General features: G+C 47.7%; 8 protein-coding genes and 1 long non-coding RNA gene across 17 annotated transcripts; 4 read left to right on the top strand and 5 right to left on the bottom strand.

Moving 5' to 3' along the window:
• Positions 1 to 28577: 28577 nt before the first annotated feature.
• On the bottom strand, positions 28578 to 34079 carry SLC35C2 (solute carrier family 35 member C2). 2 transcript variants are annotated; one of them, XM_071446838.1, is made up of 9 exons: positions 33831 to 34079; positions 33604 to 33754; positions 31912 to 31975; positions 31621 to 31693; positions 31296 to 31464; positions 30922 to 31005; positions 30417 to 30592; positions 29610 to 29739; positions 28578 to 29466 (listed from the first exon to the last, which is right to left on the bottom strand). In XM_071446838.1, exons 1-9 carry the CDS (start codon positions 33945 to 33947, stop codon positions 29345 to 29347), a joined length of 1086 nt encoding a protein of 361 aa, XP_071302939.1. In that variant the 5' UTR covers positions 33948 to 34079; the 3' UTR covers positions 28578 to 29344. The 2 variants fall into 2 exon arrangements, with proteins under 2 accessions (XP_071302939.1, XP_071302940.1); XM_071446839.1 differs by having other exon boundaries at positions 30528 to 30592.
• Positions 34080 to 34226: 147 nt separating this feature from the next.
• ELMO2 (engulfment and cell motility 2) lies at positions 34227 to 53486 on the bottom strand. Of its 4 annotated transcripts, none has more exons than XM_071446835.1 (22): positions 53200 to 53486; positions 49030 to 49155; positions 48855 to 48895; positions 48287 to 48359; positions 47901 to 47951; positions 46733 to 46914; positions 45838 to 45937; positions 45499 to 45650; positions 43224 to 43302; positions 42585 to 42620; positions 39669 to 39719; positions 39226 to 39348; positions 38468 to 38602; positions 37929 to 38033; positions 37738 to 37846; positions 36968 to 37104; positions 36486 to 36649; positions 36291 to 36403; positions 35885 to 35992; positions 35470 to 35550; positions 35077 to 35150; positions 34227 to 34555 (listed from the first exon to the last, which is right to left on the bottom strand). In XM_071446835.1, the coding sequence occupies exons 2-22, from the start codon at positions 49105 to 49107 to the stop codon at positions 34355 to 34357; spliced, it is 2193 nt and encodes a 730-aa protein (XP_071302936.1). In that variant the 5' UTR covers positions 49108 to 49155; positions 53200 to 53486; the 3' UTR covers positions 34227 to 34354. The 4 variants fall into 4 exon arrangements, with proteins under 4 accessions (XP_071302936.1, XP_071302934.1, XP_071302935.1 ...); XM_071446833.1 differs by having other exon boundaries at positions 35470 to 35556; positions 53200 to 53485; XM_071446834.1 differs by having other exon boundaries at positions 35470 to 35556; positions 53230 to 53485.
• Positions 53487 to 53527: 41 nt separating this feature from the next.
• On the top strand, positions 53528 to 55984 carry SNRPB (small nuclear ribonucleoprotein polypeptides B and B1). The gene is made up of 7 exons (XM_071446840.1): positions 53528 to 53667; positions 53770 to 53921; positions 54286 to 54397; positions 54655 to 54807; positions 55165 to 55303; positions 55457 to 55582; positions 55797 to 55984. The coding sequence occupies exons 1-7, from the start codon at positions 53665 to 53667 to the stop codon at positions 55832 to 55834; spliced, it is 723 nt and encodes a 240-aa protein (XP_071302941.1). The 5' UTR covers positions 53528 to 53664; the 3' UTR covers positions 55835 to 55984.
• A 449-nt stretch (positions 55985 to 56433) lies between these two features.
• Positions 56434 to 62801, bottom strand: DDX27 (DEAD-box helicase 27). Its single transcript, XM_071446832.1, has 21 exons — positions 62642 to 62801; positions 62423 to 62557; positions 62261 to 62320; positions 61835 to 61985; positions 61421 to 61467; positions 61195 to 61281; positions 60339 to 60444; positions 60083 to 60256; positions 59625 to 59775; positions 59373 to 59472; positions 59122 to 59263; positions 58894 to 59047; positions 58698 to 58779; positions 58445 to 58622; positions 58195 to 58301; positions 57947 to 58052; positions 57751 to 57845; positions 57526 to 57652; positions 57203 to 57287; positions 56929 to 57003; positions 56434 to 56640 (listed from the first exon to the last, which is right to left on the bottom strand). Exons 1-21 carry the CDS (start codon positions 62735 to 62737, stop codon positions 56625 to 56627), a joined length of 2274 nt encoding a protein of 757 aa, XP_071302933.1. The 5' UTR covers positions 62738 to 62801; the 3' UTR covers positions 56434 to 56624.
• Positions 62802 to 62939: 138 nt separating this feature from the next.
• Positions 62940 to 76100, top strand: ZNFX1 (zinc finger NFX1-type containing 1). Of its 2 annotated transcripts, XM_071446830.1 has the most exons (13): positions 62940 to 63291; positions 63977 to 66052; positions 66839 to 66970; positions 67403 to 67548; positions 67751 to 67903; positions 68348 to 68465; positions 68715 to 68956; positions 69068 to 69207; positions 69521 to 69675; positions 70324 to 70469; positions 71217 to 71327; positions 72045 to 72140; positions 73566 to 76100. In XM_071446830.1, the coding sequence occupies exons 1-13, from the start codon at positions 63237 to 63239 to the stop codon at positions 75993 to 75995; spliced, it is 6000 nt and encodes a 1999-aa protein (XP_071302931.1). In that variant the 5' UTR covers positions 62940 to 63236; the 3' UTR covers positions 75996 to 76100. The 2 variants fall into 2 exon arrangements, with proteins under 2 accessions (XP_071302931.1, XP_071302932.1); XM_071446831.1 differs by lacking the exon at positions 71217 to 71327.
• A 350-nt stretch (positions 76101 to 76450) lies between these two features.
• On the top strand, positions 76451 to 82481 carry CCNDBP1 (cyclin D1 binding protein 1). Of its 2 annotated transcripts, none has more exons than XM_071447117.1 (11): positions 76451 to 76601; positions 76693 to 76752; positions 77385 to 77464; positions 78025 to 78106; positions 78560 to 78656; positions 78921 to 78994; positions 79292 to 79368; positions 79993 to 80246; positions 80624 to 80684; positions 81693 to 81739; positions 82093 to 82481. In XM_071447117.1, exons 1-11 carry the CDS (start codon positions 76535 to 76537, stop codon positions 82199 to 82201), a joined length of 1008 nt encoding a protein of 335 aa, XP_071303218.1. In that variant the 5' UTR covers positions 76451 to 76534; the 3' UTR covers positions 82202 to 82481. The 2 variants fall into 2 exon arrangements, with proteins under 2 accessions (XP_071303218.1, XP_071303217.1); XM_071447116.1 differs by having other exon boundaries at positions 79915 to 80246.
• Positions 78198 to 93193, bottom strand: EPB42 (erythrocyte membrane protein band 4.2). Of its 2 annotated transcripts, none has more exons than XM_071447115.1 (13): positions 93049 to 93193; positions 91409 to 91594; positions 90525 to 90755; positions 89815 to 89933; positions 88707 to 88829; positions 88185 to 88359; positions 87404 to 87542; positions 86915 to 87018; positions 86350 to 86592; positions 85195 to 85509; positions 84594 to 84754; positions 84218 to 84351; positions 78198 to 82442 (listed from the first exon to the last, which is right to left on the bottom strand). In XM_071447115.1, the coding sequence occupies exons 1-13, from the start codon at positions 93056 to 93058 to the stop codon at positions 82370 to 82372; spliced, it is 2013 nt and encodes a 670-aa protein (XP_071303216.1). In that variant the 5' UTR covers positions 93059 to 93193; the 3' UTR covers positions 78198 to 82369. The 2 variants fall into 2 exon arrangements, with proteins under 2 accessions (XP_071303216.1, XP_071303215.1); XM_071447114.1 differs by lacking the exon at positions 78198 to 82442 and adding an exon at positions 83046 to 83303.
• LOC139599647 (uncharacterized) lies at positions 86963 to 96518 on the top strand. 2 transcript variants are annotated; one of them, XR_011682284.1, is made up of 3 exons: positions 86963 to 87066; positions 95458 to 95558; positions 95833 to 96518. It is a non-coding gene; the product is annotated as an uncharacterized lncRNA (long non-coding RNA). The 2 variants fall into 2 exon arrangements; XR_011682283.1 differs by having other exon boundaries at positions 95458 to 96518.
• Positions 96519 to 97728: 1210 nt separating this feature from the next.
• On the bottom strand, positions 97729 to 109340 carry LOC139599367 (protein-glutamine gamma-glutamyltransferase 6-like). The gene is made up of 12 exons (XM_071446613.1): positions 109148 to 109340; positions 108577 to 108816; positions 107964 to 108082; positions 106295 to 106423; positions 104947 to 105124; positions 103374 to 103509; positions 102917 to 103020; positions 101966 to 102208; positions 101089 to 101415; positions 99947 to 100104; positions 98204 to 98337; positions 97729 to 97882 (listed from the first exon to the last, which is right to left on the bottom strand). Exons 1-12 carry the CDS (start codon positions 109338 to 109340, stop codon positions 97729 to 97731), a joined length of 2115 nt encoding a protein of 704 aa, XP_071302714.1.
• Positions 109341 to 109555: the final 215 nt, after the last annotated feature.

The following is a 109555-nucleotide window of genomic DNA, read 5'->3' as shown; positions in this document are numbered from 1 at the left end:
CTGTTCAGGTGCCCTGAAGGTGAGAGAGAGATGAGGGGAAAGCAAAAGAGAGGCTTATAAGCACAGCATGGATCCAGGAGGAGTGGCTCCTCCTTTCCAGGACCAAAAGATGAGCAGGATGCAGATCCAGCAGCAGCTCTGGCAGCTTTATTTCCCACCTTTGCACTGGCTGGCACCAGGCTTCCCACCATCCTACTGCTGCGTGACTCCCATCCTCAAAGGCCAAGGGGACCCTCAAGACATCCCAGGAAATGCTCCATATCAGCCCCTTCAGACACAGAAGCATCTAGAAATGTCCTCAATCCCAGTGTGAGACTGAGAGACCTGCCAGCTGCAAGCACTGCTGCCAAAGTGGATCCCACTTGAGCCTGATGCTCTTGTAGGGAAAGGAGCAAAGCCTGGAGCACAGCTGCTGCACTGCCAACACAGTCTGCAAGCAGAGACCGTGTGCTCAGTGCCAATCTGGCCCTGGGACACCTGCAAGGCTCTTGTGCCAGCTAGGACACTGGCACTGGGGACACCCAGATCCTTTCCCTGGGACAGCCAAGAGGTCACCTCGCACAGTGCAGGTGGAGCTGAGCCCACCTGGCTGGAAGCATCCAATAAACTGGTGTGACACTGGGAGGAGGTCCCAGCACTTGTCTGTAGTCACGGTGCCCTTTTCCAGCCTGTTTTTGCTAAGAGCCTCTTGTTCTGAAGACAAAGATTATTTCTCTCTCCTCCCACTGCCCCCACCCCTGTGGCACAGCAGCTCCATTCCTGATCTCGTTGAAGAAGTCCCTGCTTATCACACATGGGTTGAACTAGCTGACCTTTAAAAGTGCCTTCCAACCCAAACCATCCTGTGACTCCATGATTCCATGCCCTCTTGCTGCTGCCATGCAGGTGCTGGTAAGGCCAGGCAGCCTGTCCCACCCAGCTCCCAGAGGAGCCCTGGAGAGCACCACAATGAGGCACTTTATGACACTTTATGACCTTCCATGACACCCAATATCAGTGGTGCTTCAGAGCATGCCAGGTCACACGGCCAGGAGCCACCACGGGGAAGGAGAGATGGAGGAGGCAGAGCAGGAGAACTAAGGACCACCCGTGACATGGTCACTGCTGTGGCTCCCCATGACCACTGAATGCAGCCTCCACAGCTGTGCCTCAGCCCCTCTGAGAAGCTGACACATCACTTTCATGTCATGTCTTGTATGTGCAGTGACAGAAGGATGGACAGGTTATCCTTTGACTTTGCTGCCATCCCCTTTATCTCCATGAGAATTTAGTCCTCATCTGACTTCTCTTTTTCTCCTATTCTCATCATTGCTTTACCCCAGTGTTTAAATAGCTCTTTTGTATTTTTTAGCTTTCCTCTACCTGCAGCACTGTTCCCTTACTCTGTTATACTCTCCCCATCTCATTGAGCTCCAGGCCCCTTGCTTTGTTCTCTCCCTATCTCTCCCTTTCTTTCTGCTGGTGCCTTGTTCCTTTTCTTGTTGTGATTTGTCTTCTCTGCTCTGTCCCTTTCACTCTTCTATTCTCCTTATCTCTTTTTGCTTCTTCCTCTTCCTTTTCCCAGTCTTTGCACTTCCCCCCTTCCTCTCTGTGCTTTTGTCTGTAAGGAGTTGAAAGTTAAAAGCTTTTCCAACTTGATCCTGAGCAGCTTTCCCTGGTGCTTTCATCTCCACAACACATTTGTAAAACTGCTCAGACTGAAGAGCCATGACATGAACAACTGAAGAAATATCAGAAAGAAACAGGACTCCCAACATGGAATGGAAATCTTCCTTTTCCAAAAAAATCTCTGTTTCACTAGCGCTGAGATTTTTCTCTCCACAGCTCCTTAAAACACAACATAAAATCCATTTACCACAATATAAAACCCATTTACCAAGATCTCATTTTCCTGGCCTCATTCTCCTTCCTGGAGACTTCCTGGAGTTCTGCAGGGGGTAGGCACAGGGGTGCCTGAGAGCTCCCCATCATCTGCCAAAAAATAGCTGTGTCCAACCTGTTCTCCGTTCCCCATCTCTAACAGGTCCTGCCAGGTGTGTCAGTGCTGTATCCCAAGCTGCTATCCACAGGGAAGTGCTGGTCACACCAGGAAAGGTGCTCTGGCTCTTGTCCAACCCTGCTCCTGCTCTGCCTTCATGCAGACCTGGCAGAGACCTGGCAAACTCTCCCAGCTGATGTGTCACCAGCTCCTCTCAGCTGCCAAAAGGAGTTCCTTCTCAGCTCCTTCTCGTGTTCTGTGCAAGGTCCAGCATTGTTTGTTTTGGCTATAGCAGCTGCAGACCACTTCAGGGAAATTGAGGGAATTGATGCTTTCAAGCTGCTTTGCTTGGTGCTCCTGTGCAGCCTGTGCTGTGCAGGGCTATGTGTGAGCACAGGAGTTTGGTCAATCTTACCCGTGACCAGGAAACTCCAGAGTTACCAGCACAGATCTGTGCTGTGTCACATGGAGCAAGCCCAAGTGCTGTCTGCTTACTTGGAAATTTGTTGCTGAGAAGCCCATGAATCTTGGCTATTCTCACAACTCTGTGAGAGATTAATCTTGCTAAATCCTCCTACTCCTTCCCTATTGGAGAAACAGATTCAGCACAGGACAAGCTTTGTGACTCACCTCTCTGTTGGCAGAGCCATCTCCCATTAATCTAACTCCCTGTCTAATGTCCACATTTGGCAGGCAGGCAATCCATCTCCAGTCCAGCTCTGTCCAGGATCCAGCTCCCCTGTCAGTCAGAGCTTTCCTAACACTGGGTGCCCTGCAGGGTTTCTCCCTGGCAGACAAGGGCAGCCTGCAGCCCACTGCCCAGAATGACAGCAGGGGACAGAATTTGGGCAGGGTGTGCACTTGTTAGGCACAGAGACCCCTGGCTGCAGTGGCTGCTGGGCTCAGCAGCTGTCCTGTAGAGCTGGGTTCATTCCCTCAGCACACCCCAGCTCCTCTCAGCAGAACAACAGAGATGCACACAGCTCAGTGCCAGCAGCCTTGCTCTTCCTGGGGGCAGGATTCAGTCTGCTGCCCTACAAAATTCACTGTGGAAGGAGCTGAACACTGCATGTCAGGACTGGCAGAGAGGGCTTTGCTCACAGAGCTGCAGCTCACGGTGCCATGGGAGATGCTTGGAGCAAGTCCCCCTGACACACTCCCTGCAAAGGGTCCCTGGGAGGTCACATTTGCTCCATTGTGGTTTTCAGCTACCTCTGGCCAGCTGCTCATCTTTGTCTCAGAGACACTGCCTGTCTCTGGAGGGCTGCACTGTGGGATGCCCTGTTACCTGCCCACATTGCCTCCTGCCTTTACCTGGTTGCTGTTCTGGTTTAGGATGGTTTAGGATGGACTCCACAGGCAGGTTGTACCACGTGGCTTTCTTCATAGCCCCTGGTTTGGGAGAGGTTCTGCACCCCTTAAAAGGTGCAGTACCATGATTCCTGCTGGAAATAGGGGCATGAGCTGAAGGCAGCAGTCCTGTGCTCACACAAGTCCTGCAGACCTGGGGACACTGTAACACGACACAGAGCGTGTCCACACGAAGATGGAGGTGACAAAACATGATTGGGAGGGACACAGCCCCAGCACTGCCCTGTTTGCTGGGCACACCTGAGCCAAATGCCCCAAACTCTTGCCCAGAGCCATTTCTCACCTGTCACCCTACTCAGGCAGCCAAACCACCCTGCCTTGCTGAGGTTCTTCTGTGCTGCTGTGGATCCTTTTCTGGGAACATTCCCACTGCCCCACAGATTCAGGCATTGCCTGTCACCACAGCCTGGCAGCTACCCCCATCTTTATTCTCTCTGAGTACTGTGTCATTTGCAGACTCCACGGTGTCAGCCTTGTGATTAGATTCCAATGCCTTTATGAATAATTTGTTGCGCAATTATAAAGCAAATATTTAATTGAACTTTATGTAAAATTGCTTCTGCCTCTGAGCACTGAACCCCAGTTTTGGGAGAGGGCTCTGCATGACCCCATCAGGCTCTGGGTGCCCTGTGACGAGGCCAGCAGAACACTGCCAGGCCCCCTCCCAGCAGCCTGTGCCTGCTTGCAGCCAGCTGAGCCTGCCAGGGGACCACAGGGGGTGGCCCCAGAGAGTGCTGCAGATGCAGCAGCTGCAGGATGGGTGAGCCTCCCTTCCCCTGGGAGCGAGTGCTGGGGCACAGGCAGGGGATGTGTCTCTCTCAGCTGAGCAGCAGAATGAGCCAGCTGCTGCAGTCCCACAGTGTGACCTGTGCAGTGCTGGCAGAGCTCAGCATGAAGGATGTCACTGTGGAAAATGTCTCTGTGACAAGTGGATGGCAGTCAGGTTTCAGCACAGAGATAAGGACACATGCAAAAACCCTGGATTTTCTTCTTTCCAGCCCTTTCCCTTCCAGGACAAGACTGGAGTGTGCAGTTGGAAATTTTCATTTCAGCTAACTCTTCAAAGGAAGGTATTCCTCACTGACCGTGTCTCAACAGCACGGAGCACCAGTCTGAATTGACAACAGGAGCTTTGGGTGTCCATCTCAGCACATGCAAGGGCCTGTGGTCTGTGCAGGAACACTCAGTACCAGACATCACCCACAGGCTCAGCTGGAAGAGGCTGAACAGGAAGGGTCTGGACACACCTCAGATTGGCCATGGCATTGCCTCTGCACAGGAAAACATCTGTATCAGCAGAACCAACAGAACTGGACGAAATCCTAATTTACCATGGTCTGTAAAAGAGGCTGAAGTGCCTATTTCCAGTGAGGCGAATTTGAAATTGAAAGAGGAAAACGAGTGCATTGAAGAGATCAGAAGCTCCTTTCCAAGCGTGTATCTGGTGCAGGTAATTGCTAACTGACCTGGAGGGGCTCTTGAAATCGACCTAATGCAGCAGATTCTGCAGTTCAGAGTGGCTCCAGGGCTGGGGACAGCATGTGCTGGCACTGTCCCTGCAGGGCGCTGGCACGGGAGGACAGGCTGGGCAGTGGGGACTACAGCAAGGGAAAGGGAAGGTCCAAGGCTGCCCCCAGAAGTTCCTCAGCCTGGCCTGAGCATGTCCAGCTGGAAGGGCCTGGTCGGCTGCTGGGACCTGGACACGTGTCCTTGCACAGGGCAGGCCCGTTTGCAGGGATGGGGGAACCAAGGCATGGAACCACAGCCTGGAGCAGCTGTGCTGGCACACTGGGAAAGAAGGGATGGATGGGGGGTCTGGTCAGAACTTGGCAACTCAGGAACTGGGTCTGGACAACCAGGTGGGAGCTGGAGTCCCACCTGGGAAGGTGCAGAATGCAGCGTGCCCTGCTGACACGGGTGTGTGGTTACTGGTTTCTCTGCACCAACCAGTGAAGAATGTCAGTCCCCTGTGGCAGCCTGGGGTTATTCCCTTCCCCAGCAGCACTCTCTTGTCTCTCATCTCAGCTTGGGCAGCCCTTTTACTCAGCTCTTGCTTTTATGGCTCCAGATGAAGCAGCACAGCTTACCCTTTGGCTGGCAGCCACGCGTCCCCTGCTGACAGCACACCCCAGGACCAGGCCCATTAGCTTTTGCCCCTGGCAGCTTCCCTTCCTTCCCAGCCCTTGTTCCTTTTCACTCATAGGCGTTAAAGGTTCCTTTCAAGGCACACCTTTCTGCTTCCTCTGCAATCCAGACATTTCTTTAATAAATCACATCTGTACTGGCTCTGTGATGTCTATTTGGCTTTGAGCTGTCATCTCCACTGCTTGTTGTGCCCAGCGTGAAATGCTGCCACTCTGCCTATAAAAATTGGAGGTTGGGGCAGTTATTTGTAGCAGTCATTCAACATTTGCTTTGCTGGTCCAGGCCCAGACTGAAGAAAGCCCATTGACAAGTACTTGGTTCTGCTAATGGGCAGGCAGATGAATTGCCCCTGCTGTGGGATGTGTTCACAAAGTGCCCTCCCTTCAGTGGCACAGGGACTTATTCCAAATTGTTTGCTCCCAAGATTTAAATCTAGATGCCGAGATAACTGAAGCTATGCCCTAGATATGCAATGTAAAAAAGACAGGGCAAAGAAAATGAGGAAAGGCAGAGGTAGGGGCCATCAAGTCCGGGTTGCCTCCAAGAATCCCAGCTAGATGGAAAGCTTAGGACCAGGGCTAACTGGCAGGAGGACCATGATACAGCCTCCCTTTGTCCTTCTCTCCCCAGTCCACACACAGGCAGGCACACACTCTCTCTCTCTCTCACTCACTCTTCTGTAGCCCTGAGGTCAGCCAAAGGCAGAGAAAAATGAGGTTCAAAGCAAATGTAATCTTCCTGTGATAATTACAGAACTGTGGTGCAGTGAAAGTCAAGTCTGGCTGCAGAAAGCAGTGGAGGCTGTAAGCTGGAAAACAGTTGTTTATTTCTGTTACTAGGATGGTCTTTGGACTCCCATCCCAGAAAGGAAGAGTGATGTGAGCACTGCTGGAGCACACCAAGGCTGAGTGCAGCCCTGGGAAGGATTGGCAGGCTGGGATGGGAAGATCACCATGATGTGGCTGGGAAGGACCAGCAAAGCCCTCCTGTACCCAAGGGCATTGGTTCAGTGCCTACATCTAGGAGGTGCAGCTCTGCTTATCTTTCATCATGCCCTGTTCCCTCTGACTCAAATCCTGCTCAGCCTCCACCACTGTTAAATTGGCTGGCAATATATGTGAATATGCAGCCCTGGCTTCCTTCATCCCATGGCAGACCCACTGCACTGAATTTAAAGTTGCATTTTCCTTGTGGCATTTATTGTCCTGCTGTTGTGACTAGCAGGTTTCTGTGAGTATCTGACAGGGTTCTACAGCTTTTCCAAAGTGCAGCTGCAGGAATCTGAACCTGCCAAAGATATGCTGTGGGTGCATCATGTGGGGCTCCTATGCTCACTCAATTACCAGGATCCAAAGAATGATCCTAACTTTCTAAAAATATTTGTATTTCCAAACTGTGTACTTGTGTCTTCCCTACTGCATTTCAAACAGTCCAGTATAGATATTTTTAGAATAGACTCAAACACAGCCCATCATGTCCCTTGAGCACATAATTAAGTAGTCACCAGTTTAGCTGTTGTACGCCTGCCTTTCCTTTTCCCAGGCATACTGTCCTCCTAACCCACCTTGGAATTGTCATTTTCCTGAAGTTAGCTATGGCACACTCATGGAATGGCACCTCTTGGCTGCTTTCACCACTTCAGGATGTAAAGGCTATGAGATGCTCTTACTGGTCCAAAATCCTCCAGAGCCAAGGCTATGGCTGCAGCTTTTATGAATACACATTCTGAATCACATTTTCGCAGGCTTTTACAAGGATATGGCTTAGGGCCATGTTTGTTGTAACTTTGAGTTTTCTGGGAAATACTCCTGCTTTCTGTAGCTGCTGCATATCCATTGCCAGTGATGATTTTTCCTCTGCAGTGGATGTTCCTCTGGGTGGGCAGAGAAGCCTCCTTGCCCAGCAGACTTGTTCTGTTGCAGCTCCTGGCTCTTGTACATATGCTGGTCTTTCCTGGTGTGCTATTGCCATATGCAGGATTTCACAGATCAGTCTGTGCTCAGAATTCTCCCAGATCCTCAGCTCCAAGGTTTTACTGCAGGTCTTTAATTCTGTCACGTATTGATCGACTGTTTCTGCTTGCTCGAAAAGGATTGGAAATGTTAAAATGATTCATTGTTTGGTGGGATACACAGTCGCATTTTGTTATGTTTCTCTTACACGTTCCTTTCCTCCTCCCACCAGCAGCACAGAGACCAGGGCTTTCACGTTAGTGCTTCTTTCATCTGCACTAATTGCTAAGTGGATCTCAAACTGCCTGACAGTTTCCGTTCTCTACTGCATCCCAGCAGGGAAGGATTTAATGCTGGACCCTGTGATACGCTTGTTAGTTCTTCCAAGAGCTCCTGGAAACCACTAAAGTTCATATTTAAATTTTGTCAGAGCCACCTTGCAGAGAGAAGTGTATGTATGAGGAAAGATTGCCTTCATTGGGGCTGAACCAGCGCTGATAAAAGTGACTTAGCTCTGAAGAGCGAATCGCAGGGAGTTAAAAATAATTTCCTGGAGCATCTTCCTGTGGCCCCAGCTCTGAGAATGAGCAACGAGCCCGGCATTCTGAAAGCCCAGCCCAGAGCCCATCGGTGGCAGCACACCCTGGCTGTGGGAGGGATTCTCTGCCCAGCCCCTGTGTGGGTCAGGCAGAGGTGTGTGCTGTGTGAGGGAGCCATCCCTCCTCCCTGCCCCTGCACTGGAGACAGCAGAGACAAGGGGCTGCTGGCCCTCCAGGCACTCCCAGCAGCTCCAGCAGGGCACATTGCCCCTTCCCTTCCTGCCAGGGCTGCCAGGGCACAGCCTGCTTTGGCAGGGAACCCTCCTGCCCCGGGCTGGGTCAGCCCTGGCACCCACGGGGACCCTCGAGCTGGTGCTGGGAGCTGCCTCCTGGCAGAGCAGGGGCCTGGAAGGGCAGCTGGGTGAAACTGGGCCCTTTGCTCCTCAGCTCCAGGCTGCCAGGAGCTGGATGGCCGTGCCCAAGCAGGGCCATGTCATGTGCAGAACATGGCTCCTTAGGGAATCCTTGGAATTGCCTTTGGAGGAAGAGCAGCAGCCTGCACCGTGGCTCTGGGGCAGGCATGAGGAGCAGGCTCCACTTGCCATTTCCTTTTCTTAAACTTCAAATGTGCCATCAGACGTAAATTATTCACTTGTAATCCCTGGAGCTGGCAGCAGCTCAGAGAGGATCCAGCTCAGGTGATAAGAAGGAGGAAAGAAAAAAGAGGAACCCATTAAATTTAAAAACCTCTGAGAGCCACAAAATGTAAAAATATATTCAGGACAGGAGCCAGGCCAGGATAGGGAAGCAGAGGGTCTGGCACTCATAGCTCTCTGAGTAGTGGGGTGCCATGAAAGACAGGGCTTGGTGGTTCTGAGTGCTCTGCTCTGTTTCCTCCTCTAACTCCTCATGATGCTTTGTCCTGCATCTGTGGTGAAGATGGAAGGAGAAAAGAGCAGGAAATCCATGCAGAACCCTGCTGGAGAGTCCAGCCCAGACTGAGAGCAGAGTCCTGCTCTCCAAGGATGCCTTTGGGGGCTGCTCTCTCCCTGTCCACAGCCAGACCCTGGCTCAGTCTCCTGAGAGAAGGTGTTGAGGATCCCCAAGGTCAAGGTGTGGGAGCAGCTGTGTCACAGCATCAGCATCCCCAGCACCACTGTCCCCAGGGACACGACCACGATGGCCAGAGCTGCCTTGGCTCCTGCAGCATCCTTGGAAAGCTTGTTTACTTGTCCTGATGCAGTTACCATGCTAACTGAAAACAGAGAGCAGCCCCTGGCAAGGCAGGGGCTGCAGAGAGCTGGAATGAAAAACATTTCAAATGTTCTGCTTCACCAGCCTGGCTGCCCCTTTGCCCACCAGCTTTGGTCTGCTCCTGCAGCAAGAGCTCCATCACCTCTGAAACAAACTGCATCCATCAGGGAGGAACACTCCCATCTCCCAGGCCTGGAAATGTGTCCTGGAACAGCTCCCCAGGAGCCAGCACCCCTCCCCATGTGCCAGGGACTAAGCAAGCTGCAGGCACGCAGGGATTGCTGCTTTCCTGAGCCCTGCAGGCAGGGGCAGGGCTGCAGCCCAGCCCAACCTCCCAGCACAGCCAGGCCCAGCCCCACAGCTCTGCAAGAGGGGCTGACAATGGGCTGGGGGCACCCACTTAGCTCAGCCCTTCCCAGAAGCTGGAGGGGGAGAGCTTTGGGATGTGGGAACCCAGGACATCCCTCTGGCTGTTCTGGATTGCCAGGACCCTGCCAGGGGGCTCAGGAGCCCTGGCACAGAGCCCAACACCTGTGGGTTTGATTATGACCCATGGAGCAAATTACCAACCTTGTATGAAGATCAGCAAGCCACAACAGTTTAGGTAGAATAACAGTGAAGTTATCATGGGGTGGAAAAGCAGATTTTAGGGTTTTTGGTATGGGGGTTCAGGAGGCAAGATGGAGGGAACTGGGTGTGTCCAGCCTTTCTCCTTCTTCTTGGCCTCCATCTTCTGCTGGGATGTTGGCACTTTGAGATTGGTTTAGAGTAGAAGCTCACTGTCTAACATAGGTGATAGGTATTGGGAAGTAACTGTAAACATTGTACAGGTAGTTTTTAGTATCAAGACATAACCCTGCCCTGGGGGCAGGCAGAGTGCCTGGAGCTGCCCTGCTGGAAGGACCTCATCAGGGCAGGAGAAAATTTGTTATAGATAAGAAACAATAAACAACCTTGAGACCAAGAACTGAAGAGCTCCAACTCATTCTTCAAGCACTCAGGCTGAGAAAAGAGACTTTTAACATTTCTTGGGGTCACAGCAACCAGCAAAAGATCCTGAGACTGGGAGACACAGGGGATGTGACAATGTCCTGGCCCAGGCTCAGTGGCTCTGCAGACACAGAGCTTGACCCCACCATGGAAGGGGCTCACTCTGAGCTCCAGCCAGGCTGGTGGGCAGCTCCCCCTTCACCTCCCTGTGCTGCCAGGGGCACACGGACAATGGCTGTGGGGAGGACAAAGAGCATCAGTGCTGGCACAGCCCATGTCTGCCAGGACATCCCTGGCAGAGCTCAGCAGGGCTGGGGGAGGACTCAGAGAGGACTGGCCCTCACAGCAGTTGAGAGAACTGGTGGTTTTAGAGCATCAAGGATCTTGTGCATCCTTCTGTCACTGCACACCAGCTCTCCATCCTCTGTGCTCTGGGCTCAGACCAGGACTCAGATCCAGACCCAGGCTGAGCTTTGTGTCTCCAGCCTTTTGCAACACAGCTCAAGCTGCCTGAGCCAACCCAAATCTCAGCACTCCCTGTCAGCTCCACCTTTGTAACTGAGGTGAGGAAAGCGGCTGCAGGTGCTGCAGGGGCTGCACCAGCCTGGGCTGGGGGAGGCAGCCTGGGACCCTGCAGGCAGATCAGCTGCACCTCCTGGCATGGCTGCCAGCACCTGCAGGGAGTCTGGATCCCTCCTCAGAAAAGCAGCCAGATGGGAAAGGTCTGTGTGAGTCTGATAACGTGGCTGCTTGGCTTCCCTCCCTGGCAGGCCTGCACAGGGCACACAAGTGCCTCTGTCTGGCCCTGCAGGAACAGAGGGGCCAGGCTGGCATCTCTGCCCTTTAGAGCCCCCAGCACAGCTTCTCCTGCTGGAACACCCCCAGGGAGTGCAGAGTGAATGCTCACCCCATGGTGAAGGGCAGGTGCATCCCCTGGGTGTGCTCAGACACTTGGCAGATGCTGAGCCAGGCTCCACAGGACAAGGTGCTGGGTGCAAAACCAGCACCTCTTCCCTAGCAGGGCTCAAGGAATTAATCCCTGTCCCAAAACTCACTGAAGGATATGGAGCTGCTGGCTCTGGGCAGGACAGGAGCTAAAGGCCAGGCAGCTGCTTTCTTGCACTTGGATGCCAGCAGAGAAGCTGGCATGTGAAGGGTAGGCCAGGCAACAGAAAAGAACAAGGCAGTGCTTGTGGCAGGAGTGCTGAAATCCACTATTATTCTACGCTCTAAACTTATTTTTAAAATTCTCTTTCCTCTGCAGATGGTGCAAACAAAGTGCCAAGTAATCTGCCCCCACTTTTCTGCACAGCAAGCAAGAAGATATCACTGTATCCAACAGGTGGAGGGAGGTGGGCACCTTCACCAGCAGGCACCAGCCCCAGCTCATTCACCCTGCACCAAAGGCATCTCAGCAGGCCAAGCAGCTCTACCCTGCTTCAGCTGTGAAAAGAGCACAGCCCCAGAACAAGGCCAGGGTGCTGAACAGGCTGGGGGAAAGTGGGCAAGGATGGAGGAGTTCTCTGTGGGTGGAAGGGAGGGGAAGGCTTGGGAAAAGTCTCCACATTCCCTGGGACCGTGGAAACCACTGGCAACGGGGCAAACATCAGGGTCACTTCTAGTTCAGCAAAACTGGAAGCTCAGTGTCTGCTTCTGCATCACAGCTTGCTGCCTCAGTGCTGGAAATTCTTGGAATTTAGGTGGAGGATGGATGTGATGGCAATGATAAAACCTGGGCTTTTCAACCCATTTTCATGCTTGGGGCCTGTGAGGTGGGCTTGACTTAGGCAGGTGAAGAGATCACAATGATGGCACCAGGAGAGGAGGCAGGAATCAAGGCAGAGAGTGATGTCTGTCATCAGTCATGTGACAATCAAAACAGAAAATAAAGCCCAACGCCCAGCACTTGGCTTCTGCTCCTGCACCCTTGTAATCAGCAAATCCAGAATCAGCCTCCATCCCCTGCACATGGGGAAGGTGACAGGGATCAGCAAGGCATTGTAAAATTGGTTCTATTTTTACATGCACAGAAGGAACAAGGACTGCCCATCACCCCTGACAGCAGGACCAGCCCTGCCTGGGCCAGCAGTGCCCAAACCTTTGGTTTTTACTCTCCTTGGCTGCAGAGGCAGCAGGGGCCTTTCCTTGGGCATCCTGGCGCTTTAGGGCTGTGAATATCCCAGGGACATTCTGGAACTACTGGTTTTTACTTGCTGGATCCTCCCCAGCTCTTCCTGGCTTTTCCAGGATTTCTGGGCACAAGCCTGCAGCTCCTGGTCTGACCCCACAGCCACGGCTGTGCTCAGCTCCTGCTCTGCAGCACCGAGGAGAGCAGAACATGAGTGCCCTTCCCTGGGGGCAGGTGCAGGGTCACCTCTGCTGGTGCTGCTGCCCAGGGCTGGTGCTGACACGCAGAGCCCAGCAGAGCTGTGCAGAGCAGCTCCCCACAGACCCTGCACCCCGCTCCTCCCCAGCCCTCTGTGCCTGGGGCTGCACAGACCCCAGCACCCCAATCCTGCCCTGGTGCCAGGAACAAAGCCCTCTCCCGAGCAGGCTGGGCTGCCTTGCCTACAACTAAACATTCACATACACTGTGCTCCAGCCCTTTGATCAGCAATTTATCTCTCTGTGCCACAAGTTTCCTGGAGCCTGGCGTTTCCGCCCCGCGCTCAGCCCAGGTCCCAGGAGCCCCAGAGACAGGTGTGAGGAATTAGCTACAGGGGCTAATGCTCTGACAGGAACCAGCACCAAAAGCAGGGGACAGAGTGTAATGTTTATTACATTTGAAACAAAGCAAACATGTGGCCTACTTATGTATCTAGAAAGAATTAATTGGGGAGCTCCACAAAGCAGCAGATTATAAATTAGAATAATTTTCACCAACTTCAGCTCATTCATCTTGTTTCACACCAGGCCTGTCAGCTCAGGCTGACGTGGCACAGTGCAGCCCCAGGCCCAGCTGCTGTCTGCTGGCACAGAGGGCTCTCACAGCCAGCCCCATGGGCACAGCCTGCCAAAACCCATGGGGAGCCCCTGGCCTTCAGCCAAGGCACACACCTTTAATGGAAACAAGCTCAGAGCCTTAAGAAAGGCTCCAGAGGTGCTGAGTGCCAGCAGCTGCCATCTGCAGGGGTGGCCAGAGTGCTCTGCTCCAGGGACAGCAGAGATGCTGGGCACTCACCTTGTGTTCCTCCAGCCCCTCCAGTGCAGGAGCTGAGGGTCTGGCAGGGCTGTGCACACACCTCCTTACACACCCCACCCTGGGTACAGTTCCAGGATCAGGCTCTCCTGATGGGACATAATGGACAGCCAGGTCTCCAAGGTCAGGTGGAGAACCCTTTGCACAGCTCAGAGCTCACTCCCAAGGACATCACCCACCATGTGCAGGTGCCTACCTGAGCTGCTGGGAATGTAATGCTCTGTAAGGCTCTGGGAGCCTTGGTCTGACACCTTGAGGAGGGGTAAAAGCCCTTTGCAGCCAGATTCTGGTGCAAGGAGCAGCAGGAATCACAAACTGGAAAAGCAGCTCATGCCTGAGGTGCTCCAGCCCCCCAAAAACCAGGGCCCAGGAAAGGCTCCAAAACCCAAATCAAGAAATGACCCTGAGGTGTTTCAGAGATTCTGTCCTGGAGAAAAAATTCCCCCAGAGCAGTGACTGTATCCCAGATGGTGAAATCTCACTGGCTCCTCTGAAAGCAATGGATGAGAATAACACTGATTTGGCCTCCACTTGCAGATCCCAAGGGGACAGCATGCAAAATACCATATGGATGCTGGGATCATTTTGCTCCAAAAGGTCACCTACTGCCTTGCTGGATGAAGTGTTAAAAGAGCCAGTGGAGATGGCTGGCAATGCCTGTAAAGGAGGATCCATCCCTGAAGATGCAGTTCAGGTCAGAGCACTGTCACCACGATCTCAACTCTCCAACCCTTCACAGTGATCAGGGCTGGACAGAACCAGAGGTGGGGCCAGAGCCTCAGCACCCACCTGTGCCAATGAGAGCACTCCCAGGTCAGTGTCTGCAGGCTCCAAGGCACAGACACCCAAGATGGTTTCCACTGGGAGGAGCAAAATCTGCCCCAGGAGTTCTCCAGGCTGCGTGGTGTCTCCAGAGTGGCCAGGAGCAGCTGCCTGGAGCACACCAGTGTGATGCTCTCCCCAACACCCTTCCAGACAGTTTTCAATTCAAAGAGACACGTGCCAATTTGTACTGGGTCTTTTTGACAAAACTATCCAGAAGCAGAAGCTAGCATGCTGCCAAGGCCTTCAGAGATGGATATAACAGTCTTGTCTCAGCTGACAGGACTCGAAAAGCTTCATCCCGTGGCAGGGACTCTCATCAATCTGGTTTTAGCTGCTGAAACAACCTGCTCTGACAGAGGAGCTGTCAGGTTCAGCAAGCCCACCAGAGTCTACCCTGGCAAGAGTGTGAGATCAGGATGGGCAGAGCCCTGCAGGCACCCCAGCCCAGCCTTCCAGACAGGTGCCAGGTGAGGTGCACCTGCCCCAGCCAGGTCTCACTGCAGAGCAGCACCCACCCCTTCACCACTGCTCTGTCTCAGCTACAACCCTCACTGCACACCCAGCCAGCTGATAATTTGTGTTAGTTTGTTCAAATGTCATTATTAATTAGTATAAAAACACTATTAGCAATGTTAATGTATTCCAAACAGTTCTGTGCATTGGCACCGTGTGAAAGTAGAACTGGGGCAGAGACCAAGGCAGCAAAGCCAGGCCTGGGCAGGGGCTGAGCTGAGCAGTGAACCAGGATTGTCCCTCCCTCGGCTCTGCTCTCCCTGGTATGGCAGTCAGGAAAAGTTGGACTGAGACAGATTTGTGTTTGTGTGTGTTTGGGAATCACGACCACAGAAATGACCCAGCAAGGGAATTTTAGGATTAAGAGAAAGGAGCTGAGGCAGGGGCATGGGGGTAGCAACAAAACCAAATGTAAAGTGGATGAATTATTTACTGCAATAAACAATTGTGAAGTCACTTACTCTGGCTCTATGCATTCTAAATGGGGGCTGCAGCGTTTCTCACATCTCCCTAGTGTGCTGAGTGATTTTTTTGCAATTGGATGCATGAGGCTGGGGTAATCTTATAAGAGACTCGAGAAGATCAGTTTAGTATTGATCATGTGCTGAATTTAAAGGCTTTCCACATCCATCTGCTGCTGTTCCTCAGGTGACAGCCCAGCAAAGATCTGGGTGCCCACTGGGCCCCTGCACCCCAGAGCTGCCTCATTTGGCTGTGGCTGGGCTGATGCCCAGCAGCACGTGGGGCCAGGGTGTCCCACCAGAGCCCTGCTCAGGAGCCAGCAGAGCCACAGAGCTGCTCCCACACAGCCTTTGGGTCCCCCAGAGGATCAGGCTGCTGGTCAGCAGGGCCAGCTGGTGGGGGATTGCAGTGGGTCACAGCTCAAGCCCAAAGGGACCCATCACAGGGTGACTGTGGCAGCAGGAGCTTGGAGGAACATCAATCCTGGGGACACAGGGTGACAGGAACAGGCACAGAGAGAGAGGGAGCACGGGGAGGAGTACACATGGAGCAGGACCTCTGCCTGTGTCTCCTGCTCTCTGCAGGACAGACTGCAAAGGGTGAGCCCAGGCTCCAGGGACAACAGCCTGGCAGCAGGACAGTTGCTGTGACATGCCCACAAGTGTGACAGGAAGAGGGAATTTGGGATTGTGGGACTCTTGGATATATTGTGTCATGATGAGGTTTTAATTTTTCTTTCACTAATATGCACATTGCAACTTGTAACAGAGCCATGAAAGCTGTGAGCCACGTTTTCCAAATGACAACCTGCTCTATGATGCTAAAATATAAAGTGTTTTTTTGTAAAACAGCAAGAGTTTTATATATGAGAAATGTACTGATTTACTGAAATAGGAGATGTGCAGGGTAGGAAGACAATGACACCTCCAGGTCCATATTTACTTAACAAAGGACCTGTATTCAAGTAACTCTCACTGGCAAACTCGCAGAGGTTGAGTGGCTGAAAATAAGGATACAACATAAAGAAGCCCTCTTTATCAGCAGAGAGAGCACATCAGGTGCTCCTTCAAAATTCCCAGGCAAAAATGAGAGTCTAAAAATCCATTTTGCAAAGCTGTCAGCTGGGGTAAATGGGGGCTGTTGTCACCTATGGGCAGCTCTGCAAAGTGCTGAGAGGCAGCACTCTAAACACAGGGCAGGACCTCAGTGCACTGTACCTGGTAGGTGCTGGGATGCAGATCTTAATTCCAGACATTGATAAGGCATCCAGTTCCTCTGCTGCTGTTGTTGTTGCTGCTGTTGCTTTGTTTTCAATAGCTGCAGTTAAACATTTAACCTTTACATTGATGGAATGACCCAAACATGTTTTTCCAGTCTGGCCAGCAGTGAGGCTGCCTCACAGTGAGCAGAGGGATGATTTTCCTTTCAGCCTGGCAAATCAGTGTGCTGGGTGCCTGGCAGACTTGCAGGTGTCCCTTGCTCAGAACACATGGAAGGGCCTCAAAGGTAAGGTACAAGCATTTCTCCACCCTGCCAGGTCTAACAAAGAGGTGGCACAAGCCTCTGTCCTCTTGGCAAGCAGAAGAAGAGCAGCTCACAATTTGGACACCATGCAGCTGTTCCAGCTAGGAGGTTGGCTGTGGCTGGTGCTGCCCCATGCCTGTGGCTCTGCCAGCAGCTGAGGCACCTATCCATCATGCTGGCATTTTGGATGGCACAGGAAGAGTTACAGGAAGGAGCAGCAGAGTAATGGTGAGTTAATATGGTCCCATGTTTTTTACTACTCTCAGAATATTAAATTGATCGCCTGGTACCAAAGGCCAGAAGTGTCACCTCTCAACAAGATGAAATCTATATAGCCTGTGGATAGGGGAAAGCCACAAGATTTATAAAGGCATCCATAAAATTAACATTTGAATGAGGATGTGGGAGAAGAGACCACGAGCTGCAGCATCAGGTCTGCAAGTCCCTGCCACCCCCGCATTCAGAGCCCAGCAGGCACTGCTGACTGCACCCTCCTGCCCCAGAGGGGCCCCATTGCCAGAAAGGGATTGCCAGGAAGCTTTTGGAGATGGCAGCACGTTGATAGTGCCATGGGGAGTAAGTGGCAAAGGGCAGGAACCAGCCCCATCCTGGGTCTCCTTGGGGAACCCCTTCCTGGCACTCACAGAGGCTCAGGCCCTCTCTCCCCCCGCAGCTTCCATGGCTCAGTGTGGGGACAAGCACCCTGCCAAGGCTCCATCCCCCTGCCCAGGTGTCCCTTGGCACAGCAGACACAGACACCCAGCATCCCAGCAGCTTTTGGGGTGCACAGCTGCTGACACAGGGGCTCATTCAATATTTCTGCTACACTGTCTGTAGAGCCAGGGGATGGGCACCTCTTTCTGCCCTTCCTCTGCACAGCAAAGAAAATACTCCAGTCCTGCCACAGAACTGTGGCCAGGGAGATGCTGGAGCACCTCTGCTCTGGAAACAGCCTGAGAGTTGAGTTTGTTCAGCCTGGACAAGAGAAGCTTCTGAGGAAGCCTTAGAGCCCCTTCCAGTGCCTAAAGGGGCTCTAAGAGAGATGAAAAGAACTTTGTATAAGGGTACGAAGTGATGGAATAAAGGGGAATGGCTTCCCAGTGACAGAGAGCAGGGTTGGATGGGATATAGGAAGAAATTTTTCCCTGTGAGGGAGGTGAGGCTCTGGGACAGGCTGTTTAGAGAGGCTGTGACTGCCCCATCCCTGGGAGTGCTCAAAGCCAGGGTGGACAGGGCTTGGAGAAACCTGGGACAGTGGAAGGTGTCCCTGCCCATGACAGGCTGCTGGAACAAGATAATCTTTAAGATCCCTTCCAACCCAAGCCATTTTAGAATTCTGTGATTCTATGACCCCATAGACCTGCTATCATCCCATAAGACAGTGCTTGGATGGGGCAGTCATATTTTCTGGAAAAATCCCCTTACCCAGGATACTTCTCCTGGGAAGCTGAGAAGCCTCAGAGGAAAAGGAAAACAATATTATCTCATTTGCTTCTCCTGTGTTTTGCTGCTTTGGAATGTGTTTGGAGACTATTTATCCAACAGGTGATTGTTTGATTGGTTACATGTGAATTGTTTTGACTTAATGACCAATCAGGGCCAAGCTGTGTCAGGACTCTGGAAGGAGTCAGGAGTTTTGATTAGTATCTTTCTAGCCTTCTGTCTGTATCCTGTCTGTATCCCTTAGTATAGTTTAATATAATACAGTATCACAAAATAATAAATTAGCCTTCTAAGAACATGGAGTCAGATTCATCATTCTTCCCTTTGTCTGGGAACCCTGCAAATACAAGACTTGGGGCCACACACTCACCCAGACTGGCCCATCCCACATTGCACAGCTTAGATTCCTGCCCGGGGCACCTTGGTGTGTGTCCCCAGGGGTGACAGTGTCCCCAGGGGTGGCAGTGTCCCAGGGGTGGCAGTGTCCCAGGGGTGACAATGTCCCAGGGGTGGCAGTGTCCCAGGGGTGGCAGTGTCCCAGGGGTGACAATGTCCCAGGGGTGGCAGTGTCCCAGGGTAACAGTGTCCCAGGGGTGACAATGTCCCAGGGGTGACAGTGTCCCAGGGGTGGCAGTGTCACTCACACCTGTCCTGACTTTGGGCTCACACCTGGCGCAATCGGGGCCGCTCCCGCTGCTGCCGGTGGCGTCACTGCCGTGCAATTAAAGGAATGAAATGTTTATACAGGAATAAATCTGTGCTAATGAGTGCATCCTGCCCTGACAGCCTCTGAAACACAGCAAGCAACACGGGAGAAGGTTCAAGTGTGCTCTGCCCCAGGCAGCAGCCAGGCCTGGGCATGGAGGTGGGCAGGGAAAGGGAAGCAAAGCCAGGCAGGTGCTGGTGGGGCACAGCAGCCACTGGTGCTTTGATTTCCATTTCTGACAAGGAGTCAGCAGGAAAGACCAATCCCATGTTGGGCTGGCTCAGGCTCAGGAGGTATTTGTGCTGTTTCCTTCTCTGGGAAGGGAACTGTCACCTTGCTCAAAGGTTTAGGAAGAGCAGAAGTGATTTGGATGATGGGGACACACTGCTTTGGGCCCTTCCACCCAGATGGCCTGTTCAAAACCTTTACTGCAGGTAGCAGCAGAAGCTGTGCAGGAGGAAATCTCCATACAGGTCATCCTTGCTCCCCTCCATCCCTCAGAAACACTGCACTAATCCCAGTCCTGCCTACCTGGGAAGGCATGGAGACACAGAATCCAATTAGCCTGAAATCCTGCTCTGGCTCCTGCACAGCATCTCCCTCTCTCTCTCAGAGCTGTGGAGCTGCAGAGATAAACAGTGCATTAGGATTCCAGTGGGGTCTGGCAGCAAGGATGGCTCTGGAAGTGCAGCACCAGTGAGAGACCCCTGCACCCTTCCCAAACACCTCCCTCCTCCTGTGCCTCACTCCTCAGCCTCCCTCAGCCTGCAGCACCTGAGCAAGGTGGGAGCTGAGGGCTCAGGCCAGAGCTGGCAGTGCCCAGGCTGTTGTACCCACCCCAGGGGCTCCATCTTTGCTGTGGGAGGTTGAGTGGCCTCCAGAGCCTCCTGGGGGTGGCCAAGGTGTCAGCAAGGCCAGTGCCAGGGCCCCTCTCCTTCCCAGGGCACCTCTGTGCCCAGAGGGCCCTTCAGAGCCAGCAGGACCCATGGCACCTTCACTCCCTTGTCCCTGCTCCAGCAGAGAGTGGCCCTGCACGCCTGGCTCTCCAGAATGATCCAGGGGGCAAAGCAGGTCCCAGTCCCACAGAGACAGTGGGAAAAGGGACTGAAAGAGCAAATCCTTCCCTGGGGAAGCCAAGCACAGCCTTTAGCCAGGGCCAAGCAGAGTGCAGGGGGTACCTGTTGCTGACTCTGTACCAGGCCCTGCAGTACCTGAGGCAAGGAGCCCTCTGGGCCTGATGCTGCCACTGCTGTGCTCACACTCCTGCTTGCACCCACTGTAAATTACCTGCTTTGCATTTTGCAGCAGCAACTTAACAGTATTAATTCATTGTGTTCTGTCTTTAACAAACACCATTATCATATCACCAGCCAGGATTATGCAAATCCTGCAGAAGGAATTATTTCTCTCCCCAAAGTCACCTTGATTTATCAGTTTTAACCCAAAATGAAATAGTAAGTTGCTTTGGACAAACTGTTAAAAACATGGTCACACATGACCACTCATGACACGTGGCCAGGAGTCTGTGATGGCCCCACAGGGCACCTGTGCCCATCTGGAGAGCCTTCACATGGGCAGGTGACACAGGGGGAGATCTGTGCTGGCCCCCGCTGAATGGACCTGGACCAAGAGCTGGGGAAACAACCCCCTTGCAGAATACACCTGGGACAGGCCCTGGGGCAGGGCTGAGGCTGTGAAGAAGTACAGAATCACAAAATCAATAAGGTTGGGAAAAACCTCCAACACCATCAAGTCCAACCTTTGGCCAAAAACCACCATATCAACTAAACCATGCCCACACTGAGTCACTGCCTGAGTGCTTCCAGGGATAGAGACTCCATCACTTCCCTGGGCAGCCCCTTCCAGTGCACATGGGGCTGGCAGCAAGGAAACTTTGCAAAATTGCATTAAGGGCTGTCCTGTGGCTGTCCCATCCTGGTCTGTCCCCATCCCTGTCCCTCCTTTGCAGGCCACCACTGCAGGCTGGGCCTGTGTCACACTAACAGACCAGTGTGTTCTCCCACACAGGGGTGGCTGCAGCTAGGGACCAACAAGCAGAGCTGCATTCCCCTCCAGGAATGGGCTCTGGAACAGGGCCCTCCAACTGCTTAAAGCCTTTGGCCATGATTTTCCTGCTGTAGGGATAAAGGCTCCCACCCCTCTCCTGATGCTGGACCTGACCCCAGCTGTGCCTCTGTGGCTGTGCTGAGAAGGCCCTGATGAAGGAGGAATGCTGAGGAGGATTCCATTGATATCAGAAGGCTAATTAATGACTTTATTATACTATATTATTCTGTACATCTAAAGTGAACCAAGCACTCAACCCTGCACACAACTGCACACAACTGCCCAGAATCTGTGACTGTCACCCAACAGTCCTGACACTCACACACACACCTGGCCCTGACAGGCCAAGGAAACAAATCACCATCACTGTGGGTAAACAATCTCCATGTTGCATTCTGCTTTGGCACAAACACAGGCACAGCAAATGAGATAAGAATATTCTTGGGAAGAATTATGCCTTGCTTTTCTCTGTGAAGAGAAATGTGGGGCTACATCCCTCAGCACAAGGAGGCACTTGTATGATTAAAGGCAACCTTTTCTCCATTATTTGTCAGCAGTTTGAGTCAGAGGGTGAGAACAGCACCTTAGCAAGAAGAGAGGACTTCTCCTCTTTCTCAGGGCAGATAGCAAGACTCTGCAACCTGAGCACAGCCTTTTCTTCCAAAGGGAGCCAGGCCTGTGGTGAGTGCTTTGCCCTGAGAAAAGCACTGCTTTATGTCTTCCAGCTCAGTGCAGAGGGGCTGTTCTGAGACAGAGATCTGCTGCAGATTCCATTAACTGTGGATGGTAGCTGTGTTAGAGTACAAAAAAAATTCCCCAATTAGTTCTAAATAATTTTTACTTTCAAACTCAATGTCTTCTGGCAGACAAAGAATCAAGGGCACCAACTGTGTGTTGGAGCAACATGATTGCAGCTTGGTGAATTGAAAAGCCATAGACAGGTGGACACTCAGCAGCTCTTGTGCCTATGGCTCACATTTAATTCTTACAGAGGATGGGAAATTCCTCAAAAAAACCCAAACATACTACGACAGAGACGAGGATGAAATTAGGCACTGGCAACCTATGGTAAAATACAGCTCAGTAAGAGATAATTATTCCCAAACCAAACAGTGGAAAAAAGACCTTTTAAGGAGTCCCTGCACTGTGCCTGGACATCACCACTGGCACCCCGGGCTGGGGCCTGCAGTTTGCCCCATGAGAAAAGGTTTGATCAGCTTTCAGTCTCACCCATCGTGGGCCAGAGGAGCACTGAGCCCCCAGGTTTTGTGGGGACAGAGCTGGGGACAGGCTGGCTGGTGGCTGTGGTGTGCAGAGACTGTGAGGAGGAGCTGGAAGAGCCTCCTTGGCCATCCCAGGACAGAGCCTGAGTGCTGGAGGCAGAGATGCCTCCTCCTGGCATGGCACAGACCAGGGCTCAGGCTGCCCACAGTCGTAAAATCACACTCATTCCTGCTCTGATGTGTTCAACATGATCCCTCCTGGATTTCTTATAGTTCCCTCATCTTCTCTGCCTCTCACCCATCCTGGACCCAGCTCCTCAGCACCAGCTCTTATTTCCAGCAGAGCCTGATGTCCTCTGATCATTTCACACCCTTCCCAGGCTGACCCAAACCAGGCTCAGCCAGGCCACCACGGCCCTTGCACGGTCAGAGGGAAGCTTGGAAAGAGGGACTACATCCTCCTGGCCCTGAGAATCCAAAGGGTGGCTCTTGCCAGTCCTGCCCACCTTGCAGCTGGGACATCCCTCTCCACAGCCACAGAGCCCCTCAGGGGCAGCCCCTGCTCTGCTGGGCATGGGGACAAGGCAGGCCAGAGGCTGGGAAGGTGGGTGCAAAGCTGGAGCACAGGAGGGATGCAATGGCACAGACCAAAACAGGGAAGGCAATTCAATTTTCAGAGGCTGTCCCACCAATTCAGCTCAGAGAGATGATAAGAAACCCATTTCCAGTGATAGGCACCCTAATCCCCAGCCATCCTGCATTTCCATTTTTGAGAGGCGCTGTTTCCAACAGGGAGGCATTTTCACATCTAGGTTTGCTAGAAGGGACAGCAATGGATTAAATACCAATTTTTCCAGCACTGATTAACTCCTTCTTTGCCTTCTCCTGCCACTTATGCAAGTGCTGGATCACAGGGCAGTGGAATGGCTGCTGTGCTGTGGCCCTGGAGCAGTTGCACAGAGCTGGAGGCCTCTCCAAGGCTCTTCCCAGTGGCCTGCAGTCTGAGGAGACAGGGAAGAGGAGAAGAACATGACATGCATCAGCAGTGCAGGCAGAGCAGCTCAGATCAGGAATTTATTATTGCTTAAGGCAGGACTCAGACTCAACTGAGGCACGAGTCATGCAGCTAAGTTTACATCCAGTGTCAAAACCATTAGACAGGTCCAAAGTGCTGCAAGACTGACTTAAAAGCACATTTGGAGGAGAATGGCCACTTAGAGAAAAAGGGAAGCAAACTATGCAGTGATGGCCATGTCTCTCACATGCCATTTTCACAGTTTCAGCATTGTGGTCCAGGTGCAGGCTCCAGGTTACTGGAGAGTAGAAAGACAACAGCAGCACAGATGCTGACTTCCAGCATCAAGCAGAACTTCTTCTGTCACTGGGGAGCCACTAATCCACAGCATTCCTAGGATGCCAGCACAGCCTTTCCCCATGTGCCTGCAGCCAGACCTGCATCTGTACCAGCTATCCCCGTCCTCCTCCTTGTCCCACTGCCCACACACTGCGCCAGGTTTCTCCATTTATCCCCATTTCCTGAGATCAGGCTCCTACCCACTCTCTGACGTGTCCTTCAGGGAGCTGATGGGCCCCAGGCTCCCAGTCCTGCTTCTACAGCACAGCTTTTTACCCTGGCATCCCACCCAGCAGCTCCCTCCCAGCCATGATAAAACTCCCACCACTACAGGGTGGGAACAACGCCTGAATGTTCTGACTTAGCCTCTGCAAAGCCCTCCTTTGACCCCAGCTATGAGCTGAGCAGTTCTGCTGGAATACCCAGACAGGTATTGCCTCATAACCCATGAGGTCTCTGTGCTGAGGCTGCAGGAGGGAGCCCTGACTGTAGTCAGAGCTCTCCCTTCACTCCCCATGGCTCCAGCACCAGCCACAGCTGTCCATTCATCAAGCACTGCACAAATGGAAATTTAAGGGCTCATGGCTCTATAACACAGAAAACTATTCCCTGTGCGTTTTTACGGCGCTGTAATTTATTGGATCAGAAATGATGAATGGCAGCAGGAGGGGGCAGGGCCAGCACACGGGGGAGAGCTGATGCACTGGAAAGCAGACAGAGAGAGGAGCAGCAGAGGGCAGGGAATGGGAAAGCCCCAGGGTTGCTGCTGCATGGGGCTGGGGGAACGCCACCGCCTAAAACACTGATTTGATTTCCTCCCCACCATTCAGGGCAGGATGTGCAGCAGAGGCTTCTGCAAGGAACATCCACATGAGGAAGAACAGAGCTGGGCTCTGTGCTCCTGGGAGGAGGCACAGCCTCGCTCTGCCCAGGCTGCCTTTGCTGGCAGCTTTGCAGGTTCAAGGCACAAGCAAGAAACGGAAAAAAGCTCCATCCCTGGGGAAAGAGGAGCACCTGGTGGAAAAACAGAGTGTAAACGTGAGCAGGACAGCTCCTCCCCCCTGTAATCTCCCAGCTCTGGAGTTTGAGCTGCATTCAGCAGTAATTGAAACCAGGCTCTTTAACACAGGTGCCAATTACTGCCTGTTAAAGCAAGGAGCACTGATAGATACAGCAATTACACAGCTCTGCAAGGCTGGAGAGCACAAAATGAGATGAAAGGGGCTCCTTATGCCACTGTAGGTGTTGTAGGACAGCCCTCTGCCCCAGCAAACCTCTTGCAGTGTTAGACTGGGCAGGCTCTTGCACACCTGCACCTTCACCCGAGTGAAGAGCCTGCCCTTGCCACAAAGAAGGGAACAATATCCTGGGCCAGGTAAAGAATTGCCAGCAGATCAAGGGAGCTGATTCCTGCCTTTAGGCAGCACTGCTGAGGCCACACCTGGAGTGCTGTGCCCAGAGCTGGGCTCATCACTACAAGACACACAGACATACTGCAGAGACAAGCAAAGGGCTACAAAGATTATGAAGGGCTTGGGAGCCCCTCACATCTGGGGAAAGGCTGACAGAACTGGGACTGCTGAGCCTGGAGAAGGCTCAGGGGGAAATCTGGCAATGTCAATAAATACCTGATGGAAGGGTGGAAAATGGATGGAGCCAGGCTCTGTTCAGTGGTGCCCAGAGACAGAGGCAATGGGCACAGACTGAAACAGGAGGTTCCCCCTGAACACCAGGAGCCACTTTTTTCCCTGAGGGTGGCTGAACACTGGCACAGGGTGCTCAGAAAGGTTGTGGCGTGTCCATCTTTGGAGATATTCAAAGCCATCAGGACACACTCCTGGGCAGCAGCTCTGGCTGGCTCTGCTTGAGCAAGAGCTCGGGCAAGATGACCCCCAATGTCCTTTCCAACCTGAACCGTGCTGTGATGGTGATCTCCAACCATCCATATTCTTTGCCATTTCTACACTTCTCTTGCCCAGTTGCCTTTCCCCCACCTCTCTGCTCTTCTTTGCCTTCCTGGGGGTGATGTGGCTGTGAGGAAGGAGGCTGATGCAGATGTACTGGGCCAATGATGGCAAAAGGACAATGGAAAGTGGAATTCCCTGAAAAATCCTGCAGAGATCCATGGCTGTGAACATCAAAATCTGCATACCCCAGCAAGGAGAAAAACCAAGAGTGCAGCAGCAGGGGCACCAGAGTCAGAGGCAGTTATTTACCACTGCAGAGACTGCAGAAGAATGTGAGCCCTTTAAAGCCCCAGGCTGGCAGTAACCAGCATTCCTCCCATCTACACCCTGAGCTCCCCCTTCCCCACCTCACAAGGCACCAACCACAAACCATGTAATTAATCCTACAGAGATATTCAGCTGCAATGAGAAACGAAGCACATCCTGAGGCATCCCTACTGCTGGCACCAGGCCCCACGTTGCTGCTCTGCCTTGCCACTCCTGCGTGTTTTGGAGACAGGCTTGCCTCCCCACAGCAAGCCCACTGGTGTTACAGACCTGGTTTGCTGGGCACAGGACCAGAGGAGTGCAGGAGGGTCTGCAGGGACACTTTCTCCTTGCCCTCAGGATGTTTACGGCACTGAAATTTTAGCAGGAAGCCAAGCATCTGTTCTTCAAATAAAGAGGTCTCCCAGGGGGATGTGTGGGGAGGCAGAATCATCACACATGTAAACACCTGGTCTTAGAGGCAGGAACAGAGTTTGAGGAAGGAGTGCAGCACTTCTGAGACTCATTCAGCTTTGCTTCCGCTGCTTAATGAGTTCAAACACCATCAATATTCAGGGGCAGCCCTCCCTTGCCAGGGTGGCTGTGGTGGTGAGGGGCTGGCACAGGCAGGGCAGCACAAACACAGCCCTGAGCCCTCCCCACAGCAGGGCTCATCCTCCTGTGCTGCTGCAGCACACGTGGCCCTGGCACTGCCCTGCTCCAGAGCTCTTGCAGGACATTCAGCCTTCACACACTTCCTCTGAGGAAGGGGACAGAGCCAAACTGTGCCACACAATGTTTGTCTGTGCTGAAAGCTGCTTCCCCTGTCCCCTAAAGTGGCCCCTGGCTTGGGGCTTGTCAGAAAATGGTCTGCACAAGCAGTGAGCTGCACCACTCCTGTCAGACAGCCACAGGGACCACACTGTGGCACCAAGAGACCTCCTAAAGGCAGGAGACAAAGCTCTGTGCCTGCACACACGGCCGGGGGCTCCCAGGTTTCCCACCCCAAGCCCACTGCCTCAATCCAAGCCTCAAACAGCTTCAGCAGCACCAAGAGGCCTCGGCTACCTCTGGCCAAGGCACTGCAAAGCCACACAGGGCTATTTCCAGAGGCAAACAGGATTTACTGGCACTCCCAGCTTCCAATACCATCCTGTCCATGCCTCCATCCTGCCTCCTCAATAGACTCCAGTCTTCTCCATGCCTACAGTCTGTACTTCAACACTCACTACAGGATTGTGCATTCTCATTTATTTTGTGCCATTGCTGCAGCACTCCTGGCTCCCTCCTCCAAGTCCTTCATCTTTGTGTCTTTTTCCATTTCCAGCATTTTCAATGCACAGTAGGGTTTTTTCCTTATATGAGAGGGTGGGCAAAGGTTCTTTCTCCTTTCATTAAATATTAGTGCTCGTTCAAGCACGATGGACAGTGTTCAGCAGAGCTGTGGTGCTGCTTTAACACTCTGCTGCACTGCCCTACACCAGCACAGTCCCACCCCACCCCTCCCAAGCCTGCCCACAACCCTGCCATGTTCCAGGAGCTCCAAGACAGAGCTGGAGTTGGGGGGCATCACCTCTGACTTTAAAAGGAAACAAGGCTGGAAGCAACAGACTACATGGTTCACAAGCAAGCACAATTGGATTTCATCTTCAAGCACCATATCTAGTGCAAATCCTGGCCTGAGAATGAAATTGCCTTTACCTTGGATTTACAGTGACATGAAATCTCAGTCTGGGAGTTACATAGCAGAAGAATTCCCAAGGTTCAGTTGTAGGAGAGTGGAAAGTGAAATGAAGGAGCAGCTGTGACATTGCTGAACCCAGTTCATGGGCAGGAAGTGCCACTGCCCCACATCAAGCACAGAGTATTTGGGGCTTGCAGCTCACAGCTATTGGCAGGGCAAACAGGGTGAATCCTGCTGGAAGCATCCCCAGTTATTGGGATGTACAGCTAGGGCCAGAGCAAGTCATTCTCAGCTCCAGACATTCTCCTTGATGCACAGAAGCCCTTGGTCTGCCAGGCTGTGTGGACGTGCTGGTTCAGCAGCTTTACATGAGGAAGCTGCACCACCTGCTGTCTGCTGTGAAGCCAGTTACCAGAACGTGATCAAAGATGATCACTAATAACTAAAGTTTTCTTCAGAACCAGTTTTTTACAGGACATGCTCTTGATTAAAGTCATCAAGAAAGACTTCATATCTGAAAACTAAGAAGCAAGATAACAAAAGAACTGTTTAGTCAAAATGGCTCAGGCTCTCAAACAGAATATGAGAAGTTCACTTTAATACCCAGCTCCTGCCAGGAGAAAGACTGTACTGTTATCCCTTTGGGAAACTCTGTCAAGGTATTTCTACTCTAAAAACTACAAAAGCTAGCACTGAACAAAACTTTGAAAGATGTGGAAATTCTGCCATGCAAAAAACCAGCCACCTGGCCAACACCACTTGAGGCTTAGCAGCAAGGAAAATGACATCTTAAATGCTGATATTCCCCCTTCCTGGAGTGCAGCACTACCTGATCCAATCAAATTGGACAAAGAGATAAGATTCTTACAAAAAGCCACACTGCTAGAAGTTCACTTAGGATATGGTGCATTAAGGCAGAGCAGTCAGTAAGTTCTCTTGGCTGGCATAAATATGAGAGGCTGCAGAACATCTCCCTAATTCTAGAGATCAGTGATAGCTGGGCAAATGTTTTGTGTGCCAGGCCTTATGGATATGCAGTAGGAAGGTCAGTGGAGGACTAAAAGGAAAGGAGCTGAGAAGACAAATGACCTCTGCTTGATGAAGCATAGGTACAGAATGTACAGACAAAAGCAAATCAGAAAAAGAGTTTATTTAAAAAACAAAAAATCCCCCCCTCAAAACCACACATACTTGCTCATAAGCTTATTGCTCAAGTTAGATCTCCTGTGACACTGCTCATTCTCCTCTTGGCCTGTAGCACCAGAAGTACTCTTGCATCCCTGTCTTCACTCCAACCTACATCATCTGGAAATGTTCATCATTTTCAACTGGTCCCAAATACCAGCATTTAATTCTCTCCTTACTATGCACACAGAACATGGAGGTCCCCAGGAAGGGGGTCCTCGCTGGGACAACTCCAGGGATTTATTCAGTCATGTGATCCCACCAGGATGGGAATTCTGAACTTGCAGAAACATAAAAAAAAAGGGGAAGGTGTATCTACCTTCTCCTTTGAAGTCAAAACCTAAACAGCAGTAAAATCATCCCTGAACCACTCAGCCTGCAGTCCAGACATTTCCATGTTCATTCTACAGCTCATGGTCTACATTCTCAGTAAACAGCCTTCAGGATCCCCTGATGGACTTTTTACAGCTTTTCCCTGTCTCACCTTGCCATTCTACACCCACTGAACCAGGGCTTGTCTTCCAAGCTCCTGTGGAAGGGATGTTGCCTTTTCTTGTGCAGCATCTACAGATCCACACTGTAGCAAAGCAGCAGAATTCTCTCCCGGGGCCCTGGCTCTGCTTTGGGAGGTCACAGAGACTTCTGGACCTTCCTCCTGGATAGCTGTCAGGCAGGTTAGGTAAGAACAGAGCAGGTGGCTTTGTGCTTCATGTTCAGTCAGTGCTGCTGTGGGGTTTCAACAACCTCCTCCTCTTCCTCAGCCTGCTCGGGGTGGCGCAGCAGCAGCTGCAGGTCAGGGTCAGAGCTGGCCTCTTTGTGTGGCTCCAGTGCTTTGTCACCTGCATGCACACAGCCCATTTAGTGACAAACCTGCTGGATTCCCACCAAACCTGGTGCTGCCAAGGTGCTGGAACCAGGCACAGCTCCTAGTGAAGCAATGAGAAAGCTTCCGGAGAAAGAGAAAGGGACTTAAAACAATCACCTTTGGAATTCATGGCTTTGAGAACAATGTGGAGGGAGATTCCCAACAGGCAGACAGCAAAGCCCAGCCAGTTCAAGAGACTGAGGCGGTCTCCCAGTAAATGTGTGGCCAGGAATAAAATGCAGATTTCCTGTGGAAATAAAAAAAACATGACAAGTGGCAGGGCAGGACCTGAGGAGATATGCATGATACATTTTTCAGCTGAAGCCTAGATCAAGATGTCAGGCTGCTAAATTTCTATCAGCACATTCTTTCATGCACGCAGAGTTCTAAAAACAGTTTCTAGAAACAAACAACCTGTCAAACCAGGATGTGGGATTTTAAGTCATCTGACTGCATAGCTCAGTTACAGAGGAATTCTTCAACTTCTGGATCAGAGAGATTTCATATATCACAGTTCAGCTCAAAAGTATGTGTGCTGCACTCCTCTGGGGAGGATGTGCCAAACTAGGCTACAGAGATGGCTCAAGCCAGTGGTTTGGTCATATGCAGGTCTGATGCAAGAGCTTGCCCTCCTCTCTTCCACACCATCTGCTGTTCACAAGGGCACTGGGTTTTAATCTAGCCCACATTCCAATAAACTTTGATCATTAATGGTATTTTTTATAGAACAGCCACTAGTCTCTGACCCTTTGCTGTCGGGGACCAAGAGACTTCACTGCAAGGTAAAGAATCAAGCTCCTGTGCAAGGAGAAAAAAAATAACAAGCAAAAATTTCTAAGTATCTAAGCAAGCTCCCAGCACATAAAGCCCAACAGGGATGACTCAGTACTTGCCTTCACCTTATTCACAGGAATCATGCCTTACCTTAAAAATGCCAGCAATGGAAAGGGTGAGGCTAGACGTTCTGGAAACCAAGAGGAACTCAGAAAAGCCTAGACCAAAGGCAAGAATTCCACCCAAGAACAGCTTCCCTACCAGAGAGAACAGCATTCCTGCTTCATGGAAACGGAAGAGCTTCTCTGATATGGACAAAGGAAGGCCTAGGAAGAAGACAATGAGTAGCAGAATACCATTCCCAGCTCCCAGGATTCCTCTTAATAAGACTGATGGGGTGGGCTGCTCACATTCCAGTATGAGGAGGATGTGGAGCCAGTTCTTCCCAGCCCTTACTTCCACAAGTGTGGCAGGCTACTACTTCTATGCACTCTTTAACGTTCTGCCAACATAAGGTAAATCCAGGTCTCTAACTACTTTGCAGAGTTGATAGCTGTTCACTTATCTAAGTGAATTATCTCCAACAACAAACTGCTAAGCAATCTCCCAACCACTTTACAAAGCTCTCGCTGCTTTCTCTAATGAACTCACGCACCCTCAAACACCGCAAAGAGTGGGAGGAGCCCCAGGAACATGAGCGGCTGCAGGTGAAACATGATATCAATGGGATTCTGGAGACCTGAAAGAGGAGAATCAATAACAGAGCAGGCAGCAACATGCCAGGGAATAACAAAGGTCCCAGAGCTTTTATTAGCACCATTCCTAGACATATACCTTATTTGTGATGCCCACACCTGTACTGCTGAAGACACCCAGCCACCTTCATTACCCAACAACAGATATTCTGTGCCCAAGGTTTCAAACACCTCCCTGAGATGTTTTGTTTCTGTAGCAATTCTTATTCCCCTTATTCTCCTTATTCCCCTCCCTGTCACCAGCACCACCGCCCCCTCCTGGCACCCCACATACCCAGTTCAGCCTTCTGCATCAGGATCTGTGTGAGAGTCCAGCGAATGCCCCCCAGGAAAGAGGCACAGAGCACCAGCACAAACCCCTGTGCATTGAACTGTGTGGACTTGTAGGTGAACATGAAGAGTCCCCCAGCAATGAGCAGAACCACCAGCAGCAACGTCACCCTCTGCAGGAGAGCAAACACAACGGGGACAGGCACCTCCTTCCTTCCAGATTCACCCACATAACTGCATCATTCCTCTGCTCACATGTTTCTTGTGCATGCACTGCCTGTTTCCCTGGGTCTGACCTCCCTCCCTACAGCATTGTGTGGGACTCTTACCATTTCCTCCAGCTTGAAGAGCAGTGAAAAAAGCAGGATGAAGAGAATGGCAGAGGATTTGGTCATCGTGTAGCTGTAAGGACCAAAATACACTGTCAGATTCCTTCAATGTAGCTCTTCCCATCAAAGCACTATTAGGAACCATCACCCGTTCCTACACTGCCACCAGCAAGCTATCACAGACCCTGCATGCTGACCCCACCAACCAAACACTGTCCAAGGAACAGACCCTGGCAAAGCCCTCTCCAAACCCCACCAGAGGCTCCCTGGGAACGAGGTGTTTGTACTCACAGGGAGACAGTGACATACAGGAAGCTCCAGTTACTCAGCCCAATATCCAAGGAAGTTGACAGAGCTAAAGAATCAATGAAAAAGTCCTGAAATTAACCAAACCCTGTGACATGAAACAAACCCACCACAAAACCCTGCTTCATGGCCACAGACAGCAGAGCAGACCCAGGGGAAAAAATAAGCTTTCCTCAAGTTAGTTCTTCAGAACGAACATAACTCAGATATTCTCAGCTCTTCATGTTTCTGTCCTGTTCCCTGTGACTCAAGTTGGGCTCAGCATTGCACTCGCTCAACATGCATTACAAAAAAGCCAGAAATAACTTTTGCCCTCCCTGTGACTGAAAGTGATTGCAGATTTGCATAAAGTCTTTCTTGACTGTGTCAGAACATAACTTGTAAGTCTGATGGCCACTGCAAGAAACCTGAAAAAGCAACAATTATCTGCACACAACTTTAACCCTGGTGCAGCTTTTGGTACAGTCTATTCTCCCTTCTGTGTAAGTTTCCTACCACAGGAAACAGTGTTACTGATCCAAGGGCAGGCCATGCTGAAAGGTCAAATTGCTGCAGATGTGGAGAAAGCTTTTTTCAAGAAACCATGGGGCACATTATGTAAGGTACTGCAAACCTTGCCAGAGATCATAGACCAGATGCTGTTCTGTGGGAGCCAATATAACACAGCCAAAGAACTGCAGAAGTAGTTACAGTTCTGTGCTCCAAGCAGGAGCTTCACTCCTTGGTCTCAGATAGTTCTGTGTGCCATGAATGATGAATTCTCTACCAAGCTCCACCCTGAGAAAGATGCAACACACGGCTTGATACCAGCGTTGAAGAGAAAATGTTACTTGCAGACACAACTCATCAAGGCACTGCAGAAGGTTCTCTGTGCGGGCGATTCCTTCAGAAAGATTCATTCTGTGTGGCCTCTCCCTATCCTTATACATCTCTGTGATGAGCAGTGAAGGTGGCATGTCTCAGGCTGAACCTTCAGGTAGCATCTACACCTGCCCTACACCTGGTAGGAAGCACAGGGGCCGGAGCAATGGCTGGAGCCCACAGCTCACCCTGTCCCAGGGGATTGGCCCCAACCACCCTAGGCAAAGGGCAAAGGGCTCTGGAAGCAGCCAGAGTGCCACAGGCACCTCTGAGCATTCTCACAGAGTCAGTGAATATGCTGAGTTGGAAGGGACCCACCAGGATTATTGAGTCCAACTCCTGGCCCTGCACAGGACACCCCAGGAATCCCACCCTGTGCCTGAGAGTGTTGTCCAAACACGTCTTGGACTCAGTCTTGGTGCCATGACCACTCCCCTGGGGAGCCTGTTCTAGTGCTCAACCACCTTCTGGGTGAAAACCTTTCCCTAATATCCAACCTAAACCTCCCCTGATTCACCTTTATGTTTTCTTGTATCCTGTCACTGGTTATGAGAGTGAAGAGGAGATCAGTGCCTGCCCCTCTGCTTCCTCTCGTGAGGATGCTGAAGACCACGATAAGGTTTCCCCTAAGTCTGCACTTCTCCATACCGAACACACCTAAGTGACCTCAGCCGCTCCTCACAAGGCTTCCCCTCCACTCCATCATCATCCTCGTGGCTCTCCTCTGGATGCTCTCCAACATCTTTCATATATTGTCGTGCCCCAGTCCTGTGTCCCGCTCCCGCTCCGCCGCCCCTCTCCCGTGCCCGGCCGTACCTGCGGGGGCGGCCCGGCGGAGGCAGTCGGCCCAGGACAGCGCTGCCCGCGGCCGCCCGGAGCGGCAGCGCTCCAGGGCGCGGGCGAGCGCCGCGAGAGCGAAGATGAGCAGCAGGTGCAGCAGCGTGACCAGCAGCGGGAACGGGAAGCTCTGCGGGACCGACAGCCGCTGTCACCGCCGCCGCCCTCCCGCCGCCGCCGCCCCGCACCGCCCCGCCACCCCGCACCTTCATCAGCCACTTGTTGTAGAAGGTGATGCCGATGGAGAAGCCGTAGTAGAGCAGCACCAGCGGCGCCGCCAGCGCCGCCCGCCCCAGGGCCGCGCCGCCCGCCCCCGCCGCCATGCGCCCGGCAGCGCCTGGGGAGCCAGGAGGGACCGGGGATGGGCACGGGGGACGCGGTGACGGGGCCGCGGCAGGACAGGGCAGGGCAGGGCAGGACAGGGCAGGACAGGGCAGGGCAGGGCACGGGGGCCGCGATGCTGAGCGGGCCGTGGCGGCGGGGGAAGCGGGGCCGGCGGTGACGTTGGCCGGCGGGGCGGGGGAACGAGCGGCGCTGGCGGAGCGGGGCGGGCGCGCAGCGGTGACGCTCCGCGCAGGGCGGAAAGAGGCGGAGGCGGCGGCGGCCAGGAGCGCTACTGGTTATTATTGGAACCGATACAAAAGGCGGGCGGCGCCGGGACCCCCGGGCCCAGCCCGCGGCACGGCAGCGAGCGGCGGCCCCGGCCGCACGGCCCGGCGGGCCCGGGCCCTCAGCCGTAGTGGTACACGAAGTCGTAGCTGCTCGGCTCCTTGGGGATCGGCGGCGGCGCTTCGGGGATCTGGATGTTCTCCAAGTCCAGGAGCCTCAGCTTCATTTCCATGCTAAGCAGCGTGTCCAGGTCGCTCTTGGTCAGCTCGCTGGACATGTCCTTCCCCAAGAGGGCGTTAAGCCCATCAATCCAGATACAGTACTGTGGAAAAGAAGGGGTCATTCACGACTCCAGGTATAAATGACACCTTATGTCGATTCTTTCTGTCCATGCAAAAATTAGAGAACTTTAGGACAGGAAATACTGGAGTGAGTTAATATGTAGGGAAAAAATCCCACCCCCAGCTCTAAAATAGTGCCCACTTCCATTTCCAATGGAAATTAAAAGCCTAGAGCAAAGTCTAAGCCCATGGTTGTACTAGAAAGACAAGAGTTTCTACTGTGGCACAACAAATGAAAAAAGTAAACCTATTCTAGGCATCATAGGAGGAAAAAAAACCAGTGCAGGCTAGGGGAAATTAGTGTGGAAATTTTTTTTCTTTTTAAATGAAAAGATAACTAATGGGGAAAAAAGATGGTTCATATAAAGCATCAGCAACATATTCTAGGAATGAACCTGGTGAGAGACAGCCTGCTCGAGTCTCTAATGAGAAGCAACTGATCCTTCTTAATCTCTGAAATTAATTGCTATATATTCTACTATTTAACCACTACATTTCTTACCTCATATTTATTAGGTGCAATGAAGTTCAAGGTCTCATCGGGATCGTATAATATGGAGAAGGCCAATTCTAACACTTCCTAAATGGAAAAGAATCTTTCACTCACCAGCTGAACAGAACATTATAGCACCTTCTGCCTGCCACCTCGAGAGAGCTGCCTTGCTGCAGCTCAGTGCACTTTCTCACACTGGTATTGTGAGCAATTCTGAAGAGACTACAGCACAATCATGCTTACAGCCCCTCGCAGTCACAAAGGAACACTAGGAAAGGGCTCAGACAAGAGTGGGGTTTGTACACAGCACACCTGCAGTGGGGGAGATCATTCACTCCTCTTGCTTGCTTTCAATCTCAAACACAACAGCATTAGATATTAATGAGAGTGAAAAGGGAGCACTTGCCTTATTCTGTTTCAGTGCACTTTTCTCCTTCATGTGTGGACAATCCTTCCCTGTGACAATGGCTTTGATGTCTGCAACTGGAACTAACAGTGAAAAAGTAAAACTCCCAAACAAGCAATCCTAACCAGGAAAATACAGAACTTTGTTTTGTCTTTGCAACTGGACACTGTTTGTTTTTTAGCTCATTAGTGCAGTTTTCCAAAACACATTACCAGGAAGACATCCCTGCAGCTGGCTTTTAAAAAAGAACTATCAACTAATTCCAAGATTTTAAGAATTTGGGCAAGGACCAAAAGTTGGTATCTCCTTAGTCAGGGCTTCAGCCTGCTGCCTTTCATCTTTAGCTAGGATTATATTCAGCCTCTAGACAGCAGAGCACAGAAGAGTGCACAGCCTGTAATCAGGACTTACTTTTTTCCTGTAAAGATTCAAAGGTCACTTCCCCCTGGGCATTATCTTCCAGGTCTCCATAGTGTAGCACCTTGTGATTCAGAGCCAGGCGACAATACCAGAATCTTTCTGGAACACACACCAAGGGTAAGCTGAGCAAGATCATTCACACAAGGTCTCACAGTCACTATGAGCCTCCCCACCCAATCCATCTGCTCGCCCAGCTCCTCAGCACAGCTTCTTATTCATGAGGGGATGGCTGTATTCTTAGAAATGCACATTTGTGCCATCCAAACTACTGGCTGATATGGACAGCCAAGTAACCAGCTTTTCTTTCTGGCAACATGCCTGCTGACAGATTAATTAATTAGATCTTTTTTGCTACAGTTCTTCACATGAAAAAATACAGTAGACACTGTCCCCTTACCTTGTCTTCTGCGATTTCCAATTTTCCTAAAGCTACTTCCCTCACAAAGCCTGTTCAGGCGCTGCTGCTTTATCAGCTCCAAGATCTCGGGTTGGATTTTCTCTCTCAGCTCCCTGGCAATCAAATATGGAAGAGTAAGCAGAAAATGGAGATAATGGCAGGGATAGAAGGCAACTGTTTTTGTTAGGCACGTACACAATAGGTGGGGACTGGAAGTCATCTTGGCTCATTCTCTCAGACTGGCGTAGCCGCAGAATCTCGGAATAGCTCAGGCTGCGCAGTTTACTCTTGAACTGGTCCAAGGAGTTTGGTTTAGAGGGCAGAGCCCTTGTGATCTGTTCCCTAACAACCTGCATAACCTAAAGAGGTGGGACAGGAAGAAAAGCAAGTCACGTTCTTGTTGGCAGCAGAGTATCAGTGCACAGCTCAGTGGCAGCAAGGATCTGACATGGGATAACCAGGGCCAGGAGTATCAGGATACTTGTGACTTTGAAGATCCAGAAGAACCAAGAAGGACCTCAGGGCATTCAAATAAAAGTTGAGTCATCCTCTTTTACAGCCCATACCAATGCCCTGTCACATAATCTGTGCCCTACTCCTTAACCAAATATACAGACTGAGTAAACATGTGCTGATCTGCCAAAGATTTTACAAAAATATCTCTTCTCCATCCTGACCTTATTAAAATCTTCTGCTGTCGCCCTCATTTCTTTCCAGGTCTTGTTCAACAGCTGGATACAGATGGCAAACAGTTCCTCAAATGCACGGTCATGGGTGAAAAACATGGGGTGATAGTCATTCCTGCCTTCATTGGCTTCAGAAAGAAACAAACCACAGCCATGTGAGCATACTGGACACAAGGCACTAGGAGTAATTAAAGTCCACTACAGTGACAGACAACTGATGGTGTGCAATAGTATTTACTCCAAGAGATTAAGACATTTCAATACTTTGTCACCCCATAGATAGTTTATTGATAACAGCAATTCTCCCCACACTTCACCATGCAAACCTCTGTGACTCATGCCCTTTTCATCCTGGTCCCCCAAAGTAACTGCTTACAGTGTTTCCCACCTTCCTCTGGTGGAATTTCTTACAGTGGTTAATTTTCTCAGAATGCTGTTTTCCAACTGTCAGAGCTAACAAACTTTTCCCAAGTTCATGGTGGTTTCAAGATTATTTTTTTTAACAGAGCACCCTTCTGAAGCTCTGGGAAGTCGAAGCTTTCTGCTTGTATCAGTTTGTCAGGAGAACCAGAGTGCACACACCAAAATTTCTTACTTTATTTTGATAATGATGTTATCACTCAGACATTAACTGTGCTAACTCCAAGCTCGTCCTTTCCTTACATGGCAGAAATGAGATCAAGGTACAAATGCTTGTGAATATTAGGTTTTAGAAGCATCAGCCCAGCAGCCTGTGAAGCTGGGTAGTAAATGGTACTTACGGAGTTCCCCAACTTGCAGGATCTCACAAAGCATCCTGGTGAGCTCGATGGCACTGCGTCCAAAGGGACACTCGTGTTTATCTTCTCGGCTGCTGTTCTCCAGAACAATCTACAAGAACAGGATGCCACACACACTAAGAAGAGCTGCTGCTGAGGTGTTGGCATCTGTAAAAATCAGCAGCTTCACGTACCCTGATATAGGTGTCCTGATGAAATTTGGCCAAGTAAAGCATGTTGTCCAATGCCAGCATCCCAGGGGGAGTCTGTGTAAAATCCATGGCTGGATTGATGTGATTCTGTGAAAAGAGTGTGTAGAAAGAATCCAAACAAATTAGCTCAAAGGAATTGTGTGAGAACCTTTTCTGAATGAATTTGAAACCACATGTCCATCAAGCACTCTCTCACATCTATCCAAGAGGTAACCCTGAATACCTGCTGACAATGCTATCTGAACTTTCTAGAGGAGAGGCTGGTTCCAAATTCTTCATAGCACTGGTGCATATGGTAAGGAAATACCTCCAGAGAGTGCCTAATGAACCCCTGCATTTAACCCATCAGCAAATTCATAACGATCTTCCCCAGGAGTGTGAGCGAAACTGAATCTCTAAACTCAGATACCAAAGTAAGGTAAAGGAAACAGCTTTTATAAAATAACAGCTATTTCTGTTCCTTATTTCCCCACAACTCCTGTGGAGATTGCTCAGATTGCCTTGACAGTCTAGATGCATACAGTGAATCCCAGCATCTTGTAGTCCTTGGTGTACATGGCTTTGCGTTTCTCTGTTCCGCTGCCAGGGACGGTGTTGCTGTCAGACTCTGCATCAAATGCAATTCTTCTCAACTCAAATATGATGTCTCTCTGTGCCTGAAGGACAGAAGGCAGGGAAATGGTGACGTGATCAATCACTACAGCAGTATTTTCACAGATTGCACACTCCTGCATCTCTCCTCAGAGCTCACACAATGAACACAGAGAGATGCCAAGGGTCATGAGCACTTTGCACAAAGAAGCAATCCATTTCAAAATGGCAAGTTTCAGTACAGTGGGTAATGCAAAATATTTGTTTGCACTTTTCTCTAACTGCAAGTTAAGTTACAGGCAATTTCTAGGCATTTAGGTAATGCTATGGCATTTCTCCTTAAAAACTGTAATAGAGCTGAGTAACAGACACCTGAAAAATACCCAGTTTTCCTCCTATACTGCAAGCAAATAGATAAAATGATGTGCCTGCCATAAAGGTAAGATAACCAGTTTGACAGCTGGTCAAGAAAGGAGTATATGACTTTCAGTGCCCACTTACATCTCAAAGTCCCACAGAATGCAGCAGGATGGTCATGAGCATACCCTAATCTCAAGGCTGACAATATGAAGGGCGAGTTGGAAACTTTATGTACCATGCACTGCAAATTCCATAGCACTAGGAAGCCCAGGAATAAGGTCCTTTGTACATCCTATTATATCAGATCTTACTCAGCTCTAATAGTGACCTGATCATTGGGATCCATCTTGGTCATCATTCTCTCTTCCAGGAGATTAAAGGTCAGGACCTGCAGGACGTAGAGCTGATGTGCCATTTCTGTTTTAATGGGGCGGTTTCCTCTGATCACATGCTGCAAAACAAAGGAGAGGGTAGAAATTAAGAGAATGCAAATTAAAGCTGAAGTATTAACCCTAGGCATATGCCAGGCTGCATGTGCACCTCTCTATATAAACATTCAGTTGTTGAACCTTCATATCCCACCAGAAGCATAATTAAAATGCTCTGTAAGAGCAGAGAGCAGCATCCTGGTAACTCCCTTTTGAATAAGCTTTACCTTTGAAAGAGTCACTTTTCTGCAAGTGCCCTGAGGGCAGTAGAATTTACACTATACACTAGTGAAACCTCCACTGAGAGGACATTAGGAAGCACTGTCATTCCAGACATACTTACATTTAGGATTATAGACCTCAGGTGCTTCTGGGCAAATGCATTAGCCATTTCCTGTTGTGGAATTTAAAGATGAAATAACATGAGTGAAATATAAACAAAAAGCCCACACTGTACAGAGAGGAGAAAATGGAAGAAGCCTATGAATTGGAGATAGCATTGGCACACAACAAAGTGCTTTTCTACAGACTGTCAATTTAGCATCTCACCACAACTCATAGATGGCTCCCCTACAGAACATCACTAGTGTGGAGAAAGCCACTAGCAGAGTCAAAGCACAAAAGCAAATTTAGCTTACTGCTGGACATCAAATGGTACTTCACTGTTAGGAGATATGGCAGCAGGGAGCACACTGTGCATTGCCCAGGAAAAATCTCCAAGAGCTTCCTCCAATTAGCATTTCACAGCTTCTTACCCCAAGGTAAACACCCAAGATAACAAGAGCTATGGGATGCAGGTTTCAGGTCTCCTCCCTTTCAAAAACACTGCCTCTGAAATTTATTTCCTTTGTCCAGTTTCCAAAGAGATGATCAGAAGTCAGCTTGAGGACAATTTACAGAAGCATTTGAATTTACAAAAATACAGGCTAGTAATTTTCATGCTTAGAGGAAAGCTTCCAGTTTCCCTCTTGACTGCATGGCTCCCTTCTCTAGATGAGGAGGGTTTCCCAAACATCAAGTCATGATGACAAACAGCCCCAGCAGATGCAAGATGCCTTTAGTTCCAGAAACAGTTACACATTCATCTGCAAAAACCTAATCTGTGCTTTCCTTGGAAATTGTGAAGATGCACTTTCTAACATATCAGTGACCCCATCACCCCTGCTAGGAGAATGGCACAAGTGCTAATGTCAAGGTGAATATAATGAGTTTGCTGCTACAAGCAAAATCTTTTGGGTAAGAAGAATCTGTTGGGCATTTTATCATCTGGAAGAAGTCCAAAAGAACTGACAGTCTGAGATCTCTCTTCACATTCCTGTGCAGTGCAGATTGAGAATTAGGAGCAGATGTGGAGTCTCAGACAATTGCACTCAATCAGCTGTACATTCTGAGCAATCCAAGACTTTCCAACTGCTCCTATCAACATCACTCTTGACAGAGCAAGAAGTCTGCTAAAATGTATGCATTAACCTTGCTCCAAATTCCCATTACCACTTTTGATCCAGACAGAAAGCTCCTGAACCAAGACAGTGACTGACAGCCAAGCTGTAATGGCTGCAAGTTCAGCAGGGCTCATCTTACAACCAAAGTGAGTCAGTGCTTGAGTAGAAAGTATCTAAGGAGCATCTAGATGAAGTAGGAGGCGCTTTCAGAGAGAACACACTGCCCTCTGAGTCATTATTTTCTACTACTATTTGTGAGATGAGTACTGAGAATAGGACAAGGCTCTGTTGTTAGGATTTGCTCATGCATGCCACACAAAGAATCCTTTCTCTGAAGGAACTGGTTTGTATGTGGGATGGAGTTAACAGGTGACTGAAGCAGATAAAAAGTGGGAAGGACAAAGACAATTAAACAATTCTAAACAGCATAGAAAGAAGCATCAACACACATACAGTCTAACCACTGCTAAGGGATCTATGCTCTGCTGAGTTCAGTAAGGCCCACTTTGCTGCTTGATGGTCACAGAAACACAGAATGATTTATGCTGAAAGGGATGTCTTGAGATCACCTAGTCCAACTCTGCTGTTTCAAGCAACATCAAACAGATTTGGTTGCCCAGGACTGTGTCCAGTCAGGTTTTTAATATCTCCACTGACGGAGACTCCATAATCTCTCTGGGTAACCTGTTCCAGTGTTTGACCCCTATCATATTTATATTGTGTGGGTGTGCACATTTCATGTGGAATTTCCTGGGTTTTAAGCAGTGCCCACTCCCTCTTGTGCTGTCAGTAGCCACAACTGAGAGGAGTCAGGCTCCCTCTTTTTTATTCCCTTCCATCAGATATTTAAACACATAACATCTCCCTGAGTCTTCTCTTCTTAAGGCTGAGCAATCCTAAATCTCTTAGGCTCTACTCATATGAAGATACTCCAAGTCCCTTAGACAACTCCATGGCTCTTTGTGGTCATTTGAATTGTATTCAAGGGAGGAGGAAAGTAGTGAAAAATCCCTTGGAATTTTGTTTGCTATGAGGTCTACTATCTCTGCTGAATTACCAATAGAGGAGTATGATTTTTCTTATTTTCAAGTATTAAGCATATCCATTAATTTTAGAAATTATGTAACATTTATTGAGACGGCAATTTCCACTCTGAAGGTGCTGCATCCTTGAAAAAAGTGGAACATTCTCTGTGCCATGCAGAAAAGCAAAAAACCTACCAGTATCTCAATAGAGAAGGTTCCAAATCAACCAATTAACAAGAATGGTGATTTCCCTGGAGTGAGCAGAGGCCAAAAAACATTCTTGAACTACAATTACCATAAGGGAGAAGTCACAAAGTAGGCAGAATTTATGGTCTAGTCCCCAGTCAGCATCAAGTTTCGTGACTGCTCTTCACAGACAAACAGCTCTATCTTTAGAAGGATGCAGCTGGATATGAAACTGTCATTAGCACAAGTGAGATTTGGGCTATAAACTCATGCTGCAGTAAGTTTAAGGAGATTCAGATTGCTAAAGGACTTGTTTCCAGTTTTACAATTGGTTCACCTGGTCAGTCTTGCAGAATCAGTTTCCTTTTATGACCATCTGTATGACCTTGTGTGCACAGAAAGCCATTCAGGGTTTCTCCTGCTACTGATTCTTCTCCCCTCCAGAATCTGAGTGCATCCCCAGGAGTCCTCCCACCCTTCTCCCTAGGTTCATCCACTCTCTGAGGCTGTGGGCATCATCCCTGGGATACAAGGAGGCACAGCTAGAGAAGAGCTAACATGCCTACAGTCCCCTACATGACCAGCCCCCAGGCTTGAGTTACTTACAGTGATGGGCAGGTCTAGTGGGTTAAGCAGCTTGTCCTGCTGGCAGAAAGCAAAAAAAGGCACAAAGAGAAGCAGACAGGATTTAGCTTGGAGTCCAGGAATAAGGCACAAACAGGGCACTAGAGAAGAAAGGCTTAACACAGCAAAGCTACACAATACACACATATGCACATCTTGCAGGTAGCTGAGATCTTGGGAGCTTCCTCAGAGCAGGGCAGTGTTTCATTTCTCATGTTTGTCAGCAGGAATATCCCTCTATGACTTAAGAAAGGTCCCTTTTTGGGGGAGAGGGAGGTGAGTGTTTCTTTATTAAGTACATACAGCCCCAAGGAGTTTACTCAGCCTACCTCTTCCATACACAATTAACTTTAAAAAACTTCCCATGCTGTCTGCAGGATTACTTTCTGTCTCTGAAGGTCTTTCAGAATCCTTTCTGAGCATGTCCTAAATATAGATGTGTGCTCCAGGACACAATATTAATGGGATGGTACTTTTTCTCCTCTGTTGCCATACTGAAACAGGCACTTAAGTTCTTGGCAAGGTCTGAGGTCTACCTTGCCCAGACAATATGATTTCTGAGGCATAAAAAGCCAGGCAGCAACCATCACTCAGGTTTAAAGTCAAAAGGCAAGAACAAACCTGTCTCTTGTCCTCAGGTGCCTTCAGGAAGAGGGCATTGATCAAGGCAATGGCATATGTCTGAATCTCTTGGTTTGAGCTGCAGACACAAAAAAGGGAGGCTTGTAAGGCAACAGGCAATACAGAACATTACAGCTTGCTGCTTTACCTGCACCATGACAACACTGACTACAGCAGTTGTGCATTTTCAACAGACATGCAGGACTCATCTAACCCATGCTTATGATGTGCAACTCTTCAAAAGGCTTGCAAAAACCTGACAGAGATTTCTGACTGACAGGTCCATTATCCAGGAGGCCCAGCAAACTGCAGCCCAGCACCACCACAGTTTGTTTCCAGTGCTGAAACTATCTCTGTAAAACCTGGTTATGGTACAGTCTGCTACATGGACACAGCTTGGAACTTGCATGGAGCAAGTTATTTTTCTTCCCTATGCCAGTGGAAGCCACCAAAATCAAATGGAACTAAGGGGAAAGAATGCTTCACTGCAGAACTTCAGGTGCTTAGCCCCTTCCTAGGTCACACAGAGCATGTGGTTATACTTGTCACATTCAAAACTGCACAAAACTAAGCTTCTAAATGCCAATGTTATTCTTCTGTCCTCCTCCTGATATTCTGTCAAATGCAGGTTTGTATCCTGTAATACTCTGACTCTTCCTGGGGGCAGACCTTGGCTGTCAAGTCACTCTATCCCTCAGCCCGACCCAGAGCACTCCTGCATCAAGCTCTTCTGATGAACAGAAGTCCAGTGTACCTCCTAAATGAGTATGTGTGCATGAATATACTTATCTTTAAAAATATATTTTTTTATTTATTTAACTATACATGTAGACATAAAAGATCTTTTTATAAAAGATCTAAAGCCAATACTTCTTTTAGCTTAAATACCTATGTTCCTCACTTTGACATATCTCTGGATAACAACCATATTCTTTCTTCTATTGCTCCCTTCCAAATCTTTTTCATTTTGGTCAATCTGCTGTACTTCCAACATGCAAATCTCCATGCACCATCCTAGGTTCTCCTTGGGCCTCCAAGCTGCACAGGTCTCTGAAGTCTGTCATTCACTTTTGCTCTCCTTTTCAGGGTTTGTTGCTCTTTTCACCACACTGCTTGCTTTTTGAAAAAGCAGAACAATTTTTAGGTTAGTTTCTCCTCTTCTAACTCATCTCCTTTGGACTTGTTTCCATGGTCATGTTCTTCCAGAACATATCCTCTGTTATGAACTGTTCCCTCCTGATGGCCTTGCCAAGAAAACCACCAGAAAATCCTGACTCACCCTCCCCCTCCCCTTCCAAAATATTCCCTGCATGGATGCTTTCTTAAGTGACCATTTGTGTTCTGGAAGCACTTAAGCACACAAGTTTATGTCTTGAACAAAGATAATTTGCTTCAAAAACCTGGACAAGTGTGTTCAATGTAAGGACCAAATCTGTGTTTGAGTAAACCAGAAATCATAAAGCTGAAAGAACATATAGTCTTTGCAGAACAAAGCTGCTGAGGTGTTCAGGAGAACTTGTTTAGCTTTTCTATTAACCAAATTCAAATGTATAAACATTCCAAGCACGCAGTGACATTGATGCAACACTTTGTTTGCACTATAATTTGGTTAAACTACTGATCTCTGATTAAAGAGCATCAATCACATTCACAAATAGTGCTTTTCCATACAGTCAGAATTAAAAGGCTTGAGAAAAACCCAACCTGTTCAAAGCTCTAACAACTACATGCAGCTTTTTTATAATGAAGAGTAGAACTGACCTAGACAAACAGCCCTAAGAGACAGAAATTAATTTGCCAGTTTGTTTGGAAAGGGAGGAAGAAAATGAAGGGAATTTTTAATCCCTTCAAGCAAGAAAAGCAATTGTTTTCTTCCTTAGTATGCAGGACAAAACCCAGAAGATGATGAGCTCTTAGATTCTAGTGGAGACAATTTAAAGAGGGGTAAAAGTGACAGACAGCTGGATGCAAAACCTTTGGGAAGTTGTTGTAGTGAAATGCAGGTTTGGTCCTTGCACTTGGGCAGTTATTTAAAGTGAAATATCTTTGTTCAACACTCATGTGCCCAAGTTCTTCCAGAACACAGAACATATTTTTCTAGGATCTCACTTTTCAAAAAAATCCATTAGAAATCCTGAAGTTCAAGTAATTGTCGTATTGGTAATGCTTAAAAAATATAATATTTAAGTGCTGCAAATGTAAGAGGATGTATTTTGAAATAAACAAGTAGCCATAAAATTGGTATAAATCCCCCCATTGCTGGGTGGACACTCACACTTGCAGGTGGGAAATGAGCTGCCCCACAGTGATCTCCTCTGCAATTTTCTGGTACAGAGTCTGGCTGTTGAGCACCATGCTCTCCAGGATGGCCAGGGAGCGCTGCAGGATGGACACGTCCACCATGGGCTGGCTCACGTACCCTGCAATCTGAGCACACACCAAGTCAGCTCAGCTGCTGCCAGCCAGGACACCTTGTGGGGAGTGAGAGCTCACAAAGGGGGTGCACTGTGCTCTCAGACAGTACTCAGCTTCTCAGAGTCTTGAGCTCTTCCTGGGAGAGGCTTTAAAGCATGAAAAGAAATAATATCCACTCACCCCCTCCACCTAAACTCACCTGTTTGATGAAGGTTATTGAGACCATGTCCCAGGAGACAATACCGTGGTCCATGAGCTCCAAGAAGGCAGTCAGGGTGAAAGCCAGCATCTCACTATAACTGAGAAATTGAAGAATTCAGTTACAAGAGATCTGCTGGCAAGAAAAATAGTCCACTCAAGCTGGATAAGAGGAAAACGTCACCACGTTCTCCTAATAACACAGTGTGGCACCTGGGGGAGCAATAAGGTGTATGCATTCATGCAGATAATTTTACTGTTTTGTAGAAAGATATTTTACTTTTCCTGGTTACAAGCACAAATTAAAATGAGCAGCAGTAAGTCCCTAGTCCTGCTACCAGAGACTCACAATCACCAGGATCAGTACTTGGCTACTCAAAGGAGCAAACACGTTTCCACGTCAGAAAAAAAAAAGGGAAGTTAACTGTCCTCTAAATATTGGGACCTGACTTGAAATAAAATGAAGGCACAGCATGAATTGTGGAAAATTTAATACATAACCACAAGACAGAAAGATAAAAGAGACTGAAGGGAAGATTGCAAAAAATGCCAAAAATGTATTAGTTGCTAATATATAAGAACAGCTATAAATGTTATTACAGTAAGTTATCAAGACTTTAAAAGTACTTTCAATGAAATATAACAACTGCAACAGAAAGTCCAACTGAATTCTTTGTACCATAGTTCACTGTGACTGTGCTTGAGGAAACTTCCAGAGCAAATCATGACTGTCTCCTCTTCTGCTTCGTGAGATTTAGCAAATGACTGGAAAGATTTTGTCTCCACAAATCAGCATTTGCTCTAAGGTTGTGAAATTGCTTAATGCCACTTCAGCTAGCAAAATGAGCCCCTTATTCAAGGCCTCCTCCCAGAGTCCTGGAATAAAGGAAACTTACTGGGATAGAAGCTTGGTCCCACTCTCCACAAGCCGTGTCAGCACTGTAATCCCTTCCATGTTGATGAACTCTGTGGCAAAGGTGACGTCTGCTGAAAGTTTGGCCAATTCCTTCATGGCATCCAGCCTGGCCTCCATGCTGTGGGACTGGATCCTCTCCATCAGCTGGCGAGCTGCCCTGGACTGGCAGGAAAGAGGGATGGTGCCAGTTACAGAGCAGGCACCTGCAGGCTGAGTCCTGCCAGCATCAGCATTCTGTCAGAAGCCCATGGGTGGGCAGGGAGAGCAGAGCCAGGCTAGAGATAGCAGCAAAGTCACATTCAGCAAGTGCTGCTATCAGCTGCAGTCAGCAAGTCTAAGACAGACTAAAAAAAGGCTTCTCTCAGCAACAGTTGCAGCCAAGCAGGAGGTGAGTAAAATGCTGGTTTGCATGTTAGAGCAAATGCCTGTTTTTCTCCTCGCTGAGGTGAGTGGAGGTGGGTATAGAAATATGGAGCAACACCATTAAAGAAATACAATATTGATAAAAAGTCTCACAGATTCAAAGAGAAGCATGATCTCATTTTGTGTATCCACAAGACATTCTGTAAGATTTCTCAGACACAGAATATTATATCCTCTTAATTCCCTTTTGCCCAAGTACCTTCTCCCAATCCTACTCACCCTCAGCTCTATGCCAAGAATTTGCACAAAAAAAAGGTTTAAGAAGTTAAATAAAAAGAAAGCTGAAAAAGGTGATTTTTGAGGGCACAATAGCAATAATTCAGCAAGAACAACCTCCTCTTCATCAAATTTGTCTCCATTTAAATTTTTTGCAGTCACTGGAACTGTTGCTTTCTAACTAACCAGGCTAAGTGCACTCACATTGAAAATTCATTTGTCAGGTGTTTCACAGCTTCCTAATCTAGGAGAGGCACTAAAACTGTAGACTGGATTTATTGACAGGAAGTCCTATAAAAGGGCAGAGCATCCAAAGGAAAGACACACACCACAGCCAGGAGGGAAAACAAAGAGTGTGTGCCTCACTGTGTGGAAGGGCCCACCACAAAGGTCATTTGCAATCACCCCCTGCAATCTGGGGGAGAAGGAGAAAGAAAAGCCAAGAGGTAAGAAACAGCCTGCCACCCATGGAGAGTTACTGAGAAAGAGGGAGGTGAGGAAGCATTTACCGGGGACACTGCCAGCTGGAGGATGGTTCCATTCTTGATGTCACAGCGAGTCTGCAAAGAAAACACAAACTTTAACTGTGGAAAAGTGTGGGGGGGAAATAACCCAGCTGGATCTACAGTGCACATCTGTATGCACAGTAAAGGGGCTCCTATGCCACACAACCCCACTGAGGGCACTGAATTTGAGTGCCTGAGTCCCCACAGCCAGGCATGCAAAGGGAACAGTGCAGAGCTCCTCTGTTGAATGGCACCACTTGAGTCTGAATCTCTCTGAGAGCAGAGATGCTGCTCCTCAAGGATTAGTGCAGGATTGTTCCATGACTGTAGTCCAAGACATTCTGGACTCTCCCCCAGGGTTATCACAAACTGCTGCCTCCCACACTGACCTGCTCAGTGATGTACAGCTGAGGACCATCAGCATAACGCAGCGTGTAGTACTCAGGGTTTGGCAACGACCACCTGGCAGAGGAAGAAGGATACATTAAGCATCTTTGTCCTCTTCTAGCTGTCCATTAGGAAATGGAGCTTGATCCCAGGAAGTTGCAAAAGAACTTCCAAGCAAAGCTTTAGCAGGGGAAATTAGGTCTCCCAAAGAGGAGAGAAAACTCCTCTTGAGGACAATGTGGGACTTAAGCCCATTCTAAATCAACTCTGTGGAACATCTGAACAGGCTTACACTTCAAGAACAGCAGGATGGGCCAATCCTCAGAGAAACTGACCCTAAAGTGACAAATGCACACACTTAGAATTGGAATAAAAATGGAAGGCTCCCATTTTCCAGGAGATCCTTTTCTTCACAATTTAAACCCCAGCCCATTCCATGGCCAAAACCAGCAGCAGGCAGCATGGACTGTGCTAGCAGCACATGAACAAGCAGCAGACTTCCACAGTAACCCAGCAAGATTTGTCAGCAGGACAGACTTTCTCCACAAGGATTCCCAGAGAACTACTCACCCATCACAGACCTCCTTGATGATGGATGCAAGAGGCCTTTTCTAGAACAGAAAGAGAGTCCTCAGTAGCCGTGTTCCTCTCAACCAGAAAGGAATACTGCCCATTTCTATGCTTCCCACATTCCAGTAGCAACGCTGGGGTGCCTTTCCTCCCCCACCTGGTTACCAGGTCTCACCTGATCTATTTCCAGCAGCTGGGCATTGGCACCTGGCCACTCAACAGCCACTTTCACAATGTCTGAAGGTGGTGGCATTGCTCCAGACTCCTCCAGGTGCCCTTACAACAGCATACACCTCCACACCTGTTAAGAGAAAGATAGTGAGCATCTTCTCTGAAAGCTATTTCACTTGCTACACTGGATCTAACACCAAGCTTTGAAACACCTAAGCTCAGCCTTACGGTTTTCTGGGCCTGACAGGGACAAAGCAGCCATTATTAGCAGAGATCAAGGATTCACATAAACAGCATATTGTGAAATTGCATGCCCAGCTTCATCACCTGAGAAATACTGAGGGCTTGTTGGGGCACTCACAAGAGGGGACGTTGACCAGCAAAGCCCCATCTGCCACCCACTGTCTGTACTGGCAGCTCAGGCTGCAGGACTGCTAAAGCAGCAGCTCCCTAGGCTCAGCTGTAGGTGAGAGCAGGAACAGACTGTCCAGGTAGCCTCCCTCCCATGGGCTCATGTTTACTCATGCCCCATTCAAATTTCTTAGACAACTTGATCTACTCAGGTACCCAAACAGGCTCTTAGGCAAAGCTAGCTTTATCCTATTCCCTTCCTATGATATCATAAATCCAAGACATGAGCATCCATCACAGAAAATTAGGTAACTCAGCATTTGCTCTGGAAGTGTACCTTTCACTTCTTTAACATGCCTTTCAGAGCATAAGCTTGTGTTCAGGGTTTGGTCCCAGTCAGTTGTCAGACAGTGGTTTGTGCCCAAAAAATTGGACTATGTGACCTCCTGAACTCCTATGACAGCCAGACTTGCTCCACTCTACCACCCCCCATCACCTGGAACGTATCTGGCAAGCCAGATTCAGAATTTCATTATATTCTGGAAAGCCAACCCCAATTCACAGAGATGGCTACAAGTCAGTATCAGTACTCCTGGCCTTCTCTTTCTGTTTGAGCACCAATCCCAAGAGTGGCTTCTATTTTCTTAAAACTCATTAAATAACTGTAAAAGTAAACACATCTCATTCAGAAAAGTGCCAGTCAAGTTAGGTTCAAAATAACATCTCCAACCTTCCAGATAAGCAGCAAACATTAGCTGACCTTGGAAAAGCAGCAGACTCAGGGCACCAAATCAGGGCAATTACCAGTATCCAACCAGTACTCCCCAAAAAGCCCAATTTGTATGACACCCTTAGACCTGTAGGGTTTCCATGTATTAAATCCAGGAACAGACAGGCAGTTCCCAAATGCTGTGTGATTTCCACTCACTGCTCTCCAGCAATTAAAGGCTATGATGACCTAAACTGAAAGCCTGAGAAACACCAGTCCTGTGCAGAAATCACACACTCAACATCCCAGTACCCAGCCTGTAATAACTGAACAGGTAATTACCTCTCCCATGAGCAAGCAGGTCACAACCAGAAAACATCTAAATCTATTCAATGTTCAAGACACAACAAATACACAGTGTAGAGACAGGGCTCAAAGATTAGTCCCTGAGTATTAAGAACTGAATTTGCAACTTTTTAAACTAATTTACCCATGAGTAATTATGCATGAGTAATTAGCATCTAATTACCACTTTTCCCTTCAGCCTCTTGCAGTACAGTCATAGTCTTTTATTTGTATTGCAAGTGACAAGTTGCTACTGAAAAGTACAGGGAAATACAGCAATTTATATGCCAAAACAAAGATGTCCAAATTATTAGAGGTAGAAGCCTTTACAAATCTCTGACTTGTCTTTTCCCACTCAAAGAACATGCCTCATTCAGATAGGGAAGTGCCCATTAAAACAGAAATGCTGATATGAGGGGAAATCCTGAGAAATAATAGAACGTTTAGGTTGGAAAATACCCTTTAGGTCATGAAGTCCAACCATAAACATAACCCTGCCAAGTCCACTACTAAATAATGTCCTTAATAACCATATAAATGTCCTGTTTCCTCCCCAAAAAAAGTACTGCAGAGGCACACAGCACCCAGAGGTCATGGACTCTACCTGCAGCTCCCCTAGTTGGACCAGGGACCAACCAAGTTGTATTGCACTCCCTTGGTATCTCAAAAAAAAAGTTCTCAGCTTCATACAAATTCCAAGTAACTCACCATGATATTTAACACTCATTTCTGCCCCAAATGTCTTCCATAAATGAGCACCCACTCTTGACTGGCAACCATGCTCCCTTTCCAATCAGTATTCAAGGCACAGCAAATACAGAGTGAAAGAAACAGAGCTTCAAGACTCTGAAAAATATCTTCAAGGGTTTTTTTTTTTTTTTTGTGCACAGCAGCACCACAGAGCAGACACCACAGGTATCTCTCCCAAGGCAGAGATTTGAACACCAAAGTGACTTGGCTAAGGAGAACCCAGAGAAACAGGAATTAAAAATTAAAAAAGTAGGAAACGTTTTAGAACAGTCTTGGTCAAACAATGCTTTGAAGGACCAACACAGACCGATAGTTCAGCAGAAGCAGCTTTCCAGAAGAGGATGACTGGACCATGGAATACAAAGAGTACTTCAGGTCAGCCTCTTAATGTGAGGTTGTGTGCCAAAAGCATGCTTTGAAAAGATTTCACTGTGCATCTGCAGACAAGAGGGGTGTCAAGATGTTTGGTTTTACAATGGATATTTTGCAGTGCAACAATGATAGAGCTGATAAAATTGTTGAGAAGCTCTTGTGAAAGTGCAGACCATGATGTTGTGTCATTGTGTTTACCAGTCAGTCACTCATGTGCATGCTCTCACAGCACATTCTTCTCAACAGCATGTAAACAATTCCTCACAGTTTGTACAGAGAGACAGAAGCCAAGCTAAAATCCATCAAAAATTAATTCAGTCTGCTTCTGCAGAGTGAGATCTGTCATGTAAAGCAGTGGTGCAGGGGTAGCTGCAGGGCAAGGAAAAATCAGCAGAGCCACTAAAAACACACTATTCAAAAGACTTCTGAGAAGCTGCAAGCTAAAACAACTACAGTATTTTAAGCAGAATTTCCCTATTCACAAACTCAATCTTCTTTTCATTACAGATAGAGAACAAAGTGTGCTGCACACAGAATGAAAATGAGGAGGATGAAAGAACATTCTCTGAAAAAGAAAAGCTGCCTGGTAGAATCCCCCAGTCAACAAGCAAATAGCTGCAGCTTCTGAAACCTGTAGATGCAACAAAACACCCTCGGCAGTCCTCAGCAAGTCCCCAGATGGTACCAACTGGCCAAGCTAAAGTTGGAAGTGACATTGGCACAGGGACTAATGGGACAGGTGGGCAGAGAAGACATTCCTTGGCCAAGCAGCATGAAAGGGTAGGAGATAGCAGAGCCCAGCCTGAAGGCTATGCAGTTTTCTATGCTACCTCACACACCAAGCAACGAGAAACATCCCTGTCTAGATAAACCAGAGAAGCAAATGGCTCAGATTCCCTGCCTCTGGAATCCTACGTTGCTCCAAAGGCCTTCCATGGCTGCACTTTGGCAGTAAAGCTTACGCCTATCGGCCCTGGAAATGCACATTTCAACACAGCACAGCAGAGACCGTCTCTTGGCAAAGACAGAAACTGATAGCAAGGAGCAAAAAGAGAACTGCTTTATTATTTTCAATCAGTCAAGTGACTTCAAAGCCGCCAGCTAGGCGCCAAGCCCTGAAGCTTGGCCCAAAACCCAGCTAAAGGAATTAAACAAGAATTTTTCAGCTAAGCCCTGTCCGCGCTGTGCCTCGGCTCCCGAGGGAGCACCGGCCTCGCCCCTCTCGGTGTATCCGGGAGCAGCGGGGGCGGCGCGCCGGGCACAACGGGAGCTACGGGAGCTGGGGCGGCGGCCAGGCCGGGCCGGGCCGGGGGCGGGCGGAGGAGCCAGGCCGGAGTCAGGGCCGCGGGCACGGTGGGCGCGGCGCCGCAGCGCGCCCGGGGAGGCGGCAGACCCGAGGCGCTCCGCCGACGGCTGCGCTCCCTGTCCCTGTGTCTGTCCCTATCCCTGTCCCTACCCACGCTCTCGCCCGCCCGCGCTCCCCCGGCCCCACCGCGGCCGCCCCGCGTTCCCGCGGCCCCGCCAAGGCGCTGCCGGCGCTGGCACCGCCCCTGGGCGCGTCATGCGCCCGCCGCGCTGCCATGGAGACCGCGGGGACCATGGAGACCCGACCCGACCCGACCCGCCGGCCCCGCCGCCCCAGCGCACCCCCTGCGCAGCCGGGTCAATGCCGCTAACCGAGCGTCCCTCGTCCCCGCGCCCCTCCTCGCCTCCGGGGCCGCCGCGGCGGGGCTCACGTCAGTTCCCCGTGCCCACGGTGCCCCGCCTCCGGGAGCGGCTGCGAGCGCCAGGGGCCGGGCGTGCGGGAGCTCATGCAGGGCAGCCGCTCGGACTGGCGCGGGGCTCTGCGGCGGCCGCGCTCGGCTCCCTCCGCCCCGGCAGCGAGCGCGGGGCCGCGGAGCTCTGCGCAGCCCCCGCCCCCGGGCGCGCCCCGCCCCGGGAAGCGCGGCCGCGGCGCGCCGGAACGGGCGGGGCCCGCGCAGCGCGGGCGGAAGTCGCGGCGGCCGCGCGTAGGAGCTTCCGCCGGGGCGGGCGGGGAGCGCGGAGCGAGGGAGCGCGGCGGGACCGGCAGGAGCAGCAGCGGCGGCGGGGGGAACACGGAAAGCCGCAACCATGGTGAGCCGGGCGGGCCCGCGGGGCGGGGATCCGCCGGTGCAGCGAGCCACCGGTGCAGGGAGCTCCGGGCCGGGCCGCGGGTAATGCGGCGCTCTATTGCAGACGGTGGGGAAGAGCAGCAAGATGCTGCAGCACATCGACTACCGCATGCGGTGCATCCTGCAGGACGGGCGCGTCTTCATCGGCACGTTCAAGGCCTTCGATAAGCACATGAACCTCATCCTCTGCGACTGCGACGAGTTCCGCAAGATCAAGTGAGCGGTGGGGGCGCCCCCAGCCCGGCTTCTCATCGGGGGGGCCTCGGGGCGAGAGCCAGGACAGCGCTGGGGCAGCGTGTGCTGCCGGCTCCTGCAAAAACACTCACGGGTTTAGTCTCTTTTGTCAAATCCCCAAACTGCCAAAGTTTATGGGATCCTTTGTTTCGGTTCTTTCCAAATAACCAATATACGTGATGCCATTTGTAGCAGTTTAGATTTCTTTTTGTACTTGGTTTGTGGCAGATAAAAATGTGCTCATCTCTGGAGAAGCGGCCTAGTCATATATTCTGTTGCAAGCTCAAAGAGCAGCATTCATTCATTCTGTTTTTTCTTCTGTTTTGCAATTTTTTTTCCTCCCCAGACCTAAAAATTCAAAACAGCCAGAGCGGGAAGAGAAACGAGTCCTTGGTCTTGTGTTGCTGCGAGGGGAAAACCTGGTGTCCATGACAGTTGAAGGACCACCTCCAAAAGATGTAAGAATGAGTAGAGAGCTAAAGAAAAGAAGGGAAATCTGATGAATTTGCTTCTTTACAGGGGAATGCTGCTATTGTATTGTTGTAGACTTACAGATCTTACAGATGCTGTTGTGACTAGGTCCATCAAACTTCTCTGCAGGAAGCTCTAATTCCTTTGTGGGCTGGGACATTTCATTGGACAAAGGAAGGCTGTGAGCATCTGTAGGCTCTGAGGATTTCTGATAAATCTTTCTTTTTTGGGGCTGTGTTTTCAGACTGGAATTGCCCGGGTGCCCCTTGCTGGAGCTGCTGGAGGACCTGGTGTTGGGAGAGCAGCAGGGAGGGGAGTTCCAGCTGGTACTCCCATGCCACAAGCTCCAGCAGGATTAGCTGGCCCTGTCAGAGGAGTGGGAGGACCATCCCAACAGGTGAGATACTATGGCCCATGTGGCTTTTATTTTTTGGTACCAGTGTGATGCAAGCAATTGGTGTAGTGGAAGAACTGTAACCTTAGTTTCTGTTACCACAGTTTGAGCCTAGCGAGGCTTTTTTTTTGGTACTTTATCTCCCTAGGTATTGTCCTGTATGACAAAAGAGGGTTGAAAAGTGTAGCTTTTCACACATAATTCAAGTAGTATCCATTGAATTGTATTACAGGTTGTAGTGTTCTTTAGTAAGTTAAGAGAAGACTGGTGTAATTTCTGAAGGGGAATTTCAATGTTACTTTTTAGTTATTATGATAAAGTAGGTGCTATTTTTTCTGAGTCTGTTTGTTTTCTGTACAGGTGATGACACCCCAGGGTCGTGGAACAGTTGCAGCTGCTGCTGCAGCAGCCACTGCCAGCATAGCAGGAGCCCCAACTCAGTACACACCAGGGCGTGGGGGTCCTCCCCCACCCATGAGCAGAGGAGCCCCTCCTCCAGGTAGGAATTACTCTGTAGAGCTCACATTTTGTTGCAAAATTGGTGATAAGATTTTTCTGATGAAGATCTGGTATTGTGGGAGGTATCCTGATACCCAGCCAGTGCCTTGACTATTCAGCTGGATTGACATGCTTGTTTTTTCTCTGGCTTAAGGAATGATGGGGCCTCCTCCAGGCATGAGACCACCAATGGGCCCCCCCATGGGAATGCCACCTGGCCGAGGGGCTCCCATGGGAATGCCCCCCCCAGGCATGAGACCACCACCCCCAGGGATGAGAGGTGAGCACAGGATATCCCAACTGCCGTGGGGCTCTGAGAAGCTGTAACAAAATGTTTGAAGGGTGATGCATTCCAGTGTCTCCCTAGCTCTGCTAGTTGTCAAAGTGCTTTGGTGCCAAAAGGGGTCCTAGGCTACTGTGAGCATGGGGAAATGTTTTTTTTTTTGTTTAGTTTTGCTGCTTCTTTTCTCTTCAACTCTTTCCTTTATTCCCAGGACCCCCTCCACCTGGCATGCGCCCCCCAAGGCCGTGAGAGTTCTGTGTTGTACCTCTGAAATGGGAGAAGACCAAGAAGGGGATACACTGAGTAGTACCACCTGTCAGACCTCTGCTATGTATATTTTATATCTACTGCTGGTGATGTTTGACCTTTTTAATAAAGATGGAAAACCTAGTACTAGGAGTCACTGTTGTGCTGGTCTGTTTGTGTCAAGAGTGCAGCCATTACTTTTTACTGCTCCACATTGGTCATCCCAGAAGAGCAAGCTTGAAGAAAAAAAGCTTAATTTGTATTGACAGAAATTACCAGTTGTTGTGTGTTCCTTATAGGAATTAAAGCATAGCAATGAAATTTAACAAGGCTGATGGAAAAGGAACAGATTAGGAGAGTGGAGATGGTAAAAAAATAAAGAAACCATCTTTGTGACAGGTAGTTTGAAAAACTTCTATTATAGAAATGGGTTCTAAACCACAAGAATATTTTTTCAGCTCTTAATTATTTGAGATCACAGAAGTACATGAGCAAAACTTTGTTCAATTTTTGCCTTAAAGTTATTACATACATGAACTAGAAAGATGTAATGTATTCCAGCTCTCAGTTGTTCTAGCTATCCATAGAACAGAGTCAACATCTTACAAGAAAAATAATCCTTTATTTAATGGGTTGCTACAGATGTTTTCACAGTCTTCAACTAGGTAGACAACCATCCCAGAGCTATTCCACAACTTGAAGGAAAACTTCAATTTTACTGTGGTTGTCTCCTTGCAGTACTACAAAATCGAGGGCCTGTACAGTGTGTCTGAATTTTGTAACAGTTCTTACTTTACTTTCTCTTATACCTGCAAGAGAAGACAATAGAAATGATATTACTCCAGCAGCCCAACTCTCAATGACAGATGAGGAGCACCACTGAGCATTTTTGAGGCAAAATTGCCTCCCAAGGAGAAGCCTAGGAATGTGCTATTAAAGGCACTATCCTTGATTACCCCCAGCATCAGACCTGCAATAAGAGGGTACTGCAGAACCAACACAACTTTTAGCAAGGGCCTTTAAACAATGGCAAGAAGAAAAAAAGAAAACAAGGAAAAAGCCCCCAGAATTGAACAAGAAAGTAAAGGGAACTATACCTGGACTTGGATTTGAAGTTCCCTCCTTTCCTGCGCTGGGCAATACCCAAGCGTTTTCGATCTTCAAATGATGGGCTTTAGAGAGAGAGGGGAGGGAGGAGAGGTCAGCCATGTCACAGAATTATATCAGCAGGACAGGTACTTCTCAAAAGAACCCTGCCCCAATTTCAGAACCTCTTCTCCCAATATCAAAGTATCCCTGAGGAAGTACAGAGATGCAAACAAATTCTCATCTATTGCAGTCTGCGCTAATGTAGACCTGCTAAGCCCTTACCCGGCACGGTACTGCTTCAGAGCCTTCCTGCTTGTGTTGGTCAGCTCTTCATCAAACACAGACACTTTTTTCTTCTTCTTGGGACCTAACAAATAATAAGAACAGTGGTTGTAAACAGAAGGCCACAGCATCATTACAGTACTCTTGAACACAACAATTAGCCTAAGCACGAGGCAAATGCCTGTGAACATGGACCACGGGCCAGCACTTGTGGCCATTCCTTCAAAGATCAGTGCCTTTCTCTACACAAACTAGATTAATTTACCTATTTCTAGAAAAGTAAGTGACATAAAAAGGAAGTTAGCTGTAACACAAAAGTCTACCTGCTGGTGCTGCTGCTGGTTCCTCTTCTGGCAAGGCTCTGGCTCTCTTTGCTCGGCGATTCCTCTTTGCCAGCCGCTCAGCATACATTTGAGATTTCAAGATCTCAAACTGTGACCTTTCCTCTGGCTGAAAGGTGTTAAAACACAAGTTTTGGTGAAGTGAAGCTTTGCTAAGGGAAAACTGATAGTCTGGCCAGATTCCCACTTGTCAACAAATAAACTCACTGTCATTTGGCCTTTTTTCTGTGTGTCCTGTACAAATTTCTTCCTTTTCTTTTTCCCTCGTAATGCTAGGTCAAATTCCTGCAGGGCTTTAGCCACTGGAAAGAGAAAGAAAAACAGAATAAAGAACCTATTAAAGCACAGAGCAGAGTCCAGCTGTGGCTATAGAATTTAACATGGCCACAGTGTCATGACTCACATTTCTCTTTCTTCCTCTCCTCACGGGTCTGGAACCAGCTCCGCTCCAAACTCTCACTTCCAGTTTCTTTTTTTCCTGTCTCCAGCTGCTTCTTTGCCTTGTTGATCTGTGATAATTCAGGCAAGATGTGAGCTCATGGTAGCTAAAAATTATTCCTCTCTTCCCTTTCTAAAATAGGCAGGTTAAGTATACTTAGGGTAACCTCATATAATGGACTATATCACACCAGATACTAAAAAATTGCTTACCTGGGCCTCTGACTGCTGCATCTCCCGTTCCTCACGTTCCAAGCAGAGAACTGCATAGATATCTTTCTCTAGATTCTCAATCTTCTCCCGAAATTTCAGTATGACATCTGAAAACAATACCATATGAACACCAGAGGCAGCTCATGTGAAGTCCATCTTGTTTTTCAGCACGTCCTTCAGTGTTCCTCTGTACCACAATATTCCCTGTGTACCCTCCCCAGCTTTTTACCTCAGTAAAAGTACCACATACCTTGGGGGAGGATTCTGGCTTTCACTGGTGTTTTAGCAGTCTTGACAATCTCCTTCAGCATCTTGCGCTCTTCCTCACCCACCAGTGAAACTGAACGACCAGCCTTGCCTGCCCTGGCTGTCCGACCCACACGGTGCACGTAGTGTTTGATGGTGTTGGGCATGGTGAAATTGATTACCTGTAACAGAAACAGTGTTAGTAGGAAATCAACAGGAAATGCCTCATTAAAAAGCTCAGCATTTCAAATACTCACTGTTTTAACACCTTCAATATCGAGTCCACGTGCTGCCACATCTGTAGCTACCAGGATATCAATCTGCTCATCCTTAAAGCGCCTGAGCAGAGAAAGCAAATGCATTGGCAATGAATGTATCAATTTACTTCCACCCTCAAACTTCCAACTTGGAACTTGTTTTTAGCCTAGGCTTGCTAACTAAGCCTGCTAATACCTGAGTGATTCCAGCCGCTGTGTCTGAGAGAGGTTCCCATGAAGCTCCCCAACCCGCAGGCCCATCAGTCCCAGCAGGATGTGCATGCGGTGAGCTTGCTTCTTGGTCTGGGTGAAAAGCATCACGTGGTCCTGGAACGTCCGTGTCAGCAGAGCTAAAAGAAAGTCCTCTCAGAAGGCTGCTCCACAGTCACTCACTGATTGCAGCCTGCCTTGGCTCATCACTAACCTGTTACAATGGCCTCCCGGTCCCCCTCCCGGTTGGGTCTGATGCGGATAAATTCCTGCCGCAGGAAAGGCGCAACATCTGTGTTGCTGTTCACGAAAATTCGGACGGGATTTTTCAGGGAAACGGAAGCCAAATCTTTCACCTACAGAAACAGGTTAAGAAAAAAAAAGTCCACATGATTTCTGGTAAAAGACCTGACAAATTCTCATTCAACTTCCTGCCTGGGTATGTTTCTCAGCAGCTTGTCTTACCTCCTCAGTCATTGTGGCAGAGAAAAGCATTGTCTGACGATGGTGGGAACACAACCTGATTATTTCCTTCATCTGTTCCTCAAAGTATTCATCCAGCATCCTACACAGGAGAAAAAGAACAAGGTAGGGCAGCTTCACTTGGGTCTGGCCAAGAAACATTACATAAGGCAGGACAACAAGGACAGCCTGATAGCCTGGAGAAAGGAAAGCAGAAAACTGCCATGCTTTTCATTGCTGTCCTGCTTACCCTACCTGTCTGCTTCATCCAAAATCAGCACCTCAACGCTGCTCAGGTGGAAAGAAGGGCAGTTGTGGAGATGATCTATCAGTCGCCCAGGAGTGGCAATAAGAATGTCTGGCCCTGAGCGCAGAGCAGCTTCCTGAGTCTTCACATCCAGGCCACCTGAAAGAGAGGGAATACAGACTGCTGACCCCCAGAGCACACTGCAGCACAGTACAAGGATGCAAACTGCCTGAGAAGAAGCAGCTCAGATAAAACCACATTCAAAAACAGAAATGATCCCGTATTTTCTTTCTCAGGAACAGGTAAACAAGTACAGCACGACCTTGGAAAGCAAGATTTTAAACCGCAATGTATCTACTAGAAGCATAATAACCACACAGCCTCCAGTTTTACAACACAGAATTCCCAGTTCTGTATAGTGATTTACAATGAGCTGTATAGTTCACATAAATGACTGAATACTCACCTACTGCCAGGCAAGTTGTGACACTGCTGAACTGTGCCAGCTGTTTTGTGACAGAGTGCACCTGAATACCCAGCTCTCGTGTGGGCACCAGAACCAGTACACGAGTTATCGGAGCCTGACGAGGTTTGTAAATCAGGCGCTCAAGGACAGGCAAGATGAAGGCAGCTGTTTTACCTGAACAAAAAATATTCAGAAGGGTTACCAATTATTGTGAATAGCTGATTGTCTGTTTCTAGTGCCCTGCTCAACCTCCTACCTGTCCCAGTGGCAGCACAAGCACAAATATCCTTTCCCAGAAGACCCACTGGGATACAAGCTTTCTGAATCGGGGTTGGTTGCTTGAAGCCAAGAGCTGTGATTGCCTAGAAAGGAGGGAGAGCAATTAAACTCTGTCTCTGGTATGGCCACACCTGGAGTGCCCAGAGCTGGGCTCATCACTACAAGACACACAGACATACTGCAGAGAGACAAGCAGTGGGCTGTGAAGATTATGAAGGGCTTGGGAGGCCCTCACGTCTGGGGAAAGGCTGACAGAACTGGGACTGCTGAGCCTGGAGAAGGCAATGTCAATAAATACCTGATGGAAGGGTGGAAAGTGGATGGAGCCAGGCTCTTTTCAGTGGTGCCCAGAGACAGAGGCAATGGGCACAGACTGAAACATAGTGATGTATGTGTTTAGTTCCCTCTAAACACCAAGAACCACTTTGTCACCTCAAAGGTGACCAAGCAGCAGCACAAGGGGCCCACAGAGGTTGCAGTTTCCAGCCCTGGAGATATTCAAAGCCATCTGGACACATTCCTAGGCAGGAACTCTAGGTAGTCCTTCTTGAGCAGGGATTGGACAAAATGACCTCCAAAGTCCTTTCCAACCATACTGTGACAAGTCTTGCTCAAGACGGTGTTAACACATTCAATCTTTGATTGACACAATCAAAGAACAGTTTCCATTAATGTATAATAACAGCTTCTAAAGGACTATCACACTATCTCCCAAATGATTTCCTTGTCAGAGAGGTTGCAAAGTAATGAGAAATTTGACAGTTCTAATTGGTGGCAGGGAGTCTGTACAACATTCTTCAGAGTAACATGTAATAAATCAGCTAGGTAAATACCTTCAGCAAAGGTCGTGAAAGATTCATGTCCTGGAATGACAAGTTATCATCATATTGAGAGGCATCTTCAAAAAAGCTCTCTGCTTCCTAGAAACAGGAACAACAAAACTGGAACAACACATGCAGCAACACAACATGCTATCAAAGGGCTTTGGGCTGGTTTCTAACCAAAGCAAATTCCTCAATAAGAAATACTGGAGGAATTTGACTAGTTTTTAACACTTACCACTTCTCCCTTTTTTGATCTCTTCTTTTCCTTCACTTTGACCTTATCTGCAGAGAAGGAGAAATGTGACTGGAATTAGGAAGCACAGCTAAATCTATAACAAGATGAACTATCTTCACCTTGTAACCTCATACTTTTTGCTCTCAATTCAGATGTTGAGTGAGAGACCTCAGAAACCAGTAGAGGCATGTAATGGAATAAAATTGCCCAGTAGACATCCTTGTTCAGGGATGAGTTCAATTATGGCTACCATTCAAAATAAACTTGATTAAAATCAGAAGGAATGTTGCAGAAGGCAAACAAAATATAAAAGGTGCTCCTTGCCCACTCCCAGCAAGGCTTCACTTCAGACTTTTCTCCAGTGAGCCAACTGTGTGTCAGATTCTTGGCCATCTCATTGTGTACTGCTGATACCTGCTTTTGTGAAGATACTTTCATCATCCACTGAATACTCAGACTCCACATCTTCTTCATCCCTACTGCAATCCTCATGCTCCTTTTTGATTTGATCATCTTCAGCCTCTGCATCCTCATCTTTCACTTTGGCTTGTTTAGCTTCCCTTTCCTAAAAAAAGAAAAAAAAAAGAAAATCTTTTAAAAAGAAAGGATGAAAAAGAAACTTCAATCCTTTGTGAGTATAGGTTTGTTATTATGAGCTCATTCACAAATCCACGGTTTTGCATAACTTTAAACACTAATAATTCTGCAACCTCACCCATTCAGCAGCACATCACATGTGGCAGCAAAGGGAGCTGAAGTGATGAGCTGCAGCCAGAGCACCGTGGCTGAGGGAATGGCCAAACACATACCAGTCTTTTCAGCAATTAGAAAGATCCTGACCTGGAGCTTCCTTTTCTGTCTCACTTTCTCAATCTTCTCATCCAGCGTCGTAGCTGCTTTCTAGACAGAAAATCACAACAGGAGAGCTGTAAGAGGAGCCCAGGGGAGCAGTGGGCGCTGTGGCCTCTGGCACCGCAGCTCCATCCCGGCCTCAGGCCTCACCTTGCCGCGGAGCTGCCGCAGCGCCGCCGTCCAGGCATCGTCCCCGCCGGCCTCCGCCTCCCCGAACACGAAGTCGGCGCTGAAGTCTCCGCGGGAGGGTCCCCGCCGCCTGGGGCCCGGGGCCCGGGGCAGCTCCTGCGGAAACAGCCGTGAGCACGGACCGCGGCCGGGCCCCGCCGCACCGGCCCGGCCCGCGCCCCCCCGCCCGCCCGGCCCCACCTCCTCATCCTCGGAGTCGCCGGATTCGGAGTCCACGGGCACCACGTCCCCCTCGGCGATGGTGCCCACAAGGCCCAGGCTCTCCAGCGTGGCCATGGCTGTGAGCCGGAACCCCGCGGGACACGCGTGCGCTGGGCCGGGCCGGGGGCCGGGCCGGGGGCCGGGCCGGGCCGGGTGGGCAGAGCCGCGGCTGCCTCCGCCCCGCAGTGCCGGGAAAGGAAACCGAAAGTGGCCGTGCCGTAGCCGGATAGGTGGCCGTGCGGTGTTTTCTTATCCTTTGAGCTTCCCCTCTGCTTCGCCTCCCCTTCTCTTCGCTTCCCCTTGCCGCGGGAGCCGGGGAGAGAAGGAGAAGCTCCGTTTCGGGAGCGCTGCCCGCCGCTGACAGGCGCGGGGGCTCTGCCCACCGGGCGGGACTTGTGGGGAACTGGAAAGTGAAACTTTGGGGGGAATTGGAAAGGGAAGCGCTGCTGGGTCTCGGGGCAGACGCGGCGCAGCATCGCCCGTGTTCGGCCGCAGGAGAGCCACGGTCCCCAGCGCCCAGCGCTGCCCTCGCCCCGGAGAGCTGGAACAGAGCCGGAGCAGTCCCGGCCGGGCGATGGAGAGTCCTGGGCAGGAGCCCCACGCCCGACAATCCCGAGGTGGAGCGAGAGGTGAGGGTCCCCTGGGGAATGCAGGGCAGGAGGGCTGGGTGTGGTGCTGGTACAGGGGGATCCGCTACTCCCCTACCTATGTACAGCGAAATTTTCTCTCAAGGCTGAGTTTCAACACTTCGTTATTTGCCCTTGGAGTCTGTTTGGGGCCATGATGCGGCGATGTGTTGCAGCAGCCTCTTGCTATTTGTTCCTGCTAGTAGTCAGTTTTTCGCTAAACATGCTGTGGGGAGTCTGACAAAGGCCCCGTGGGCTGCGCTTCCTCCTACTCCGAAAGGCAAACACTCCATGTTTTGTGCATGCTATGTACGGTTCAAGTCAGCTGTGCCGCCCTCTATCATTATTTCACTGATGATTAACTCCCGAGGGAATGCTGTCCTGTGCAGAAAACTTAAACTTTCACCTTCTTACTTCTGCTTTCAGTTCTGTGGGAAGAGGTTTTCTTTTTTGGTGTCTTTGTAGCTCAAGTGAACTCTAAGTACAGGACTCTCTTTAGCAGTTGGATAGAAGGGTACAAATGAGACACTAATTTGAAAATCTATGTGCAAATGTAATAATTTTTTAATTTGACGTCAAATGTTCAATGCTGACTGTCAGGTCAATATACTCATTTGTCTTTGTTGGGAGGCATGTTAATTTGGTTGGTTTATAATTAAGGAGTGTCATTTTTCCTGCCTTTTTAAAGGACGTGTGCTTCGTTTGGACACTGGCTTTACAGGAAGAGGCAGACACAGAACAAATAATGTACCAGGCCAAGCCCCTAAGTTAGGGGAAAAGATCCAAGACAGTAATTTTACGCTTCCACATGGGCAAAGAGAAGAGGGGTTTGGTGGCTGGATTTCAAAGGTTCCTCAATCAAGTAGAAATCCAAGAATCCAAGGTGAACAGCCCAACAGTGAAGCCACAGGATTCTGGACAAAACAGGAGAATGAGGGAAGGAGAATGAGGTATCAAGGTGGACAAACACATGAGAGGGGCAGAGGACCCTGGAATGAGCAAGAAAATGCATTTAGAGGAGGAAGGTGTCAGCTTGGACAAGCCCATGAGAGGACCAGAGGACCCTGGAATGAGCAAGAAAATGCATTTAGAGGAGGAAGGTGTCAGCTTGGACAAGCCCGTGAGAGGACCAGAGGACCCTGGAATGAGCAAGAAAATGGAGGCAGGGGAAGGAGGTATCAAGGTGGACAAGCTCAGGGAGGAGCTAGAGGGAGAGGGCTGAGGAGTAGGTGGGAAAATGAAGGTAGCACACGGAGGATGCAACCTCGGGAGAATCCTCATTTCTACCAGAATGCTACCCCAGGTGGTGCCCACCACAGTGAGCAGCCTCGGCAAGCCAGAAGGATTGGCTATAAATTCCTTGAAAGTCTCCTCAACAAAGACCCCTCAGAAGTTGTCAACACACTTGCTTCCAGTTCAGGGTTGAAGGACCTTCTTTCCCAAACAACCATGAACCGCAATTTCGTTCAGCTCATTTGCCAGGTGCTTCAGAAGGCGTGCAGTTCCCAAATGGATAGACAGAGTGTCCAACACGTTCTTGGGGTTGTGAAGGAGTCCAACTTTCTCAAGGTCTGTCTGCCACAGTATGTGTCTGACATGGTAACAGAAGTAGTTCCTGCTGTACGCCACGAGTACCCTGAGCATATCAGCAACATCATTTTACTTCTTCAGCACCTGATAAGTACTTTCCCAGCCAGCTCTGTGCAGAAAGTCTCCATTCTCTTGACAGTCTTGACAGCATCCATCGATGCCCTGAGAGGTTTTGGTGTGGACATCACAGAACAGGCAGAGAAGAATCTCAATCAAGTCCAGATGCTCATGCAGCATCTGCAGGAGAAGAGACGTGAAGGCACCCTGAGGGCTGATAATTGTACATTTATGCAGCCTCAAGATGGGCAAGCAGAAAACTATCGTTTCATAAGCATTTATCCGACATATGAGGAGATACACGGTGATGAGAAACCTTTTCTACGGCCCAATTTTGTTTCTGGAAAATATGAAAGCACCAGTATTTATCTTGACACCCACTTCCGACTTTTGAGAGAGGACTTTGTTAGGCCTTTAAGGGAAGGTATCATGGAAGTTTTGCAGAACCTGCAGGACAGAAATTTAAGAAAGAGAAAATTTGATGACATCAGGATCTACTTTGATGCACGGATTATTGCCCCATCTTGTACCCCAACTGGCATTGCTTACAAGGTGCAGTTTGACACAAAACCACTGAGGTTTGTACAATGGCAAAATTCTAAACGATTGCTGTATGGATCGCTAGTCTGCATGTCCCAAGATCACTTTGAAACATTCCTTTTTGCCACCGTTTCTAATCGTAATGCTGCAGAACTTGTCAATGGGATTGTGGAGCTGTCTTTTGATGCAGACAGCCAGCCACTGGTGGGAGAGTTTGAACCCTCAGACTCTTTCCTCATGGTAGAGACAACTGCCTACTTTGAGGCCTATAGGCATGTGCTAGAAGGGTTGCAGAAAATGCGGAATGAAGATATCCCATTCCAGAAGTACATTGTGGAATGTGATGCACAGGTGAAGGAGCCAGCATACCTGACACGGGATACTGCCTACAACCTTGCACCCTTGGTGAAGACTTCACGTAAAGAGAAGTGCCCTGATAACTTGAAAAGTGTAAACATTCTAGATCCCAGTCAATGGCTTTCAATGGAAGCTTTGAAATTAGATGAGTCTCAGATGCAGGCATTGAATCTTGCACTCACCAAGGAGCTGGCTATCATCCAAGGACCTCCTGGCACTGGTGAGACATATTTGCTTAAAGGTTCTGTAATTTAAGAAGTTCTTGTTGACTTCCCCATCTAGGGAGATTAACTTCAGAGAAAGCCAGCTGTACTGTCTCCAAAGCTTTAGTCCTGTGCATAATTGATGCTTGAGTCACCCATTTAGTGTGAGCTGTGGAGACAGTTAATATTCTCAAATTGCCACATCTGATCTTTGCCCACCTACATGCAAATAGATACCAACTGCACTGTTGACTGTGCTTGTATATTGGGGTGAAGAAGTTTACAGTGGCCTTTGAGAACTTGGTCCTTCTTGCTGTGCAGCACTCTCCTACTTGTCTTCACAGCATGTTAGGGCTTTGGGAACTTCAGCCATGAGCCATTGTGTGAATAAAGTATTACAAGATGGACTGTAATTGTTTTAAATGGTACCTGAATTTAACAAGCACCAGTGCTTGTATTTCAATAGTATGTGGATGTTTCATGTGCAGCCAAATGTCATCTATGATGCCAGTATCAGAGTGGGCTGGAGGATGCAGTGAGAGAGAAAACCCTGTGTCCAGGTCTATTATCTAAAAAATAACATTCTTGCAGACTGTGGCCTTGCTCAGCTACAGGCTGGAATGTCAGTGTCACTCTACTTTGTCTACATTTTGTAAGTTAGTTACCCCTAGGGTCAGTTCTCTCGGTACAGACCAGATTGGCAGCCTGGAAAGAAATCTTATATCTGTTTTTGATGATTTCTATGTTTCAAGTCACTCACAGACAGTGTATTACCCTTTTCTGATTCTGAGTTTGTCTTGCAGGAAAGACTTACGTGGGTTTGAAGATTGTTCAGGCTCTCTTGACTAATGATGATGTGTGGCAAAGCCCTTACCAGAGGCGTCCCATCCTTGTAGTCTGCTACACCAACCATGCACTGGATCAGTTCTTAGAAGGTAAGAGTACCTGCAAGCAGGATGGTGGTATAATCATAGCATCATAGAATGGTTTGGGTTGGAAAGACCTTTAAGATCATCTAGTTACAGCCCACCTGCCATGGACTGGGATACCTTCCACCAGACCAGGTTTTTCCAAGCTCTGTCCAGCCTGCCTTGAACACTTCAAGTGATAGTGCATCCAGTTCTCTGGTCAACCTGTTGTTAGAACCTGTAATTAGAAACTATACTATAACCCTTACTCTGCTCATTGTATGGCATGATAACGTGCATTTTGGTTTGATTCTTTTTAGTGACTCTAGCCCCATTGACATAGATTAAAAAAACTTCACTCAGAGCAAACCACTGTAGGATTTGCAGTCAAATCCTCTTGTCCTATTGCTGAAAACTGAGCTTGGCCCTTTAGTTCTAATATTTCTTTTTTATTCACAGGAATATACTCATTTGAATTGGATGGGATAGTGCGTATTGGCGGCAGGAGTAGCAGTGCAGCCCTGCACAGATTCACCTTGAAGGAGCTGAGGAAGCAAACCAACAGATTTGATTTCCCAGACAACCACTTCAGAGACTCTGAACATGTATGTACAGACCTCCTGGGAGATGCTGGGACTGGGTTGCCTGTGCATTGGAGGAGATAATAAACCTCCCCCACACCTGGCCTTTCACCATGTTTTACGCTGAATTTGGTCTCTTAATTCTTCTGTCAGTTTTTTGTCCTGCTGTTAATGAACTTTGTTTCTCTGAGTGTGACACTGCCTCCCTTGTCTTTGTTATGAGTAGATAACGAGGGAGATGAAGAGGGCTGAGGAGGGTCTCCTTGAAGGAGCAAAGCGGTTGGAGTGCACGGCCTACGGAGTTCTGCACGAGCGCTACTTGAAACCACACATGGCACCCCAGCACTGGGCCAGCCTGAGAAAGGCTCTGGTAATAGAGGTAGGTCCCTTTCTTCCGAGTCAAGCAGTCCCAGTGCATGCTTACCATCCTTTCTGCTAATGGGCCTGAGGTTCCACCAGCATACATCTTTTTAGCATCATTTGGTTACTGAGAAAGTAAAGGAGTGAACAGCAAGCTGTGCCAAATGACAGTAGTTTAGACAGGCAAGGCAAGCAGGGGCTCTGAATTTTCCTCCTTTCAACTGCAGAGATTCTAAGTGATCTTTAACAGCATAAAAATGCAAGTACCTAAAGGAAAGCCTCTTAAACTGAAGGGAGGAGGGGTACCCTTTCTGAAGATCTAGGGCTGCTTGGACTTTCTAGTTCTGGAGGGTGTCTTGGGGGGGACTTGTCCTAGTTGCCAGTGCTGTAAGGTGCTGCTTTGGCATCATGCTAAGACTCTGAAGTGCAATAGGCCTGGCTGATTTGACTTTCTCTATATTAGGAGGACACTGAGTTTTACTACATTTTTTCACAACGGTCACTGATTCTGGAGTGGCTGGGACTTGCTGCATCTGCCTTCACCCAGAATGCTGCAGAGAATACATGGGCTGAAAATCCAGGTAAAACAAACAAAACAGAAAAAAAACAGACACCAGAAAGACACCCACTCCACACACATTTTCTACAAGTGTGTTTACCTAAGCAGTGTATGTGTGCCAGAAAAGAGACACTACTACTTAACAGGCGCTGAATGATGTGTGATACTGTGAGGGAATTAAGAAGATTAACCCTCATTTCAATGTAGTGATCTGACTGCTGCATTGCTAGAGTGGCTGTGGCTTACTTCATGTGACTGGTGACTCTCACAGATGGACAGCAGGAGGGAGAGGAGGAGAGCGAAGATGAAGCAGAAGAGGAGCTTTTGGCGATCCCAGAGATGGCTGACCTGATTGAAGATGAGAGAGTGATTGAGGATGAAAAGATAGCAGACTATTGGAGGAGGGAGAAGGAAGATGACAGTGTTCATGAAATAGCCCATTCCATGTTGGCTATGAAGCTGGACCAGGAAGAAGGAACAGCTCAACCACGGCAGGAGAACATGCAGTGGGAGGTAACTGCATGCATTACCATGACTGTGTAAAGAATAACATGGGGATGCTAACACAAAAGAATCTCTGTGCTGTAACTGCTTATTGGGGTGCGTTTTTTTTTCTTTTTGCAGATAACTCGTGGCCAGAGGAGAAAAATTATGCGGAAGATGAAGGTTGAGCTCCGTAAAGTGAACACAATGACAGAGTTAGAGGCCAATGCTGTTCAGGATGTGTGGCAACTTGACCTGGACTCCCGCTGGAGGCTTTACAGGTGACAAAGCTATTTTGCAGGGCTTGTCAGGCAGGTGTTTCCTAAGATCATTCCAGTGTGCAAACTGTGTCAAGCCATGATGTTTCTGTTTGTACTTGTTCAGTTCCTTGTTTGAACATGCTTGTTCTTACCTTCCTTGTACCGCATGGGAAGCAATGTCATGCCCTGCATTTGTACATGTTCAGGACTAAGTACAGATGGTAATAATCTGTTTCCCAAAACTGCATGGCAGTTTTGAGCTGAATCCACTCAGAACCTGTGGATCACCATCCTGTTTTCCTTGCAGTGAGTGATAATGGTGCTTTCTTCCCAGGTTTTGGCTGCAGACTTACCAGGGTTCTATTCGAGAGAACATTCGGGACCATGAAGAGCAGTATCAGGAAGCAGCCAGAAAACTGAAAGAACTGAAGCTGGAGCAAGATCTCTGCATTCTCAGTACAGCCAGAGTTGTGGGGATGACAACTACAGGTGCAGAGCAGTTGGGAAACAAACCAGATTGTATTGCTTACAATCATGTTTAAAGAACCTTTTTGCTGAAAGATTAGTATCATGTATTGCTTCACAGCCTGGGTCAGATTCTGCCTTTTTAATCTTTGACTCCCTTTGCAAATGGGGCTGTTGTGAGTGTTGTTAATTAGTGGCATGAGCAGCTTCTGTTGTTTTGCACTCCCCCTCTCTTGAGTAGCATTCTTCTAATGGAACTGCACCATTTGTGCCTTAATAAGGCCCAGCTAATACCTGTGTTGCTATTCCCACAGCACCTTCTGGAGATGGTAGTGTCAAGGTTGTTGTAGTATGTCCCTTTGGAGAGATAATTTAGGCTTATTTATGCATGTAGACCAATGTATTGAGTGTTTCTTCTGTCTGAAGAGAGCATTGAAAAAAGGACCAAGGCAGGCATAGGACTAATCTCCACCTGTCTTCCTTAACTCATCATATAGAAGCCGTCCCTGATATGGTACTGTTTTAAAATTCAAAAAGCCAAGTGTTGAAATGGGGAATCATGAGAAGAACCTCAGTTTTTTCTGAGACAGAGCCTACTCCCCTCTGTGAAAAGTCTTGCCTTACTGCTTGAATGCAGTTATATCCTAAGGTTTATCTTCTGTCCTTGTTCAGGTGCTGCAAAATACCGACGGATCTTGCAGTACATAGAGCCACGAATTGTCATTGTAGAAGAGGCAGCAGAGGTGCTTGAGGCTCACACCATTACTACTCTGAGTAAAGAATGCCAGCACCTCATCCTCATTGGAGATCACCAGCAGGTAACTTTCATGGCTAACAGCTCTATCTGCTGGGTTAATGAACAAGAACTGTCTAACACAGCACTGTGTGGGAAAATTGCCAAGGCTTGTTGCTCCCCACCTTCTACAGATACCACAGTGTGACCGTGTTCACAGGGGTTCTTGGATGAGGGAAGAGACGAGAATGTTGACTCCATGATCAGAAGGCTTGATTTATTATTTTATGATATATATATATATTACACTATAACTATACTAAAAAGAAAAGAAAGGAAAAGGTTTCCTCAGAAGGCTAAGCTAAGAATAGAAAAGAAAGGAATGATAACAAAGGCAGCTCTCTCAGACTCTGTCCGAGATAGCTCTGTCTTGATTGGCCATTAATTATAAACATCCAAGAGGGGCCAATCACAGGTGGACCTGTTGCATTCCGCAGCAGCAGATAATAATTGTTTACATTTGTTGCTGAAAGTTCTCAGCTGCAGCAGGAAAATCCTAAAGAAAAGATTTTCACAAAAAGGTGTCTGCGACACCACAGGTCCTCTGTCCTGTAGTTTTAGAGCTCCTGTGGGACTGGTGTTTTAGTTGACTGATACAATTTTAGATGTGCTTTGATTGTGACTATATCTAGCTTTGATGTTAAGCACTTCTGCAAGAATCCAATCTCTGGCCTTTCAGTGGGAGACCAGTCACAAAGAAATGAGAGTGAAAAATCCTACTTAGACATAGGAAAAGTGCCAAAACATGGACCTCCTATCCCTTCTCTTTCAGTTGCAGCCTAGTGCAAATGTATATGACCTGGCCAAAAACTTCAACCTCGAAGTCTCTCTCTTTGAACGTCTGATCAAAGTGGATTTCCCCTTTGTCTGTCTGAAGTACCAAGTAAGAAAGAGCTATAAAAAACTTCATGGCATTTGTATTTAGGTTAAGTTTGTAATACACTTAAGTTTATATTTCTACTGTAAGAGCAGCCTAGAAGAAAAGAATGTTCTATCTAGCTTCTGAAAAGAGTGGTAGGATGGTAGGAGCTGTCAAACTGATATGGAGTTCCAAAATATTTTCAGTTTTAGTGATATTGTCCACAGCACTGTGGTTCTCATGTTTTTGTGTGAAGAACACGGTTTATTGTGGCAACTGAAACTTCCACAACTTTGCAGAGTGAGATAGCACAATTCTTCTCAGGATGCTTCCTGCTAAATTGCTGTAATCATCTATCTTGGTGCCTGGGGAAGTTAATTCTACCACCAGCAGTCCTGTGTTAAAGGTACCTGAAAGAGCTCATTTAGTAGTTAGGGTGAGGTGCTGGCTTTTGTTATCTATAAGTGTACTTAAATTTGCACCGAAGCCAGCACTATTGTGCAACAACCTTATCAAGAGATTTTCTTGAAGATGCTCTGCTACTCTCACTCCTGCAGTTGTTGCTGGTGTCAGCAATGGGGTGAGGGAGAGCAGGGATTGGGAAGTGCTTCCTTCTTGTCTCTTATTGAAAAGTCATCCTTGTCTTGTATTCAGCCACTGTCTGTACAGTGGAGCAAAGAATATTGACAGGGAAATATGATGCTCCTTTCTCAAGACTGATAAAACTGTTTTGTGTTTCAGCACCGCATGCGCCCTGAAATTGCCCAGCTTATCAGTCCTCATATATACCAGAAGCTGGAGAACCATCCCTCTGTCCTGGAATATGAGAATATAAAAGTGAGTTTTCAACAGTCCAAGTGGTTGCTTTTGTCCCCTGTTACTGGCTAAATGAGTTTCTGTAAACTACAGTGTTCAAGGATTTCAAATTCTTAGGTCAAATTCACTTATTGAAATTTATACTTGAATCAAGGAATTGTGCAATATAGAATTACATAAGTAATTTGTAGTTCTGGCATTAGTGATGGTGGACAGTGGAAATAGATCCAATACCAATGACTTTAAAAGAACAGTAAAAAATAGGAGGGGGAACAAATGAATTGTAGGAGTTTGAAAGCTAGGAAGAAATCTTAAATGAAAGACTTAAAGCATAATATTGAAACTCCAACATAAAATAGGTGACAGGATTACTGGAACTCTTTCCTTAGTCTCTCCGTTTGGGCATTCTACCAATGCACAACATTGCAAGGAAGATCTATGCAGCTTACAAGTATAAAATCATCATTTTTTATCTAACACGCTCAATAAACAGCCAGAATTTAGTAAGTGATTAGAATGCTTGCCTTGGGTATCGGTCAGAAGTATCAGTCTTTGCTTCTTCCTTAGTGGTACTGAGAGGTTCCATCTTAACACTCACTCCCTCTTTTCTGATTTAAATTTCCTCAATGAAATGAGGAAATACAAATGAGGAAGCCTGAACCAGGGCTTCATGTATCTCTAGGTTGGTGCTTTTCTTGCATCTTTGAAATATTAACAGTCATCTCTCTGTAATCTTACCTTGGACAACCAGAGATCTGTGTTTGACCTACAAAAGCTGTTCTTTCCTGTTAAAATCAGTCTCTGGATTTTGGCAGGCAGAGCAATAATTTCTTATGGGTAGAATAATTCCAGTTAATAGTTAAAAAATTAAAAGCCCCTGCTAACTCAAGGCCAATAGAGTTTTTGAACAGGTGAGTAGTCAACTCTGCACACCATGAGATGGTGAGTGACTACTGGAGTCCTAGCATTCCTAGTTTTTTCTGTTGAAGAAGAAATTTTCCTTGCTGCTTTGTTTTTTTGCAGCAACAGAGGAAGTGTGTTTTAGGCAAGTGCTCAACCCTGTGCACTGGTAACTTACTATCTTTCTTCTACAGGGCCAAAACAAGACATTGTTCACGCCATGAGTATGCTTTGAGAAGTTACTAGCACTTCATGTTTTCTTTTGTATAACCTGGAAATGTACAGTAAAAACATCTCTGGAAAGATAGGGAATAAAATCAGAAACTGATTTCATGTTAGGATACTAAAATATTACCAATAAGCTGAAATGGGAATTTGATTAATAACCTATGGAAATCTAAGAGGAAATCACCGAAGTACACAGTAACTGCATACTGTAGTCAACTCCTTAAAAGTCCTTCTGTCAGTGGATAATCAGGAGCATGGAAATACTCTGGGGTGACAGAAAATAGAATTCTCTCTCTGACATCCTTCCTCTTGTTTCAGGGTGTCTCAACTAATGTCTTCTTTGTGGAACATGAGGTTCCTGAACAAGAGATCCAGGAAGGGAAAAGCCACCAGAACCCACATGAGGCCCACTTTGTAGTGGAACTGTGCAAATATTTCTTGTGTCAGGGCTATAAACCTTCTCAGATCACCATTCTCACTACTTACACTGGACAGCTCTTCTGTCTGCGTAGGCTCATGCCAGCAAAGATCTTTGAAGGTGTGAAGGTTCATGTGGTGGATAAGTACCAGGGAGAGGAGAATGATATTATTCTGCTGTCATTGGTGAGAAGCAACAAAGAGGGGAGACCTGGGTTCTTGCAGATCCCTAATCGGATATGTGTGGCATTATCCAGAGCTAAGAAAGGCCTCTATTGTATTGGAAACATGAGAATGCTTGGCAAGGTTCCTCTCTGGAACAAGATCATTGAAACGCTTGGGAAAAATGGTCACATTGGCCAGTCATTAGAGCTTTGCTGTCAAAACCACCCTGGAACCAAGACAAAGGTATCTACAGGTGAAGACTTCAACAGTGTCCCAGAGGGAGGCTGTACTCGTCCCTGTGAGTTTAGGTTGAGTTGTGGACATGCTTGCGCAAGGGCATGTCACCCGTATGACCCTGAGCACAAAGAGTACCAGTGCCTGAAGCCTTGTCAAAAGGTACTTTGTGCAGATGGGCACCACTGCCAAAAGTCATGTTATGAGCCCTGTGGAAAATGTATGGTGAAGGTAAAGAAAACTATTTCTAAGTGTGGCCACATACAGATGGTGCCATGCCATATTCCAGAATGTATATTTCAGTGCCTAGAACCTTGCCAGAAGAAGTTAAACTGTGGACACACATGCATGCGTTCCTGTGGGGAGCAGTGCACAATGAAGTGTCCTCAACGGGTTACAGCCACACTGAAATGTGGCCACGAGCAGAAAGTTGCTTGCTGGATGACTAGGGTGGGACATGAGGAGGCTGTGAGATGTGAGAGTGAGTGTTCTGTCACACTGGCATGTGGTCATGTATGTTCAGGTTCCTGTCATACTTGCTTTGGAGGAAGATTTCATAAGGCATGTGGCAGCCCATGCAAGCGTGTCTTGATCTGTTCCCACAAGTGTCAAGAGCCTTGTACTACAGAATGTCCTCCATGTCAGAAGGAATGTCAGAACTACTGTATTCACAGTAAGTGCAAAAAGAAATGTTGGGAAAGCTGTGTTCCTTGTGCTGAGCCATGTGAGTGGCAGTGCCAGCACTACCAGTGTACCAAGCTTTGCTCTGAGCCGTGCAACAGGCCTCGCTGCAATGTTCCCTGTGCTAAGATGCTGCCCTGTGGTCATCCCTGTATTGGATTGTGTGGAGAGCCCTGCCCAAAGAAGTGCCTTGTTTGTGACCATGAGGAACTTACTCAGATCTTCTTTGGCTTTGAGGATGACCCAGATGCTCGATTTGTACAGCTTGAAGACTGTGGCCATGTCTTTGAGTCACAAGGCCTTGACCACTATATGGATGAAGATGATGATGTTGTCAAGCTGAAGGTGTGCCCTCTGTGTCAGACACCCATCAGAAAGAACCTGAGATATGGCAGCAGTGTGAAAAGGCAGGTGGAGGAGATAGAACGCGTGAAACAGAAAATCCAAGGCCCGGCAGGGGAAATTGAGTCTAACAGAAAGAGACTGCAGGCTGTACTGGCACGGAATCTTTTTCTGAGGCATGATCTATCCTCTAAGTATGCCATGCTGGAAAGGAAACTAAAAGCTTCTCCTCTCTCCACAAAGAGTATCGGACTACTTGAGAACCTGCTTAATTTCTACAAACGTATAGCAGACTTAACTAATTCTGTGAACAAAATTGATGAGAAAGAAAAGAAGAGGCTGATGAAGAGGCTGGATGAAGTGCAGCAGTGGTTGGATAAGCCACGCATCAGTTTTACAGAGCAGGAGCTCACTGACCTGCAGTCTGAGATCCAGAGGCTGACTTACTTGCTGAGCCTCTTGGCAAGGTGCAAAGCAACAAGTAGGGTGATGCCCGCAGACATCGCAGCAGAGATTAACAGTGCACGTGAGATCCTGGAAGGGACACAGAAATTCACAGAGGAGGATGAGGCTGCAGTGAAGGCTCACCTGAAGAAGATCAATGCTAGCTTGCCCACGTCAGGGCTGGGAATTTCTGAAGCTGAGCGGGTGCAGATTGTCAGTGCTATTGGCTGTCCCCGTGGCCACTGGTTCAAGTGCAAAAATGGGCACATCTACGTAATTGGGGAGTGTGGGGGGGCAATGGAGAAGAGTACATGCCCTGAGTGCCACGAAGTCATCGGGGGCACCAACCACACCCTGGAGAGCAGCAACCGCCTGGCCCCGGAGATGGACGGAGCAACCCACGCGGCCTGGTCTGACGTGGCCAACAACATGCTCAACTTCGAGGAGCTGCGCCGGCTGATGTAGGGTGTGTGAGCCTTGCTCCTTCCCACAGGCACGCATGCAGGGGCACAGCCCCACTGATTTCCCCCTTTGCTTACTCTATACTAATAAAGTGTGTATTGCTTCCAACCGGGCTGGGCTGTCTCTGTGGGGTGGGGTTGTCACTATGGGGTAGGGCTGTCTCTATGGGGCTGTCTCTATAGGGTAGGGCTGCCTCTATGGGGCAGGGCTGTCTCTATGGGGTTGTCTCTATGGGGTGGGGCTGTCTCTATGGGGCTGTCTCTACGGGGCGGGGCTGTCTCTACGGGGCGGGGCTGTCTCTATGGGGCGGGGCTGTCTCTATGGGGCTGTCTCTATGGGGCGGGGCTGTCTCTATGGGGTGGGGCTGTCTATGGGGCGGGGCTGTCTCTATGGGGCGGGGCTGTCTCTATGGGGCGGGGCTGTCTCTATGGGGCTGTCTCTATGGGGTGGGGCTGTCTTTACGGGGCCGTGTCCATGGGGCGGGGCCGCTCCCGGAGCGGACGTGACGCGCCTCTGAGGCGCTCCGGGGCCGCCCCGCAGCGATGGAGGCGCGGGAGCCGCTGCGGGACGTGCGCGGGGCGCTGCGGGCGGTGCTGGCGCGGCTGCGAGGTGCGGACCGGGACCGGGGCCGGGGCCGGGCGGGGGTCGGGCCGAGCCGGGCCGGCTCCCCGTGGGCTGAGCTGTGTCTGTGCCGTTGCAGAGGGAGAGCCGAGCGAGGGCCGAGAGCCGTTCGAGCTGCCGCGCTTCTGGGACGCGCTAGGTACGGGCGGGGAGCGGCCGGGCCGGGCCGGGATTCGGGGGTGCCGGGGCCTGTCCGGGGCAGGGCCGCCATCCCCGCGGGTCTCCGGCTGAGGGGCGTGCCCTCCACTCACGGAGTCACGGAATGGGCAAGCTTGGAAGAGAGAGATCTTGAAGATCATCAAGTTCAGCCGCTAATCGTTTGCTCAGCTGTAAACCATAAAGCACGTCAGTGCCAGATCCAGCCTCCTGAACATCCCCAGGGTTAGTGGCTCCTCCACCTCCCGTTCCAGTGCCTGACCACCCTAACTGGTCACCAAACGCTCCAAGGTGTGGCAAAGCAAAGGCCGATATAGAACCGTTCACACAAGGTTTATAAAGGTCCCTGTTAAAGCCTCCTGGCACATCCTGGTGAACAGGTCATGAACCAGGATGCAGACTGGGGTACACTACCAGCCAAGTGAGAAAAAGCAGACAGAAGCAATGCATGGCACAAATGCAGCAGGGAGTTTTTCTTTGTAGTGGGGTTTAGTGTATACGTTTGTATGGCTTGGGTGAAATGGTAAACAAGCAGTAGAATCAGAGCTGCTCCTCTGTTCTTTTATCTTTTACCTGAGTTACTTTCTCTTCTTTTGCTCCTGGATTATTTTTTAGGTCAGACATTCCAAGTAACATCACAGGAAGCTACAAAGCTGAGTCTGGCATTCTCAAGGCCTCCACTACCTTCTGCAGAGGTGAGAGAAAGCCTTGACAGACCATGAAATTGCAGTGTGTTTGCAAGATCCAGGTCATTTGACTAAATGGGCTGTGTACTGTAGAGTGTATTAATATAATCCAAAAACTGCCCAGAGAACAAATTTCTCTAAGGTAGGGAGATATACTAAATAAAAATGTTCTTATATTCTTTCACAGCTACAACTTGTTGCTGATAGAGACAGATTATTGGAGAATACAGACCTTAGGTTTAACAAAGAATATGCAATATTTTTGCTATCAGTTGGGAGAAGTTTATCATACAGGTGTTCAGAGGAGAGGAAAAAAAAAGACCTTCATTTCAGAATAATGATCTAAGTTACTTTTTCTTTTCTGATGCATGACCACCACACCAGGGAGTGTTTTGTTACTAAATCATGAGGCAGGCTAAGATGCATACAGCTTGCTTACGGTGCCTTCTTCTTGTGCTGTATTTGTTTACTCAGAGCAGTCTGAAAGCCAGTGATTGCTTGGGAGGATTTCTAAATGTGGTGCAGCTGTGTGTTACTCATGGGTGATCCTTTTGCCTCTCTGTTTTCAGAGCTGCCGGAAGCTGAGTGAGGATGTCCAAAATGCCATTCTTGCAGTTGCCACAGTGTACTACTGGCTACCCAAGGGCCAAGGTGAGCTAGTGAAGCAAGGCAGTCACCACTGTATAGGATGAGGGTTCTTTCACCACCACTATATAGAGAAACCCAGTGTTTCAGAGCCTAGTGAGGTCTGGTATCAGCAAGTTTTTATTAGCATGGTATCCCATTATCAGCTGTTCTGTAGACTTTGAACGTGTTTATGAGTGAGATACTTGTCTGTCTGCTGCTACAGGTTTCCATCTGTGGGAGAGTGATGATGTAGGAAGTTGTGTAGTTGATTGAGCATTGAAATTTATGAAGTGTTGAAATCCTTGTCCAGAGTTCTTTTGGAACTGGGAAGGGTTTTCCTTTCTTCAGAATACATGTAGCTTCATTTATACAGTGTATCCACACAAACAGAGCAGTCTGTGTGTTCATCTTTGGCACTTGCTTTCTGTCAGTGCTGTCTTTGTGCCAACTTTCTCGCTCTTTCTCTGTCTCACCCAGGTACTACCCTTCGGAAGATGGTTCGAGATGCTACCACTGAAGTAGTGGAAGGGATGATCCAGCTCACAGACACAATTCTCAATGCCCCAGTGGAGAGGTTGTCATTTTCAATTGCACAGTTCTGTGATTTTTGTGATAATTTTTGGGAAAAAAAGCAAGAAAATGATACAAGTATACTTGTCAGGAGGCAGTGAGGGCTTTACACAGACTTGGCATCCTAGTGACAAGCTGGTTGGTGACATCTTTGCAGCAGAACTTTTGCTGGTGTTTATCATCTTTGTTGTTGCAGAAAATGAAACAAACCACAGTCTAGCACAGTGCTGTTATTGACTCTGACCTTGAGGGTTTTGTTTTGTTTCAGCTTGTCTCAGGAACAGCTGATATCAACTGGAGGTGTGTGGGAGGCCTGTGAGCAAGTGTCTAACCTGCCACGAGGTGAGTGGTGTAAATGCAGAGCAACAGCTCCAGGATGCATTGTCTTGGAATATCAACAGCTTTTGCAAGGGCATTCCAGCTGGTACAATAAAAGCTGAATAGAGAATAACTCAAAAACTTGACTGGTTTTGAAATGTATAAGCTTGGAAATCAGGTCAGATTCTTTGTCTGACAACAGTGCAGCTCTGAGCTCTGCAGGAAGTTTGATCCTACAGTGATTGCAAGCCTGGATGGAGGTTGTTGCAAAGTGATTTGAAACAGTGGGGTGCCACAGTTTTCATCCTTTTGCTTTTGCAGATAACCAGGCAGCAGTTGTGTCGGCTCTGGCTGCATCTCTAGGTGTGGTCAAGGATGCTGTGGAGGAGATGGAACATGTAAGGAAGCCCCTAAGCCTTAGAGGGACAAGCAGTGGTGGGTTCATAGACTCAGAATATTCTGAATTGGAAGGGATACACGAGGATCATCAAGTCCAGCTCCTGGTCCTGCAGAGGACCACCCAAACAATCCCACCATGTGCCTGAGAGTTGTCCAAATGCTTCTTGAACTCTGGGAGGTTTGGGGCTGTGACCACTTCTCTGGGGAACCTGTTCCAGTGCCCAGCCACCCTCTAGGGTGGTTCAGTGATGGAACACAGGAATTATTTTATTTACAGGCTTTAATATCAATTTGCTCTGACATGACATAGATTATTGTTTTATGCATGGATTTTAATGAGTTTTTATTCTCAAGCCTGGTTTACTTTGTATAAGATTTTCATAAAGCCATGTCCTGAATTGGGAATGAGGGAGGCAATTTAGAATCATGTAAGAGTTCACCAGGTTCTTGCTGTTTGCACTGTTAGACTGATGGTTTTTCTTAATCCAGTCATTTTAGCATTAACCAACTGAGATTTCTCCATTAATTGCTTTTATAATGTCTAGCTTATGCTTTCCCTTTGCTCCTGGGTGTTACTGGAATTGATGCTAGGCTCTGGATTTTCAGTGCCTCTGTGTTCTCAGGCACTGGTGGAAGGGCAGGATCCCTATGGGGACATCATGGAAGATGAAGAGCTGGGCTTTCGGGGCAACAGGGACACGTACTGGTCAGAGGCTGACAGGCAGCTGCTCAGCTCCTGCATGGGACTGATGAAGGCTTCTAAAGCTTGCCTGAAGAAGGTCTTGGCTGCAGTGAAGGCCCATGGCAAAGCTGATTCTCCAGAGCACATTGCACAGCTGGATGACCTGGCAGACATTGCTAATGAGATCAGCCCAAGGTAAGCAGGGTTCTCCCCTTGCTGCTTTTCCCTCTAGAGCAGTCCTGGTCTTTCTTTGAGGTCTTGAGTGATACACAACCTTTATGATACTGGAGCTGTGAGGAGGTGGTGGACACAGATGTGGTGGGAAGGCTGTTAAGCTGTTGAGGGTTGTGTAGGTCAGCAGAGAAGCACAGGGGATGGAGCTATGACCACATCTCACTCCATGGTGAGAGGGACACACGGATGACTGAGAAGGCAGTGGGAAGCATCCCATAGGTACAGCTGACATCTCTCTGTTGTTCCTGACCAATTCAGGATTGGGGCAGGCTTTGACCAGGGTGTGTGAGTTGTGCTATCAGAACATTCCTTCCTTGCTCCCCTCTTTTCTGTTCCAGTGTTGATGAGCTGGCACTGAGCATGTACCCACCTGTGAACCCATTGGCTGTGCGACTTAATGTGAGTATCTGCAGTCCTGATAGCTCAGTGTCTGCGTGTCTGCAGTCCTGATAGCTCAGTGTCTGCAGTCCTGATAGCTCAGTGTCTGAGTACCTGCACCTGGGACAGTGGCCTGGCTCTAGGGAATGGGAAGAAATCAGATTGGAGGGGTTCCGTGACTTCAGGGAGAGAGGGGTGCTAGTGACTGCCCCAGTAATAATTTCTTAGGGATGAAGAGTGCCATTTATTCTTGCACACTTAACTTCCTTCAGGTGGACACACATTCTGCATCTGTACCTCTTCAAGGTACTTAAAGCTTCAGCTCTGAACTATAATCCACAGAGATTTGCAGTGATAGAGCCTCAGGAAAGTGATGTCTAAGGCTGCCTAGGTACTGCTGATGTACTTCCTTTCTTGGGTAGTGCAGTCTTGCTCACATAAAGCTATCCATGAAATGAAAAACTCTTACAGTGAGTGTATTTAAGCACTGAAACAAGCTGCTTGAGAAGCAATGGAGTCTGCATCTTTGGCAACACTGAAAACTTGACTGGGCAACCCTCTGGCAACCTGACTGAACTTTGAAACATCCCTGGCATCATAAATCAAGTACAAATCTCCTGGTATCTGGGATTTCTTTTATTCTTAATTGTGTTTCATGCCTTTGGCCAGTGGCTTGATTTTTTTTTTAATAAAAAAAGAATTACTTAATATCAAATTGCATTAAAATCAATCACTTGCAACTTTGTACTTTAATATCAGTTACTAATTTCTAATAGGCTTATTAAAAAAAAATTAATGTATGCTTTAAAAAACAGGTGGTTTTTTTTACCTGTCACAGTCAGGAGTAGGTTGGGAGGCCCTTCCAGCATGGCAGTGATGGATAACTTCATTCTGCATCAGGATCCATGGCAGTTTTATTCATTCTGGGCTTTTGTGCATCCCTATAGTCCTGTTTTATTTTCCAGTACTGTTCAGACCCTCCTTTTCCTCTCATTTGGCTTACCTTATTTCCCTTTTGTTTCTTTCTAGGCTGCTAAATTGGCCTCAGTATTAACGAAAGTCTTAGAGATTGCCAAGTGAGTATGAGCTACAGTTTTGTGTGTGTTCCCTGCTATGAAGGTTGATTCCTTTCTGCCTCATGTCAAAGATGACTCATTTCTAGACAGTAGATGCTGGCATTTCAGAGCAATGATGATGTTATCTGGTCACAAAGGGATGGGAAAGAGAAAAAGGTGCTAGGGGTGATGGTGGTTCCCTTATTTTGGGTTTGGGACTGCAGACACATGAGTGTGAGTTCTTGCTCAAAGCCCTCTGGGGCTAGAGCAGCCCTGTTTTACTGCTGTGGTTATTCAGAGCTTCACAATACCCCCGTGTTTGGATGCATAACACACCAGGAGGCTTCCCTAATGAATTTCCTCCCCTTTTGCAGGACAAGCCATGTATGTCCACCATCAGAGGAGGGCTGGGTGCAGTTTCTAACTGGTGCAGTAGATCACAACATGAACAAAGTCAAGAACTTCACACAGGGTCAGCTTTAACTCTTCTGTGCCTCCGCGTGTTGCTGCCACTGCCTCTGGCATCTGCACTTCCAGTGAACTTTGCTGTTCTTTGGCTGTTTGGAAAGTGATGAGAACAGTGGAGGAGAGAAATTCACTGCTACTTGGAAGAACTTCTCCAGGAAGTTGCCCTTTGCCATGGCAAAGGGGTCATTTTGCTTGGATTCTTGGGATGATGCAGTTCTGCTTCTGAACGTGCCCCATTCTTTGGACATTACAGCTACTGTGGGGTTCAGAGACAAATAAAACATTGCTAGATTTACATTAGTTGCTTTATCTGTCTTCAGATATATATATATAGGATATATATATATATATATATATATATATATATATATATATAAAGGATATATACAGAATGAAAGGGTCTTGCTTCTTTTGCAAGCAGCCCAGTGAATAATTATAAAATGTTCTGCAATGCTACTATTTCCTATCTATTTCCTGTTCACTGTCTTAGAGACCAGTGAATGAGCTTTCTCTTATTTTCTCAGAAAGCAGCAGAAAATATTTTTTACTGCCTTACCAATGTCAAGGATCTACAGGGGGAGATACCCCCCTATATCTATATCTCTATATCTATATATATATCCCTTGAGACATGCTACGTCTATCATCACTTTAAAATTCCAGGATACCCTTTACTTTCTCACAGGTAGGGCAGAAGACTTAAGCACTGGTGGACTCAGCACAGGTGTGGTGAGAACTGCCATGTCTGCTTCAGCATTCAGCCCATCTTTGTCACAGTGAGGCTCAGCTTCTAAAACTGCAGAGCGGACATGGTGGCAGATGGGAGAGAGTTGAGTTTGTGCAAATAATCAAAATCAGATACGGTTTTAAATATAACTTTTTAATAAACTGTTAACATCTGTGCTTGCCCATGATCAGGGCACAGATCACAGCCTCTCTTTGGTAAGGACCTGTTCTGAGCTGGCCTCAGGCAGCTGCAATGTTGGTTGTTCTGTAGCTCTTCAGGTTGTGGAGCTGGGGGCAGGTAAGACATGCAGTGAGTCTTCTGGGCCCTGCTCGGGTGGGGGTGAATGGGATTTCCAGCTCTTGAGTGCTCTTAGCTTGCACAGAGCCCAACCTGAAAGGAGAGAAGGGATCATACAGGAATCACCCTCTTTGTGTTCTTAGTTTCCTGTGTCTGGGATATGCATTAGCTAGACAGGAATGTGGTGCCAAAAAGAAGGAAAGGAATGAAAAGAAACAGAAGAAATCTTGAACTTGAAATCGTCATTTAACAGTAGTTTGGGAGGGAGATAGGACAGGAGAGTTGAAGCTCTCCATGGAGATATCTAAGGGGACTTTGTCCTAATGCAGCTTCTTGAGACAAATGTGGGGTGTTTGTCATGTGAAGGGGAGCATAGACAGCAAAAGGAAAAAAAGCTACCAGCCCCTTTGGTGGCTCTTAGCTAAGTCACATTTGCCTGGTTCTTCAGTAGAGAAGAGGAAGATACCACTGTCTTTATTTTTTACAGTGGATAATGGATGGAAAGATGCCATAAACAGTACAGTTTCACTCCACTTAAGGATGTTCAAGTTGCTCACTAGAAAGTAATTGATTTCTCAAGAGCAAATAATTTCTAAATTTCATAGCTCATTTCAGTACCCTCTAACTTTGTCTTATTTCATGTGTGTTTCTGACTAAGCCTTGTGGCATTTCTTTGGTTATCCTTTTTGTTGGCAGGAGGTTTTCCTTTTGCTGTCTATGCCTTTGATGTTGAAGCTTTCACAGATGCCATATTGGCTTCAACTTGGATATTGCACATCTGTTGAAAGTTCTCTTAGCTGGGTTTTCTCCTTTTCAGCATGAAAATCATCTGTATTATCTGTTAATAAAGGATGGGATGCTCGGGGCTTTTACGCCATGGTGATATCTTCCTGCCATGTTGTTGCCTGGTTATTTTTGGGGACAGCCTTTCCTGTGCAAGGGTTTCTCTTGCTTGTGTTGTGTCTCTTTTTCCATTTGCTGTTCTTGGATCATCACTTTGCACTTACCTGTAATTCCTTTGTCTGTAAATGAGCCCTCGCCCTGTGACTGCTATCACACACTGCTCCAGGGGCTCCATGAGGGGGTTCTGGAGGCTGATCTTGGCTGTGCTGGGCTCATACTGGACCATGTTTTCTGGGAACTGTTGAAAGAAGCAAATGGGCTGAAACTGAGAGAAGAAAATATATTCTTCTATGATTAAAGGGAGCTGTATGATTTTTCCGTGCCTGAGGTACCATTTGCCAGAAGAGGCAAAGTCCAGCTTAATTTCTACTGCTCTGCTTTCTCAGAGAGTCCCAGAACTCAGCAGAATTGTTTTGCTGCTTATGACTGTAAAAGCTGTTTTCTCCCCACTGCAGTGGCAGAATGGCAGCCCAATCTTACCTCAATGGTGAGAGGGGAATCACAAATGCTGATTTCTTCCTGTGCCAGGTACATGAAGGAGGAGTCCTCGTCTCTGAGCACAGCAGTCAGCCTGAGCAGGTGGTTCTCTCCCAGCTCTTTTCCAAACCATGTGTAAGGCACAGAGACCTTCAAGTCATTGACTGGAACAGAGTGGTGAAGCAAGAAGTGATGAATGCAGCCTGGTCTTTCCCTGCATGACACCTAGGGCTGTTCAGTGCCCAACATTGGACTAAAAGCTGCAGCATTTAAATGCTAAAGTGACCTCAAGTGGATTTGCAGATTGAAAATCTCTAAGGTGATGTTGCCTAAGTGTTTTATTTCACAGAATGGGTGAGGTTGGAATGGACAATAGTGGATTATCTGGTCCAACCTCCCTGCCCAAGCAGGATCACCCCGGGGCACAGGATTGTGTCCAGTCGATTCTGGAATATCTCCCATTAGGGAGACTTCACAATCTCTCTGGGGAATCTCCTAGAATCAACTATTCAGCCAACCTTTTGTAAACCTGGGGCTAGGAGAACTTTTCTGAAATGAGAGCACTAGAGGACTTTTCTAGCTGTGCACCCAGGAGAGTCCTTACCTGAATTGCTGTGGAGGTTAAAATGAAACTCCTCCTTCCAAAGCTGGGCAATGGGCACACCATTATAATGCAGAGCCTGGATCCCAACTACCAGATGAGTAGCCTTTTCTCTATCACTGTGGTTAAACACTTCAATGGAAAGTGTCATATCTTGTCCCAGTTGCAAAGAACTTGACTGGAAGTGGATGAAAAGGTTGACTGGCTCTTCCAGAGCAGTAGGAATGAATATAAACTGTGTGCTGCTGCTGCTGGTTGTCTCAAGTTCCTTCATGTTTCTGCAGGCTTTGTCAAGTACTTTTTTTTCCTGGAGAGAACCTGTCACAAAAAAAGGAAGCCCATACTTTGGTTCTGTTTCCTGTTTACTAGTGAGAAGCAGCAGGAGAATGGCACTGATTTCTCCTGGTAGTACTGTAGGTAACTGTTTCTAAGAACATAGAGAGATATCCTTTTGTGCTTCTGGTTGGATCAGTTGGACAGCTTCAGCTGTCAGGATATTCAATGGATGTGCCTGACAGATTCTACTTGGCAATAGTTGTCATAGTTTTTAAAACACCTTGGTTTTAAAAAATATCTTAGAGTAGAGGAGGCAGCTGAATTTTTGTTGCTGTAGCTAAGGCACAGTTCCTACTCTCATGTGTGGATAAGGTGCAGTTGTCTCCTGGAGCCATGGAGACAAAAAGCCACAGGTCAAGAGGGGGTGTAATGGTTGAGCCAGGGAAACAGCACTCAGATTCTGAAGGGGGGAGCTGCTTGTTGGGGGAGAGATTTAGGCAGTATCTGAGAGCACAACAGTCCTTTTCAGAAAGCTGGAGTCTGAAATACATCTATCCATATTTATATTACAGAGGTGATGGGAGGTGGATGTACAGAGTGTAGAGATAAGAGAAATCAGAAAGGTATTCCAGACATGAAAGCGCTTGGTGAACAAACACCTGGTGTTCCACAGACCTTAATGCCATTAAGCAGGGTGAAGTTTGGGTGATGACCTCTCCTTTGGCTCTGTAGACAGAGAGAATGAGGTGTTCTAGTGCCACTGAAAAAGGGGAGGTAGTGAGAAGTGGATGACCCTGGTGCTCTGGTTTGGCTCTGCTCTGGTCTTTTACTCCTGATTTGTGATAGTGACAGGGAATGTGCTCAGCCTGTGCCTGCCCATACCTTCAGGATATTTGTAGTTTTGTGTGATGTCCTCACAGCGCTCACTGCCCACACTCTTGGTGCTGATGTTGTTACCAGTGTATTTTGTGCCACCAAAAGCTGGCTTGAGGGTGTCATCTGCTTTGTGTATCCACACGTGACACTTGGCATTGATGGCAGCAAAGAAGTAGCAGACATCATAATCAACCTGTGTGTCCCCTTCCTTGATGGCATGAACAGGGGCTGGCCCACAGAAGGATAGACCTGAAGAGAAAATGTGCTCCAGTTAAGATTCAGATGCTTTCCCAACTAAACCCATCCTTAGTTTACACCTATACTGGTGAAATATCTAGTTTAGGAGGCCATTAGGAAGCAGTGATAGAGCTCTTAGAACCACATGAGCTGCACAAACCAAACAGATAAATGATAGTTTTGTGCCTAAAGTCAACAGGGTGAGTAAGTTCCTGTCTTTTTGCATCTTTCCCCTGGAAGGTGGGAAAGGAGGAATATTGAACAGCTTTATTTGCCCCTGCTTCACTTCCTCCCACCCTTGCTCTGATATCTTACCCTTGCTCTGATATCTTACCCTTGCTTTTTTCCTGGCAGGTGGCATCCAGTGCCTGCCACCCACTGTACTCTGGTAGCAAGTCTGAACGAGCCATCCAGCATTCATTCCAAACGTGGAAGGTCCTGCAAGAGCCAACAGCATGAGCTTACATCCAGGGACTGAGCCCTGAGGTACAGTAAAGCTTTTGCCAAACCGCAGCTTGTTAGTGCTCCCTTGAAGGAGTTCAGTTCATATTGAGAAGAGCAAGAGTTGTGTGTGGAGAAACAAGTGGAGTTTCTGCAGCAGGACTGGGCTACCATTCTTCCTTTGTGGGCTCTAGAAACAAGGCACTCTTGAGTTTGGGTTGCAGCAGTTTATCAAGAACAAGTCTTGTAGACAGGATTTCAGCTGAGCTGTCTCCTGTCACCTCCTTGCAGCTGTTTTACCTCTTTCCTTTCCCCTGGCTTTCATTTCCCATGTCCAAGTATTGGCTCAAATTCTTGCTGGGGCCCTGCCATGTGTTCTTACCAGACACGAGCACTCTTGTCCTGTGTCAGCAGTGTCCCATCCTCATCATAGTACTCATCCACACTCAGGCTGCTCTTGGTGTTGTGAGCCCAGGTAAAGCCAGTGACCACCCTGGTGGGAATTCCCAGGCACCTCAAAACTGTGCAGAAGAGAGAGCTGTGAATCAGTTGTGCACCCTGCCCCAAGGGTGCCTCTGCTGATAGATGTAGAGCCTCTTCTGGTGCTAGGCCTGTTAGGAATGGCACCAGGATTGCTGTTTGGACTTTGCAAAAGGCATCCCTCCCTCAGGAAATAAATTTCACATGTGCATTCAGTGAATGGATGTACTGATCCTCTCATCTCAAAGGCAGTGATGCTGGGTGTGGTCGACACTATAGATGTGCCTCTCCCCCGAGGATGAAAGGCTGTAGCAGCCCTGTACCTGAGCACAGGACTGCAGCAAACACCCCTGTACCTGAGCACAGGACTGCAAAAAACACCCAGCACCTCCCTGTACCTGAGCACAGGACTGCAGCAAACACCCAGCACCTCCCTGTACCTGAGCACAGGGCTGCAGCAAACACCCAGCACCTCCCTGTACCTGAGCACAGGACTGCAGCAAACACCCCTGTACCTGAGCACAGGACTGCAAAAAACACCCAGCACCTCCCTGTACCTGAGCACAGGACTGCAGCAAACACCCAGCACCTCCCTGTACCTGAGCACAGGGCTGCAGCAAACACCCAGCACCTCCCTGTACCTGAGCACAGGACTGCAGCAAACACCCAGCACCTCCCTGTACCTGAGCACAGGACTGCAGCAAACACCCAGCACCTCCCGGAGCGCACGGGCTGGAACTGGGATGCAATCCACTGCTGGAGGATGGGGCTGCTTCCCAGCCACTTGGAAGGGGGTGTCCCATTATGGTGTTGCCCAGGCTCATATTCTGTCAGGCTTCTAAACTCACTGCAGTTCAGCTGCAGAGAAGGAGGAGAGAAAGATGTAGGAAGGAATTGCCTCTCTTTGGTAGGTCCATCTGATCCTGTTTGTGGAAGCTGCTCCCAAAGCAGATGAAACCAGAAGGACTTTTTTGTGTGTCATGGTTGAGCAGAACAGGGGCAGCAGTCTCCTCTGAGATTTATTCAGCAAGTGCATTTTCACTGCTAAGAACCTCCTGCAGCACTACGTGTCTGCTGAGGGAGTACCAGGACAGGCTGCAGATGGGCAGGAGGTGTTGTTTGGAACAGGCTTCCTCTTTGGTCAGTGGTTTGGGGGTGAGAAGGTGCCCCCAGCTCAGGTCAGGGCTGCTCTGTGCCCTCCTTACCATGGCAGCAGCTGCTCTGCAGACGTGGACAGGGCTTCTGCGCTGGGCAGGATCCTTTTCTCTTTGGGAGTGCTCCCCCAGAGCCAGCAGGATGAAGCAGATGTCAAGCATATCCTCCTCAAACTGAAACAAGAGCACATCACTGCAGGAAATTCTCCGTGAACTTTTGTTCTCTTGAGTCCCTATGAGGGTTTGTGACTGTGCAGATTGTTTCTCCCTTTCTGCTGATGGTTTTAGGTAAGTGGGCTGTGAAGGAGGGCAGAGATCTGCAGGGGGAGCTGAGGACAGACCTCCAACTTTATTGAAGGTGGGGAATGCATCAGCATGATACTGTGTTCCCTGATTGAGGGAAATTGATGCTTTTCTGTAGGGGGATAGAATATAAGAAAATAAAGATGGTGTAGAAAGTAATCTCACCCCTAAGGAGTTGCAGCTGGGCCAATTAGCAAAGATTAGGAACAGGCCTGACTTTAACAGGCCACAGCTGTGACCAATGAGAAGAAGAGTGCTATAAAAGAGTGGGGTGGCTGGGTGAGAAGGAAACTGGAGTCAGTGGCTGCTTTGTGAAGGAGAAAGAGTCAGTGCTCTGAGGAGCTGCCCATGAAAAACACCAAGCAGGTATGAAACTTTTGTGATAAGGAGATAACAGTATGGAGCCCCTGTGATAAGGTGACAACACTTTTCTGGCACAGAGATACTTTTATGATCTGCTGGCACAAAAGTGAAATAATCACTGGCTATGTCAGATGGCCTCAGACAAACAGAAAGATCTTTTTGTCCTCACTTTACCTGTAAGATAGAGACAGTAATATTGAGCTCTGTTAAATGCTTTTATACCTGTTGATGAAAGGAAGGCACACAAAGCTCAGATACAGAACAATGCACTCCTTTATAGAGGGCAGCCTGAGAAGGAAGCTAAAATTTCATGTGCTGGGTTACAGGACTTCATAGACAGGTCCCTGTTCTCCTGCACAGGAGGTGGTGGGTGCAGAGAACATGGAGATGAATAGAGCTCTTTCCTCAGAGTTCCATGTACACACCAGGTTTATGCCCCTTTTCTCTGCTGGTGGTTGGAAGAGAGCACAGACATACTGGACCTCTTGCTTACCTGACTGAAGTCCCAGGGTTGGGCTAGGATTGCATTTTCAGTCCCCTGGTAGATGATGCCATCTTGGTTTAAGATGCACTCCTGCCGCTGTGCCTCATTAGCCAGGAACACCTCATCATCTGGATTAGAGGAAAAAAGCATCAGGAAGAAAGCATTGCTGGTCTCAGATGCACTAGCATCTCTCATGCATCAGCAGGTTCCACTGTGGTTTGGCAGTCCCTGGCATTCTGCCCTGAAAAATACCTCAGACTGTAAATCAGACAGCAAAGAAGAATTTCATTGTCATCTCCATTGCCTTGTCCAAAAAGCTCCTCTGGACCCAGGCTGTTGCACTGGCTGGCTCTTCTACTCTCCTGGCTGATGAGGTCTAATACTAAGAAGGATACAGTGGCCTTAACCAAACCAACTACAATCTTGACTCATCCTAAAATCTCTATTATAGGAAACACACAAACATTTTTTCCCTTAGCAGAAGGACAGGGCTCTTGCAGTGCAGTACTCCAGGAAGAGGCAGAAGTGCTGAGGCAGGAAAATTTGGGCTTTATGAGCCCCTACCTCTCTCCTGAGGTGCTGTGGGGAGCAGGGCAGGAGTGGAGGGAGCACTGGGTGAGTCAGCCCCAGCCTCCCTCCATGGAGGCAGTGCCACAGCTCCAAAGTGGTTTTTGTGAAGTGGCTGATCCCAGCCTGCCTTTCTCTTTCTGACCACCTACCTCTGCACCAGGGATTAAAGAGGAGGGTGAAGTTGCCCAGGAGCTGAGGGGCTTTGGAGGCACGGAAAAGCAGAGTGTACTGGCCAATGGGGGCATTGGCAGGTGTGTTCACACGCAGGGTCCAGAAGTTTGGGTCCTGTTCCTCCACTGCTGCACTCCACTGCTTCTGGTCTCCCAGGCTGGAGATGGGAAATTCAGCCTGGATTTCACCTGCTTTGGAAGAATGTGGTCCTGCAGACAAAGAAATCTGGTTGTGTTTATTCCAAACATTGTTTATTCCTCACCTGTGCAGCCTGCAGGGACCTTGTCTATCTCTGGAGCCACAGCTCTCCTTGTGAGAGGGCCGTGACCCTTTAGCAGCTGAACCTTGCCAAGGTCAGGAATGCACTCAGGCCTCCCTGCTTGACAGTGAGATGTGCTTTCCCTAGATTTGTAGCGGCCAGAATGGTGCAGCCCTGCTGTTCCTGTGGAATTTGGTGTCTTGTAACAGAAGTCAGAGCCCAGTGCTCACAATATGGTGAAACAAGCTGGGGCTGAAAGCTGCTGCCCTTCTCAGGGCTCTCACTAGAAAACACTCTAACAGAAAAACCTGTGACAGGCCAGCTAGGTTTGAACATTCCTAACCCCAAAAGCCAGAAGAGATCCCACGGGCATTTTGTAACCATGGAATAGTGAAGCTGTGTTGGTGGTTGTGTGCAGTGTCTCTTCTGGAAGGGATCTGGTTGTGATCCTGCAGGACACTCTGCTTTGCCTCACATAAACAGTTCACTGGCCCCACATCTAAATTTGGCACCCCTGCCCAGCTCTGGAGATGGCTTTTGGCCCAGCTCTGTTCCTCAGGTGGGTGGAGGAGCAGAGCTCTGGTAGGTTTGTACTGGCCTTACCTGTCTGTACGATGAGGAAGGTCCTCTTCATCTGCTTCAGGTAGTTGTGTACTGGAGCTGAGAAGCTCACAGTGATGGTGAATGGCTGTCCCCGCCTCACTATGAGCCTTTTAGTGCTGATTTCTTCCGTGTGGTGGCTTTTGTTATTCTCTGGGATCATGAAATCACATTTTTGGATGCTCAGACCTGTAGTGTGAGAAGATACAGAATGAGTTTGGGGCTGTGAGCTGGCTGCAGTCAGGCCCTGAGCCACATTCTGGGGCACACAAACAGCTGATTGAGTGGAGAAACACCCATTCTCCCCCTGCCTTTGAGACTTTCTGTCCAGTAATGGTGGGGACTTCACTCTGAGCTTGGCTGGTCTGGGGTTGGGTGACTGTTGAGCTGCCTTTGCTTACACCTGACATCATTAAGTGCAACCTTCACTGCTGGTTCAAATGCACACCTGGATCAAACACCAGTTTTCCTGCTTTGTACCACATCAGCTGACAATGCCATGCAGGAGACAGGAAAGATCCTCCTCCTGTCTCCTACACAGGCTTTATACACATCATATGTGCTCCTGTCCAGCACCAGAAGACAGAAAAAAAATTGTCACAATTTCAAGCACCCAGTTACTCCCTGTTTTGTCTCAGCTTTGGGATCATCCTGACCTTATTTACCTCTTTGGCTTGTAGCCCATCACTAAGATCCTTGGCCCTGTGGGTTGTAACTGCTGCCCCTTATGTGACACATGCTGTCACCCACCTCCCCTTGCTGACCCACGCTCCTCTCTCTGTTGCAGCTAAAAACTTTTAAATCCATAGATAATTTCTCTGCTGTCTAAACTGATTGCTCCTGTGCTGAAGCCATAACTGCTCTCTTTGCAGATTTCACTGCTCTGCTTTCTCCTGATGTCTTGTCCTGACTTGCCCTCTGCATTGATACCTTCCCCCATTGTGGTTGTCCCTTCTGTGTTTGTTGGGGACTCTTACTGGATTGTGTGCTCTGTTTCTCTTTTCCCCATATAATTTTTTTCCCATGTGATGTTTTCAGTGAAAGATTCTGGTCTGGCTTTCAAATCCCCTCATGGCTGTCCCAGTCCAGAGCCCTGCACCAGTTCAGGCCTTATGGAGCCAGCTCTGACCTCATCTGTTTTCTTCTCTGCGATGAAGATGTCTGTTCTGTCTGTCTTGTAGATCAGTGAGTAGAGTCTGGCTCCCTCTCCATCAGATGACTTTTCATGGATCTCAGTGTCACTTTCTTCAAGGTTGTCTGGAGCCTTGTTTCCCTGCTCCAGAGGCTCAAACACTTGGGCATCTCTCTGTTTCAGTTGTGCTGTCTCCTTAATTCCTCCCACCCCCTCATTCCCTGTGCTGAGGATTCATCACCTTTGCTTCCAAACCTTCACCTGTCTGCCTTAGCTGCTTCTTGCTGCTCCTCAGCCTCCTCTCAGGCATCAATTCCAGCTTTTGATTGCTGAGCCTTTTTGTGCAGTCTGCCATGCAGACTGAGCTCCCCAAGCCTTTAGAGCACTTGGCTCCTGCCCTGCAAGCTCAGCCCTTCCCCAAGCCTCATGAACTCTGTCTTGGAGCTTGAACTGTTCTTCCTGACACACAGCTGGCAAATGCTTGGAGCTAACAAAAATGATTTTTGCTTACCTTGGCCCATGGCTGGTTCTGGGTACCATGAAAATATTCAGCCTCTGCTTGCTCTGGTGGGCAGTGGCTCCTTCCTCCAGCTGTGTTAAAAACTGTCCTCTTGCAAAGCTGTTTGCTTGATTTCTTTGCACAGGGTGGGACGTGGTGTTGCCACCTCTCCAGCTTATCTGGTGTGCAGATGTTGAGGACTCTTTTATCTCTCAGACACACTGAAGACAGGCTACAGATGAGGTGAAGTTCCACAGCAGGCTGTGAAGCATTTGGAGACAGCCAGTGACAATTCCTTCAAGGAGCTGTGCACTGAGGAGCCCAGAGTAGGAAATGCAGGTCTTAATATGGCTCTGAACAATGCACAGATGCACTTCCAATGGCAGTTTTGGACAACTGCTGTCCAACATTGACCCCAGGCTACTTAGATCCTAAACCCTTCAAGGAGTTAAAAAATACACTCAGGGCATCCATTGCTCTTGTGCCTAATTCAGAAAAGTGAAACCACTTAAAATGAGAAAATATGTTACAAGAAACAACTGAATTTGTGTAGCTTAATGGAGATTATTTAAAAATATTGAGCGGGAGACTTGGACTAAATAGGTTCCTAAAGTTGCTGTAATATAAAAAGAATGTCACTGGATTGATAATAATTGGTCAAAGGACAAGAAATAAGATATCAGAAATGAACAGCTTTCACTCTGGAGTGAGTCATCAATAGTTTTGCAGAAACCTATCATCTCCAACAAACTCAAAAATAAATTGAGAAGTACATAATATAGTCCAGTGAGTTTGGTGGTTTTCTAGTATTCCTTTATTAAATTTTACAATTGTTTGCTTACATGTGTCATTTAAGCTAGAAACAAACTCTCTTGAGTTTTGGTTTTTTACAGCATGGCCTTACCTGTATAGATTCACAGGATAACTGCAGAGTGGCTGAGGCTGGAGGGGACCTCAGAGGTCATCTTGTCCCAGCCCCTGCTCCAGCAGGGTCACCAAGGGCTGCTGCTCCCCTCTGCAGTGAGGAGCCCAGCTCTGGGCACTGCACTGCAGGTGTGGCCTCAGCAGCGCTGCCTAGGGCAGGAATCAGCTCCCTGGACCTGCTGGCAATCCTTTACCTGAGGCAGCCCAGGAGATTGTTCCCTTCTTTGTAACAATGCTCCTGCCTCATGTGAGCTTTGACTGCTCTGACTTTCATTACAAAGTCCTGACTTTTATTACAAAGCCTGGAGGTCACCAGATTTGCAAAAGTTGGGAACACTAAGAAGAATATTGGGAAAATCTTCCGGAAAAGTCTTTATTTATTGTCAGCTTATACTGCTCAATGTCAATTATATATGATTTTTGTGTAGGTCCTGAACTTGTTTCTTACATAAGGAGCTAAACACAGTGTGCAATGGCTGATTTGTGCTCTTTCAGTCTATGCAAATTGTAAACCGACTGTGCTCAAACTTCTGACTTTCTTTGCATGCTCAATGTTCTTAAATGCACCTTTACAGTAAATGTATGAGTTTTGAACCTCTAAATCAGAGTGGTTTAGATACAGGGAGGTATTTATCCCATCATCACTGGCTTGTAACGACTGTGCATACACACAGTACCATCTCTTGGTCAAATTGGCAACTGCAAGTAGCATTTCCTGCACTCCAACTCTGAAAAGAGACCTACTTATCGTCCCTTCGTGTCTTTCTTGGCACTAAAATGGGCAGAAAAAGCCCATGGAGAAGGTTAACACCCAAAAGAGACTTCTGCACGTAGTACTGAAGTGTTTGTACTGGCATTCCATCTGGTGAGAATGACCCCTGTCCCCAGGCTGTCCCTACATCCAGGGCTGCCCCATCCCAGGTGCAGAATCCAGCACTTGCCTTTCTTAATTTGGTTTTGTCACTTCTCTATCCACTGCATCCCTGACGTGCTCCTAGAAATCTCGAGGAAAAGTAATCCATAAGATCCTTGAAAGTGTCCATCCTGCCTGGATATTACTTTATTATCTTATGGTGTGTAGGAATACTTGTTTTACAGGTCCAAACATAAATCCATAAAAACTTTATTACCTTTAAAAATAGAAGCTTAAACTGTTTCCTGAGTGAGCATCTTTAATAATTGGATCTCTCTCTGAATATAGTGATCAAAAATTATATACACCCTTTTATTGTGTCTACATTTCCAGCTTTGATGTGGCACATCCATGAATTAGATAGGAATTTTTATTTTGAGGGGAATTTTTTGTTGCTTTAGAGCAACCAGAAACAGTTACACTGTGCCTTTGGTTTTATCTTTTTCAGTGCCCTCCACATGTAGTACAGGAGAGGGACAGACCAAGAGGTAAAGCAGTGAGGCTTTAGTGGCAGAACAATGTGATTTCAAACCAGAAACTTCAGCTATTTCTGGCTGATTTTTTATTTTTTAATTTGAATCTAGAAACTTAGAAGAACAGAATGATGGGGAGAAACATTCACTACCCTGGAGGCTGATTTCAGTGTGCTTCAAGACCAATTCATGGTTATGAAGGTGTCATATCGGTGAGTGCTCCTTGGATTTTTTTTGGAGTGGTCAGACTGGAATGAGGGCTGGCTGGGTCAGCCTCTTGGGCATGCTCTTGTTTAAACTGCATATTTATAAAGAAAAATACTGACAATTAGCCATTGCACTGCCCCGACTCCCACTGACTGACCAAGGGCTGTGTAAAGATTGCAGGTTTAACAAAAGCAATTTAAATCCTTCCTCGGGCACTTACATGTTTTTCTCTGTAATAATCATTAGCATAATTGAACAGTTGTCTGATGTCTCATGCAGGAGGAATGTGTTTCTCCTGCATGGCACTGGCCGGATCTGCATTTTCACACCCAAACTGAGCTGGGTGTGGTTGCTGGGGGCAGATGAAAATGCTGACACTGTGCAAACCCAGCGAGTATTGCAAAGCCTGGAACTTGGCTCAGGCTCCAGAGCCTGGCTTCCCTTTGAACTGCAGCCTTCCTTTACAGGTGATTAATTAGGATGAGGTCATCCCAAGCTCCTGTGACAAACACGGTCTGAAATAATTGCCTGGATTGTGTTTAAGAAGGAATACTGAAGGAATTTGAATGTTTTGGCTGTACTGTGCGTAAAATGTAATATCGGTCTGCATTCTTGTAAGATTTAATGAGATTTTCTGAAATACCATCACTACCTCAAGGCCTTTTCTGAGGCTAGTGGAGGATTGTCTACCCTGACTCTCCAAGATCCTGCAAGACTTAATTGATAGGTGCAAAGCTACCAATTCCCCTCTCCCTGGCCTGGAGAAATCTGAATTCCTGTGTGTATGTGTGTGTGTCCTTTTCAACCTTCATTCCAGTCTCTCTGGGCTGACTAGTTTTACCAAGCTTCCACATCCACTGTAAGTTTATGTGTGGGTGACAAAATATTGTAATTGATGTAATAAAATAGGACTTTGCATGTTTTGAAGATTTTGTTGGCTTTAAATTAAAGAAATATTTAAATGAGTTCTCAGTTTAATCTGTGTCCCAGGGTCAGTTTGTGTGCATGGGGGAGGCTGGTCCTTCATTGCTGGGCAGTACTGACTGACAGGAGGAAAAAGTCAAATTGTCTCTTAGGAACATTCAGAGCTTTGCTAGATTGGCTTGTTAACTTTGCAAGGAGTGCATGGACACATTAGGGATTTAGATACGGGTGGCACAATGCCTCCCTCATGAATGATGATCTGCTTTAAGCAGCTTTGAGGGATGAGGAAGAGTGACTGTTAATTGTGAATTTTTGTACACTTTTCTGATGTCCTTCTTTTTCTACTTTTCTATTTTCTCATTTTTCCAGCCATAAGAAGAGAGTTCTGTTGTATCACTGCCATATCTTATTGCTGTATTTTCCTTCTCGCAATAAGATTAAATGATAAATTTAATTCTAGAATTTAATTATGTCAGCTGCTTGGATAGCACTTTGGCTAGTACTGAATAAAACATATTTAGTGGACGTAAGCCTGGAGAAGTGAAGGTTTCAGGGACACCTTGTAGTTCCTTCCAGTGCCTAAAAGGGACTCACAAGGAGGCTGGAGAGGGACTTCACCAGGGTCTGGCCTTAAGCTGGAGAAGGGCAGGTTTAGATTGGGATATTAGGAAGAAATCCTTCCCTGAGAGGGTGCTGAGGCCCTGGCACAGGGTGCCCAGAGAAGCTGTGGCTGCTCCATCCCTGGAAGTGTCCAAGGCCAGGCTGGATGGGCTCTGAGCAGTCTGGGATAGTGGAAGGTGTCCCTGCCCATGGCAGGCAGCTGGAACAAGATGAGCTCTAAGACTCCTTCCAACTCAGACCATTTTATTATTCTGTGATAATTAAATTGCATTCTATGAAGCTTATAAAACCAGTGATTTTAAATGATGTTCCTTGGAAATCCAGCTGCTATTATTGCTACAGGCTGTAATGCTGCAAACCATCACACTTGGTCTTCCCCTTCAAGTTTAATTATATAATGGCTCCCACTAGTAATTGTATGTGTGAAGGCCCATAAAACAGGCTAGAGAATGAGAAAGGTGACACTGTCTTTACAGTATAGTCCCTGGTACCTTTTTATTCGTTTCCGTTCACATTGCATCACTTTATTTTGGCTGAGTAATCTGCATTTCTGTGCTTCCAGTCATCAGAATGCATGAACACTGCACCAGCCTCATAAACAGGCAAAACTGAACTGCTGTGCAGGTTATATCACTGAGTAGGAGCCACGTGAAGCATCACAAATCCCTTAATGTCTGAAAAGTGGGTGCAAACCAAGTCCACCTGAAGCTGCCTGGTGCCACTCCTGTAGGGAACGATTTCAAATTCCACTGTTGAAGTCTCCATGGGGGCCATTCTTTCCACACTAAAAGAGAGAATGCATTTGTAAGTTAAAGCAGCTGAAAAATTCTTGCTATGTATTCTTCTGAGCACCCAAATTTAAGGCTGTATGCCATCTCTCCACTCCCTGAGCATTCTGTAATTTAAATATCAGCAAAAGCGGTGCAAAAACTCCATCTGCTATATGGAGAGTACTGACATGGTGGCAGTTTGTCCAAGGCTGGTGCAAATGAGTCATGAGGTTGACAGAATTGTTTTAAAACCCCCACTGGTACTCCAGATTTCCCAGATTTTCTCCAGATTTCCCAGCAGAGTGAGCAATGACCATCCAGAAGCGTTTACGTACCAGATTCGGAGCTGCTCTTTGAGCAGGCCACTGCCCTCAGCTCTCAGGACACAGTCTGTCACCTCCTCAGACAGAGGGTTGGTAAATGTGACCTCCACACTGACAGGCCTGTGCACCATGGCTGGACCAAGGACCTACAGAGAGAAAACATTCTGCACCAGTCTCTTATCTTCCTAATGCTTTTCTCCTTTCATCCCCATTGCAAACCACTCCTCCTCAGGATCACCTGGGCAGGAAGGAGCCAGGCATTAGCTCATGTGCATAGTTTTGGGCAACAGATTTCAGCCTTGAGTGAGTGTGGCTGAGCATCAGCAAACTGCTGTAGAATCTACCATTTAGTCCCTTTTTTAACTGGGTCAGTGCATGGTTTCATGTATAACATGATACTCATCAGAGTGAGAACACAAGTATTAGCATACATGGTTAAATTAGCTTTAACTAGGCTAAATGAAAGGTTTGGGGTTGGAGAACATGAGAGGTGTGAGACAGAGGTGAATTGTGGTGTCTCAGGGAAAAGAATGCAAAAAAAGAAATTAGCAAGTAAGCATATTCATTACCTTATTTTGGCTGAGATAATGTGGAATTGGTATATATTTGTAAATAATGTAATATTAGGTAACATCACTGAGAGGTACCAATTGCATTTCTTTATTACTTTATAGGGAAGTTTCAATCAACAGAAACATAAATGCTTACTAACACTTAATCACTGAATTGAAGTAATTTAATCCAGGTGCCTGCCCTACATAAATTTGCTTTGTTATTTGCATGACACAGCCCAGAGACTTTTTACAAAGTCTCACTAGAACTTGGTATTTAGATATTGCCAGACCTGCAAAAAACCACACTTTTTACTCCTGTGTGTGACCTTGCTTTTCTTGTATGCTGCTGACAGTGGCTTGGGACAACTAATCCAGTCTGGAGGCCCTGAAGGGCTCTGCACATTACCATATTCCCTCTGTGTTATTTACAGGAAGATGAGCAGATAACATTTGATCCCATGAGTTATGCAGCATTTAAATCTGCTGTCCAAAACCAGTTCAGCTCGTTTATGTGGATGTGATGGGCCTTGCAAAGCCAGGACTGTCCCTGGGCAAACACAGTGCAGGATCTTTCCTGTAGGCTAAGAACTGCTTTTTATTCATTGTACTGCATTTGTCAAAAGTCAGTTAAAAGTGGAAAAAAGAGAAATCCTCCAGTTCTAATTAATCACTTGGGAAGTGTTGCAGAAGGTGAAAAGTGACGTTTACCATGGCACAGTTAAAGAACTTTCTTTGAATATTGGTAATAGAGAGACTCACAGCCCCAGGTGTTATCAGCTGGTCAGTGAAGGTGTCTTTGGTAAAAATCAGTCTTCCTAAATAAACTGGAAGATATTGATCAGACTTTTCTAACAGAAGGGGAGGTCTAAATATGGATGAGATTTCTTTCTCTGCATTCTGCCTGTCCATCCTTAGGTAGACTTACCTTGTAACTGTTGTAACACTGAGAACTTTATCAGTGCCACATTAACAAACACTGGCAAGAATATCCCAGCACAGCTATGCCATGGAAATATTTTTCTTTTTTTTAGTGTATTTACTTTCATTTGTATCATATGGCCTATTACTACAGCAACAAGATCCAAGATCAGGCATGATTTCACTTCCCATACTCCTTCCCATGAGGAATAGATGGAGTAAGAATTCCAGTTGCTGCTTCTCAGGACCTCTCTCAAGGGTCACAGAGGGGATTAGATTTTACCTTGATGGTGAGAAAAGGATCCTGGAGCACAATATCCTTCTCAACTAGAAGTGAGGCTCCCCGTTTCATCTGGCACACAGCAGTCACCAGGATCTTCCTGTCATCCCTCAGAGAGTTTTTGTACTGGGAGTAGGAGATCTTGAAAGAAATCTCTTTCACTGTAATGGAAACAGAAACAAAATTTCCCTCTCTTCTTTTTTTCTGAGTATCAGCTATCTGTAAGATACCTGTGTTTTAAGGAGTAATTCTCTTACCACCCTGGGGCTGCACATTTGTGAGTGTTGACACCAAGAGACAGGAATGATGCTCATGGGTGACTTCTACTTACATTTACACAAAGCACTAAATGATCAGGTACAGTTTGGTACCTGGGCAGCTCTGAGGATGGATGGATGTGGCAATACCTGCTGGTGTTTTTTTCATTAATCTGAAGCTGGGGTTTATTGCTCCTTCCTTGCAAAGAGGGCAGAGGTCAGAAGGTGGCTTGGTTGAAGTGCCCTTGCAGATGCAGCTGTTCAGCCTCTGCCTTGCTCAGTCAGAGTTGCTGTGCCAGTGAGGAAGGCAATGGAACTCAGTATAGGGAGAAAAAGAATCCTGTTGGAACTCTGGAATGAGTTCTAACGTGTTATGTATTAGCTTGAGAGGGTAGCTCTGTCCATCTGTGCTGCCTCTCATTTTTCAGCACTGTCCCTCTAAAAGCAGGGCAGAGACCCCTCTCTGCAAGTGGCACAGCTCTTCCTGCAGTTGGTGCTTTTTGTTGTGATGCTGTGAAAGTTGTAGGCTTGTTTTCCCCCCTTTAATCTGTCTTTTTGCTTTGCTTGGGGGAGCCAGCATCTCACTATTCTCCAGTCTATGTCTCTTAATTGTTCTCTCTTAGCAAAAAATGTCATAATATAGCACCAACAGTGGCTGTGCTGGGTCAGAGAAAAGGTCACCCTGCTCAGTCTCCTTTTTGTCAGTGCCTGGAAGCAAATGCTTAAGACAGGGAAAATATGTGTCTTTCTTTCCCCCTGAATAGCCTTGACCTACAACTGTTTGCAGGTCATACACTTCATAAGCCATTCTTTATTTTCATGTGATCTGACCATAACCCAAAACTATATCTTGTCCAGTAATAAAAGCTGTAATAAAATCAAAATTACCTTCTTCAGATCCAAGTTTAACAGACCTATGCAGCTGCAAAATCTCTGCCTTGGGTTTTCTGGTGTAGAGGATGGCTGAAGCCTTCAGTTTAACCTTTATGGTCTTAAAATCTGAGATCAAGTTTTTGAGTGTCAAGGTAAGGAAGATGTCCTGGCCAACCACAGGAGATGCATCAAGGAGCAGCTTCCCTGAGATGCTGGGGGTTTGTGCAGGCTGTGCCCTTGAAAATCCTCTTCTGGACCTTGGAATTTTGCTTCTTTTCCCAGGTCTTTTCACACCCAGCAGCTTCAGTGCTTTCTTGTACACCTGCCTTTCTTTCAAGGACCCTGCATTGAAAGGTACCACGGTCAGAGATCTTGTGCACGTACAGGGTGTGGTGCAGTTGTGCCATGGCTGATCTCAGACATTTAGGGAAGCTGAGAGGGGCAAAGACACTCAAGAGGAGAAAGTGAGGTCTGACCCTAATGTGAATTTTGGCACAAAAACAAATGAATGTACGTGGCCATGAAGGCTAGAAAGTAAAACCTGCCCACCAGCTGCAGGTGGCTGTTCATGGGCACCCCTTAGAAGCTGTGGGCAGTAGAAAGGTAATTCTGGGAGAGCTCAGTTCTGTGTAAGGTGGAGCAGTTGCCACCTCCTCTGAAACTGAGAAGGATGAAAAAACCCTTTTGCAGAAATTCTCCCCAAACAGCTCTCCAGAATGGCTATTGTTTCAATTGAATCAATATTAGCAGGTAAGGAGCCCTAAGACCTTGAAAATTCACAATTCCTTGGCTCTAGAAGTAAAGAAATTTAGTCAGTACTCAGTCCAACAAAGGCCTTAATTCTTTTCACATCTGATCATCAGTGGCAAAACTATTGTTATAAAGAATTTACCTTCTGGATATTTGTAATTAGCAGTGACATCCACACGGGCATTAGTGCCCACTGCTTTGGTGCTGATAAATTTCCCAATCTTCCTGGTATCAGAATAAACTCTCTCTTTTCTTTTCTTGCTGTAGCGAATCCAAGTAACACAGTCAGCATTCACTGCTGCAAACACAAATGGGCTGTCATAATCCAGGTCCACATCCCCTTCCTTAATGGCTCTGGTGGAGGCAGGACCACATTGATAGATGCCTGTATTACAGAGGGAGAAGTTGAACAACATAAATCCTCGTGCTGACAGCAGGAGGGAGAGGCAGCCACTCCAAAGACACATTTGGGTCAAGTACACTGTTTTAATGTCTGTGTGATGTGGTAACAGCGTCCCCAGAGACTCCAGGTGCAGTTTGTATCACAAGGTGGGGCTGCAGAGGAGGCTGGTGGGGAGAGCTGCAGCTTCTGGTGATGGGCGCCATGAGAAATGGTCTCACCCACCAAAGGCTGCATGCAAAGCTGTCGGGTGAAAGGACAGGAGTCAGAAGGACAGTCAGACTTAAGAGATGGGAATCAATAGTGCTGGGTGTGCATTGAGAAGAGGCAGGAAACTGAATTTGTTAAACCTGGTAGTGAGGAATGGGATTGTGTGATGTGAGCAGCCAAGACAAGGCCAGGGTGAGATAAGTGAACTTAAGATGTGCTGGCTTTTGTGGAGGCAGAGAATTGAAATGAAAAAAGAAAATTGTTATGCTGGTCAGCAATCCAGAGGCTGACAGAAAAGCTCCTTACTGGAGATTAATGTGGGTATTGCTTTTCTTGTGCACCCAAATTAATGCTCCATCTACAGGGAATATATAGAAGAGAATTGTCCTGAACCTTTTGGTAATTTCAAATTTCAATTTTTTACTCCTGGTAATCTTTAGGAGTAACATTATCTACAGGTTTTTATATTTACAACAGTGTTACCTTTGCTTCTTTCCTGGGGTGTTGCATCCAGAACCTGCCATCCATCATAAAAAGAACCGAGGTCTCTTCTAACAAACCAGCTTTCATTCCAGACATGGAAATTCCTGCAAGGGAGGTAGAAGGCAGAATATCAGATTTGTACAATGCAAGAAATAATCCTAATTGAGTGAATGAAAACTTTGTGGAGAGAGCAGCTGCTGTACTCCTTACATTAGTACCTCCTTCCCCTTTTTGCCAGCTTTTTGTGTTATACCTCTGAGAAATGTTGGGATGTTATGAAAAAGAAATATTAAAAGGAAAATACTTCATTTCAGAGTCAATAATTCAATATTGGACATTCCTGAACAAAAAGCCAAAGGTCTGGAGTAGAGTTTTATATCACTAGGAGCATGATTCTAGATATTTGAATTAGTGGGGAATAGAATGGAAGAAATATTAAAGATATATGTATATTTACCACACACTGTCTTCACTCAAGTGCAGGTTGTTTCCAGACACATCAATGTACTTATCAATACTCAGATTTAGGTTCTTGTCATGGGCAGAGTTGAAGTTTGTAATAACACGAGTAGGTATTCCCAAGCATCTCAGTACTGCAATATAGAATACCATAAAAGCTCTGTAAGCCTATTTTGCAGAAATATAGAAAGTTTTTTTCTTGGTCACACAGTTTAGTGTATGTTTTCAGTGGTGAAACAAGCCCTCAAAAATTTCCCTCCAGCTATGATGCAAGCCACACTCATTGTGCAAAATTGCTTAAAAGACACTTTGACTGACATGACATTCTTAGCTGTCATGTCCTTTTTAATAAGAGTTTGGTTCACCCATTTATTTTAATCTTTGATCCTTTATCCTGTTCTCTCTCCCATTTTCCCTCCGTTTGTTCCTTGTTTCTTTTTCCACTTTTGGAGATACACCTCTCAATTTTCCTTTGTATTTTCCCCAGAGAGATTCTTGTGTCTCAGAGCAGCTCTGACTGGACACTGCTAGGATGAAATGGTTTTCCTGACTTGCAGCTCCCTTTACAGGCCCTCAGAATTGTGACTTGCTCTTGTGTCACCAGCAGGTAAGATACAGCAGTAGAAAACTGGTAGTGTGAGAAAATGGACTTAAAAGAGTACTGGTTTTCTTTGAATCCTAGCTTTGAAACAGGAAACCTTGCTCTTTTCACCAGCCCAGCCTGGAAAACCCTTTTGGTTTTTGCTTACTCACAAAGTTTCGTGTTTACCCACAAAGCTGGCATGCATTATTACAACCTGTAAACTGAAGGATTAACTCTTCACACATGGAGAGCAGAGTTTCCTCACTCTCCCTGCCAGAGCTGAAACAGCTTGAACAGAATTGTCACAAAGTTCAGCCTGCAGAACTCGTAGTGAGCTGCTGTTGGAACCCAGGACATTCCTCTCACTGCCCTGGATGACTGAAGACCCTGCCAGGGGGCTCAGAGACCTTGGCACAGAGTCAAAAACACCTGTGGCTTTGATTTTAGCTTATGGAAAAAAAAATACCAACTTTGTGTGAGGATTTACAAGGCACAAGAGTTTGAGTAGAATGATAGCTAATTTGTCACAGGGTGAAAAAGTAGAATTTTGGGGATTTAGAATGGGGGTTCAAGAGGCAGGGAGGAATCTGGGTGTGTCCTGTCCTTCTTCTTCTTGTCCTCCATCTTCTGCTGTGATGGTGGCACTTCTGGATTGGTTTAGAGTAGAGACAGACTGTCTAATGTAGGTGATAGGTATTGGGAAATTCTTGTAAATAAAGTACACATAGTTCTTAGTATAAAAAACCAACACCACCCCAAGGGCGGTCAGTGTGCCACAAACCAACCTGCCAACAGACCTCAGCAGGTCAGAGAAATAATGTAATAGATAAGAGAAAATGAACAACCTTGAAAAGCAGAGCCGAGGAATCTCAACTTCTTCGGTTGCGGGGCTGGGGAAAAAACCTTTTTAATACCTCGGGAGCCGTTTCAAGCACAGAAAACCCGAGCAGCCGCCTCTGTGGCGCCATTCCCAGCTGTGCCAGCCTACCTGTGCAGGTGACGCCTGCAAAGACCCAGCACTGGCCGTAGCGCACGGGGCGGTAGCGGGCGCGGTGCCAGCGGCGCAGGATGCTCACGCTGCCGCTCCAGCGCAGCGGGTTCGTCCCTGAGCGGAACCTCCCGCTCCACTTCCCTTCCACCACTCCCTTCTCATCGTTGCTGTTAACCTGAAAGAGTCCTCCTCGTGAGAGAATTCAAGTATTTACAGGAAAAGAGAGAGGGAAACAGTTACAGGTGACCCTGTGTGGGTAGCACTGCTCTTGTTGACTGGGTGGTGGGGCAGAGTATTTGAATTTTAGATAGAATTTTGTCTGCTCAAAGGCCACCACTGGACCAAACCCAGACCAGATTGTAGAATCTGGTGATTCAAAACTGCCTTGTTTTCAACACAAGTGGTCCCAAATGACTGTCACCTGTTTACATTTTCTCTGTTTCATCTATTGGTCTCACCTCCTTGTATATTATTACTCTGCTAAACTGTGCATTCATGCTGCTTCACATTCTCAAGTGACTTATGGAAGCCTTGAGAAATCCATCTTTTCTCTGAATGTGCATTTGTTGCAAATGCGCAGATACTAACAGCTTGCCCGGACTCGTTAGATGTGGTTGCATATATGTGTACACATCCATTGTAGAGCCTTGTTTAAGTATCAAGTGTGGTGGTACAGGATGCAGTAAGTTATTTTTAATATTTTTTCCTTAATTATTTGTATTTATAGTAATTTTGTACATCTGAGTAGAGTTATTTACTTTATGTTGAAGCTGAGAATGCCTAAAGTGAGTGCTGTACACAAGGCTGAAAAATATCAGTTATAAAGGAGGAATTTGCTAAGAGAGGTGGTGAGGCGGGTATTATTTATAAAATAGAAAACTTTTCAGCTGCCTAGCTGTGCATTTATGTGTTTGTGAGGAGGAGTTGTAACTATTTGTTGCAAGAAATGGTAAAAACCTCGCTGAACAAATACCCCTTAAGTAAAGAATGCTAAATTCAGGCATTAAATGCAGCCGAACCAGCACTTGTTTTCCAAAATATTTTGTGCTTCTCTTGGTGTTTGAAAAACTTAGCAAGTGATTTTAGAATAGACAAAGTCTTAGTCAAAAGATCTAATGGACTGAAAATCTGTCAGGAAAATACATGTGGGGTTTGATGTTCCTCAGAAGTTCTTGGAAACATTCCTTCAGTTGTGAGCAAACTTTTGGGCAGAAGAATAAATCTCCATTTTACCTGTTTTGTAGCTAATTTTTTGCTTGGCTACAGCTATAAAACATTGAGGAATTCATGCTGCATGGTGTGGGTTGGGGTTTTGTTGGTAGCTGTAAGTGCTGGATGACTTTACCGTGGCACTGATGACCCTGCTCACGTAGACAGGGCTGTTCCTCTTGGACACATCCAGAGCTGGGTCCTCACGGTGGTTCAGGCTCCGGTCCAGAACAGCCAGAGAGATATCCAGGATGTCCTCTTCAAACTGGAATCAAAACAAGCAATATATTGAGGCTGATTTCATAAGAAAACCCAAGGATAAACTCCCCACTTAGTTTCCTTCTCCAAGCATGGGAGGAAGATGGGAATAGAAGAGTTTTCTGTACTGTTAAAGAAAATTGGGGCAAGAAGAAAACATAACCATGAAGCTGCCAACTCTCCATAGTATTTTAAAGATGTCTGAGCACAGTGTGGGTCCATGGCCACTGGCATTTACAAGGACATTATGTGCCTGGTGGCACAGACAAGATCACTGCAGGTTGGGCTCAGCAGGGTCACACCCTCCCACATCCTGCCCTGCCCCTTCAGGCACCTGCCTGTTATGAAAGCTTTACTCTCAGGGGCTGCCTCCACCTCATATCAGGTGATCTGACGTGAAAGAAACCCACAAAAATAATTATTGTGGATTAGGGTCACCAAGACACTGCTTAGGCCCAGAGAATGCCCCAGTGCTTGGCTCAATGGATGTAGCCAGGCAAGGATGGCCCTTGGCCTCTGAGACAGAAAGGAACTCTAGCCTTGTTTCATTTATCAGTGCAAAAGCAGCCATGGGGTCAGGAGGATCAATAGAAATGCTGTCTGCACAGGCTGGTGCAGTTGGAGGGCATGAAGAGGTCAGGGATGGTCCTGGCTGGCCTGGGCAGTGGCAGGATGGCTGCAGCACTGGAGATGGGCTGTAGTTCTGACCGTGTTTGCAGTGGTTACACTTGGAGGGCCAAACTGCTTTTCAAAAACCCCAACATGAGTTTCAGTTGAGTACATTTGGGGTGTCCTTTTAGGGTCTTCTGCCTGTTGTTGTTCTATTTCTCTAGAGTCCCATACTACTGTTGTTATCGGATTTCTAAAGTCCATACCTCCTTGGTGCGTTCTCATGGCTGCAGATCTTCCCAGCACAGACTCCTTCTTCTGCATGCTGCACTCTCTCTCAGCTCAGGGCTCCTCCAAGGCTCTCCCTGACTGGCTAACTCACCCCCTTTTATCCCAGTTAGCTTCATTGGTCACAGCTGCAGCCCAATTAAGGACATGGCAGCTGCAGCCCATCAAGGGCAACCGGGACCTCTGGGGCAAAGCCTCTGTACAGATATTCAAATACAATACAGATATTCAAATACAATACATGCATTTTGCTAGGACTCAAAGGCCACCTCTACTGTATCTGCCCATTACTGAACACATTGCATAAATAGTTACATGCACTGGCTTTGCAATACCCAGTGGCTTTTTTTTCTCTCTACAAGGGTCAAAAAAACCAAGTACAGTTTTACCACTTTGTGTAACAGGCAAAAGAAAACTAAAATTATGCTTTGTTTCTTTTATTTGTGTATGAGCACATGCCACACAGGGAAATGATCCTAATGCTGCTGTCTGTAATGTAATGAAAAATGAGATACATATCTGCAAGAACATCTGAAGTGAGTGAGGAATTTTGAACTCTTATACTATGAGAGAATGATTTTTTTCTCCTCAAGACCCTATTTACCCACTACTCTTATTTTGACAGTTCTGAAAGAGGTGATGCTATTTACCTGTCCATAGTTCCAAGCTTCTTCTTGAATATCTTTCTCCACTCCCTGAAATATGATCCCACTGTCATTCAGGACATACTCCTGCCTCTCCTTTTCATTAGCCATGTAGACATCATCATCTGCAAGCAGAATGAGACATGGTGGCTGGAAGGAAATTGCTTTGCTCTAACTGAAAATCTCAGATAGAGGGCAGTTCTAGGGATCAGGTGAGACTGCCCATGCATTCAGGCTTAGGACTCTCTGCTACACCTCTGTAACCATTTAGAGAGTAAAATAAGCATAAAATTACTTTAACTGACTGTGTTCCTGTCCCTGCAGTAAGCACAGTATGTATCTTACTGGTGCTTGTTACTTTTTACAAACGAATGCAAGAAACGGAGGAAAAAAATTCTAGAATGAATATTTGGAATATTTACTCCCTTTGATTTCTTATCCTACAAGCAAGAGTCTGTGTCTTTGATGCCTTTCAACACTGAAGAAGGGACAAAAACTCAATCCTTGATGTTAAGCAAAAAACCAACCTTCTGTAGCTGTGACTGCCAGGCACAGACTTTACTGTGACACCCAGGTTTCCTGGCTGGGACAATGAGTTATTTGAAGGTTCGGAGCATACCTGGGCACCAGGGATTGAAGAGTAGCACAAACTGGCCCAGGACTTTGGAGGAGAGCTTGTTCCCAGCAAGGACCTGGAGCTGGAGCTTGTATCGCCCGATGACGGCGTCGGCTGGGCTGAGGAGGGTGAGCTTCAGGCAGCGAGGCTCACTGGACTCTTGGGTTGCACTCCAGCCACTGGCACCCTCCTCAGAAAGGCTAAATATGGCCTTGGTCTGCTGGGATTCTTCTGGAGATGGTCCTGCCAGAGGGAATGGTGGTTTGTGGGAGGCAGAGGTGAATTATGTTATGAAGATAACATGCAGTGCTGCAGGGATGTCCTTAGGAGCAGAGATACAGCCTTGGTGTGGAAATGAGGATGGCTCCTGCCTTCCTTTGAATTATTAACTGTCTCTTGCCTTAAGGAGTAGGTCAAACTTTAAAATGGGAACTCCTGAGCCTAAAAGGGCAAAGAATCCTGAGTGGAACAGCAAACCTTAATGTTTCAGGAATGGGCCGTGTAGACCTGTAAGGCACAAGTATTTTGGAGCTGGAATAACCTGGATATGAGATGACTGCCATGGGGAGATTACCTGTGCTTGCAATAAAGGTGAAATTGTCCCAAGATTGTGCTGTTGTTTTGAGGTTCAGAGAGATGTTGAAGGGCTGCCCTCTCCTCAAGATGAGTTCTGTGCTGCTGTAATCAGAGGTGTGGTGTGCAGCTTTATTTAGTTTGGATTGCCAGTTGACTTTTCCTATTTTTAGGGCTGGAAAGACACGAGACATGTTAATTAAAAACATTTTCCTTCAGACTTGCACACCCTTTCATTGTGTCTAATGTACTAATTTTATTATATTTATATATAGCTGGCATTATGTGCTATAGGAACAAAGAAAGATCCATTGTTATTAAAAATTGAAAAAAACCAGGGAGTTAGCCAAACAGCTAAAAAATGAACCCTTTTCTGTAGGGTTCTTTCAGAAAGATAAAAAACATTCCA

The sequence above is a fragment of the Agelaius tricolor genome, unplaced genomic scaffold, assembly GCF_023055355.1.
Source record: "Agelaius tricolor isolate 1412-34295 unplaced genomic scaffold, bAgeTri1.0.p SCAF_23, whole genome shotgun sequence".
Taxonomy (NCBI): domain Eukaryota; kingdom Metazoa; phylum Chordata; class Aves; order Passeriformes; family Icteridae; genus Agelaius; species Agelaius tricolor.
The sequence above is the reverse complement of the archived record's forward strand: the minus strand, read 5'-3'. Positions and strand labels throughout refer to the sequence as shown.

Bases quoted from the DNA above. Each gene is read 5' to 3' on its own strand.
- SLC35C2 (XM_071446838.1), bottom strand. From the start codon at position 33,947: ATGGCGGCGGGGGCGGGCGGCGCGGCCCTGGGGCGGGCGGCGCTGGCG. The intron at 31,006-31,295 runs GTATGTGGGGTG...CTCCTCTTTCAG, and splicing joins GATGCAGAAGGCTGAACTGG to GTCTCCAGAATCCCATTGAT. The intron at 29,740-30,416 runs GTAAGGCATGAT...TTATTTCCACAG, and splicing joins CCATTGCTGGCATTTTTAAG to GAAATCTGCATTTTATTCCT.
- ELMO2 (XM_071446833.1), bottom strand. From the start codon at position 49,107: ATGCCACCACCTTCAGACATTGTGAAAGTGGCTGTTGAGTGGCCAGGT. The intron at 38,603-39,225 runs GTCACTATTAGA...TCTGTCCTTCAG, and splicing joins AGATGGATCCCAATGATCAG to GCACAGAGAGACATCATATT. The intron at 35,557-35,884 runs GTAAGTCCTGAT...TTTCACTGTTAG, and splicing joins TGAATCTTTACAGGAAAAAA to TTCCAGTTGCAGACATCAAA.
- SNRPB (XM_071446840.1), top strand. The intron at 54,398-54,654 runs GTAAGAATGAGT...CTGTGTTTTCAG, and splicing joins AAGGACCACCTCCAAAAGAT to ACTGGAATTGCCCGGGTGCC. The intron at 55,583-55,796 runs GTGAGCACAGGA...CTTTATTCCCAG, and splicing joins ACCACCCCCAGGGATGAGAG to GACCCCCTCCACCTGGCATG.
- DDX27 (XM_071446832.1), bottom strand. From the start codon at position 62,737: ATGGCCACGCTGGAGAGCCTGGGCCTTGTGGGCACCATCGCCGAGGGG. The intron at 58,780-58,893 runs GTATTAGCAGGC...TTCTCTGCTCAG, and splicing joins CAGCGGCTGGAATCACTCAG to GCGCTTTAAGGATGAGCAGA. The intron at 57,288-57,525 runs GTAGACTTTTGT...ATTATTTGTTAG, and splicing joins ACCAGCAGCAGCACCAGCAG to GTCCCAAGAAGAAGAAAAAA.
- ZNFX1 (XM_071446830.1), top strand. From the start codon at position 63,237: ATGGAGAGTCCTGGGCAGGAGCCCCACGCCCGACAATCCCGAGGTGGA. The intron at 69,676-70,323 runs GTGCAGAGCAGT...GTCCTTGTTCAG, and splicing joins TGTGGGGATGACAACTACAG to GTGCTGCAAAATACCGACGG. The intron at 71,328-72,044 runs GTAAGAAAGAGC...TTTGTGTTTCAG, and splicing joins TTGTCTGTCTGAAGTACCAA to CACCGCATGCGCCCTGAAAT.
- CCNDBP1 (XM_071447116.1), top strand. From the start codon at position 76,535: ATGGAGGCGCGGGAGCCGCTGCGGGACGTGCGCGGGGCGCTGCGGGCG. The intron at 77,465-78,024 runs GTGAGAGAAAGC...CTCTGTTTTCAG, and splicing joins CTCCACTACCTTCTGCAGAG to AGCTGCCGGAAGCTGAGTGA. The intron at 78,657-78,920 runs GTTGTCATTTTC...GTTTTGTTTCAG, and splicing joins CTCAATGCCCCAGTGGAGAG to CTTGTCTCAGGAACAGCTGA.
- EPB42 (XM_071447114.1), bottom strand. The intron at 88,360-88,706 runs GTAAGGAGGGCA...CCTTCTCTGCAG, and splicing joins GCAGAGCAGCTGCTGCCATG to CTGAACTGCAGTGAGTTTAG. The intron at 83,304-84,217 runs GTAAGTGCAAAG...CTCTCCTTTCAG, and splicing joins TACAGACAAAGGAATTACAG to GTTGGGCTCTGTGCAAGCTA.
- LOC139599367 (XM_071446613.1), bottom strand. From the start codon at position 109,340: ATGTCTCGTGTCTTTCCAGCCCTAAAAATAGGAAAAGTCAACTGGCAA. The intron at 108,817-109,147 runs GTAATCTCCCCA...TCCCTCTGGCAG, and splicing joins CACCTTTATTGCAAGCACAG to GACCATCTCCAGAAGAATCC. The intron at 106,424-107,963 runs GTAAATAGCATC...TTTTGATTCCAG, and splicing joins AAGCTTGGAACTATGGACAG to TTTGAAGAGGACATCCTGGA.